The sequence below is a fragment of the Papilio machaon genome, chromosome 16, assembly GCF_912999745.1.
Source record: "Papilio machaon chromosome 16, ilPapMach1.1, whole genome shotgun sequence".
In the NCBI taxonomy this organism is placed as follows: Eukaryota; Metazoa; Arthropoda; class Insecta; order Lepidoptera; family Papilionidae; genus Papilio; species Papilio machaon.
Genome location: NC_060001.1, coordinates 4853563 through 4969450, shown reverse-complemented (window position 1 = coordinate 4969450; position 115888 = coordinate 4853563). Strand labels below are relative to the sequence as shown.

The window sequence follows — 115888 nt, the reverse complement described above, 5'->3', positions numbered from 1 at the left end:
ACTCCGCGCAAACTACTTAAATCTTGACGTTCTCGAAGAAACTTATGGACTTCGGATTATAGTGGTGGCTTTTCAATAGATAACGTAGTGGAGTGGATTTATAAACGATTTATTTTAACACCTACTTATAAAACAGTAGTGAATATTTTTGTTTGCAATTTAACGACATTGTCTTAAGTGATTCATATTTTAAACCAAGACTACTTGATAATTTAAATAGCCATTAAAATATTAAATAGGAAAGATGTAAGATGTAAATGAGTTGCCTACAACAAGTGAAAAAAATAATGAAGTAAATAGGAGAAATAAGTATGAAAACTGGTACTGGTTTTACTTTCATATTGGAATTATTAATACCATACATATTCAACGATTTACTTATTTCTCTTAGTAACTTAAAATAAAACTTGTTCAAATTGTTGTAAATTTGTACAGGATGTGAAGAGCTCGCAAAGCGGGGCCCGGGAACACTATTCACATTCAAATTGCTGGAAAGAAGCCACCTGTTGGCTGTCGCCGCTAGCACGGGCTGCGAATGTTCTCCAAAAAGATTTTATTGGTGGAAAACGGTTGGCTTCCGACGACAGATGTTCTGTGGAGAGATTTGCTCCTGACTCACTGGAAACTTGTTTGTAATCATTTTCGCGAACTGCAATGAATATTGGAACCTATCCCGCTCTATTTATAGTTTGTTATCGAATGTTTCAATTACTTAACATCTACTTTATGGTGAAAATCTTTTGTTAGAGAACATCTACTTTACTTACTTAAGAATGGGGTTCACTTAACTGTTAAGTATAACGATTGTTATGCTTAGAGATGAGAGTGTAGTTGTAATATTACGTGTATTCTCAAGCAATATTATATTTAAGTTATTTTGCTAGGTCGCCATAACTGGTCATTATCACCTAAGTAGGAAACAGGTCTGTTTACTTCTTAATATAGGCTTTTCGCCACGTTTTTTTACCGAATACTTATAAGTGACGAAATAAAAACTGGGAAAGTAGCCTAATCAAAAAGTCAGTTTTATGCTCCAATATTTTAGTGAGAAATAACATTAAAGTAAAAAGTCCAAAACAAACGGAAGCGAGCGATGTAATTGATACGTCCAATGAACACAAAGCTCGGCCGTAAGCCGCGCCGCGCTCGAGCCTCGCACGGACCAATTACCTAAAACACACAAGCAGTTAACCTCAAATTTCACTAATGAAAATTTTCCATACGAGTTCGAACCGCAAGGGCGCGCCTTATCGTTTATCTGAGGCTTATTGCCTTTCGCCAGTCGGTAATTAACGTACGTGCCTTCGCGAGCTGCTTCCACGAACGAGCCCCGCTACTCACCTATTGTCAACTTACTACGCTCGCTTCGTACTTCCGTGGACATAATTAAAAGCACATTTGATACCCCCTGGGCTGTCAAATAAAAAAGAAAACTCGTACAACAAAACGTTTTATTAGCGACGTTATCGCTGAATCTTTATTAGGTTACGATGCGATTGCGTTTATTACATAGAGCTACACCGCCCGCCGCTACGTCGGGAAGCGAACCCACGAACAAATGTAGAGGGACAAAAGAAAAGCCCAAAGAATTTATGTCGGCGTTGCCCGCCACCGACGCCGCGCCGGTCGCCTGTATCGATGTCGTTTGCATCTGAAATCTTTCGAGGTGCCGTATTAGAGAGGGGAATCGGCTGGGATCTTAATTTATCGAAGTTTTTATGGTTTAATTAACGGAATTCACTTAGGCAAGGGGCGAGGGACGAGGCGCGAGGGCGTCGCGCTGTCGCCGGCGCGGTTAGCGCTTTATTTTATACTAATAGATGTCCGCCCCGGCCGCGCTATAATTAGCACCGGGACGCCATTGAAAGTTTTAATTGAAAAAGCCTTTGTGCAGTTTTATAGTCTGTGAACAATTTTAGAGTGTATTTCAAGCGGCTGTGTCGTTCAGGACCGACACGGCGCGCTTTGTCCCGCCGACAGCGATGACTCGCCGAAATTCTCACACCATCATTACATTAACCGACAGACACATTTTCATGACCCAATGATCTTGAATGCGAAAATGTAACTCGATAATTCTTTGGTGGGGTCATATTTTACTCTATAATTACGTTAAATGAAAATGTGTGGGCCATTGTGGAAGCACTGGCTTAATGCCCATGTGCTGTTATAAAATTTATTGTATGCACTAGCTGTCGCCCGCGACTCCGTCAGCGCGCAGTTAAATAATGGGGGGGGGGTATGAAAAATAGATGTTGGCCGATTCTCAGACCTACTGAATATGCTCACAAAATTTCATGAGAATCGGTCAAGCCGTTTCGGAGGAGTACGGGAACGAAAACTGTGACACGAGAATTTTATATATTAGATAAGTTATTGTTTTAAATTTAGATATAAGCTATTACTAATATCGTTTTTAAGTAAAATACTGTACTAACAATTAATGGATGTTTATCTGAAAGAAATAAATTATTATTATTATTAAATATAAAATTGAATACTGTTTTAGTAAAAAGCCTGATTTATTTGCTAGCAGTACGACACCGGAAAGGTTTATTAAATAAATTGTCATAAAGTAATTCATCTTATTTACGTTCTTGTATAATCAATTCTAAATTAATTCACCCTTTTGAAAATTACAAATTCGGAAGTGTGTATTGCCTCTTGTCCAATTATTATAACGTTTATTCTCTACGACGTAAACAGATCCCTGTTTATTAGGGTTCATTATTAGAATTAATTTGTTTGTGTTATGTTCGGGTCGCGTACGGATCGGAGAAGGAACGGATCAAACCGCGCGTGAATCTGTTTTGATATTTAAATGAGGGTAGAGGCTTGATTGTAGCTATTCACTACCGCAGAGAGCAGACGCGAGCTCCCACAGACAATACTTTATCTTTTTTTTACATTAGGACGGCGGAAACTTTCATTCTTTTAATATTTAAACCATATATAAATGTATAAATTTCTCAATATGCATTAATATTTACATCGTAACTCGTAGTCATAATACGCCTGTTTATAAAAATTTTTACTTCGAATGCAATTATCCCCATAAACATGATAAAATCTCAATTATTCCAAATGATTGCGCGATCATTCTATATTTAGTGGTTTCTTAAAAACGGCAATATTTATTAACTTCCGTAAAGTAACACAGTTACAATGAATTCATGAATAATGATATCAACTTTCTTTGAAAATCATAATAAGAAAATTCTCAAATTTGAATTACAAGGGCTGCAAGAAAAGTACGCGGGCTATATCGGTGGTGAAACAATGAGACTTTAAGCCAAAATTGGGGCAATGAGGCGGGCAAGAGCATTGTTACAGAATTAACAGGGCCACTTTATTAAGGTCCGCCGCCGTAACAATAGAATCGCTAATTATTAATTAGGGTACCGTAACACGGAGCGGGAGATCGAGCGCGGGCTCCGATTACGAAGCCAATTAGCCAATAGCACAAGTGTCGCGGTGTCATGCGATCCCTCAGCCTTTTTCCTCCCGCTACGCTTCCACGCTGCTACGATATCGAGATGATTACAAAGTATTAATTGTCGACAGCACAAGAAAACTTTATTTCATTGAAAAGTTCATTTGTTTCCTATTTTATTTAAATAATAAAACATTCCATATAATACAATGTTGATGGATTTGAAACGGCTTTGTTTGGTTACAAAAACATTTTGCTCAATAGATTTTCTTCCATCCTGAAAACCAGATAACAGGCTTATTTACAAGTCACTCATATAACTATGGATCCAAACGATTTTATTAATAGAATAAAATCGAGGGATTACATGATACTAAAAAGAGTGCGTAACGCAACGTATCGAGGACATATCTTAACAAAAGACATCCCATCGCTCAGCGCCGGCCGCGTTCGCATCTCGACATGTTTTTAATAAAAGACAGATTAAGGAATCGCCTCGACGCTTACATGACTATAGTATACGCGAAAGAATGTCATATAAGACGTAACTCGCTTGGATACATTTCACACCTCGCTTCACGCTTTACCTAAATCTGTTGTCACTTCGGTACGATCCCCAGGAAATAAGGGTAGGAATCCCTCGGATAGTCGCGAGATATTTGGAGCTATTTCTCACACGAGTGCCCCCCGCGCCCATCCCCGCGCCGCTCTCTCCGCTGGTCCTCGCCACTTCCGGCAACTTCATCTCTTTAATATTTGAACATGCAGAAAGAGAAGTTGTGTTAGTTTGTTACCTGAGTTGCTTTAAAATTCGAGGAGTCGTCGACAAATGGTCGCTTACCTTTGAAAAATTTACAGCCGGAACAAAGCATTTTCATGATACACCTTAAATATATTTACGTGAACAAGTCTAGTTGTGAGGTAAACAAATTGTTGAAGTCATTTGAACGTAAATGGTTCCTCTTTACTCGTGTAGTGAAATGTTTTAATGCGTTTGCTCAAATACTGGTTAAGATGATACATATAATGGCATTAACACGTACAAGTATGAAGGCTTGTTATCATCGTACCGCAAACAATATATCTTATATTTAATCAACCAAAATTTATTTTATGAAAATAAAACTGAGAATGAAAATGGTGTAAATAAAAATGAAGGAAGGTTTGGGTAAGGTGTTCATAGCATCGGTCAATGAGACGGGTGCGAGCGTTTGGCGTAGCAGAGAGCTACGCCGCGTAGCTCCACCGCTGTACGTTCCATTAACAAAGAGCTGAGCGGCACCGCGCCATTTGTGTTTTTCCGAGCAGACAAATCGCCAACAATAAAACTCGGGCCTCTTCCACAATGGCCGCTCGCATGGCCTGCTTTTAATTTGCCGAACGTATATCGGATCGCGCAACCCGACGGGATCGCTTAAAAACACTCTCCGAGAATACTCTCCGTTTCGGTGTCGCGTCATACCAATGTTTTTACAGCGTGAATTGTAAACGCGTTCAACTTATTTTTACTTTTTATTTACTTAGAGTATCTACAATGGAACATCAGTAATTAAATAACGATCGATTACGTTAGCAATCTCCAGATTTCGAGAACGATACCGGAGTAGAGTGGAAAGTAATTAGAAACGCGTCGGCTCTCAGGCGTACGATGTTTTGTTGATAATTCAATAATCCTGCCTCGAGGCGGATCTCTTTTCACGACGTCTTTTCCCCCTTTCCTTCCCCGTCACTGCCCCCACAAGTTTTTTTTCGCGTTTCCGATAACGTTCCCGTGTAATCGGTTATCATGTTTTTTTTTTTATTTCTTTCACAATATTTAAGAACTTCGTAAAACTTTTCATAAACTTATTTAAGTACCGAATTTCGGTTCGATACAAATAAAGTTAAATTGGCAAAGTTGGCAGGAGATGTAAAAAGTGTGAGTGCAAGTGATATACCTAAAGATTCTTTAAAACGATTGCGCTATAACGAATTAAGTTATATAAATGTCCCCAACATTATATTATATAAATGTTGGGGAGTATATTTAAGTATTAGAAAGATATGAAATGATAAACGCTTATGTAGATTTTTCACATTTATGACGAGTAAAAGCCGGCAATAACGCGGCCAATTTGTTATGTGTCGACGTAAGTGAAAAATATCGCCTATGGTTAGTTGCGGGGATACGGGGCGTGCAGGGGCGTGCGAGGCGGTGGCGGGGGAGGGCTGCGTGTTCCCGTTTATGGGGAAATGGTACAATTAATTAAATTAGCACTTTAATGTATGCTTACGTGGATCGCGGGCGCGCCGCACCACCGACCCGCCGCGCTGTAAGCCACGCGAGCGCTTTTATTAAAACTATTTATCTTTTAAACGATATAGAACGAGGTTACGACTTTTTTTTCTTTCATTTCTGTAATATTGTATGAAGATAACTAAATTAATTTACTAGCATTCAATGTAAAGCGTTTCTACTGATATTGTTGTATTAAAACATTTGTGAATGTTTCGTAATGAAGTTGTAATGCGACCCGTACGAGTATATATGAGACGGGAAGAGACGTAACTATCGCGGTTATTTCTGTCAGAAAATGTGTTTCTGCTACAAAACGTGTAATCGTCCTAAACAGTCATAGAAAAAGACACCAAAAATACTTTACAAGACGTTACAAGACAAGACATTACGACAAGGATCGTGTGACCTTTTTTGACATCGTCACGGGTGCCAGTGGACTATCATAATTTAGTTTGACTTATGCCCACCGGGTAAGATAGCTTTGTTAGACTGTAATTTTGTTTCATATAAAAAAAACTTTTGTTTAATACAAAAAAATATTCATATGGAAAAAATAACTAAAAACGTATGTAGTTACTAGGTTATAAGGTCGTAGAGTACACTCTAATAGTAGAAAAGTTAAAAATAAAAATATCATGCACCTGTATACATAAATAGTACATAATTTCATGTTACGAATTAATCCACTTAGGTTGCGTTTCGATACGCGGCCGCGCCCGCCCGTTTGTCATAGCGCCGCGGACTGTTTCATTCATTAGTGACCGAGTTCATCGCTGACCACCCCCCACCCGTTGCAATTTACACCTTATAGAGTTGGTAATAAACTCATATTGCTTTAACAACGTCTGAATTAGCACTGCTAGTTCAATAATGCTTAATGGAACTGCTAGGGTTGGTATTTCTAGAATATTAGTAAAAACAACGGAATCAATTTTCCAAGTAATATGTGTTAATATAATACAGCATCAGTTTGACATGATTGACCTTGCGATAAAACTCGCAAGAACTATTGGCCTAGCAAGAATATTTGACAATAGCTTTCGTATCTTCATCGTCAATTATGTCAAAATGTCAAAATTGTTATGAGATTTTTCTTGTACTTTACACCCAATAGGGGCGCTTCGCAAATTTCAATACAAATTTTCTCCATGGCGATACGATGGCGATTTGACGATTGTCACTCATATGACAATCGCCCAATCACCATGTCCATCACCAATTCATATTCATCACATTTAACGTGTCTAAAACTGTTAACTGTTCTTCAAATATATTCAATAATCAAAGGATATTCCTGTAGTTACGTAACTGACGACTATAATGACAACATTATGATGGGTTAACAAATGTCATGATAGTCAAACAATATATATCTCATTCCTTTAATCTTCTCCACTTCGCTTCGTTGAAAATAATCGCTGAAGGATAATGTGTAGATGTCAGGCGATCACTTATCAGCTGAAATGTATTTTCTGTTTAATAACGATTGAACAAGACAACGGTTCAACAAATTGTATTTATGAGTGAAGTTAAAATAAAATTCATACTTATACAATCCTTTCTACTTTTTTTTTTAAATTACATTTTAACTCAATCGGTGCATACAAAATTTATACCATTCGCAATCCAAAATTTTGGAAATTTTTCTGGCCAATGTAAGTTGATCTCAGATTTGTTACAACCATATAAAGTAGAGATCACAAGTGTGAATAGGTATATACAAAGCTAGTGCATGCTTTCGCGCACTTCACCACTTAACGTCAGGCGGGATCCAGGTCAAGTTGGTTTATTCATTGAGTTTCACCTGAGCAATATCAAAACGTCCACGCGAACGAAGTTAAGGACAACTATAGTGTATAAAATAAATTGATACTAACTATCTTCCAGCCCTAAGTGGTCGAGTGCGCGCTCTTGGCAAAAATGATTTTATAGCTTATTCTTCGCTCGACTCATTACTCGATTGCCGTCTGCCGTGTTCTCTTAAATTAAATTCAATGAGTCGTTGTTTTTGCGTTTTCATTTCTAATTGCATTTTTTTTTTTGTTTTAATTGAAGCTGTGTTACTTTTTCAGATAGCTTTATAGTTATATGTTTATGATGTCTCTTATCCTTTAGCATACTCAGATAAGTATTTCATTTATAAATAAGTTTAAAACGAACTTTAATAACATGTAACTCAAAATAGACGGAAAGATTAAGTTTTAAACTTCTGACAAATTGTATAAAGTTTCGAATAGTTGATGTCCGTTCATAGAGTCATAATAAGAAAACTTTAATCGTAACGTATCCGCGTATTTGATTGGCATATAACTTGGGTCAGTGAAACCGACCCTTGGTGGTCCCAACAGTTCGAAGTAAGTAGTCCTGAGCAAATAGGTGCGGTAGAACAAGGGAGTGCGTTTACGGATTGGGGACCCATTTTCCGGTTCAATCATCCACTTGAGACGGCTTCGTTGTCTGCGAGCCCTAGCCCTAGCAATCGGCGACATCGCGATCGTCAAATCCTAAAAAACAACCACAAAACGAACCTCTTACTTGAATTGATTTTTATTTGAATTGTGTATTAGTATTTTCGGTATAGATTTTTGTACGCGGTAAGATTTATATAAAATATTGAAACGGTTAAATAATAAATTACCCTGTTAACTTATAAACATACGAGTATGTTGTTTTATAATCTAACAATCGTATTCAGATAGTAAATTAATCCAGTTTTCTAAGAATTTCATCACAAGCTCTCCATCAATATAAATAACTAGGAGAATGAATATTAGATTTCAGTACCGGAACAGAGGAAACTAAAGAATAGACTGTTTTTAATTCCTTGTTTATTTCGTTTTACATAGTTCAATTTGATTATATTATTTATTGATTTGATTGTATTACATATAAAAAAATATACAATTTACAATAAAAAAAAGTAAATAAGAACTTACGAAATTTTTTTAAATACAAATTGAAAATAAATAAATGAATAAATATAATTCGCTATTATACTCTCATAAAAAATATTCATCTAGAGGTGACTCTCCGACTAGTGAAGATTGGCGGAGAGTTCTTAATGTTAGCATCCCGCTATTTGGGCAAAACCTAATTACGTAATGAAATGACAACTCATAATAAGAAGTAAAAAAAACCACGATGCTCTATAGATGTATCTGTTCCACGATTAAGGGACGTCGAGTTTCCCCTATTGATTACCTAAAAAGCGGAAAATAAAATTGTGGTTGGCGATTCCGTAGAAGCACAATACAATCGATGGGCCGCCAAAAAACATCGCTAAAGAACCCAAACGGCTACAAGACTGTCCCTTAAAAAAAAGCAACACTTAACTGATTAAATTTCACTCACATGCCTCAAGGGAGAACCATAGTTAAGCACACTATTCAAGTTTTTATTTCTGTAAGTTAGTTTCCCTTCGTACTGTTTAAGAAGTTTTGTTTTTTCTTGATGTTACCTGAAAGTTTTATGAACATTGCTTATAGAAAATTAACCCTTTTGTAAACTTATCTATGAAAAATAAATACACATTTTACTATAATATTATAAATGCGAATGTTTGTATGGATGGATGGATAGAAAGATGTTTCTTTGAAGGTATCACCAGAACGGCTCAACGGATCTTGATGAAATTTGACACAGATGTAGAACATAGTCAGAAAGAACACACAGGGTACTTTTTAACTTTTTTTTTAATGCCACGCGGCCAGAGTTGCGTGCGACAGCTAGTAGTTTTACAATTTACCTGGTAGATCTGATGACCATGTGTGTATGTGTGTGTTCCCGGTATCATCATATAGAAAAAGAGATGTTTTTGAAACCCGCGAATGAAAGATCTCAGTCAAACAGATGTATTTATTAAATTAAATTTATTAATTTAATATTACTTATTTTATTTTAATAACCATAAAAGGTTTCAGTGCCTGTTTACAATAAAATGTTAGTAAAGAAATTCTATTTAACAAAAAAAAAGAACTAAACTTAAGTTTAAATTCAAATAGTACTTCAAATAAAAGGAGATTTAAACAAGCGTGACTGAAAACGGAAGTTAAAAATGTCGTAGACTCTTCGTCAATATGAGAGTTACGCGAGAGATGGCGGCAAAGTTTCCCCGGCGCTCCGCAATCTTTATCGAATAAAGCAGTTTAGTAAACCGCAGCCGAATTGCCGACCGCCGCCGCCCGACATTATCTATTTATGAACAAATTTAAATAGAGCGCGGAATTGCCTTTGGAGGCTCTACTAAAAGGGATTCGTTTAGTTTACAGCGTACTTCCCTTTTAGTTTTATTATACTTGGCTTGTAAGATTTATTAATTATGCCATCTTATGTTCGTCGTTGGCTTTTTGTATTTACTATTTTATATTTCAATTATTTACAGATGAATGGTTTGGACTATCAGTGCATAAAAATGAAAAAAAAAATGAAATTTAGTGCTAGGTATAGAAATCATCTATATAAAGTAAGAAAAAAAATGAAATTTTAACAGTAAAATAGTAAATATTTACAAAAAAAAATCTGAAAAGTCGAAAGAGTTTAAATTTTTATAAAAAAAAAAAAAACAAAAAAATGGGACCCACCTGCAAGCACTTCCTTTCGATTAAAATAATTTTTATCAAAATCGGACCACCAGGGACGGAGATTCGCGGTAACACACATAAAAAAAAAAAAAATCAGTCGAATTGATAACCTCCTTCTTTTTGAAGTCGGCTAAAAAGTGAAATAGATATTTATATTTATATTTATATTTATATTTATATTTATATTTTAAAAATAAAGTTTCAATAACGTAGTGTTACACAAATTTAGGAAAGATAATAAAGTTAAAAAATAACAGTCATTAGTTTCCGACAGTGGGGGTGGCTTAAGAAGTTTCTAGTCGTGATAATATAACAAGGAGCGTAGGGAGAGGCCGGAACTAGGATTTATACAGTTTTTATTACTTTTTTACGGGGCCATAGAGGGCGCTACCGCTAACAGACATCATATGCGATCTAATATCACATAATAACTCCGATACGAGACCACATGTCTACATCGTACTCGTGTTTTTTTTCATAGAATCGTGTTAGTGAGAACTCACAAAAAAGATTACAAAAACTAGTTTGTTTTAAAAGTGCATAGCTTAAACGTGTTTATTTCATATTTATAACATTTATCTACGAAGATATTAAAAAGTGTATTTAAAAAAACCTTTACCAGGCTTTTAATAGAATAAATTGATTTTATATAACAGCAAGAAGAGTTATTTTAAAAATATCTATTAGACGAAGAATCAACTATTCTTTTCAGAAACAACGCTATACAAATGTAATGTGAAATTCAATATAAAATCGTGAAGCACCCTCTTGTTCTAGGGACGTGTAGAAATAAAAATAAAGGCGGTGTTCACGCTCAATGGGCGGAACGAGCGAGTGTTGTCGCTTGATAAGGACGATACCAGCGCCTAGTGAAGGGTTACAAACCGACATGACGCGACGTAGACTATTCTTTAAATGCTTACCATTTATATTCTGAACTTTTCATTATTTAAATACATCATAATACTTAAAACAAGAATCGATCAAATTAACATTAAATACAAACAAAAAACATAAATTCAAATAAACCTGCGTCACGTTTTATATCTAAAAAAAATAAACGATTAAAAAGAACCATTACTGTATACTGTTCATAATGGAAACAGACCGTAAAAACGAACAAAATTTAACGAACAATATGAAAATGCTTGGAAATTTTGATTGAAATACAATGCTATTTACACAAGTTATTAATGCGGGTCGCCGCGGCCGACCAAAGGACCATCGTACTGCGCAAAAAGACTCAAAACTAAATACAATTTATGAAAGAGAATTCTTAAAGAGCGAAGACGCTCCAGCAAAAAGATAATTCGGTCTCCCTGCGCCCGGGGCTCGCGTTTGTCTTTGCTATTGTGAACTTTTATTTCGTTCACTTTTATGAATTATTTTCAGTTGTTTTTTATCACCGGCTAAATTCAAATGGCAGCGGGGTCGAGGTCTGCTGCAGCTCTGTTTGTTCAGGTCGCGCACAAGATGGCGGTTCATTTTAATCTGCATGTCAAATAACTGTCCCTTGATGAAACAAAAATTACTTTTCGAAACTCTTTTAAGTTATTTATTTCACTTGAAATTTCCATTTATAATAGTTTGAGAACGGTAACTATTAGAGTAGCAATATCATATTATCACTCTGGTAAATGATATTTATCTGATCAAATATATTTAAAATCATACGGTGGCAAACGAGCAAACGGCCATTTGGATTCGCCGAAATAGCGAGGCGACCGTCGCCCATACACATCCGCAAATGCAGATGTGTTGTCTACCTTTATTTAAAATAATATTGTTAATAATAATAAAAGCTAATATTGTAAATAAAATAATTCAATAATCATGTCTAATCAATGTTTTAATATTGCATTAATCCGTTATTCGTTTGCAACTCACGTCGTTACAGAGTTGGATGGCATTTGGAATTAAACGTTTGTTACAGTGGCAGGCAAAGGAGCCTGTTTGGTTCTTATTGTCATGTTAATGCCAGTGTAGCTTCAGAGTTAAATTAACACTCACACGGCGCTCGAGCTCTTCACAATGACACGGCTAATTGCAGACATCCTTCTGAACTATTAATAGAATAATTATCCTTGAATGTTTAGACCCCGGGGTGTTCTCAGGATTACATCTGTCTCGACATTGTTATACAATTAAACATAAACACAAATCAGCTGCTAGTATAATCGTCTATTCACGTAATGTTTTATGTCAGAAGCTTTTTTCCCAGATGTTAAAATACACGCTAATAAAATCGCGTTTCTATTCTATAATGCTTAAGTCGACGTTTTAAAAGAACAAGGATGCGCTGACAACGACAAATAACGAGTCTGGCGAGCGAGAAACAGACGCGATAAAAAAGACCGGAGGAATGCAAGAAACGTTACTAAAGCTTAAAAAATTTACACGCATAGTGAGCGCGCGGCCGGCCGTGAAGAATTCCCGGCTGAAGCAAAGCAGTCGGAATAACGTCGACAAACAGTAGGAAGCGTTGACGAAACAAATGAAAAAGAATACCCTCTGAGCAGTCTCAAATCCAACGAACGTAAAAGAGATTACCTACGCCCCAACTGCTTCCGACTTGTATAAACAAAAAACGTCTCAATTCTCAATTTGCCTGCTTTAAAACAACGCGAAATTGCCAGAACACGAGCGGAAGGAATATTAAGAAACGTTTTTAATACGACAACAAAGAGCGAATTAGATTTATTTGGATTTTGATTGTGACAGTGAGGCGGTGCGACAATCTATGACGTTGATTCGATTCATCAAAGCATCGTATGTTTAATTTCTAATCTTACATTGATTTAAGATATTATTTTGTTTCCCCTTGAGACTAGAACTAAGTTGTAACATTAATATCAGATGTTTCTTCAAATAAATATGATCTCTGTATATTTTATACTTTTCGTTGAATGGCATTTAACATAAAGAATTCATATAATTAATATATATTTAAAAAATCTTACTTAATCATAACGTGTTTACATATAAATCGTATTCAAATCGAATATTCATAAATCAATGCTTATATCATTTTTTATGTTTTAATTTTTGCTACAGTCATAGGTAATGTAAACTACCTATTGTCTAAGGTGGGTTTCTAAGACCAAAATGTGCGTTTAAAACATATTGTTACTTCTGTTTTGTCTAAAATAATGACAGGGATGAGAATATGTTTTATACAATGAATTTGTTTTCAGAAAACAACGGGAAATTAATATTTTTTTTATTACACAAGTACTGTCTACAAATATTTCTGTGATAAAATAACTATTTTAGTACTAAACGTTTGTATACAAATTGCTAAAAACTTTATGTTTCCACCGCTTTGCAATAAAGAGTCGCTTTGCACCGCAATATAAAGCCAGCGGATATATTTTTGCGTTAGGCTCCCTTTCGCTGATTACACGCAAATTGTTATAAATTGAATTTTAAAGCTGGCCACATTGCGCGCCTCTCCCCGAGACCTCCAACGCTGACTACAAGATGTAACGGGACGATAAGAAGGGGTTATTTGTACATCATAGGGTTGCCACAAGAACAAAATATTTAACCTTTACTATTAAACAAAAAAAAAACAATCTTTTATATTATTTTGTTTTTTCTCTATTATACTTATCGGCGTGACCATCTTATAAAAATATCTCACTGTTGAAATTAATTAAATAACTCTTGTAAATACGTTCTTACAATCGATTAATTGATTAAAACTTCATTTATTGTAATTTTTAGATTAATTTACAAACGATTACTAAATTCAAACACTTTATTGTAAGTCTCATGAGGGTATAAATAAGAATGTTCCGGCGGCACAGAGTCAGTCTCAGTACGACCGCCGGAGTGTTCAGAGCTCTTTAAGGAGGCAAAAACTCTGCTGAGAAATATAAGGATATTCATCAAAGGCTGCGTTTCATTTAAGGATGAGCAATGCTAAAAATGATGTTAGTGGTGCTGCCACCACTGACGTTGTGTGTTTCTCATACACTTCGGGCGGTGCTCATCCGACATCAGAAGTGGGATTACAAGAGCTTTCAGCCCACGAATTCACTTCGGTAGCTCATCAGCCGCCTGATGAAGTAGAACAAAATTCTCAGCGATGATGGAGATGATGCAGAAGATGTCCGAACGGCGCTCCACCCCCAGAAACAAAAGTCAAGATCAATGATATCTACCTCCCATCGTTTGATCCGGATACAAACGTCGGTGTACGAGAGTGGTGCCAGCACATAGATCAGGTAATCAAAGCTTATAACCTTAATGATTTAGACATCCGGATGAAGGTGTGTAGCCTGTTGAAAGGACGCGCCAAAATGTGGGTAGATGATTGGATGGTGACCACTTTTAAATGGGAGAACAGTTGACCGTATCGGCGGAGAATGAATTAACCCAAGAAGGTGATACTGTTTCAAATCAACCTCTTCCATCAACCTCTCGAGAAATACGTATGCTGATCATCAAAATAAAATTGTAAGTACACATTTTATTACTATTAAACTACTACCATAAAGACCCTCCGAGATATCTACGAGACCCTGCGAGACCCTACGAGACCCTACGAGACCCTACGAGACTCTACGAGACCCTACGAGAATCTACGAGAATCTACGACACTCTACGAGACCCTCCGAGACATCTATGAAAAATCTACGAGACCAATGTTCAGAACATTCATAGTCATAACATTCATGATTATTTGTTTAGTAATTAATTCGCAACATACACTGTTGATTAACAATAGGTTACTGATTAGTGACAAGTTGCTTACAGATAGCGAACTCAGAGAAATACTCTTCAATGATTACAGGTGAACAAACAGGTTTCTACTAGGCTGGTGCAGAGCGCGCACCGCCTGTCAGCATGGCCGTATCGGCGTGACCATCTTATAAAAATATCTCACTGTTGAAATTAATTAAATAACTCTTGTAAATACGTTCTTACAATCGATTAATTGATTAAAACTTCATTTATTGTAATTTTTAGATTAATTTACAAACGATTACTAAATTCAAACACTTTATTGTAAGTCTCATGAGGGTATAAATAAGAATGTTCCGGCGGCACAGAGTCAGTCTCAGTACGACCGCCGGAGTGTTCAGAGCTCTTTAAGGAGGCAAAAACTCTGCTGAGAAATATAAGGATATTCATCAAAGGCTGCGTTTCATTTAAGGATGAGCAATGCTAAAAATGATGTTAGTGGTGCTGCCACCACTGACGTTGTGTGTTTCTCATACACTTCGGGCGGTGCTCATCCGACATACTAATAACAAAGGTAAATTTGTATTTGTATTATTGTATTAGAAAGGTGAGGAAAAGATAAGATAGGCCATTGTTAACCTTACATAGTTAAATCGCTTAAAAATCTCATCGTCTTTTCCTATTTTATTATACAATAATTCCATAAAATCAAAAGTCATTTATAAATTTGAAGTAATTAAAAAGTAGTGTGCCAGCCCTATATATATTAACAGTATATAATAATAGGGATGATTTCTTGGCTCTAAGCGAGCGTTTCATAACAACAAACTTTCATCCACCCTCGGCCCTCGTCACTCAGTTAATTTTATTTACATTTAATTCTGCACGTTTTATTAAGGGCTCAGGGGTTTTTATGACTTATCAAATTATACTTGACTAATTATAAATATCAGAAAACATTATGTATGTATCCTTATTATTTAATAGTAAAATATTATAGTTTAAATAACTGAAGGGACTTTAAAATATGCATAAAGGGAAGTAAAAAAATATAGTGTAAGGGCGCAGTGTAAAAAAATTAAAAAGTATGTTACTACGAACTTACTGCACTACAAAACCAACAACATGGGCAATGTGAAACTTTTTATTATAAGTAGACGAAAAAACGGAAGTAATTGATTTTTGATAGATATTTATTTACTAAATTAAATAAGTAAATAAAATGAAAAGTAAATAAATAATACAGCGAAGATCTATACTTAAAATCACTTCGATAAACAGAAGAGTATGAACACTTTCCTTAGACGTAAAACCTAGAATTAGTGAGTATAGTTGGAGCGTCGTCGGACCGCGATTCCGCCGCATTATTGCGGGGAGCCGGCCTTTATTGCTCAATTTGACTTTATTTAACGCAATTCTCAGCCGGCGGGGGTAGCGGGGTTGTGCGAGGCGACCGGGGGACAGGGCAGAGGCTCCCCACGTCTCGGAGGCTGACGGCGAACAGATGAGGTCCCACTCCAATCCACTTAGCACGCGCCAAGCCCGTAGGTGATCGCAATCTACGCTAAGACTGGCAACGCTTTGAGTGCTTTCGATGCGATCTGCTAATGGGAATATCCATTGGACTTCTCTAGTTATATCGACGATGGAACTCAAATTTCCATATGAAAGTAAGACTTATATATTACTAACATTTAATCATACAAAAAGGGAATCTGAATGCTGATTTTTACGTGAAACTTGGCTACTTCAACTTGTCAACTTCTTCTCTTATGCCAGTTATATCTTCTCCGATTCTTTGAAAATCAGCGTTTTCATGAAAAAAGCAAACGTATTAAATAACAACAAATGAAATATAGAGTTACAGTATTTATATAAAAGAGGCGAATTCGCGTTAAAATGTAATATTTGATTATTTTATTTTTTGAAATCTTAATTGTTAAGAATAGTTTGCACGTTTCTAAATTAGTTGTACCTGCTTGGACGAAGCTGCAATTGTCTAAATGAAAATAACATCGTTGCCGGCTCGAGGGACCAATGTTTATTTTGGTATACACTAGCGAGTTTGTACTATGAAGTAATCTGGTTAACCGTCATGTTTATTGTGAGCGCGAGATGCGGCGTCAAGTGGGCCTCAGCCGTTGGCTTAGAGTTGCTACGAGGAGGAGCGGTGCGGCGTGGGGAGGTAAAGGGTGTCATTTTCACGCCGGCATATTGCCCGCCGCCGGCCTGTAATTGAATAATGAAATTGTAGCGAATTTCCACGCAGGACGCTATGATTTTTTTTTCGAATAGCATTCCGATAGGTGATGACGATTTTTTGCATGTGACGTCACCAACAGATGTACTCGTACGTATTAATTAATGTGTTAACTGCTGACATTAGTACTAAACTAAACTAAAAATTTAAGAAAAACTTTATTTCGGCACTCCAAATATAAGAATATCCCAGTAACTTGCTACTCTTAAAATCATTTTATTGGGGTTTAGAAACATTAAGCATTCATAATTAAATCATGGGTTGCCACGATATTCCTATGTCGCACTGATCTACAATGCATGGCATATTTCCAACATGTCATCCCTCTTCCAGAATCCAACGCCACTGAATACTAAACCGAATTTCCATTAACCATTTCTGTTTACGGTAAAATTTCTTTTCTCATCAAATGAGATTTATTTCCCTCGCAAAAATATGTAAAGTTGACGGTGCGCGCGAGACGTCGCGGTGGCGATAGCGCGCGGCAAGGGGCTGCTGAAATTAAAAGGATATCTCGGTAGTCGAGTCACGCGAAACATTAACCTCGCCCCGCAATAAACCGCGCCCTTAAGACCTTCATTCAGAATTAAAATTTGCCGGCTGATCTCTCCGAAGTGACTCTCTCTGATGGATTACGAACTCGAGCGTCGCCTTGTTTAATTCCAGCCGCCGACAGCCGTCGAGCGACGTCCAATTATCCCAAAACTGTCATTTTTAACTTCCCGACGACAGGAGGTAATACCAAATTCTTCAATTAACTTGATACTGTGTATAATGTGCAAACAAATTAAATATCAACAAGACGCCTGTCCGTCTGTATTTCCGAAATTGTGTTTAATTACTTTACTTTCTACTTTGCGATAAATGTAACGAGTTGTGTCAAAATTTGTTCAGTTAAAGTAATTTCTTTAATAAGTTTAATTACCCAAAGTAAAGCGAAAGCCAACAGGTTAATATCTCTGCACAAATTTCGGAACGGATAAAACGTTTATTAATTATTTTGAATTACAAATTGTGTTTTACATTTAATAATAATAATAAACTCATTTAATCCATTCAGAAAGCAAACAATAATTGGAAAGTAAACAATAATAATGTAAAATAAAAAAAAATAACAAACATTTTGATTAAAACATTACTCTAACTAGACACCAACCGTACAAAACTGTGACATAATAGACAAGGAAGGAAAAAAGAATACCTTTGTATTCAAAACACTAGAGCGACGATTATCACTACAGCATGGAGGTTATGTGCAAAACTGTCATAAAATGAGATTGAACTCATCATGATTACTAACTGCGTCATAAAACGGAACGACAACTCTGAAATAATGAATATAAAATGCAGTAAACGAGTTAACAGTCGGTAGAGAGAGCGGGGGTGCCGGCGCGCGGGGTACAGTTTTTTCTCAAATCATTTGTCGACGAGCACTTAGTATTCAAGGCGCGGCTGCTACGCGACTTACATATTTTATATTTATTACCACTAACATCGTCTATGTTTTAAAATTGCATCTGCCTTTAGAGTATGCATCTTATAAATTTCAATTTTTATAATGTTATATCATACGCACATTATTCGTATAACGTCTAACTTGTTAGTGTTTACAGAAAAATCCTTTATAACATTAGGTTTGGTATTTCTAGGATGTTAGAAACCACGTAATAAATTTTTTCAGGTACCTGATGTGCTAAAATAAAATCTTACTAATATTATAAATGCAAATGTTTAGATGGATACAGTCGATGGCAATACGATGACCATTATCACAAATACTTCGTTTTGAAATCCTATTGCATAATAAAGAGTAAAAGGAATAATTGTGACACAAACATGTCATCATTTGATATTAACAGTATGAGAAGCAAAAACGGCGACGTGTAAAATCAATAGACGTTGATAAAATCAATCAGGGTATAATGAGAGGAACAAACAATGACCCTTCAATAATATCTCGATATCCGCGCCGGTGTTGGCACAAGAAATTTGGCCGGGCCAATATCGAAGGAATCCCTTCGAGGGAATCGCCAATTTTAGGGTAAATCGAGGGAGATAATTATGTTTGGAGTTAGTTATTGAACAAAGTCAACACGCGGCGAGATTAGTTAGTCCTGTATCGCTAACGGGACACCGGCCATTCTTATTTATATGTCTACAAGATATACACTAAGAAAATAAACAAACATTAAACAAGTGTTAGAAGAATTTAAAAAAACTGAGGTTTTCGTGACATTTATATTCTTAATACGTTTCCGATTATTTAAAGAACCTATTTACAAAATTTCTACAGCCTATCTACCAGACACACACAGAGACGATAAACAGTTACTTAAATCTACACTAAAGGTTTTTATATCATCATCTCATTATCATCATAATTATTATCATCCTTTGTCTTCCCATTCCTGGACATAGGTGTTTAAGTTCTCTCACAGTAATAATTAAGCAAGTCTGAAGGCGCACGTGTTAAAACAACTAGCAATGGCCCGCGACATCGTCTATTATATGCCCGCATCCATCAGCTACCTTCCTGTCAAAACAGCTCAACCGTTTCGGAGGTTACCCGGAACAAACGCGGACAGACAGACATACAAAAATTTGAAAAGTTTTCTTTTCTTTATCTACAACATAAGTATATCATGTGTACGAAATGCGATTTTTTTTATCTTTACATACAGATCCTACAATTTTTTTAACATAGATATATTAAAAGTATTAGGTTTAATATTATTCAATTGAACGTTTTACGTAAATACTCGAACATTTAACATTCAGTTGTATACACCAAAAGCGTTGTAGAAATAAACATGACAACATAAACATAATGTTGAAAATGTTGAGGCAATCATTACACGAAACTAAACACTTTGCAAATTAGTGGCGACGTAACGTTGTCGTCTCGACTTCACACAGATCAAACAACTTGGCGCTCACATCCCTAAAATAATCCTAGAGATAGTGATGTGACTTTGCTTAATATTCGATAATATACTAAGTACATCACTAATGGTAAATATTCGTTATAAACATTTAATTATAAAATATACTAGCTTTTACCCGCGACTCCGTCCGCGCGGAATAAAAAAAAAGAAAAGAAAATGGGGTAAAAATTATCCTATATCCTTTTCCTGGTTCTGAGCTGCCTACCCACCAATTTTCAGTCAAATCGATTCAGCCGTTCTTGAGTTATAAATGGTGTAACTAACACAACTTTCTTTTATATATATAGATATATTCTTTATTTGTAGCGCAAAAACAAGAACCATTTTTAAAACAACTACTTAGATTTTATTAATTACAAAATTTCTACATTAAAATAAAAATTGCAGTCAATTTTTCTTTGAACATTTCGTAATCATATGGAAACTATTTTGAAACTGTTTGAAAAAACAACATTATTCATATTAACACCATTTCGCATCTCTAAACAACTGAATGTGATTTCGCTAATCAAGCCGGTGTCGCTACAGTGCGTTCCCTGGGGGCGCGAGCTAACCTATCAGTAAATTAAACTTAGGTAAAGTTCTATTTCGATATTAATTGCATACGTACTTTTACTATTGGAACTCTGTCACAGTAAACGATGTGAACAAATAGCGGCAAAAACTTCACATTGCATTTTGTAGTATTAATAAAAAAATATCCTCAGTCAAATTGTGTACAAAAAAAAATAAAGTGTATTTTAATTAAAATAATAATAATTTTTTTGAATTTGTATATCTACGTGAAATTAAAAACAATAATAAATCACCATATAATGGATTGTATTAAATAAATAAGACTGTTTTGTTGACATTATATTTATAATATTTATTTGGACGTCTCCATGAGTATTTGATAAACCTTTTCGGGTTATAACTGGAGATATATAAACGGTTTTCTTGTTTTAAATACGTTTTGATTACAATATTAATAAATTAATTTGGCGCGAGGAAGACTTACAGCGATAATTACAACGGGAGTATTTATCTGTCGGGGAATTAACATCTGTAATTAAATGTTAATTTAGATATTTGATGTACAATTTTAAAGGGATCAGTAATAATTTAGATTTATAGAGACACTTGATACATAACAGATTAATTTCACGTCAATCGAATTAATAAGGAACAAAATAATTAAGAAAAGTCCATTCTGAATATTTCTAATCCAAAATTAAAATAAATGACGACGATGTGTTATTTTTTTTAGAAATCTCACTAATATTATAAATGCTAATGTTTGGATGGATGGATGGATGTGTCTTAGACGTTATCTAAAGAACGGCTCAATGGATCTCGATAAAATTTGGCATAGATGTAGCACATAGTCTGAAAGAATACATAGTTTACTAATAAAAAAAATTTAATACCGCATGAACGGAGTCGCGGGCGACAGCTCGTGATTAATAAATTAACAAGTAATAAATAAACAGAAATTTTCTTTTAAGAGCCTTAAGCTTTTACAAGAATCGTGAAATTTATGTAGATTATTATTTTAATTTTAAAACCGAGCTATTTCTAACTACTTTAACCACTCAGAACGAGGGATCAAGTCTAAAACATTAACAAAACCAATAAAGTACTTACCTAAAATAAGTTTCGAAATTCACCAAACTTATTTCCCGCACTTGAACAGTCATTAACTCAATTAACTCCACCTTCTGTTTACACTTGTAAGGGATATGATAAATTAGATTTCATGACAGAATTTAGAACGAATTACGAGTAACTTAATTATGAACGTAACAGAATTTTTAAGTCTTTTATTAGCATAACTAGTTTTTAAGGCGACAACATAGACTTTATTTTGGAGCATTGTGCTTTTAGATTTCGATGATTGAAGAAAATTTAAACACTTGCAATATGTTACCCCTTAGTTTTACAAATTTTCGAATCAAGAATTTCGAATAGGGTATAGGTTATTCTTGCAAACTGTTAGATTTCAAGCTTAGTTAAAGTAATAAATAGGTCGAAAAGGTTTATTAAATATGGCGGATTCTATAAGAGAATGTCGCGGCTTCGCTTGTCAGTCGCTCGGGCTTCGTTAGCATTTTAATTACCTGTCGCGCTTCCGAGACGCGACCAGCTGAGTCCCGCGCCCTGTCCTTTACCCTATCTGCGTTTATAATGCTAATATGCATGCTTGAAGAATAGTACTAACAATTTTGTATTACCTTAGATGAAAAATCAGACCTAATCGCACAAAAGAGACAAAAGGATAACTAAAATGAGGAAAAATTGATATATTACTGACTCTATGCATAACACACCTTTTGGAATCATTAGCGCGGTGACTAAACGTTGTTTAGTCTGTAAAATATATTTTTTATTCATCAAATTAATAGTAAAGATATTATGTACATTTATAAGTTGACAAAGCGCCACAAAAAGCAGACAAAGAAAAACTCTATTAAGATACAAGAGGCGATATTAAAATGAACGGCCGAGTTAAATCTATACGCTGGCTGCGGCTGACGGGGCTTATTTTATGAAAGTTTCCTATTAGTTCCTCCTGCGCTCCTTGCTCGAAGTTTCTTTGTTCAATGTCGAGATTGGCAGTTCGATTATCCTTGGCTTCTGTAAAAAGGCATATAAAAATTAGTCTGTAATGTCCTAGACTGTTTAAGCGCTCCGCGGGGAGGCGAGACGGGCGACGCGCTTCGGAAAATTAAACCTTCTCAAATGCAAGCACCTGCTTAGCCTCAGGAAAAATGATCGCTTGCTAGCTTCCTCCTCGCAGCTATACAAATTAAATTATACCTTCCGGTTCATTTATCTTTTAAATGAGCGGATTATTTACTTCCAACTAATTATAAGATTTTGCACGCCTTTATGTTGTTTTGTTATAGTCTTTGTTGAAACTACTTTGTTAAAGTAATTAATAAGTATATAGTACTAGCTGTAGCCCCCGACTCCATCCGCGCGGAATTAAAAAAACTTATTTAGTAGCCTATGTGTTCTCCCAGACTATGTTTACTTTATCAAAAAAACTCGTTTACACCCGTGAGTGCGTATTTGTGTTTAGTACACGTAGTTAACTAGATTAAGACATAGCTTTTAACATAAAAAAGTAAAACTCATCATTTTGATACTTTGGCCATTATACAAAGGATCCATCGTTATTTTAGGAAGATTATTTGGTCTGTTTGGTGTATTAACATTAATTGGTCTGTTTCCGAAATTAAAATAAAATCAATTAATAATTATATGTCTACCAACATCCCCGAAAACAAAGTCTCAAGTTATAAAGAAGAGATGTTTCCCTCGGCAGAGCACGTTTACGTCCTCTTTATTATTTTTAAGTCTATCGGAGTTCCCCCAAAGGAAACTTTCACCTCTCTCCGGTCGCAGGATGAAAGTTAATTTCTTTTGGTGTATTTTAAAATTAATTTTGCTTTGTACGACCGCACGCCCGAGGACGAATTGTAAGCTCGCGAATTGTAAAAGCTTTTAGTTACAACGCCGCGGAAAAATCTCACTTTGAACATTTTAACGCCGTTCATTCGTTCTTTGTTGAGTAATTTACAAGTGATCTTTTAAGCTACAATTTTACGAATAAATGAATAATATGGGTGTAAAACTAAAGGCGATATCGATTGTTATTACGATGATGAAGTCGATTTAAAACATGAAATGTAACATTTTACATTTTTAAACTGGATGCATGTATGCATGATGTATTTCGTATTATTGAGCATACTTATTTTTGCTCTAAATCTATGTCGTATAAATTTGAATCCAATATTTATCACTAAATCCATCTGTAACATATTGTACATTGTCGTATTTTAGTTTCAAAACAAAAATAAAAACCTATAAAAGCTTAGTAAATATGATCAGGCGCGGAGGGCGCGGAGGTTGCAATGAAAATGCATCGGACAATTCGAATGTGTCCCCGTGCTGGCATATTTCATACTAATGTTTCAATGCAAGCCTCTATTCCACATAGACAATATATTTTAAAATATGCACATAGAAAAGTATCCGACACGATTCCGTTTGCCTTTGGTTTCCTTTAAAGATTAAATCTTTTCAAGTTGTTTGTTTTTTCTATTCTTTCTTCTAATCTTTTAAATTCTAAAACCTTTGTTAGTATTCCGAACATAATATTCTTTACATAGTACAAAAATAAAATAAATGTAAATACCATTAAATTATATGTTGTATGTATGTATATAAATAAAAATGAAGATGACTTACTAATTCGATACCTCATTCACCACTTACAGGTTCCTGATCATTGCCAAGTTAAGATAAAGCTTGATGCGCGAGCGATGTTGCCTTGAAACCAACCTTATTGCACCTAATGCGAAGGCCGAAGGCGCGATAATACTCCGTAATTATTACATTTGTAAAAGGTTTTAATGACTTTAAACCGCGAAGCAATAAACCTATCGAAATCGCATCTGCAATTCTCCTAGTGTTGCGGATGTCCATGGGCGTCGATGATCACTTCGGTGTTCGCGCCGCTCGTTTGCCCCCTTCTCTTTTATAAGTAAAAAAAATAGTTATTAACAAATAATTTTATATGAATTTACCTCTATACTTATTTTTAAACTGTTAAATATTTTTTTTTTCCACATAACATTTGTCGATATGAATACTTTTTCGCAAAGTTTCGTACTAGGCCCACTGATTATTACTACACCCTTATTTTTCTTTTTACAAAAACACGATAAATAATGCTTATTAGACGGACTGTTGTGTTGTTTGAAAATAGTGTCCTCACAGAATATCTTAACCGTCTCCACAGGTCGAGCGGAGAGCAGCACAAAGGGCGCAACTTCAAAGGCCGCGGCAAGGATCAAAGGGGCCGCCCCTAGATAACATAGTCGGATAAAACCTCCACCGCCGTAAACGTTTGATATCCGATTGTGGACTGAAGATCAACGGCCAGATGAAAAGGTGTTAAAAATCGTCTTTATAAGGTGGTAAGAAAGTATTAGTTGCTCTTTGTGGTTGATCTATTTTGTTAAGAGATCAAAAGGACCATTTAGGTTAAAGGAAGCGAAAGCCTCTTACAGGAAGGTAGTAAATTAACCTACGTCTTATTTCGTTTTGTGACAATTTTATTTACCAATGCCTTTTACAATCGTAAAAAGTGCAAGCAGATTATTTTCGATCAATAGATTACTTCACAGTCAAGGAAAAAAGTCAATAATATTTAATTTTTTATTCAGTGCAATCACAAAAGGGTAGGATTATTAAAATAGTCTGTCTCCGAGGTGCACTACCTCCACTCCATAGTATCTTTAAGTTTCTTTTAATTAAATTTCTTTAAGACTTGGATTTTGAGGTCAAATATTGTCGGTAGCACAACAATGAAAAAAAAAAATGTTTCAGGAGTCTTAAGTTTATATTAATTAAACAATTTGTACCAACTTAAATTTTAAATGATTAGGTTAGAAAGCAGGAAAGAATACGCAGTGGTAGCAAATCTCATGAAACACCGTATAGATGAACACAAGGCTTTATCTCGACGATCATGCGTTTGTTTCATTTCGCAGTTAAACCCGGTCAACGCGTGATGTCCGGGAGTGTATCCGGGTGTGTTCCGGAGACCGGATTAACCGGCTATGTCCGGATGTGCCGACAGCAGTATTCGTGCCGACGCACTCCATACAGCGATTAGTCCCACTGCCCTTCTTGTTCGAGTTCGACCCGGGTAATGCCCGGATAAACTTCAGAAACAGATGAGTAAAACCAAATATTATTTAGAACAATATTTCGTATTGATGTTATATTACTGTCTATTATTATATGTGCCAGCTTTTATGTTTCAAATAATCTGATTTAAATGTGAAAAGAAAAACTAGTCACTATTGTTAAATTCATTGAAGATATTACAGATTTTACTTAATACAATTCTTTGGATAATTTATGCAAAAAATATGTTGTGATTATTTTTTTCTATCAATATGTCAAAAAGTTGATTAGATTGAATTAAAGAAACAACGAAATTTCCTTATATGTAGTAAATTGATAGCGAATAAATGTTTCGGTAAAGCTACGAGTATCCAAGGATGCAGCGCTGCGGTATCAACAGGACGAAGATAATTCATACTTGATGGTCACGCGTATTCTTGGGGAATTAACACACATTTTGAGATGTTATTGCTTGAGAATACACGTAGTTGTCGAGGAGAAAATCATCAGTCCTTGAAGAAATAAAAAGTGAAGATGTTGCAGAAAGCTTAGACGTTGCATTCGTACAAATCTCTAATGAACTACATTATAGTACCGGTTGTTGAGATAGTCGTACTGCTATAGTATGCGGCTCATTAAGTTATTGTCCTAGTGCAACGCTAAGTTTACTACAAGAATCGACAGGCGACGTGAAAATAAGGTGTTACGAAGCAATTAAGATATAGCCTCACCAATAATATAAAAATTCTGGCCAGGTGGTGATTAAATTGCCTACTTTATTACACCGCTTTCGAATATACGCAAAGAAGTTCAATATTTTTCTGCAATATGTGATTGATTTATATTCATGGTCAAGCTATACTTATATATATATATAGTTTTATTGCATATGTCTATGTAGTAATTGTGCGCATGTTAACGTCTTAATATTTCATTGTATTATAACCTAATTTGATGACACAAGGAGGTTGTTATGTAAGCTTTTACGTATGTGGCTTTGTATGTATGTAAATTAATTTATAATGGCCTAGAACTTAAACGAATGAATCGATTTTAAGGAGTGAAGTGTCATTCAATGCCTATTCTTCCTTGGAGTGTAAGTTCAGTGACTCGAGTTTATTTTCATAAAACTTACAATCAGGAATTCAAATTATGTATTTGATGTAATTTATCTTGTTATGATAATTGTTATTTTCAATTATATGTATTTACTACTGCTGCAACTAATACTATATATGTATTTATATGTCATATGCCGTTGTCATCTTTGTAAAGGGCTCTTTCTTATTGATATTTACGTTCACTATGTCATATAGACGGTCAATTGAATTGTTTTTTTATATATTTTTATGTATTTATAAAAAATAATTGAGTACCGCTAATTCTATTTCGTTATTTAACTTCTTTTAGAATGTTACTAAAGTTATTTAACTGTATTAGAAGCAGTTGGTGTTGAAGTTAATGCAGAGACCGTGGTGAAATGCAGCGAACACCAGCAACATCGGGTCGACTGAGCGACATTTGACGATTGTGGAAGGCAAGAATTGGTAAGAAAATAATTTTATTTAAAAAACAGTAAACAGAGAAACGTCAAATTCCATACATGGCGGCCATTATGATACTTGACTTTTAAGGTATTTTGTAAAAATTGTGAGACATAGTTAAGTGATATTGTGAAATACAGGTAGCTAATGGTGTATAATTATATGAGAAATAATCTTTCATCAGATATATTTTGGAATGTATGGGACATAGTTTTGATTTTTATAGCGATCTCCGCTACCTATTAACATTTAAAACCATAGATATGATATTTTTAGTTTAAATGTATTCTACTCTATTGTTTAAAATGAGACAATTTATATCGTTTTGAGATACGAATACTAATACATACTAAGGGATATGATTTTTATATACTTATGTTTGTTACAGATTATGCTGAGAACACGCAGAAGTTATTGTAACTGTATCTTAAATCAAATTTGTTTTTGTAAATAACGTGTAATAAACGTGAAAATGTAAAAATCTTTAGTAAAATTTGTTTTGCAATTTGTAATTATGTAATAATTTTGTGAATACAACGAATTTATAAAAAAGTATTTCTTTCATTAATTTCTTCCTCTTAAATATTTATTTATACACACAGAAAAAGAAGAATTATTTAAGTATAGAAAAAGGTCTATTGACTGTTTACAAAATAAAAAATAAGGTTTTGCTTGGGGGCAGAAATGAAATAATTTATAATTTATCCAAAAGCTGTAATATGTTAGAATGTAATGACAATATATTATAATAAATATATACTATAAGAAGACCAAATATAGGATGAAAATAATAGTCAACTTTTAATGAAATATTTAATACATTCAACTAAATATCTGTAAGAAAAAACAAAGCCGACTTCCAGCATTTGCAAGCATGTTCCAAAATGACAAATCACAAACACGTTAAAATCCTAATAAATATAACTTTACCTAAATATTTACATATGATGTTTTAATGGCAGCGACGGCTTAAACACTACAATCACCTTTTTGTAGAAACGACCAGTTTCAGAGTTGCAAATACGACGACAGAAGTAACACATCACAAAATTCAGCTAAGAAGTACTGTACTGTACTGTACTGTAGATTGGAAACGTCATTAGAACCTAACGCCTAAAACTACAATAGTTTGTTCTTCCTATACTTTACACATTGTTATTTTAATCGGTTCACAAAAAGAGAATGTTAAAATTGCAAGATAGTATGTTGTACTCTATGTAGACAAACAGCAACTTCGCATTTATTTAAAGAAATAAATCTATCCATCCAGTCTATATCCATCTTATGCAATCACTTACCCTTCTTTACATTTTTTATAAGTACCGTCTGAGCATCCCATTTCATGAAATTATTTTTGACCAAGAATTTTAAACTTTATTCTAAGCTAAAATAGATATATAAACTGAATATTCATATTCAAAGCGGTTAACATCAATGTTAGTGTTCTAATCTAAGTCGTCAGCCTCAGGGGAAGCTCTAGGAGCCAGCCTCACCGCAGTCGCCGCGTTGCCGTTGCCCGGCGGCGGCTCGTCCACAGACAGCACCATGTTCTCGTTTCGTCTGCGGTCTAACGTCGCCATGTCAACTTTGGCGACTCTAATGTTGACATTCTCATCGCTAGCCGAGGCAGGCAACAGTTTTTTGGTGCTCTCAAAATCGCCCGCAGCCGAATTATTACTTTTAACCATTCCGATATCGCTGTCAGATTGTTTTCTTGTAATCTCCTCAATTTTCATGCCATTGTCACCAGACTGGTTGATAGAAGTATTCTTTTCGGAGTTCCTTATTAGATCATTATGTTGATTAGACAACGGCGAAGGTGCAATTGTATTATCATCAACAGTGTTTGTTCCCGTTGCTGTTGTCTCCGGGAAAGACAATCTTGATGGCATGACTTCACCCGTATGAGTTGTATTAGTCTGTGCGGTGGATACCGAAGGCGAAGTTTGAGTTGTAGATTGAGCGGTGTTTTGTACAGTTTGCGTGGTTGACTGTGTGGTAGGCGGAGTGGCTTGTGTGGCGGTGCCGGGCGCGTCGTGATAGGCAGCGCCGCTAGCCAGAGCTGCGATCCCCGCTAGCCCCATCATGCCTCCCATACCATGGTGAGTCCGGAGGAGTAGCTGCTGCAGGTGGGCCTGCTGTAGTATTACAGGCAACTCGTAGTGATGGAAGAAGTACAACATGGAGTGCTGCGAAGAAAAAATAAATTAATCAATCATGTAGTCGTGTGTGACAACGGGTAAGGTAAATATTTTAAAGCGTTTTGGAGAAACTGCGCCACCTCTTAAGGTAACCACAGCACAAAGTAAAACTTCTACAGACAAATAAATGAGCAATTCATGACAGTACTGGCGTCTCGTCTTTATTTATTTCTGGGTCAAAGTTCCCTCCCCTCATGGCACCAGACGTAAGTTTTAATTAAGAAACTTGTGACTGCTCCGACTCAACTTTTATTTGAAATTATATTTCTGATCCCCCTCGTTTTGAGTTTTTTTTTTCGAGCAGCGTGAAGGTGTAACGGGTTAACTTCGAGGACAAGTTTGGACATCTTTATGATTTATTATTCTTCTCGTGAAACACGCCACGAGATAATTGAAAAATATTTACGATCTCTACTCAATGACAAATCTTGTAGTCATTTTAAAATTCCAATTTCTCTGAGACTATTAAGGCTAGATAGTTGTTATTTTAAAAGTTGTCTAGATTTTTTTAAACATTTGATACGCGTTACGTAAAAAGCTACATAGCTTTTTAGAAATGAAAATTGATTCTCAATTAACCAAAAGCCGCCGTCACAGTATGTCGATAATGAAAATATGTCAGTTAAGCGGTTACTGTACTGGCGCACAGTAAACGGCGGTGATGCCTTAATTAACGAGATCCATATCCTAAATCAGGTTGCGAACATCGTTACTGCAAATATAAAAAGGATCAAACGTTTAAAAGGTATTTAATGGACAGAGATGATGTCCTTTGTAACGTCCATTAAAACGGGCGCTTTGAGATTTACCTCAACCCCTATTAAATAGACAGCTGCTGGTAAGTGAATTGGGCACGAATTTTTGTTTATCAATTTTAGATCATTTTTGTTTTGTGTTGATTATGGTTGGGGAGTTTTGTGAAACGACGACCTTTCGAATATTTACTTTAGAGTATATACTTTTTATGCAGCGAGTCATGACTTTACATCTCCACATTAAAATAAAATTAAAAATACCGCGGGAAATCTCTTTGACATCGGTAAACTACGGTAGGCAAAACTAAGAATTAATTTATCTTAAAGTCTCCCCATCTTTAATATTGGATCTAGTTTTTGGGACATAATAAACATACATAGTTTATCAGTGAATCATATCCACACATTCCAAATTGATTCTTTTATTTTCAAACGAGAGAAAAATGGCAAAAAGATGTTCTTTGAGATAAATTTTTTAACCGACATTCGCCTCAAACACTTTAAGAGCAGCGCGTTGATTATGCCAAGACGGTAGAAAATTCTGACGAAAATAAAGTTATTTACATTTAAAACGCAAATAAAAAACACAACGTAGTCTAAGGAACTTTACTTTGTCAGGTAAAAGATTTTTCTTTCTCAAATATGAAACGGTTAAATTTTTTAATAAAGAATATACTTTTGTGAAGAGATAAAAAGGAAAATCGACCGTTTCACTTGAAATCTAATTACCACTGCTTGCAGGTAAAGTTTGAGTTTAAAAACAGATGCATATTATCGATAAAGTCACAGGACTATCGTATTCTCAGAATTGTTTGAGTTATGATATCATTGATTGCTGCCAAATGGAGATGTGTTTTGAAATTGACACAGTAAGCTTTCGTAGTATGGTAGTGTACACGTACACTATCTGTCAAAAGCAATGACACAAATTCTATAAATGATTTTGCATCAATGTATTTGGTAATCATTAAATATTTAATTTCATAAACGAACTCCTCAAATTAGATTAACATTTATATTAAGAGATTATTATTATTATTGATGAAGTGATGAATTACCTCTTACTTAGGTAAATCGCTAAAAATGTTTACTAAAGTAAACTTAAAAGTTGAACCGTAATTTGCAAGAAATCAGCACGTTTATTACACTAGGGTCAATTTTTCGTTATCGCGCACGAGCCTGTTGATTTAGGACTTTGTAGATATCTAAACTTTATTTTAAATTTCATATAACTTACATATTTAAGGTCTTATCAGAGATTAGGAAAAAGAGTCTTTGATTTTTAAAGATAAATTTTGAGAAAACTCAGTGTACTAGCGATATGATTTAAAAAATAAAATTATTTCTATTGTAATATACTAATACTATATCAATCGTGTTTAAAATGAATGAACCGAAGGCGTTAGTAGGGAATGGTATGCGCGTCGCGTAGCTCGGAGTGCGAGGGGGATGCGGGGTTCGACTGGGAAGGGCACCGACCTCGTGAAATATGATTTTTATTAATAAGTTGACACGCTCGATGATTATAAGATAAGCCCCCACTTTGCATTCCGCAGGCCCGTCATGTTTTTCGACTTCGCTTTTGCCACACAGCCTACTCAAATCGGGCCTCGCCTCGGGCCCTATCCCTCTTACGCGGAGTAGGTATACTTAATTAATACAATATGTCTGTTATCATTATTCCGTTATGGAATTTCGATATAAATTGCAGACCCGTATCACTTTTGCATACCGTTATCGATAAAGTCTTGACATTAGCAAACTGTCAAAAAACTCTTGGATTCCATTTTTATTTCTAACGTAATTGTATGAACTATTAATTAGTACGATCTGAAAATAAACAACATTATATGTCGATAACCTAACGATAGAAAATTAAATCTATTAGAAACAAAATGACAATTTTTAAAAAAGTATTAAAGCAAAGCAATCAAAACCAACATGGAATGTTTATTGCGACAGTACGAAGACTTCATTTGGGTCTATCGCGAACAACGGTCTGGGCAGTGGGAAATGTGGGCAAAGTGGGCGGTGAGGGGCATTGGGCAGTGGACAATGGACAGAGTTCCGAATGGTCAGAGCGGCGTGTTATTAACTTCCGCATACGACGCATTCGGAAATAGAACCGGAACACTCAATCTTTGAAATAAAACTACAATCAGAAGGAGCTTTATATGAACTTTAACGTAGACAAAGTGATATAAGTGCATAATTTATACCAAAATATAGGAGAATAGGTAGGCATACATATTAAGAATTTTAATAACATTTACTGTTTCGTAATTTTTTTGTATACTTATGAAAGCAACAACAACTAAAATCATTTTTCCAAAAGGAAACGTTATAAAATAAATAGTGTATATAAAAATTACTATTGCAAACGATGTATCTCAATTGGTTCGAGTATTGATACGCAACAATTGACAAATAAAGTTATATAGAGATAATTATTTCTTCTTACTAATTACATCCTGTTTTGCGAAACTAACAGGACATTAATTAACAGACGGATATAATATTTCCTTCGGAGATATATTCTAGGTATGAAGCGAGGAAAAGTGATCTTATTATTTATTATTTTACTATATTCAAGATATAAATGAAGCGAAAAAATTAAGGTAAGTTTACATGTTGGCTTATTATACGGATGTAGGCAAACAATTCACGGCCATAGCATACTCATTTTTATGGAAAGAAGTTACCGGCGCAGGCGAACACAGACAACACTGTTTCGACGATGCGTATTCCGTCTATGTCCGTTCGTCGCGGAATCACATACCGTGGAAATATGTCGTAAAATACTCAAAATGAGATATTCTTTTTGTTGTTTAAATACGTCATGATGAAATCTCTGAGGACAGTCCTTTGCGAAAAAAAAATTCAAATACACCAATGCCTACTTGGACTAGCTTGGTTCTATGCTACAATATAAACTTCTAAATTTGGTATCCGGCTCATTATGGAAGATAAGCAAACAGGACAAACTTAAATTTAAGCTTGTCTCTACAAAACTAACCTAAAATAACTTTATGGTCGAGTATGGTTAAGTCAGAAAAATATAGTCGACAATTGCTGTTGTATTTTACATCGACAACAGTAAAGGTCTGTGAGGTGATAGACGTCGAGAGCGACGAGCTCACAATAACGGCACGTGATTTGTTGACAAATGCCCACAAACTCAGCCACGCTTTCCCACTGCAAAGTTAAACTATTATGAAAATAAAAGTACGTTCGCATGTCTTTTTAATAGTAGAATACAAAATAAATTCGTTAAGCAGTACCCTTAGTGGTGGCAAGAAATCTATACTAAGAGTCTCCCTTAGTGACAAATAACAACTCATACTTGTAATGGTATCTTTTAGTGTCTTTAGAACATTTTATTTTACAATAATAAATCGTTTATTTTGTCGTTGTTTATTTTTTTCTATGAAAATTTTATATCGAATAGTTATTTATTCGAGAATCTATAATACGAAAAATGTGAAAGAATATTAAATAAAGATTCCACTTCACAGCCTATCCTATTTATGTGACAAAACAATCTGAATGTTCTACATTTACGGAGAGGGTTATTAGCGATTTTGAACCTTACAATATTAATAACAGTCACGGAGATGCGGCAGAAAGCTAATAAAGTACAGACAGCCAGTTTATCTATTAACTGTCCGAGGTGGAGAGGACAGCGGACACCGCCCGCGGCGCCCGCCTCTGTATCAAACTGCCGCTGACAAATACATGCCGCATATGTAATATACAAAATGGCTCTCAAAAACACAATAAATATGTGCTTACGATGTTTTCAAATATCTTTGTTTTTACAATTTTGTTTTTCAATCTGAGCATTTCTCGTTTACTTCATAAAAAGAAAATACGACAATGAAAATAATCTTAACTGTAATGATTTAGACCTTTTAGTATTTACCATTCGAGTTGAAATTGTTATAAATCGTTAGATTTTGGTGATTATTAAATTTATTAAAGTCTCAGTTACGCATGTTCCCACATTGCCTTGATCTAACAAAACAAAATGTTGCAAATAGTACGTCCTTCAGGTACGGTTTGCAGTTCATTGCGCCTTTGATTTACGACCCTACCGCAGGTAATACATGAGTAATAAACAAAGAATGGTTATAAATTAGAATACTCACTTGTATGAAGAGCCAGGAGGTCACCAAAGCCAGACTGCTGTACTGTCCATTGAAGCGATAGTGATACGCGTAGAACGAAAAGTGGTACAGGTAGAAGAATCTGGGGACAAAAGAAAATTCATTTTAGTTATCAACGCCTTAAGCAGAGATGCCCTAAAGTGTATTAGAGAATTCCTAATACATCTGTACAAAATTTTTGTCAATAAAATTACGTACAGATCTTGTTTCGTAGTCAAGTTTTTAATTGAACCAAGACATATAGGGTAATAAAAAGAACAATAAAACAAAAATAATGTTTGAAATAAATATTACAAAAATTATAGCATGTACGATAGAAACGGAAATGTTATAGAGAGCTAGAGAGTTAAATGATCTAGGAGTATGTGTTCAGTACACACTATATAATGTGGGTCGATAGAAGCAACAAGTGTAGACGCGGAAACGATGGCCGGACATCATTAAGATCTTATTGAAGTCGCCCTTTTCCTTCCAGCATATCCTTCGAAGAAATGTTACATTAATAACCTTTACATAACACCTAAATAACATTTATATTAGAGATTTTATGATTATATTAACTTGAGAGTAACGTACTGGATTTAAAAACATGGTTGCTCAGTTTCACTCTCTCATACTAAGATAAGGAAACGATCTTGTATGTTTGCAATAAGGTTTATTTGAAAAGGCTCATTTCAGGCTAATTATTTCATGAGCTACGAGAACGTTATCATGACATCACTATAAAATTCATAAACATACGCCGCGCCGTTATTACAAACTTATAACCGTGGTTTTCTGAGACTAAAATCTTTGTACAAAACATATCGTCATCTCTGTCATTATCTTTGGCAAAACAGAGATAACAATGTTTTACTATACAGCTTCTTTACATTATTTTGATACTTAAAACAAAATTCAAATCTCTTCTCATGACAAGTGATAAAGCGCAATGATATTCACAAATAAAATAAATGTCGAAAGGAAATATTATTAAGCTCTTCTAAGTGGTTGTACAATTGGCAGCTCGGGCCAATCGTTCGCGTATTTTCGTCTCATCTTAACCATTACGTTCGTTATCTCCTTATTTCGGTGGATAAATTCGCAATGTGCGACGCTGTCGACAAACGGGCCCCGGAAAGGGGAAATGTCACCTCGTTATCTGAAAAAGGTTGCGATTTTATTTGAAATCGATATTCAACAGGACATACATTTTCTCTCCGACTGTGTACCTTCTCTTTAAGGTGACTTTTACACGCTTGTTATTATCGATACAAGTATCCGAGTTAAACGAGAGTCATTTGTTGTAACTTTACGTCCATAGAGTTACAGAAAATAGACTTCCAAGTTAAATTTTAAGCCAGTAAAAGCTAGTAAGTTACCATGGAAAAAGTAATGAATGGTACATTTTTTTACATTACAAATATCTCTTACAATTTATTTTATAATGCATAAATTTTCAAATTAACATTAAAATTAATTTAAGAAATAAGACAAATTTAAAAATAATAATAAGGTCGTACGCAGTTCATATTCCGTATAAAATATGAAAAGTCGAATGCCCATTTACAATTTTCCTTATTACATCAAAATTATTCAGGAGCCAGATAAGAGGGGCGGGGACTGAATCTTGTTCGACTAACTCGGTGAGAAATCACTTTCGCCTCGGCCTTTGATCTCTGCAGCGGCAAAGGAATGTTATTCAGTAAAAACATGCAAATTCGATAAGGTATAACGCAATATTAGCAAGAGCAGTCGCGCCAACGGCCCCGCGTTAATATTTTGAGAGCATTACAAATGTTTTAAATATTATCAGCTACTTACAAGATCTGACACCCATTATTGGATAAACTAATTTACAATATATATCTAGAAATAAAATTATGATATTTGAATTAAACAAGAATTAACATAAACTAAAGCTAAAGTAATATGTGCTGTAGTTTTTTTTTCTTATTAATCAGTAGGTAAAGAAAGGCACGAAAAGCTAAAATTTCAAGTTAAAGGCAAGTTTAAGTAAATATTTAAAGACTATATGAGCAAATATAAAAATAGTCAAAGGACCGTTATTCTGTTCAATTTTGCTTTGTTGTTATTTTATGAGTAAAGCGTCCTGTCTAATGGAACGCTGAAATTGAGAAGAATGTTTTCAATTAGGATATAAAATGTTTGATGTACACTGTGATTATCTTATCTAGTCTTTGTAGAAGAGCACTTAAATATTTCAGCTTCATAATGTTGCTTTCAACGGCATTAATATTATAATATGTTATTCTTTACGTTATTAAATATAAAATAATTTGTTAAGTGATGTTTAAATATAAATAACAAAAAAGTTGAAATGGTAATTCACTTCAGTGGGCCAAGCACGAATATTGTTGTAAGTCGCCTTATTATCGTCATCGTCAATTACGTCAATATACGATGGCGATTGTCATTAATATTCGTGCTACGTCCACAGTTCATTATTGTATTATGTAACATTAATTAATTCATCATTAAACTAATACGATTTTTTTTAAATGCAGGTTACTATACTGATGACTCGTCATATTTGAGATGACGACATGACATAATATATTATAATATGTATGAAAAATTATCAACATTATGATTAACTGAAAAATTTAGTAATTTCGAGTCCCAGTAATTGAGCGACGTATATAACAATTTCATTGACTACGCACATCTGAATAAAATCAGCAATGGACCGAGCGAGCGGCAACCGCAGGAATCCGCAAGCCCGGGCGCGAGCTAACGAAATGAAATTCCGCGGACATTCCACTAGGTGGCGCAGTCCGCGGCCACGCTGCTACACACCACAACACATTACCAAATATTTAATAATCCAGCTTTAACGATTCAAGTTTATTAATAACAGCGCTGTCGATACAACGAAATTTAAATTCAATGTAATAATGAATGTAGTTAATTCCGACTGCAGCACTTCAAAAGTTTTGTTTGAAAATATTTCAATATTGAACATATTGAGCACATCATGAAAATGTTAATATGAACTCGTCTGAAAGTCAAAACGATGATAAATTTTAAACAGTAAAAATGATATGATATGTCATAGTATAGTCATTTTTTTTTTACTTATAAGGCATTAGATGGTCTCCTAAGAATACCCTACGAAAGTTACAAAATCTATGCAGGTGTTTAGCAATCATACAAATATCGTAAAAAGCATAACATACTCATACATAAACTAATGCTTCACTTAAATTGCACCAAAGTTTTTGGTGTGATAAAATTTTGAGTTAAGTTTGAACTTGTTGAATTATTATAAATATTATATGTACAAAATCCTCGAGAAAGTCTAAGTTGGTGTCGATGCTAATCGAGGAGGGAACTTTCAGCCAACTCTGACAAATGCGGTTCAACGGACAAACTTGCTTCAGTGGGCAAGTTTACTGCAGCTCAACCGCCCGATACTTGAAAGTCAACCGACTTGTACAGGAAACTGCTCACTTTTGTTGTGAATGTGTAACTTACACTGTACCACTATTGGGGTCTTCGCTTCATAGAGTTGTTTATTCACAATGTTGTGTAGACTGAGCTATGGATCATTCTAAAAATATGCTAAGACAAATTTAACCGTAAAAGAAGAACGAGAAAAATATTTTGGCGTTGGCTTTATCTATCCTTAATTAAAAGTAAGGAACCTTTTTTTTTCTTAAATAGAATTAGATGTTTTTGTACATACGTTTCATCTATGTAAACACATGGCAAATACTCTACATAGTGTCAAGTACTTATCGGGTTATCTATGTGGATCTATAGGAATTGCAAGGATCTTAGTATTTCAAAGTAGTTTATGTATATTTCATATGTTTTGGATAGTCAAGGGCGAAAGAGTCTCCTCCCCCTGGAGAACCCCATGTATATATATGTTAATGTGTACTTATTAACTCTAACGCCGATAAAGAAATCAGAGATATACACTAATTACCTTCCTGCTGTTGTTTCTATTCTATTTTATCGTATTGTATTACTACCAGAGTATCTACCTTATGCAAATAAAGCACAAACAAAGATTTTTTTAAATTAAATTATGAAGTCTGATAAAACTGTTAATATAAACAAAATCTTTTTCAAATTTTTGAACTGTTTCCTCAGATATCAAACAATAAATTATTCGGGGTTTTTATTTTTTTTTTCTTTTCAGAACCGTTTACAAAAGTTTTTGTCTTGTTTTTTAACGTTAGTAAAATGAAAAATAACAGTCTAGAGATTATAACTTTTTTCTAAAGCATAGGCATTATCAAACATCTTTTAGAAGTACAATCAAAGAAGATGTTATAAGAGAAGATTTTATCACATCAACAACATTTAAAATATGCTCAACTTCAAAACTAAGTAGTACAGTTTTGTAAAATCAAATTACTCCTAAAGTAAGGGTTGGGTAAAATTTTTAAGCGAATTTTACTACTTTGTTTTTATACTATTTTTTTACTAGTAACATTTTTACTTATAAAATTCAGGTCCAATGGTCCAAACCACTTTAATACTCATGTCGCTTTTACCTAAAAATACCTTATTATCATCATTATGCTCTAAATAAAAAAGTCACATATACGTAAGTAGCGTCGGAAGAGGCGGCTTATATCACCAATGTTTATTTGCAATAAGACGTGTGTCGACGATGTTATTAAATTCCCGTCTTTTTTTTCCCTAATCTCGTCGACACAGCCCGCGGGTCCTCATCGGAAATGGTATTATTTCCCGGCAGAGGCCGCCCGGAGCGGACATCGGATATACCCCGCTAACAGTATGCCATCTACACCCTTAACTCTTGTTCTAAAGATTTCACTTATTTCCTCGCCATCCGTTTTGCATCCCTTTGACTGCAGCGGTAAGTTCAAATTCAATAAAACTTTGCCGACATTGTACATTTATTTTAAAGTTTTTAATTACTAGGTACCGTTTCTTGTTCTTAAACTTAAGATTGTGTACAACTATTTTTGTTTTATTTATGTGTACAACTATTTTTGTTTTATTTGTTTAATACGCCACGTGGTATATATCGATTATTGTACATTTTAAGTAAACAACTAATTAAATGTAATCAACTATCTTAAATATAATATAAAAGCTAAAATATATCATTAAAAGGAGTCCCTTTAGGCAAGGTTCCGAAGATACTGGCAGCATTCCCCCTTTGAATAGCTAAACTAATTCTTTGTCCGAGGTAGCTGCCAGCTCTTCGGTCTCCTGTGATGTCGACTAACCTTTTTGCTACTTCCTTAAAAAGCTTTCTAGCGCTAGGACCCCACGGACCAAGGGTCTCGACACCGAATGGGACAAATTCGTATTCAGTGCCCAGACCCCTGTATTTGTTCGATTATTGTATATATTCATATACTAGCTGTCGCCCGTGACTCCGTTCGCGCGGAATAACAAAAACTGAAATAATAGCCTACGAATTCTTCAGACTATGTTCTTCATTTGTACAAAATTTCGTTGAGCCGCCGAACCTTCAAATAAACATCCATGCATCCATCTATCCAATTAAAGTTATAAATATAATATTAAATAACATATAGTATTTAGGTTTATATATATTATTATTAAATATGCTTTATTCATCAATTGTGTAAATGAGATCATCATCATCATCAGCTCACTATATGTGACTAGGTTATAGTCAACTAACTACAGACATATCTTTAAACTAATTCCACATATACATACTTTTATTCCGTTGGCCTTGCGCTCAAAATGCAACAGTGCGCAATAAAAAGCGAACGCTTTTTTAACGCGCGATATACGAATGAGGAGTAAATTTCATTTATTTCATGCTAATCCACAAAGCAGCGGTCACTTTGTCGGAGTATCATTAATCTGATTATGGCAGAGTTAATGATGCGTCGACGTCAATCATCCGCTAGACAAATGAAACGAGAGCGCGCATTTCCCACCTCAATACGTGAAATCGTATGCTTTAATTAAATTTAACCCCAAAACTCCACTGCACTGACACGTATATTTATAAACTAAACAAAATAAAATAAACTAAATTAAATAAGATAATCCTTGTTACCTCTTTTATTGTCTACACAATAAAGACTAAAATATGTATTGTACTATGTATGTGTAAATAAAATTAAACTGAACTGCAAAAAGCATAATGTTATTCAATTTGCACCGAAAAATTGACTGAAACTAAAATATAATTCAACTAAACAAAGCTATGAATTACCTATGCAAAGAATACTTAATTCGACAACCAAAAAATTAAGCACTCATGCTATATGCTTCTATAAAACATACAATGATTATTTTTATAAAATCATATCTATCAAATAATTCAACGTAAATCGGATGAGCAATCAAAAAATCGAAATCTGTCGGTTGCCCGCAACAGAACGTCAAACATTGCAGGAATCTACGTGATGCACGAAATTTCGTGTGTACGTTATAAAATTAATTAAGATTCGTGAAATACGTTACAATTTTGCAGTAGTAGGTAAAATGTAAATACAGGATTTAATTAATTAAGTCATCTCCCTTTTCACACTCACGTGAGGTAGGCACACAAGGTTTTATAAACCTTAAAGTTTTGGCTTAAGTTTTTACGGCCGGCCGCCTGCCTGTCGTCAACCCTTGGGAGGAATATGTTAAAATTAAATATAATATAAACTAAATAATTATAGCTAAATAATTCAAGATACACCATAAATAAAATTGAGTAAGAAAATATTATTAATAGAAAAACTTTAAACTCTTGTCGCTAGTAGTCAGTGATCACCATATACTTCAGTGTTACTGTTATTCTATGTTTCTGTTATTTAACTTATTAACAAACAAATAAAAACCTCGTAACGTTTTGTATCAAGTGGAACGCTGCGGTAATTAATTAACTAAGAATGATAATTTGTTATTACGCCTTATCGTCATGGCAGGATCATATCGACGCTGGAAAGCATAAACGATGTAACCCTTGAAATCGCGAATATGTTTTTCACACGTTAATAATTTCAACCATTATCAAACGATAATGATTTTATTATAGGTTAGCATAAACTACACAACATTGCTAAATACCGCATGCTTGTAGGCGTATCAGCTCACGAGTTATGATTTTTTGGCACGAATGTAAAGTTCATACTTTCGGGGTTACAGCGTTTATGCTTTCCAGCGTCGATATCTTCTATATATATAAAAGAAAGTCGTGTTAGTTACACTATTTATAACTCAAGAACGGCTGAATCGATTTGACTGAAAATTGGTGGGCAGGTAGCTTAGAACCAGGAAACGGACATAGGATAATTTTTACTCCGTTTTCTATTTTTTATTCCGCGAGTCGCGGGTAAAAGCTAGTTATTAATAAAAATTTAATTAAACTCTATAATTTGCAAATAATTGTGATATAAAAATCATTATTTCAATCGAATTAAAAATGCAAATTCAGTGAACATTTAACATTCTTTACAAATACATATTAAAAACATATAGAGACTTGTTCGAAGCGTCCGGGGTTTTTCACGGATGGTATTCGTCGCTAGGCAGCCGCATTGTGCGGAGATGTGCCACCTGCGAGAGCTTATATGCCATTGTTCCGCAACTGCCGTCCGAACTCCCAACTTGCGCCCCCGCTTATTGTGTCACAATCTACTTAAATATTTTTCCCTTTTTTCAATCGAAAGAATGGAAATACGCTAAAGATCTTATGGGCGAATTTATGATGAGCATTTATCACTGTAAAATATATTCTAAAATTAAAATTAATTTAAAACTTAATGTTATAGCTAACAAAGTACGGTTTTATGGCAAGAGTCTTTATCTTAATTTTTATCATCGTATTTTATTGATGAGAAATTTGAATAGAATTTTATAAATTGTTGAAAAGGGAGCTTGTTTTTTTTTCATTTAAACTTTCTAATACTTTTTCGTTGACTGCCTTCTATTATAAAAAATCTAATAATATATGGCGATATCTTCATGTTATAACTATCAAAGTATCTTAAGTTATAACATGTCTCGGGAATCCACTGGCGCATTTTTCACTCTGGTATAATGTTATGTTGTTGATGCATTGCTTTCTTTGTTCCAGTTTGCCACTATAGTGCTTTTCCAAGCAGAGCATTGTTATTTCTCGGAAGAAAGCTGAAATATTGTGGCGGCGCGGTTCGCCGGAACAAGTCTAGTGCACGGTGCACGAATATCATCTTTAGAACGTACTGTTAAGGGAGAAGGGAGATGTCCACTTGGGCTTTATTTTCGAAAACAGTGACGATGAATTGCGAAAAAGAGTTTTACTACTTGGCGATAAGAGTTAACATCGAGTATAGGTGGTGAGTCGCAGGTGCACGTTATCCCGCGACTGCACAGAGCGTGAATCACATCTCCACAGCGCCGCATATTTCTCGTCCCACCCGACGTGTCACATCCACTTCTTTTTCATAGTTTTGAAGTAAATCTTGAAGTAATTTTGACATAATATGTGTAATGTGTCGAAACTGCATTCTTAATCGGCGATTACGCTTTATCTAAGAGCGAAGCTACTTTTTTCAGTCGGCGGCTGAAAATACACTTAGTTTGATTATAGCCTAATAACTTATATAGTTTTTGAATTTGCTATCGTATCCTGTTAATGGTTATTCGAATTAATAGCCGGTAGCACCTTTGTCTAGTGGATAAGAATATTTTATCATCGCCTCAGTTTTCTAACGGTGTCTTCTTACAATAATGCCAAGTCTCTAACAAAGGGTACATTATTACGACGGCATGATGAAAAGGGTGTATTTATTAAAGTAGTATAATGAATGCCGTTTAACGTGTCCGTGGGTTGTGACGGGCATCTCAAACCACTGAGAGCAGTCCATTAAGTTCTCAGTGTCACACACAATAGCGCACAAAGGAGGCGACGGACGACCGGACGGCTCGGCGCGACAGGTAACCGGATATAGGTTATGTGCTCCCAACAAACATTTATCCTAGAAGTCAAATAGAAACTTTATTTTGCGACTGAAATCGGAAATTAAACATGGAATCTATAATAGCATAATATTTGATACCCAGGAGCTCTGTGATAAGAAACATATTTTTATGTTTTCAACACTAAATTATTTTCAGGTCTTAAAGATTACCAAAGTGACAATTCGTCAATGTAAAAAATGTTTCTTTAAAAAAAACAAAAAAAAACATTTAAGAATTTCATGAGAGGCGACAAACATCAATTATATCATGTCTCAGACTAGACGATGTTTTCTGACATGTTCGAGGTAGCAGATAAGGGCGGGAAGGGTGGAGTGAAAAAATGAAAGAACGAGGCCCGAATAAACACAAGAGAAAAAACGACATCTAACAATAATTGAAATCATAGCTCGCTTGACGCTGGGGAGTGGTTCTAAGGACAAGAGCACACAGCGAAATTTTCTAGCATAAATAATAACTATTTGTAACAAAGTGGCTTCGTGAAATGTCAAAATAAGGCAGAAGTTTGTGCTTTACCTTAATTAGTGCCATCGTCTTTCGAACGTGAGAAATATTTAAGGCAATTTACGAGTGTACGAGTTCATAGTGCGTACCAGACTTAATACGGTGCAGAAGCCATGTGAGAGTACCCCCTAACCCGCCCCGACCCCGCACCAAAACAGCCGCAACGGTTCCCTCTCCGTGCTTTCCATAAACTTGTCTTTACTTTGGCTTCAGTTATTCGTTCAATTTCTTCAACAAAACCCCTTTCATACTTCTCAGAAGACGATCTTCTTTTTACAAAAAGACTGCAATATGTAATCAATCTACACGAATCGCATAAAAGGTAATAGAGATTATAAAAGGAAAGGAAAAAAAGATTGGCATCATTCTCAATGGGACTGCGATCCCCCGGCAATCCCAATGCCATTATTAGTGAGTTAACTCAATTTGTGACATATTGTTTGAGGAGAGCTTAATAACAGAGGCAAGAGTATCGTCATGACTACCCTTGATGTGCGCCGTTGGAGCGCGGCCGACGCGGTGCGACGGGGCCCGAATTACCACCACAAACTAACGACCCTTGAACAAAATGTCGTCAAAACATGTTATCTTTATCAACATTAATAACATAATTGGCTCATCATGAATGAAACATTTGTGGATAATATTTCAATTTATGTAACTTTATTAATCTATGTAAATCTAATTATTGATTTAAATTGTATGAAAATTATAAAATGTGAAAATAATTATATGAATGATATATTCAAGTGCATTCAAGTCTTTACATACATATATCATTTAAGTATGTATAAACAATTATTGTTGTTACAAAATATGTAGGAATTTACAAACTTTAACCACACTACCTCAATGATCAAGCCTGGATGGCTCGTATCGTAGGTCGATCGATCGTAGGTCCCATGATTTAGTAAAAATTACCCAATTAGGTACGTGTATTATCGGGATTGTGTATAAATAATGTTAATTAAAATAATAATGACATGGAGGGTTGTTTATCTTAGTGTGAATATGTTTCATAATATCGAATAGACAGTGAGAGGGACGGACCGGATGGAGGGAGGCGCGCGGCGGGGCGCCGGATGTCACGGAAAAATTGCTACTTCCGACGACAAGGGGCGAACATGAGATTATTACAATGTACAGTGACCTACGCTTCCTGCTTTGAGCTGTAACAAACTCATCGCAGCATAAAATAGCGGAATAACAATATTTAAGTACATTTATTTTTCAAGAATGAGCTTTGGACATGAGAAATTATTTGATACTAAATTCGCTCACGTCTTACTATGTATTTAACATGAGTAAATTAGTTCTGTGAGTAAATTAATAACTAACAGACTGACAATCACAAAAGGTATCTTGCATACTGACTGGTGGATTGTTCGTGGCTTGATACGTTTTCAATTGCAGGCGGGCCGCGTTGTCGCCGTGCCAATTTCGCGGCATTCACAACAAATTACGTATTAAAGCGAGTGGAAACGCAAACAAAACGAGCCGTGCTCGTGACATGAATACAGAAGTGTACGTGCAGCGACGACAGGTGCAATGCGCTGCAACTTCGCACCAGTGACAAGCTGACAACTTGTGACCCTATACATAATCATTGTATTTGTTTAATCTTACTAATATTATAAATGCGAATGTTTGGATGGATGTTTGTTTTAAGGTATCTCCGGAACGGCTCAATGGACCTTGATGAAATGTGGCACAGTTGTAGAAGAACATAGTCTGGAAGAACATATAGGCTATTTATTATGTTTTTTTTTTTATTCTGGGCGGACGGAGTCGCGAGCGACAGCTAGTTACAATTAACTATCATTTTCTAACTACCTACCACCTGTCCGAGGATGTTGATAATTGTTTAAATTTATGTTTATTTCATTGTTAACTTATGAATCCTAAGCTTGATTAATTTTGAAAAACCTTATTTGCTACTGTTTTTCCAATATTTAACCTAAACTGAAAAATATAAGAACTTAAAGTTTCAGATGAATTATATTACTGTTTATAAATTTCAAAATGAAGTAATTTAATTTACCAAATTGCCTATAACCTTCCGACTTATTGATTTTTAATACGTACCGTCCCTAAACAAGCAAGAAATAAACAAATATACCTTAATTAATCTCAGCTTACCCTTTCTTTTTATTCCATTAGCGTCTTAAGGCTAATTACAATGGGATTTAGATGTTTGTGTATTTTTTTCTAATTAATTAGCGAATGAAATAATTTCTTATCTGGTTCGTAATTTTCTAAGAGACTTATCGATAGGAGCTTTTTAATTAATCCCTTTTAAAAAGAAAACAATTTTAACGATGCTAAAAACGGTAAGGACAATGAAAATCGTCAAAAGTAAAGTACTTCTACGAATTTTGTTTTTCAAAAACAAATCTAAAATTCGGCAATATTCTAATGTAGGCGATTTCTTAAAAATAACAAAAAGTGATGTTTAGGCCATGCCACGGTGTGGGCACGGTCGCGCCCACAGATTTAGGAGACTTCACAGCGAGTTTTAAAATAGGAATATGACATTAGTAAGTTCCGCACAACAATGTATTGTATTATATCAATAAAAGACAGAATTATCAATTTTAGGGGTATCAAATTGTATTTTTTTTTTTTTTTTATAAGAGAAGGGGGCAAACGAGCAGCGGGAACACCAAGGTGTTCATCGACGCCCATGGACATCTGCAATACCAGAGGAATCGCAAATGCGTTGCCGGCCTTTGAGATGGTGATACGCTCGCTTCTTGAAGGACCCTTAGTCGTACTGGTTTGGAAATACTGCCGAGGACAGACCATTCCACAACGCGGCCGTGCGCGGCAAGAAATTTCGCGAGAACCGCACTGTTGTGGAATGCCAGCCGTCCAGATGGTATGGATGGTACCTGGCGGTCTGTCGGGTCGTCCGATGACGAAACTCGGCGGCAGGAATCGTTCCAAACAGTTCTTCGGAACACTCCCCGTGGTATAAACGATAAAAAATGCAGAGGGAACTGACGTCCCTCCGCAAGGCCAGAGTATCAAGCCGATCGGTAAGAGCTCGGTCGTTGACGATTCGAGTCGCTCTCCGTTGTATGCGGTCAAATGGAAGAAGCTAGTACTGGGGTGCTCCCGCCCAGAGGTGCGAGCAGTATTCCATTTGAGGCCGAACTTGTGCCTTGTATAGTGTGGTTAAGACTTTATTTTTCTATTCAGATGATAATTCCAAAACATCAATCGAAATCTATTTCTTTTTTTAAAGCGTCAAAATATAAATTCAACGTATGATTAGCGATCCATACTTTCACTAATAAAACTGTCGTGAAAAGGCGGTTTATCAACACGATATATGTAAATTGAACCGAAGGTAAAAACACAGTACGACCAATCAAGTATCTTGTAAATTGCTTCCAGACAGAAACGTTGATTGGCTCGTTATGTAGCTAAAAATAAATGACATATTGAATATAAATATAAAGAATTGGAATGAAATTAACATGGTGCGCGTTCAAAGACGCAGACAGCCGGTCTAGCCGGCGACAGGCGCGCAGACAGCCCGCAGCGCAGCTACGAATCATGAATGCCTAATTACAAACGTTTGAGTAAATAAATTTTCTATTTGGCCCGGGTCGGGTCGCGTTCGATAAAACATTAATCATGATTGAGCTAAGTGGCTTATACTGGAGGGATAATGGCGGGCAATGATCGCCTGCGGGGGGGCGGCGCCACACTGCCGCGCGGCTGGACGCCGAGCGCCGCCCGTCGCCCGCCGGCACTCCGGCCGCACCCTGTACTATTGACGTACAACGTGAGACTTGTGTGATTGATAAGTGTTGGTTAAATTACTGTTTGTTTTAATATCAAAGGTTGAGGGGAGATTGAGTTACTATTGGTTCAAAAAATCGACATTCATCTTATATACGTTTCTTGTCTTTATGTAATAGTTTTATGTTGTACTAGCTAGCGCTACTCCGTCCGCACTTAATAAAAAAAACGTAATTAGTAGCCTATGCATTCTTCCAGACTATGTTCTAAATGTATGTTCAAAATTTCATCAATATCCGTTGAGGCGTATCTAAACATTCGCATTTATAATTTAAGTAAGAGTAAGAAGTAAGATTAAAAATAACTTATTTCACATATTTAGTAGACATTGCTTACGAGGATCCTGAAACAATGTGACCGTAGTTACAGCGACGACATTAATACTATCATAATACAATTTGTATTTTCACAAATAAACATACATAGGTGCATTATGTTTCAGATATCGGTAGTTACTAGTTAATCAAGTATTGTCAGATGTACTAGAAAATCAAACATTAGATTGACAACGGATCACCGAAATATACAATCTCTGCAGTACTCATTCTAAAGTGATATACTACTTGGAAAATATACGAGCACAATAACGCAGATATTTTGTTCGAAGATCGTCTTGAACATAGTATTCCTATCGTGTGTGGAAGGAACTATAGTAAGTGTAAATGGTTGTTCACATCAGTTTAGTTGAAAATGTTTCATTTCTATGATCTTTTTTACGTTGTAATCGTTATGTGAGCAAACGAGCAGCGGGAATACTGAGCTGTTCAACGACGCCCATGAATATCTGCTATTGGTATAAATTATTTCAAAAATGTACATATCGTCTGTACATTTTGTGAACAAACTAAGCTATTAAGACCACAAAAAAAGTTGTAAACGTTCAACTTTTATGTGCACGGTGGTACAAGAAATTATTTGTATATAATTTTTGACAATAAAAATGAATTTGAAAAAATAAATTTCGTTTAAAATCGAGTGCTATCAGGTATTAAAGTACTTGGTAAAATGATGATAAATTTCATAACATCGTTGAATTTGCCTGCTAATTTTATATCAAGTGGCTCAGACATCTACTTGTAGCACTAAGCGTTTCCATGAGTTCTTAAGTCGTAAGCTACTTACAATATTTGCAGCATATTTCAATATTAAAATAAAAATCCGTAAATAATTCACAAAAGGTCTGACTGTTTGAAGAAAAATAAATTATAATTTTCTAGAAAAGCACAAATTTTGCATGGAGTTTCGTTATCGTTTCCATTATATTTTCTGGGTTGTTCCAGAAGTTACAGTTCGTATGAAAAACTCGGAATAATGTTTCAAAGACATTTGTTCGGGAAATACATTGGTCCAAGAAAGTGTAGTTTTAAATTGTACTTACGTATATTTATATGAAAAAAAAACAAAAATGTCTCATCTATGTAATTACAATATGTTTCTCAAAGCTCCAAGCTATCTAGAGTTGGTATGAAACCCTTACAAGTGAATGATTACAAGTCGCTGTGAATCCACAATGGAAAACACAAACATCGGCTCAAAGATCGGCCGCGGGCTGTGCTCTGTTATTGTTTGTATACTGAAACTAAACCAAGCGCCGAGAAAACCCTTACCATCAAACTAGTTTCTTGTAAAGACAATTTATTTTCAAGTATACGCTACAGGCAATCGACTTTTAAAATCTTGAAACGACAAAGATAAGAAAACATAACGTAAATGAAACAGACGTGCAAAGATTGGCCTAACCTTCGGAAAAGAACACTACGACTACAATAATGAATTTTAACGATCAATTTACTGAATAGTCCACGGAGAACAACACAGGGGTAATAAAATTTTCATGAAAAGATAAAAAGTTATTAAAATTAAATTAATCCCTTCTTACTATATATTTATCTTACTAATATTATAAATGCCAATGCTTGGATGTACGTATGTATGTATGGATGGATGAATGGAAGGATAGATAATTGTTAGAAGGTATTCCCGGAACGGCTCAATAGATCTTGATAAAATTCGACATAGATGTAATACATAGTCTGGAAGAACACATAGGCTACTAATTATATTTATTCGTTGAAGTCGTGGGCGACATTTAGTAATTACAGTATACAGTGTCTAGTAGTTATCTTATGTAATGAAGATGCCCTATTTAATAGTACAAAGTGATTTTATTGGGCAAAGTAGTCTATGTATGTACTATGTTATAATCAACCAATAAATAATAATAATAATACTTTAAAATTACTAAAATACTTAGACTTGGCTCACGAGATTACCGCCATGTGGCGTATGAAATCGACTACCATTATTCCGATAGTCGTATCGGTGAATGGACTGATAGCGAAGAGCTTCGACCAACATCTTAAGAAGCTCTCGCTAAATAGTTGGATTAAGGGCCTGATACAAAAGGCAGTTATTTTAGAAACCGCACGCATAGTTAGGAGGTTCCTGTCTCTGTAGCCCTGACCACTGGTTGTTTGAGTAATGGGATTCCGCAGCCGGTGGTATACTATTTTTTATATAATATATTTTGTTAATTTTTTTTTATAAAATGTATTATATAAATAATAAGATAATAAATGAATAAGGAATAATACTTATAAGATATAGACTATGGGTATATCAATATTGTAAGAGTCTGTAAATATGTTATGCCCCTGCGAGAATAATACAAACGTTTATTTTTCATATTATAATCTGTCTCAAAAAATATTAAAACAACATTTTTGAAGCATTTTTGGTTTTGATACTATTAACGCTAAAACTACCACTCAGCATGTTAACAAAACAAAAATCTGAGTCAAAACAAGTAGCGTTATTATAATGAGAAAAGGCCACATAATACGTAAGAGGTGTACACAAGTACAGCACTCTGCGGCCCGGGGGAAGACTAGGGGCCAAAGGGTGGGTCCACCGGAGAGCTTTTCCCTGTCACGGGGCATAACACTAAACGATAATTCCGATACGACGCCGATATTGCGATCGGCTTCCGATCTTTAAACGACAACAATTGTCGTAAGTCGACAGTTAATGGAGTTGGCGCGGTTGCCAGATCTTTCCTAGCGTGTAAATTGTATGCAAATTTTAAAGTATTACGTAGACTATTGTAAAACCACTTAAAATTTGAATTTATTTAAATATCAAAGTCGTATAGTTTAACTTTAAACGTTTTATTCTTAATAATTCTTTCAAAAAAGACAAAACGCTAAAACCCTGGAACTAATCTTAATTACATCGTCATTAATTAGCCAATAATATCAAAGTAATTGACGGAAAAATACTGAAATGTACGTAAGAGATTCGAGGTATACTAACAGATGTAATTCTTGTTAAAAGTTTGTTAATTTACTCTTGCCAAACAAAAGGAAAGCGCAAACTTGAAAACAATCAAATTTAAATATTCTGTTTACTTGAAATGTTTCAGACTATTAATTAGGAAAAGAAAATTTTGTAATGATTCTTAAAATTAGAAAAGTCTGAACCTTTCGTAAAAAATAACAGAAAGAGTTGAGTAATTTTAGGGTACAATAGTAAAGTACCAACATAGTACCGAATTTCTTCGGATGTTTGCCAACCGCGTTTTAGTAAGGATTCATCCTTTCAAGTTGCAAGACTCATTTCAACATCGACTTCCAACAACTTTGAAATATTCTTTGAGGAAATATTCTGTTGAAATGTAACCGGAAAATTTAAAGTCTGCAATCAGGATCTAAAATATACCATAATGCGGTTAATATCAGTCATCATCATCAGCCATTAAAAGTCGATAAAAAATATTTATCAAACTTTTCAAATAATTGAGTTCTTACATCGTTTTTATTAATTTCAAACAAAATCAAAGTCTCGGAATACAGCTAGTTCTTTCTACTAGAGAATAATGTATTCAGGCGTGTTCGAAGCGAAGCATCGGCAACACTAACAAGTCTAACGGCAAGTAGTTGCGCTTCGCTCGTGTAAGAATCTCCTCACTCGATAGTAATTGGCAGCGCGAACTTTCGCTCTACTGGTGCGAACATCCTTCTACTTAATAAGGAACTCGTATTACACGCCGATTGATTAAATACCAACGGGCGACAATATTTACACTAGAACAAGATGAATATTGAAATACTCCAAAAAATACTCTTAAACTTTTAACCGCCGCTGATTTATATTTTAAAGACGAGATTTATTTATAAAAGAGTACATTGTACCCTATAATACGTATCAAAAAAACTGCTTCCGGTATAAGTACATAATTATTTATTTAGCAAGATCGGAAGCCTAGGCATATTATTCACGATTTCTGGTTATGCCTAATATCAGCCTGTGATAAAAGGATTAACAATTTTAAGCTAATGAAACACCGTTTACATTTTTTATTGTAATGCACGCGTAAGGACAGCCAGAATTTTTAGATTGCTATTTTTTAAGGTATTACCATATTTTTAAGTTAAAATATGAGTAATTATTATAATAAAAGGGAACATTTATGAATATAGAACTAAAGTGTAATTTTCTTAAATTTCATACCGACTACACAAGGTGCTACGAAAATTGCTACAGAGCTACGGTTCGTAGCACTTTTGAAAATTAGAATTTTTTTTATGGGAAAACTGCGTTAGTTCAAATTGAAAATATCTGATATTCGAACAAAAACTTTATACAAATATAAAGACCGTACATCATCAATTAAACTTTTCGGTTCAAACAAACGGATAAACCACGAGTTCCATTTCAGTTGTCATGTACATTCATCATCATCATCATCAGCTCACTATACGTCCCCACCGAGGGGCTCGGAGCATACCCCAAGTTAGGGGGGACCAGGCCATAGTCAACCACGCTGGCCAAGTGCGGGTTGGTTGACTTCACACATATCATTGAATTTCTTCTCAGATATGTGCAGGTTGCATCACGATGTTTTTCTTCATCGTAAGAACGTCGGATAACTGTACATATTTAATCGAAAAACACATTGGTATATGGCGGGATTCGAACCCAGGACCTGCAGATTGCAAGTCAAGTGCTTAAACCCTGAGCCACCGACGCTCTACATTCATATTTATTCATATTTTTAAGTTAACCTTTATTGAAACTTATTATTGATATGTGGGATTGACTATTCATTAACAGATAGCCCTACAGTACTACAATTTACAGTAATAAGCTGTCACAAGTAAAGTGCTGTCAATGTCCTCTCTATATTTCATTACATTTCAATGTCTGTATCCGACTATCTTTTTATATTTCATAAAAGACAAACATAAAAGAAACACGTAATCAATGAGAGAGAATAATTTCCACTCTTTTACGACAGACCACATTATAAATATTTAGGGAAAAAAAAAAAATAATTTCGCAATAACAAGTTATAACTCAGAAATATACAACTTATATAACTATTTTCTCCGTAAAGAGGGTTATTGGAAAGATGACAGTAATATTAGCGTACTTCGGCTCGCTCGAATGCATTCACTCATGTGACTTCATATCACGGCAAAGAAATATTGAGTTATGAACTATTTCTGTTACCTTTAACACCTCTTAATACTAACCGTCTTCCAAGTACGAAACGTGTTCCTTGAGAATACATTTTTTTTATTCGATAGCACGTTTTTCATTTATACAAAGTATTTAGGTACCTAATACATGACGAGGAATTTATTTTCTTTCATTATAAAAGTTAATTTGTGTATTTGGTCACAAAATCTCGAAAATACATCAAATTTGTTTACATCAATGTTTGTCCAACTTATCCCTATATATGAATATATGAAAGTTCAAATATTCTTATGAAATTGAAAAGAAACTAAAATTTCCAAGATAAATCATTGCAAACTGATCGAGAGAACATCGAAACCAATAAAATCACTTTATTATTTGTGTATAAAAAGCAGTGGGAAACATAATAGCGTGAAAACCTTCGTAACCCAACTACAAATAGCATCCGAAAACGAAACCAAACAAAATTCGCTCGAGATCGAAGTGAGCGGCGGCGCCGGGCGCGGGGCGAGATGCGCGGTTCGAAGGACGGGGCAGGCTCACAGTACTGATTGAAAGCAAATAATGAAATCATAGGGAGCGAGCGCCGCAAATACTGTGAAAAATTGCACTCAAGCCCTCACTACAATGAATGCACGGACAATGAAGCTGTAACAAAATACACCGTACACTACTTTTTTTTCATAAAGCCCTGTGTTGAATAGGCAAACACGATAGAAAGTGATGTAGCCGAGAGATTTTTTTTAACTCGTGATGGTAATAGAAAAACGACACAAAAACTACGAACTTTTCTACACTTTTATCTGTTACCTATTAACTTGTCGATATATTTAGTTTAATTTTTGCCTTAATAGACATCTCTATTAATTTCGTAAATTGCTTAAGTTTATTTATATTCTGTTTTCAATCATGCTCTTGAAACCTTTACAAAAATTAATTTATAAAATTTAATCTTCTAAAGGTTTCGTCGCATAAAGTAATAATGCTTCATATTTTGAACATTTACCGGAAAAATTAATTAAAAACTGCATCAAAAAAATTACAAGAACAAAGAAAGCCGCTCAATATTTATGATTTTAGTCGCCAAGTATAAGAGTCTATTCTTATAAAAATGTTGTCATCTATTTTTAAAATGTTGTAGTAGGAGTAGGGGCTCAGTTATCCGCAACTCCACGACAAGCGCGTATTTTGCGTGAATTAAAATGTTGTAACAAGAAAATTAAGTTTGTACAAAAAGCACGAAATAATAAACCTTGAAACTGATCCGCCCTGTATCATCAATAAAAAACTTTTATCCATAAAACATTTAATACGTCTAATAGCGATAAAATATCGCCCTACCTAAGATATCCCAAGTCTAAGTACAATGGCCTGTCACCGTAAAGAAAGCGGCCAAACATACGCCGCAAACACAGGTGCGCCACGCCGGCCGTGCCCACTACAAACAAATGAAAACACCACTTGACCGATGATCCTCGCCGTTCCTTACTTATAAAATTACTAACAATCGTTGTACATGAGTCGATAAATTGCATTATACCTACATACTTACATACAATTTGTTACGTACCTACACCGGTATTTAAGCGAAAATTTAGATATTAAATGAATTGTATGACTCAAAATTCTTTGGCTCTCTTTTAGATTAATTATTTTAAATATTAAAAGATGTTTGCGAAAAATTGTTATGTTCTTATTTTCAGTTATTCAACGAAGTCGATTATGAAAATGGGATGTCAGAACTCGCCGAGCGCCGAGGAGCCGCCGACGCGGCGCGACATGCTCCACGCCTCTTCAATGTACCACACAATAAGTACTTAAGAAATCTATGGAATTATCAAATGAACTTTATTGTAAATTACTTTGAATTAAAGTCCGTAAACGTCTTATAATTATAAATACAGCCGTAAACATTTTGGCCGCTCTATTTTTTTTTTTTAATGATATGGTGGCAAACGAGCAAGCGGCCAACTGAAATCATCGAAATACATAGCTTAGCGACCGCCGATAGACATCCGCAATTGCGGAAGCGAAGCTATGTAACTTTAACCGACGGAGGAGAGGATGCACAGATAGATTTCCTCTTCCCATCCTTTTCTTATGAGATAAGGGTAAAAAAGTAAAATTAGGCCTCCGGCACGCACACTTAACAGGCGAGTTGCTTCCACTTGACGCCTGTCATAATCCTGATTTCATTGTTATTATTGCATATATTTACCACGACAAAAATAAAAAAATGGTTTATAATAGTGATTCGGTGTTAGTTTATTACCATTTCTTAGAAATTCTCAAACATCAAACCAAGCTAAAACCGATGGTTAAATTATATCCTAATTTATGTATTTATTTTTTTAATAAAAAACTGAAAGAAAAATTTTATTATATCTGCAACAAAAACAGCCAATTAGATAGGATTTAGCATCAGTAAGACACATCGAATGTTTATAACAGCGCCCAGCGCACTCCATAAAATATAAGCTCTTTAACGGATTAAAACTGGCACAAGCCGGTAAGAAGAATTAATATTAAACAATAACATTATTGTTTCAACCATCATAAACACAGAAAACGATCATTTAAATAGTTTTATTACGAGGGGAGGTCCAAAAGTTCGCGGAATGAAAGGGTTGTCAATGAAATATAACAATAAATTTATTTTTCCTTTTCAATATAATCACCCTTAAGTCTAATACATTTATTCGATCTATGAATTAATTTTTCTAAACCATCGAAAAAATATTTTTTGTCTTTGGCCTCAAAATGGGCCGAAATTGCCTCCTTCACTTCATTATCGTCGGAAAATTTCCTTCCCCTTAGCTCTTTTTTTAAATTTGGAAATAAATAAAAATCGCTAGGAGCCAGGTCTGGACTGTAGGGTGGGTGAACAAGTGGTTCGAACCCATGTGTGTGCAGAGCAGCCATGGCAACTCGGCTCTTGTGAACCGGCGCGTTGTCTTGCAAAAGCAACACACCCTTGGCCAATTTTCCTCGACGTTTTTCTTTAATTGACTCCTTTAACTTTTCTAATATGAGTGCGTAGTATTCTCCGGTTATAGTGGTACCTTTTTCTTTATAATCAATGAGTAATATTCCCTTACAATCCCAAAAAACAGTGGCCATCAACTTTCCCGCCGATTCTGACACCTTGAATTTTTTGGGAGGTGGTGTACCCTTTTTGTGCCATTGCATGGTCTCCTGTTTGGACTCAGGTTCAAAGTGATGAACCCATGTTTCATCTCCAGTAACAATCCGCTCCAAAATCTGCACGGGCTCGTCTCCACACAACTCCAAAAAGTGCTTAGACGCGTCGACGCGCTGCTGTTTTTGAAGCGGCGTGAGCATTCTCGGCACCCATCTTGCACTGACTTTTGTCATGCCCAGGTGGTCGTGCAGGATACGCAAAATAGTTGTATCTGATACTCCAACAAATGCAGATAATTGTTTCTTCTTCAAACGTGTGTCTTCGAGTACAAGTTTTTCGACTTTTTCGACGATGTCTGATGTGGTGGCGTCAGCTGGCCGCCCAGAGCGAGAGTCGTCTTCAATTGAATCTCGACCATGTTTAAAAAGACCATGCCACTTATAAACCATTGTTTTACCAGGGCACTGATCTCCATAAACGGCTTCCATTTCATTTAAAATGGTTTGAACGTTTTTTCCTTGCTTGGTAAGGAATTTTATCACAGCGCGATGTTCAATTTTCTCCATAGTTGCAGTTTGCTTCCGGATTGACTTGTTCAGCAGGCGAGTACTCGTAAACGAATGGCACTATAGGGTTGAAATGTTATATATATACTAATTATGAGTGCCCAATTAGTATGACACTAAGCGAGCTACCCTATCCCCACTCCATCCCCTCCATTCCGCGAACTTTTGGACCTCCCCTCGTATAATTTTACTAGTAAAGAATTTTTTTTCAGACGTATATTTTCTAGACATATAAATTTTGCAATAAAAAAACTCTGTAACGTAATTATAAACCGGCTAAATAACGGAGTCCTCGTATTGATCGCGGATTGTAATTAAGTTGAAACGTTGTCCCCCATAGGTCGCTCACCACCAAACATCGGTGTGCGAAATTGTTTAACAGAGCAATTACATTAGGCAATGTAATCGTCGGCCGACGTAATGAAGTTAAGCTTATCTGTCGACGGATCAACGCGACTATACCCTCAATTAAAATCTCATTACCAAAGACTCTCGGGGGAGCCACAATGTAGCAAGACAACGCGCAACAAGTTCTGTACGACGTAACATCCTTGATTACAATACGATGAGATGTGTAATCTGAATGTTTAGGATTGAGCCAGACGGTCAAGTCAGTGGGCAAGATTGTAGACGTGAAATAATTTTAGGTTAATTAAGGTAGAAAAAAATATAAGGTAACGAAAGCAACATAGAAGCTTTTTTAAATACGAATGAGTCCAATAAAAAAAATTAAAATCAATAAGGATTCCGCCATTGCTGGATGATGTTGTCGGATTTTACCACGAGTTTATATTTATTCTCATTTAATTGTTGCACAAGTATTATATCTGGTGGAAGATTTCAAAAGCACAGTGAAGCGTATAAAGTGAGAGATGTAAATGAGGCTGCGACGGGCGCCACTGTAGGCGCCAGGGCGGGCGCCGAGGAGGCCGTGGCCCGCGACTAATCGCTCTTACGCAGGGATGTCACCTCGATGTTTAGTCATTAATGAAACCGGCAGCAACCGTATGTCTACGAAACATTTCTCATTTATTAAGTCAGTGGCGTTTTAATAATCCTTCTATATAATTACTGTCGATGCGTTAAACCAAGATTAACAGTAATTTATGTATCGATTTTAATTAAGTTTGTTTTAATGATTGTGGTAGCGGTGTTACGTTATAAAGAAATTTCAAAATCGATATAGTGAAAACTTAATTAAACCATGGTGCTGTAACAGAAATAATCCTTTTATAAATAACCGACGTACACAAATGATGTAAAAATGTGGTCAGCTTTACTACGAAACGATGAAATGTTAAATAGCGAATATTCATTTGCAAATGAAAATTATTACGGGTCTTTTTCATTGGAGAAATAAATCATTAATATGTGGATACGCCGTGGACATCCATTATTTTAATGAGTATAATACATACAAAACATAACGGATTATTCTACCAAATAGGTTTTACCCTAACAAATTTATGTTCAAACTAGGTGTTGCACGCGAACTCGTCCTGATGAAACACATACTACTGAAGAAAATGTTAATATACAACATATTAACATTTTCTTCAGTAGCTTTCATCCAGACCATAATTAGGAAAAATGTGGAAAAAGCTTAAAATGCTTCGTTTCGATAGCTAGTGAATAAGTAATACTAGTACCTTATAAATGTGCAAATATTTCTCGTAAATTGTTGAGGCGTAATTAACAACAGGTAGCAGCCGTCAGTGCGTTCTGCACACGCCTCAACGAACATAACACTGTAAGATACGTCAATAAAACACTGCGGTCGGATGCCAACTGATTTATTACTTTTTCATAAGTACCTTCAATATACTACACATCTCTCTCCTAATTAATAACATTTTGATAATCTATGAACTAAATAAACTTACAAATTTTTTTTTTTTTTAAATACATTTTAACAAGTTTAACTTACATCTACTATTTTCTTCCTCCACCAAGTGAAACTAATTATTCATCTTACATCATATAACTTACTTTATGTTGATATTAATTATTACATTTTACTAATATCTAACAAAAAGCTTGTTTAATCAAACGAAAAGAAAACCAAAGGAAATGCGATAAATGTGACCAAGTGCTGTAACGATTTTTTTTTTTTTTTACTTGACCTTACTCCATCCCTTTCCTTCGCCATTCGCGACGAAGCGCTCTTTTTGCCCTCTCATTTAATTCTCCGGATAACGTGCTCACCTGGTTGGAACTTCCGGGAACCGCCCAGGTGCTATCTTCAGCCTCCGCTGGCCCTACAGCCTCAGTGGTCGGCGCCGACGCAGTGCCTGTGTCACTGTCGGGCTGCGGCTGAGCCGTCGTGTACGCATCGTAATCAATATCGAAAGTATCACCTTCATAATTGTTATTTCTATTCCGCGGTCTCGTGTTGACGTACTCATCCATGTTACTATAATTATCCGATTCGTTTTCTATGTCCCATGAGAACCTATTGTTACTCCGAGGTAAAATTTGGTCCGTGTGCCTACGGTCTACATCCCCATCATTATTCATAATTTTATACGACACCTGACCGGTTTGTTGTAAAATTTTCCCTTCGACCCACTTATGCTTATTAGTTGAATAATTTCTAGATAATATTTTATCCCCTACCTTAAAGTTTCTAGCGAGTCCCGAGGAGTTGAGTACTTGTTTGTCCTGCGCTTCCTCGACTATTTTTGCGGTGCTCGGGCGCTTCACGTCTAGCCTGTTACGCAACCGATGTCCGAGGAGCGCCACCGCGGGCGCAACCCCTGTTGTTGCATGTTCACAATTTCTATACTGCATTAGAAACCGATATAAACTAGTATGGATGTCCCTACCTTCTATAACGGCTTTCTTAATAGTTTTTTTTACTATTTTAACACAGTTCTCGGCTGCACCGTTACCTTGCGGTCTATAGGGCGAAGAAGTTATGTGACGTATCATATTTCTATCACAAAATTCCCTAAATTCCGCGCTTTGAAACGGAGGCCCGTTATCCGTAACGAGCTTTTCCGGTAGGCCGAACCTCGCAAATAAACTTCTAAGAAATTTTATGGTGTGATACGCCGATGTGCTACGTATTTCCTCCGCCTCGAGCCACTTACTATGGGCATCCACTAGGATAATATAATACTTGCCGTGCAGCTGCGCAAAGTCAGCGTGCAGTCGCTGCCAAGGCGCGGCGGGAAACTCCCAGGGATGGAGGACGGCGCGCGGGGGGGCGTCGCGTACGCTGCGACACGCCTCGCACTTGTTTCCTATCAACTCGATATCTTTATCGAGTGCCGGCCAATAAACATAATTCCTAGCGATGGACTTCATTTTTACAATGCCTAAATGACCATCGTGAATTTCTAACAGCACGCGTTTTTGTAATGTTTGCGGTATCACCAGACGATATTTATACAAAATACAGCCGTGATCAATATTCAAATCTGCACGTCTGACATAAAAAGCCTTTTCATCATCTGAACACTTTCCCGGCCAGCCAAACATAATATATCCAAAAATTCTACTTAACAATTTATCTTTAGTTGTTGCTAATGCTATTTCTTTAAAATTAACTGGTAAAGTTTCATCAACGTACATTAAATAATGTTTATCCGGTGCACTCGATGCGCCGCCGCTGCCGTCTCCCTCTAGCGGCAAGCGCGACAACGCGTCCGCGTTGCCGTTGCACTTTGATTTTACAAAATCAATATTAAAATCGTACGCGGCTAGTTTGGCGGCCCAACGTTGTAGCCGACTCGCCGCAGTCTGTGGAATACAGCCTTTAGGTCCAAAAATATATACCAATGGTTTGTGATCAGTTTTTAACGTGAATTTCCTGCCGAATAAATATTGATGATGTTTTTGCACTCCGTACATAATAGCGAGCGCCTCTTTGTCTAATTGACTGTAATTCTTTTCGGCGTCGGAAAGCGTCCTGGAGGCGCAGCTTATAGGGCGCTCGGAACCGTCGGGGAAGGTGTGCGCGAGCACCGCGCCCACGCCGTACGCGCTGCTGTCCACCGACAGCACGACCGGAAGTTCCGCCTCGTAGTGACACAACACCTTGTCGCTAGCTAAAATGTTTTTTATTTTTCTGAATGCGATTTCACAATTTGTATTCCAACACCACGACTGATTTTTTTTTAACAAGGCATACAAGGGATGGAGTAATGTACTTAAATTAGGAACGAATTTGCCATAATAATTAACTAATCCTAAAAATGCCTTTAATTGAGTCACGTTCATCGGTTCCGGAGCCTTCACGATCGCATCAACCTTGGCCATGTCCGGATGTAAACCGTGCCTATCAATAATAAAGCCTAAATACGATACACTCTCTTGTAAAAAATTACATTTATTCAACTTAACAGTAAGACCCATGTTTGCCAACCTTTCTATTACCGCTCTCAGATTTTTTTTATGCGTCTCCCTATCTTTTCCTGTAACACAAATATCATCTAGGAACACTACAGTATTCGGTAAGCCCCTAAGGGTCTCCTCCATAATTTTTTGAAACATTTGTGGAATGCAATTTAAACCATAGGGAGTACGCTTAAATACATAAGTACCAACGTGTGTGGTGATGGCCGTGCACGCCTGCGAATCGGGGTGGAGAGGTACTTGCATATACGCGGTTGTCAGATCTATTTTTGAAAACTCCTGCCCACCGCTTAGGGCCGCAAACAGTTCCTCTATTCGCGGAAGCGGATATTGATCAATTTTTAATTTCGGATTTATTGTAGATTTGTAATCGCCGCATATGCGGATGTCCCCGGATGGTTTAATGATAGGTACTATAGGTGTACCATAATCGGAATGTTCAACTTGATAAATCGATCCCTCTTTTTCTAGACGATTTATTTCCCTCTCCACCGCGGTGCGCAATGCGAGCGGTACGGGCCGCGCGCGTAAGTAAACCGGTTTGTTATCAGTCAATTGCAAGCGAAACTGTTTTTTACATTCACCTAACTTATCTGTAAAGACGTTAGGATAATTATTTTTTAAATCTTCAATGAACCGATTTCGCTGCTCGTTAACATCAAGTGAAATATTATTAATACATAATCCATTTATATTAAATCTTTGAATCCAATTTCTACCTAACAAAGGACGACTACCATTCTTGATTACGTACAGTTGTAAATTATCTTGAAAATTATCATCAATGGACGCGTTTACTACAATATATCCAATCGTTTCTATACGCGACCCGGAATACGAACATAACTTAATCGAATCCTTAAGAATTTTATAGTTGGAAAAAAATCGCTTGTAACAATTCTCATTAATTGCCGAAATCTTACTTCCAGTGTCTAGTTCACATTTTAACATTACATCACCAACCTTAACGTCTATAAAGTAAGGCTTATCTCCGCAAGAAACCGCACAAATATTATACATTTCACAGTCGGAGTCCTCCTCCACAAAATTGTGTCGCGTGCCGGCTGTTCTACTATTCGACGCTTTGCACATTATTTTTAAATGCCCTTTTACATTACATTGGCCACACGTATATTGCTTAAAACGACACTTATCTGCACGATGTGGTTTACCACATCTCCAACACGGCGGTTGCGCCGCAGCCGGTCGCGCCGCCACGGCCGGCCCGCTGCGCAGCGCGTGCAACGGCTCGCCGCCCGCCTGTGAAACGCCGCCGCTTGCGCTCGCGCTGACCGCCGTCACCGCCGCCGCCACGTCGTCGCCGAGGTCCCTGGAGCGCACAGCACCGCTCACGCTGACGCGGCCGCTCACCCGCTCCACATGCTTCTCCGTGGCTTCCAAATTTAGAGCTAGCTCCACCGCCCGTTTATAGGTTAATTTCGCATCAAATAGCAATCGTGATTTAATCTCCGTGCTCCGCAAGCCCGTGACGAATTGCTCACATAAGTTTTCTTCTAAATTCTGGGCAAAATTGCATGACGAAGCTAAATGTTTTAACTGTTGCAAAAATTCGCCGATGCTTTCTTCTGCCTTTTGCCGTCGTTGTCGAAACATTTCCCTTTCGGCGTACACCGAACGTTGCGGTTCTACGTGACTTTTTACAATTTGCACTAACTGTTCGAAAGTTTTATCCTCCGGTCTATCAGGTGCACACAAGTCACACATCAAATTATATGTACGATCGCCTACTAACGTCACCAACGTGGCGACCCGATGCGTCTCCTTTATGTCATTTAGAAAAATAAATTGTTCTACACGTCGCACATATGTTGTCCATTGTCCACAAAACAAATCGAACGGTTCGATTTTACCAAATGGCATGTTAACACTTTTAACTAATTACTTCGCACGCGTACAATATAAAAAAAAATAACCCGCCTCGTCGCCAGTGTAAGATACGTCAATAAAACACTGCGGTCGGATGCCAACTGATTTATTACTTTTTCATAAGTACCTTCAATATACTACAAACACTTCGATTGGCGACAAAGTTCACCTTCTTAGACCTTATGAGGACATGAAAGGTTTAAACTAATACTCTTTTTTTTTTGCTATTTCACACATAAATTCAATATTTTTTGGGTTGAATTTAAGTTTGTGAGAAAAGATAACATAAGCGTCATAACCAACAGCATAATAACAGCATCAACACTATGAATAAACGTTAATAGGTTGGAGGTTTTCTGAGCACGGCTCTGGGGCAGGGTTGCGGTGCCGACCACACGACAACCGCACGACGACCGGGCCTCCGCATCCGCATAAATCTCCGCGACCGCCAATTAAGGCCGCAACGACAATTTGTTCCCGACACCGCCCGCCTCCACCACTCGACACGCACCGGGCCCAAACTTTATATTAGATCGATAGTTCACTCGACGTTGACGATATCCTATCTGCAGATAACTTTTATTCGATGCCACGATTTTCGAGCGATTAACTTATTACAACTCTTCAGTATATTTTCCAGATTAAAACTTTTTACACAAAAATTTAGAGCAATGGAATTATAATTATTCTCGTTATTCTTGGAACTGAAACAAATCTCATTTCCAATAATCTCACTAGGTATTAAGTATATAAATACTAAATTAATATATTATATATTGCATCACATATTATACGTTTATTTTTGATCATCTAACATCACAAACTTTACCTTTCAAATGCAAAAACATCAAAGATAGATAAAGAACTATTCTCATGCATATTAAATATAATCCACGCCAGTGTTTCGATTTATTTATAAGGTTGTTGCGTGCGCTGAGGCGGCGTCGTTAGGAGTCTCGTCTCGTATGTCATTTTAAGGATGTGTCAAATTGAAGGCTCCGGCGGGCGTCATAGCGAGGGGAGACTGATTTATGCCTCGGGGCCCTGGCTTCGATTAGAGTTTTATTCACTCGGCCGAGGTCAGTTTTCTTGTCCGTAATCTGCTTTTCTTTAGTGTTACGAAAATAGTGTAAAAATACTCATCAGGCTCTGTAGTCTTTTATTTATTTTCCTTAGAGCTATACGTCGTTTTAAGTAATGACGGCCGCACGATTTAAAATATGTATACTCTGGAACACTTTTCGCTCTTGACTACGTAACGAAGGTAATGCCGCATGAGGGGTAGACATAATTGCATCTTCTCGGACAAGCTGTCATCGTAACATAATGTAGTTTATAAACTGTACTCGGTTAGGACGAGATTCAGCACGACGTTAACGCAATAAGGGTCAGTGACGAGGAGTCTGCGGAGGCAGTAAATGTGCGGGCTTCAAGTTTGGAAGTGGTTAAGCGCACTTCACGCACATACAACACAGTTATAATTTTATCTGTTCACCATTCTTACAATGAAACAGTTATTCTGCTAGGCGTCTCAGAGAATAGTAAATAATTATTAATACAGATAAAGAAGAAAGTGAATGCTCTCATGGTATCAAACATATAAGAAAGAAATCCTTTTTTTTATGTTTAGTATGTGTCTATCAAGAATGTGATTTTATGACCTTCCAAATCGTAAATTACGATAAGTGACATTGTAAGACAAACTTTAAAATATAAAACATGAAAAACAGAATAGTACAATATATTAAGTTTTAAAGCAAAGTCACTTACTAAAGAAGTGTCCTAGTACAAAATCTTGGAAAGAAAGAATATTAAATATTGCAAGTAACGATGTTATAACAATATTTTGTACTTTGTATAATATAAACAGCGCTGTAGTAATTTAATTTTGTAGGCAAAGGCATAGTGCCCTTGTCTTTGTAAAGTATACATTATTGCTGTGACATGCAGGTCGAGTAATCATCAAAGACTTCTGTATCGACGTTGGCAGTTAATATTTTCTGCCTCCGTCTTACATAATCTCTTTTTTGTTAAGTGAAGAAGCTTATTTACCACAATGCAACATGTAGATATTTGTTAAAATAAAAAGAACATGGTAAAAAACTGTTATTTGGATATATTAACCAAAAACTTAATTAAATAAATAACGAGTACTGAAATCGTAAATGCCCAAATTTTCAGTAAATGCATAAGCATTTTTAACGCTCTTTAAAGCAATAATAAATAAAAAGAAATAAACATTTAATTGACTTGTCAAACTTATTTGTGTGTACATAAATAGTTGTAATAGATTTTAGATAATATGATCAACTGAGAAAAGTAATAGATGGAACTACACTTGCAGCTAAGACCCGTATACTAGGGCCGTGTTGTTTTTGCAGGGCCGGGGCGGTCCTGCCTTCGGGGCTAAACTAGCCCCCTCTAGAAGGAGGGGGGGTCACGGTGCCGTTTTCAATTTGCTTTATTTGCGCTTGTTTTAATAGCACTCACTCTTCTTATTGCTTGCGCGGACGACCAACCAAATTGCTTCGTGCCCGGGCGCCTTTTGATTAAGAACGATCACGCGCTACGAAGCAAGAGTAAAAACAAAGTGGACAATTGCTTGTCTAGGGAGATATGAAGGGCGAGATACGGGATATAAGCACTTGATAAGAAGGTATAATCGAACAGACAACTTTTTCTTGATTCAACTTGACTACATTAGTGCCACAAACCAACGTTAGTTGCTGATTGGCGACCATTTTGTTGAATTTTTCTTTTCCTTCAATAATCTGTATTTGCTTTACTAAAAAAAAACTTATAAACTCATATGACTGTCATGGATCGAATGATATAATTGGTGCTAGTCTAAGTTGTAGATCTTAAGTAACGAAATTACTTCATTTTTCAAGAATGTGTGTGGCCCTACCTTACTAAAAGTGTCATTAACATTTTGTTACATTTAAAAGCAATGGAAATAAAACGTATATAGTTGCACCCAATTGAACCTATATCAAAGTAAAAGCTCGGTCGTTAACTTGACAATATTTAAACAGCATTAGTGTCGCTATAAAGAGACTTCAGTGACGTTCGTTCGCAAATAAACGAATGGGACGTAACAAAAAATAACGAGCAATAAACATACGGTAGCAAGTACAGTCGGCGTGAGTATAATTTAATGATTGTGCGGTGCGGTTCATTGGTGCGGCCGTGCGTGTCAACAGGGTGACGGTCGCATTCTGTTGTCAACAATCAAATGAACTAAAATTAACATGTGTATTGAAGTGTCCGATTATACCTGAACTGTTGCGAATATAATGACATATTTTCAATAATGATAATCAAATGTTTACAAAAACCTAATGAATATTGAGGTATATCTTAGGAGAGGTGAAAGAGATGGATGTATCAAAGAAAGACGTGGAAGAAGAATACGCAAGGTAAATGATTTTAAAATAAATAAAATCTATTTTGCGAGATACTTTGATTAAATCAAGATCCAGAAAGGGTTAAATGATTACACCGACAGAATTCATCTGTGAGTATTCTTGAAGAATCCATAGTAGTATTAGCTATTAAATGAAGCTGTCATGTCAATATAAGTTGCAAACGAATACACGCTACCAGTATTTGGTGATATAATAATATCAGATACTACCACATACTACTCTATCCGTGGATATTGTAAATGAGCACTGTATGCGACTCTTCAATACACTAATTAATATCGCGCGGTCCACAACCGAGTACTTTTCAATGAACTGACGCGAGCCACGGCGCTAATTGGATGCACATATTGTTGGTGAAAATGCAACAAAATATTAATGACCTAAAAGGCATTTTGTTATGTGACAAATTACGTTGAGGGTAATTATAATTCGCCGTGTATAGAAATCAATTTCCAAGCTTTTGTTTTTAAGCGAAGCGATACTTCAACACAATGGAATATTTTACATAAAGAGTTCTTTGAAGTATTATATACACTCGTCGTAGTCTGTAGATTTTATGCTGTGCATTTTACACTGGTCATGAATTTGGTAATTAATCGCTATGTATCAAATCTTACCTCAACCAATGCCGCTTGGCAATGGACGTATGGCAGCAAATCGCATCGTACTGATCGGCTATCCACACGATCAGGATGATGTAGAAAGCCGTCGTCGTATCATTGAAGAACTCCGACATTATTGCCTCCATACCTGTTAACAAGAAAATTACAATTTATTTTCTAAGCAAAATGGTCAATCCTTTAAAGTTTTTGTTTCATAAAGGCTCTTGTAGTTTCCGATCACAGAGATTGATAGGTTAATGATTGATGAATCTTACGCTTTACAAATTACGTCATAAAAAAGTAGGTATACATCTTTAATTCTAGTTTTAGGTGTTCTTAGAAAGGGTTACATGCGATGTATAACCCTTTTACTTCCTTCTTAGAATGTTTCTCTACAAAGGAATATTAATATTACAAAACTACAACATCCGTACAACTTCAAACGTCTAGTACCTTTAATATGGAGCATGTAAGACATCCCAAGCCGCAAGTTATATCCAGCATAGCTTAAAGCGACGGCAGTGACTATAAATATCGCGGGTCGTGTGTGATACCGACACCGGAGTCGTGTCGTCTGGTGTCGGGGTGTCGGCATGTCGGCGTGCCGGCGAACCGGGGTGTCGGACTAATTAGGTGTCGGCAATTACCCGCTAACGACCGAAATCCGAGCCCAACACCGCTACTTTATTAACCACATGCAACGAGCCACGGCGACCGATTCATTCACCAGCAAGCTCTTAGACAGTGCATTACGCAAATTTGTGAGCTTCATTGCGGGTGAGACGAAGCTCATACGACGTGCAATTTGTTTCGTGAAGCACGGCAAGTGCACGTTTTTTTTTTAATATCCTTTAAAAGCATGAATAGACTACTAAGGAAAATATTTTCGCTGTATCAGAAGGTGTTAAAAGCAGAAGCTCTGCACGAATTTGTATAAACAATTAAGATTACATATACACACAGATAACTGCTAACAAATATTCAAATTTCACTTAGTACATGCACAAAATTGTATATAAAGTAGTATGAAACTAGACGCGTTTCTCCAATTTTCCATACGTCTACGGGTTTGTCGGCGCGGCGTAGAAATCCACTGCATTGGAGAGAATAACTCAATATAACACGAACAACTGTCCGGCGACGCCGCGGTCCCGTCCCTATTTGCATTTTGATGAGGCCTGACACTGATACAATAAATACGTTAGGCTTGTGACGCACCCGCGACACCGTCATTGCAAAATTAAAGCCACACAGTCTAAATAGTGCTTTATCATATTCCACTATATACTATGTCCTAACCTGATATTATGTCCTAACTTGACGTTATGTCCTACGGCAATAGAACGTCACATTACAAAATAACTACATATATGTACAAAAATCGAATATCTTAACTATTAATAAAGAGACTTGAATATAATCTTGAAAAACGTAAAAAAATTGTATAAACGAAATGTTGCTAATGGCTTTATTTGCAATTCTATCTGACATTTTCAAATAACAAATGTATCTATTATATTATATTATAATAAAGATAAAGACAGGTCCTATTGTTGAATCTATTAGCAAAATATACCTTAGCCTACTACAAGTGTGGCTCCGAAGCGGGAAGCTAAAAGTTACCGGCAGTTACCAATTCATGAGAGCGCACAACGTAATCCTGAGCGAGGCGAGTAAACAAATTACCAGAGCCGGGTCGTACCGGGTCGCTCGGGGTCGCAGCGGGTCGCGCTGTCGGCTCGGCTTCAGCGTGCCGCCGCTATTAATTTTAATTCCGACACAAGACGAAGATCGCCTCGGACGGGCGGAAGGCACGCGCCTCAAACACCGAGAATCACTCGCAGTGCTATGCTAAATCATTGTAGGATCACTGCCAATATGTCTCATACCAATATTAGGCAAAACTAAATGTGTCTCTTCACTTCTAGTAGACACACATACTAATAATAATATTTATTATCATCATACTAAAATAGTTTTACAGTCTTCGTCTTCATCATACAATTCATCCGTATGTTTTTTAATGTAAACAATTTTTTTTCTTTCGATCGTCAATCGTTCCTTATTTTTTTACTGTTTAAAAGTAAACAAGGAAGAGTAACATTACCGGAGATTTGCATAAAAACTGCCCGACAATTGGACGCAGTCGGGCAGACGTCGATAGGTTTACGCAGGCGAGCGTGTCAGCTGCAGGCAGTGGACTGTGGGAGGTCCGTCATCGCCGCCGCTGCAATGGATACAGGTTCCCATCACGGAACCGATCGGACACAGTACACACAAACGATTTTTTAACACAGTGCGACCGGCAAAATAACATATTTTATCTAGAAATAGATTGAACGCTTATTATATATATCATTTATAGTTATTTATTATATTTAGATGTATATATATATTATAAAAGGAATATACTGCGACTTTGGATTTTTTACATTCAAGTAGAAAATAAAGTATAATTCATTTACAAAAACATTTTTCATTCATATTTAATACATTACGCATTTTAACGTTTCGGACATCGGCATTTTGATGTAAATCGTTTCATGATATTTTAACATATTTAATAATTCAACAACAGTTTAACAAATTAACCGTAGAAAGATACGATGCGAAATAAAAACAATAATAAAGTTTGTAAGCGTTAGAGCAGTAAGCTGGAGAGCAATCCAGGAGGGTCCTAGCTCCGGAGAAATGCACACAAATTGTTACTTCTTCCCGGGGTTTAATCAAGGGGGACACCCGCCGCGTCCGCCGACGGCCGCGCGCTTCCTTCAACCTGGCGTAAATTGAGAATAATGGATACAGAGTGCTATTTTAGGGTTCCTTACTACAAACGCTGCTCGTTTCTTAATTTTTTTAAGGAAAAAAAAATTATACATAATAATAATACAAATATTTCTTATACATTGAAAAATTAAGCAATACCAACGACCATACAACAGGTATACATGTTTTACTTCGGTGAATCTGTAGTTTACGAGTAAATTACTCCTTAATTTGGAATCATAAATTCAATTTCAACTTTAAGTTACAAATATAGATATGTATTTTAAAATAAAGCTAAAATGTAGAATTTTTTCTAGTAAATCGTATGGTTTATACGTTAGGAAGCGTCTATATCTTCGGGTCTCGCCAATCAGATGCGCTTGCGCCGGTCAAAGCCGAACCCGGCGACCGTGCATTGTATATCCGTTTTTACGATCTCGTTAGTGCCAGTAATCGCGACGTTGCACGATCCGGATTACGCCTGTGCATTATTAGTGTTTTTATTGATTCACTCGGCTGCCGTCGTAAACTGAGATTATTATTCGCACACCCCCTCCCCATGATAACCCCTCCCTTACCCTTCTTTCTCCTCAGTCATCCAGCCGAGTTGTTTTGTCACTTAATCGCCGGCGATAACAACATTTAACGACGGCTAGGTGACTGGCAAAATTCCGCTCCGATGTTTAGTGCTCATTCTATTTTCATTAACCATTTACCCACTTAATGATCCAGATCGTACGGGATTGATACAATGACTTGAAGCCGTAAAATTAAACCGTAGCGTGACCTGAACGATATAATCAAAAGGTTATCAAGTGTAGTTCAGTAAACCGGCTACTGGGCTCCTTGAGACGTACAACAGACATAGTTTGTACACTATGGAAACAAGTTAACAGTTGCTTGAAAACAAACACGAAAAAATGCTGCTTGAGTCGAAAAAATTAAAATAAGGTTTTACAGTCAAAACCGTTTATGGCGACAACGTTTAGAACAACATACCGGTTAAAATGACCAAAATCAAAGGTCCTGGCTGAATGTCATATGACCGCTTTATCGAAAACATTGGTTTTTACGACATTGTTTACTACGACATACCGCATTAAGCGACCACATTTGGTTAATGTTTTCGGAGAATTATATCTGTAGAACGACCAGCTCAGCTGTATTGTAAACAATTTAAATAGGTAACAGTATCCACATCTGGCACAGTATAATAGTCAATGGCTATTATCGTAAAAGTAAAAGTAAGTTTAGGGTCTTTTGTAATTCTTAGAAACAAAGCACATGCATGCTGTAGCCTCAAGGCCCGCTTGGTCATATCTCTTATGTCCAGTGTTACCAACCCTACTGTTTTAACAGTAGATTTGCTGTTTTCACCTTGATTTCAATGTTTTCTGTTCATTCCTATTTTCTACTGTTTTTCAACTAGCGTTCAGCGTCACCTATTACACTGCTATGCAAAAGTTACGACCTGCTTTATCTACTACTGAAACACACGAGTTCGTTGATGTAGATCAGTCTATTGCAATTTGTGCACCAGCTACGGAGGATGATATTGTACGTGAAGTTCAAGAGGAAAATGAAAATGAACAGGAAGACTCGGAAGAACAATTTACAGTGCCAACTTTGATTGACGGTCTTAATGCTGTTAGTGTATTACGAAAGATTGTTCTTTTTAATGAAGAGTTACACATGCAGGGAAATTGTGACGATACGCTGGTTAAAATCCAACGTGAGTTACAAAATGTGTATGCACGACAGAAGTGTTTCAAACAAACTAAAATTACAGATTTTATGCATACAAAAATGATGGAAAAATGATATTGTTCTTTTATATTATACGTTTGTATTGAAGTAAACAAAATGCGGTTTAATTTCCTACATGAATATACATGTCTTTCCTATTAATACCTGTCACCGGTTGTTACAACTATCGGTTTTTACGACTCAATATGAGTAGTCCCTTCGATGTCGTTATAACAGATTTTGACTGTATTTGTTTTCAAATATATCAAATATATTCGAATTCATAACTCAAAATAGCATATATTATTACACTATTTTTATATATATTTAATATAAAAAAATTGTAAAGAGTTATATAAATAATGCAACGTGAAATATGGTAGAAAGCAGCAAATTGAAAGAGGGAATTTGTGAGCTAGGAAGAGGGAGTTAGGAATTTTGTTCAAATACTCGGAAAACTAGTTACGCACTCAAAGCGTTCCCGTGTTTATGAAGCCAAATATAATTAGTTAAATTTATATTGAGATTGGCTAAATAAATAGTAATATTTGCAATTTGCTTACGATTTTCAAAGAAATAATAAAAAAGTTATCTTGTTTTATATATTTACTTTTTAGTTAAAGCAAACCATACATTTCATTAAATTGTAATGTAAATCAATATTTGGACTAAAACACTCATCATTTTTACAATTAGTACTAGCTGTCGCCCGCAACTCCGTCTGCGTGGAATTAAAAAAAAGTTATTAGTAGCCTGTGTGTGATTCCAGACTACGTTCTACATCTATGCCAAATTCCATCGAGATTCGTTGAGTCGTTCCGGAGATACATTCAAACAAAAATTAATCCACCCATCTAAACTTTCGCATTTATAATATTAGTAAGATTAAGTTAGAAGTAAGCTATCAGACATTTTCATCTAGTTAAAATATATATTAACATACTACAAGTCAATATGTTTTGTACATGTGTTTGATGAGTGGAAATGTATATAATACTACTAAATTAACGTTCCATAATCTTCAATTTTACTCCAATGTTGCATAAAATTGAAAGACTAAAGCGATGTCTACGTCGGGTAAGTCATTACAGTCACGGCCTAGAGCTTGTAGCTGCCGCAAATACGGCGACTCATCACCAATTTGTATCGCACGGGGCGCATGCATGCTAATAAAGCCCATTGTGCACCGCCCTTCCTCATCAGATTAACTCTAAACCTGTTATCAATGATCCACGAAAGCTCGCAGACATTGACTCAATCTAGTATACGTACTAACAAATGCTACGTATCTGTATTATTTAAAATAACCCAAAATGTTTACATATAGAGATTTTTTTAATATTTTCTCTGATTTATTACATATTAATTTAAATACATCTTACTAATATTATAAATGGATGGATGGATGGATGGATGGATGTATGTATCAAGGTATCTCCGGAACGGCTTAACGTATTTTGATGAAATTTGGCACAGATGTTGAACATAGTCTGGAAGAACACATAGGCTTCTTATTCCGTTCATTTATAATTCAACGAGGACGAAGTCGCGGGCGACAGCAAGTATTATATATTTTATCAATAAATTTTGATTTATCGCCACTTTAAAAGTACGTTATATATATTTTTTTTTAATTAAAATATACTTAAGGTATCTTTTACCACCATTTTTCTAACCTAACTCAAGTTACAAAAAATTAAATCTTCATAAAGATCTCGGAACAAAATATAAATAAGTCCACTTTTAGAAATATCTATGAAATATAAATCTGATAAAAAATCCGTTAAACATGCTTCAGTGTCGGATCCGCCCCAGGCAGCCGAATGGATGAGTCAATGATTATAGCCGTTGGAGAGGTTAATTTCGATAATCCGTTTGACGCTTGTCGAATCTGCCTCCGATACCAAAGCTGAGTAAACCGGATTACTGTCAAGTAACCATTTCAACCGTTTCCCGAATATGAACAGTATTATAAAGTATATAACTGTACTGTGTATTTAGTAATAGATTAATAGTGAAATTTTATCATTTTAAATAATTGTTATTAGTAAATAATTTCAAATCATGTTTGATTCATATTTTTCGAACCATAAAGTAAGTTTTTAACGTCGAATACATCTTACTAATATCTTACTAAGAGAGGGATGGATGAATGGATGGATGGATGGATGGATGAATGGATGTTTATTTAAAGGTATCTCTGGAACGGCTAAACGGATCTTACTACTTATTAGGATTTTTATTTATTCCGCACGAACAGGTGCGGGCGACAGCTAGTATAGTTAGCTAGTAGTTATATATGGTACTTTTGAAAAACACTTAGCACTGTGCTAACAATTGTTATTATTTCTGTCACGAAATTTAAAAATCACGTATAAAGACGGTAGCTCTTATACCTATAGTGTACCCATATACGGTCACTTCGCTATTTTTATCGAATTTAAGTGGCCGCGTTCTTGTTTGCCACTGTATACTATAAAAAAGCATTCATTCTTGCAGATTACTACTATTATGAGTCACTACATTTACAATAGATATAATAATTCAATTTACATATATTAATTTACTTGGTGCAATGTAAAAATCTGCTACCGGTGTGTGTGTAGACCATGACGCCTAGTCAGTAGTGCCTCAGTCGAATCAACATTTACCATCAGATAGAATTACCGTCGCACCACATCGCGACGCGTCAACCTAACGTAATTGGTTCACCGACCGACGGACTCTGGCATCAGCTTTTTGCCGTACCACCGGAAAAAAAAGCAAACTCCGCCACTAATTCAATAACCTCCAGCACTTCTAGCGTCCATAGCGAAAGAAATACAGATTTTCGAATATTTAATTTTTTTTTTATAAAGGAAGTGAAAAATGTTATTAAGTTTGCGATACTTAAATTCCCCAGCAACGCGTCAAGAAATATTATTAAAATAAGGCTTAGTGTCCCCAAATATTGCAATTAAATTTATGGTGGTGTAGATCTTCTTTTTGTTTTATTATGTTACTAGCTTTTACCCGCGACTCCGTCCGCGCGGAATAAAAAATAGAAAACGGGGTTAAAATTATCCTATGTCCGTTTCCTGGTTCTAAGCTACCTGCCCACCAATTTTCAGTCAAATCGATTCTGCCGTTCTTGAGTTATAAATGGTGTAACTAACACGACTTTCTTTTATATATATAGATAAGATGGCAAACGAGTGTGCGGCCAACTAAATTCGCCGAAACAGCGAATCCGCCGCCCATGAACATTGCATTGCAACAGATGCATTGCCTACATTTAATCAGCGGAGGGCACAGAAATAAGATATTTTCCCTTCCTATGCCTCTCCTCCTCCGCCAAATCCACTTTTCCTTCCCATCACTTCCTTTAAGAAAAGGGTGGATTAAAATTAGGCCGCCGGTACGCAAACTCATCAGACGAAATGCGGAATTGCTTCCACTTCACGCTTGTCTTCAGTGAGGTCGTAGTATTTCACAGATCGATCCGACTCATTCGTGTACCCAACCATTTGGTTGCGGGATCTACCATTGTTACATTTTTTCAAAGCATTTTAATGAATAATGGAAGAAACTACAATTAAAAAAAAGATAAACAATCAATATGATTCCTAACGCATGATATTTAACGTATGTTGCGATTAAATTGTTCGCATACTGTTAACATCGGAATGTTTGCATCTATCCAACTAATTTCCAACTCAGTTAATACGCATTACATCTATTTTATCAAAGTAATAATTAGATAGAGCAATGCTATTGTATTTTGTATTGCATAAATCATGAACGTTCCAAAAACCATTTCATTTCAATTAAGTACCCAAATTAAATAAACAGAGATACGTCAAATTCCATACAATGCGGCAGTTAGCCTGTTCCATTTTTACGTAAAGTGATATCGTATGCAATTCGCAGTTAGCTAATGTTATATTGATGACGTGAGAAAAAGTAATATAGCGAGTATAAAGCGAGAGAAAAGTAATTTAGCGAAACAAGTTTGTCTATGTTGATAATCTGTTTAGGTTTAAAGATCTTTATTTCTCATAAAAAACACAATGTTTCACTTACAATGAGAAAAATTAAAAAAGAAGTAGATATAACATACAGGCTTGCGGGTTAATACGTAATATCGATACAGAATACAGGATTAATATAAAACAAAATAAACCTTAACACAACTATAGAAGAGAACCTAAATTGACAGGAATTACAAAGTTATATATGTAGATAATATTGAGAACAGATTATTACAGTTCAGCGATGATATATGATTTAAGTTTATTTTTGAAAACATAAATACTGTTACAATTTTTTATCTCGTCCGGCAGTTTGTTAAACATTTGAACGCCTTCGAACAAAATAGTTCCATAATTAGTTCGCGGAGTAATAGATTTTAATTTGTGTTTGTTACGTAAGTTATGTTTGTTATCCCTTTTTTCGAGTTTAATGTTAGACTTAATGTTTTTATTTGTTATGTTCATTATGAGAGTACAAGTCTTAAATTTAAACATTTGAGTGACATTAAGTAATTTTGTTTTGTTATAAAGTTCATTAGTTGGAGTTCGGTAATCAAAATGATATAATACCTTTATAATTTTGTTCTGTGTTCTTTGTAATGAAAGTAAATTAGTCGATGCTGCTGATCCCCAGATTTCTATTAAGTACTCAATATGCGATTTTACTAGAGAATTATATATAACTGGCTTAACTCTTTTAGGAATACAGTGAGCTGCTTTGTAAAGAGCTCCTAGGACTGCTTTTAATTTTGACTTAATCGTTTCTATATGCGGCTTCCATGTTAGTTTGTCATCTATCTACTGAATTTAAATACATTTCGTGAACACAATGTAAAGATACAGTTACAGTTTCAAGTAGTAAATATGACAAATACAAAAAAAACATGACCGGTTACGGAGCAAGGTATATTATATTTGAAATGTCAAGTACATTGCATAGAGAGGTGAGTGTTGTGTGTATAGAGGATAGGGGACAGGGGAGGGGGAGGAGCGAGGCCATTCTCGAGAGTGTGCACTCCGGCCACGTGCAATTGAACGCCATCCGACGTGGAAATAGATATGCGACAAATGTACAGAGAAACGTATATGCATATATCTCTAGAGAAAAGAGACGCCTTGTGAAATAGACACATATCAATGCACAAAGAGACTAGACCTCTCATTGATGAAATATACTTTAGTTGAAGCAACAGTACATATACATGTATAATTTAATCCTTCTAGAATACATATGAGGGCAAAGAATATACTCTCTATATTTGCAAACATATATACATATCAGTAAAATCCTTTGATACCTTTCATCGACTACTACTGACAACATCTTTCCTTAAAAAGATAAATCTTTCTTTTTCAATCGTAAAAACCGTATCTTTCCTGAAAATATAACAGATACCTACGTTTTACTTTATCATTTTATACATTCATAACATTATTAAAATATTTGCCATCGACAGAAATCCCAACAGACAAGGAATAGAAGTTAAAAAATAAATTATGTGACAGAGTCAAAGTTCATTAGGCATTTGAAAATGAAATACAACTCCAGTGGCCGCTGGGGAGCCGAGTGCAAGCAATATCGTACGAATCGATTTAAGCCACGATACACTGCCGTCTCATTGCTGTGTTCAATGAGAAATAAAAACTAACAATTTCTTTAAAAATGTGTCCACAAAAATAATTTGAATCAACACGTTATTAAAGTCGTGTAACATTTGACATAGGATTTTGAATATTCTCACTACATATAGATACCGAAAATAGTATTTTGAAATATTTATTATAATTTAATCAAATAAGCATTTATATAAAGTAAAACAAAATTTACTTTAGTTTTAATAGAATAAGGTGACAATGAAACAAATGGTCACCGCCAACGCCAACAATTCGCCGACGAATAGCTTAGAATAGAATAAGATAGCGAAGTTTTTTTTAATGTTTTTAAGAAGACACACAGAAAGAGGAATTTAACCATATCTATGCATCCCCCCTTTGATAATTTAATAACCTTAATTGTCAATTTTTTTACGTAGTCTAGTGATCTCTACATTTATATTACAGTACCAGTTTTCTCAGTTTCCATGGATTTCTGACCATCATTATTTATGGATATCTATTAGAATAGACCGTAACAATTTAAAGATGCGGTTACATGACGCCATCAAATGAACACACCTGATACAATCAAAACTTGTGGGGGCGAGGTGCAGACGAGGTGCGTGCAGCCCCAGACGCCGGATGTTGACAATTTACGCAAACTGACTTAATTCTTCGATGTCTCAATTACTCTTTGAGCGTTAAGTGACGTTCGACGGAAGTAACAAAATATTAACGAGGGAATGGGGGAAGAAATAATTGAATTATAATCGCGTATCCGGCACTATAAACATGTTACCCGTTACCCAGTAAACTAGTTATTAGTGTGCAAGTACAATCACATTATTTCCAAGCTCTGTACTTTATGCCTAAATGTAATGACTGACACTCTGACCCTTAAATAAACAGAATCTATCCGACATAAGGAAATAAATAAATTTTATTAGTTACTAGTTTTTGCCCGAGTCCCCGTCCGAGTGGAATAAAAAAACCTAATAGGTAGCCCATATGTTTTTCCAGACTTTGTTCTACATATGTGCCAAATTTCAAAGATCCGTTAAGCCGTTCCGGAGATACGTTCTAACAAACAACCATCCATCTATCTAAACATTCGTATTTATAGTATTAGTAAGAAGTACTTCATAAGTTCAAGTTCGAACAAAATATTTTTACAATGTGTGTACGAAAAAAAAATTATAGCATGAATAGGTAAACCAATATCCGACTGATTTGATAACGATTGTGAAAGACTGATTGTGATTAGTAACATAGCAGCATTAATGTCGTCGACTCATTTTTCTCATGCTTATACTTGGTGGGCAATTTTTTTTTTAGAGTATATTGTATTTTAACGATTTGCCTAAGATGGAAAGTAGAGTTTTTTATAGTGTAGAATATATGATAGTCGGGCAAGTATTCGTTGCACCGACGGGAGTAGGTATAGTCTACTCTTGTGTTTGACTTGCATCCGCCCACCGGACGCCGCGCGATCGCGAACTAATTACACCTCGAGGCGAACACCGCTCAGCGTCCGCTCTTCGCAAACTTCGAAATGAATCATTAAACTCGTATGTGGGGTGTCCTGTGGTATCGGATCTCGCTCGTTGTCAGACCGTTTTCGATTGTTGACATATATTTCATGAAGAGGATTTTAATAACAGATTTTTATCCTACAAACAGTCGCCCGCGACTCCATCCGCGCAGATAAAAAAAACTTAACATCAAGATCCGTTGAGCCGCTTCGGAGATATCGTCAAACAAACGTTCATCCATACTTCCGTTTAACTGTGTTTGCGCATAACATATTACAATTAAATACTTGCTAAGGAATGAATTTTCTAACTTTCTTGAAATACAAAAGAAATTTCAATCAATTTAAAGATTAAAAAAAGTGCTGTTTTGTTCGTGTTTCGTTGAAAAACCCAAAGCAATTTAGATTTATATACTGACACTAACAAAAAGTGCAACATTTTGTAGTTTGCGTCGTGTTCAAAATATAACCAAATATTTATGCTACCTTGCTCCGTTTCGACAAACTAATAACACGCATCAATTAATACTGAATATCATGTGCATGCAACATATTGGATATTCGGTGTTTCAAGTAGTTTGAAATAAAAATGTATTTTAATCCATTGCATATTTATAATTTTTTTTTTAATTTGATTGCAAATAACATTTGACGTGCAAAATAAAAAAAATTTAGACATTTACAATCAAAAAGATTACAAAATTAAAAATATCAACAGAGTTTTACATTCTATTCTATCAAAAAGGTAGAATCTGAGCGCCGGTCTCTATTTGATTCAAAAAATTATTTCAAAATAGTAAAATTTTGTTGGTTAATTTAACATGAAAAAAATATATATATATATTTGAAAGTATATTAAAATATTCACATCGATTCAATATTACACAATAAATGTAACATAAAATAAAAAAGTATACTTATCGAATCAGAATACAGAATCAGTTACGAACAAATTGTATTATTGAAAAACAAACTTGAAACTAGACGCGAACTTTGCTAGGAAATAATAAAAGTATCAGTGGCACTCAGTGCACTTTCAAAGTATCAGCAGACGATAGATGAATCAAACGAGAGTTCACAAAGCTTCGGTAAATTGTTGCACTCCAGACACAAACATTATTACAAACTCAAGTCTCCAACATTAACTTATAACTAGATGCCAGATAGTGTTACGTAACAAACGTTAAAATTTCTTACGTGGGTTACTGAGCGCAAAATCTCCTTTTAAAACCCATTATTATTTCTATTTTATAAAAGATAATGACAGGGATGAGGATATGTTCTATTCAGAGATTTTGGTCTCAGAAGCCCATGGTTAGTAAGTCTTTATGAGGTACACTGTGCTGAGTGATCAAGTTTTGCGGTATTATAATAGTTGTTACATTGATATAAAATAGCATCAGTTCAAAAAGTAAAATATCTATAATTCTGTGAAATCAAACATATGTACAATCGTATATTAGAAATAAATAGCCTTAATTTAAAAAAAGAAAACCCGATTGACTCAGGTTATGACACTCTGGGAAAGACGACGTAACGAATGATACTTCATTGGTCCAAATCAGTTCAGTCAATCAATCGTTAAGGGTCTAGACCGTCACAATGGAATTAAAATGTACATAACACACCAATATCCATAAAACCAAACTTTCAAACGGGCGAAAAACAATATCCTCTTGTCAGTCGGGTTACAAATGTTAAAACCAGTATTAAATAACTTTCATTCTATAAACAATAAAGCAAATCCTTAAAAAGAAAATAACTGAAAACAGCAAGGCGTGGAGTCACTCGAAATTACGTTTCAGAGCTAACAATAAGAAAAAATATAGCTAATTTTCTAGCTTTATATAACGCTTCAGGGAAGACACTGTAAATACAATGCAGGGCTGCCACAAGGCGCACGCCTCCTTTGAAGTAAATTATTGAAGTATAATTAGATCGTACAACACAGCGCTACAAAAATATTATATTCTTTGAAACAATTTAAACATCTTCGTTGTAAATCTCAGCTAATATTGGAAGCTGTCGACAAAATAAACTAAATAATTATTCAATTATTTCAAACTTATTTTTTTATTAATTTTCGTATCTAATAGGGATATAATCGTTTTCGCTGCGTATAACGTTAATATCTCAGTACCATTATGTCATAAGTAGTAGACGAAATTTCTGTCCAATTCCAATATTTTCGATGACTGGGATATCACCCGATTCGTATTTTTATCCGAAGTGTACAGTCAAGTTTATTAGATTTTTTTAATTATATAAGGCTAGTCAATAATGATTTTATTTAATAAAGATTATAGTAGTAAAGAACTATTTATACGAGGTAGAACGGTCGCGCATGTAGCTTTAACGGACAAATGAACTCAGCTCGGGTGACGCGCTGACAACATATCGGCGGTTGGTGAATTATGCCAGCATTATGAAGAACGATACAACCTAAGTCATACATATTTAATCTAGATGATAATGCCGACAGTGACATTACAATCCATAAGATGAGGGTAAAAATTTAGAGTATGTATTATATATTACTAGCTGTCGCCAGCGAATTCGTCCGAGCGGAATTGAAAAAAATCTGAATAAGTAGTCTATGTGTTCTTTCAGACTATGTTCCTGTCCCTTGATCCGTTCCGGAGATACTAATATCCATCCATTCATATAAACAGTCGCATTTATAATATTAGTAAAAGTAAGATTACATTGAACATTTTATTAACACTGCTACATTCAGAGTACAATAATGCGATCAGTCCGAAGAAAAAAGTTACATTTTATATAAAGAACCTAAAGAAATGTAATTTTATTCATCGGGTGAGTTTGACGAAATGGAAAATAATATTTACGGATTGGGAAACATTCAAAGGGCACACTTAGTGTCTACTTAATGAGAGTGACTATTTGTTTTCTATTAACTAAATTTTATGTCGAAATTTTTAACATTAACGATTATTAACGGTATTCCAAAAGCGGAAAACTAAATAATGAAACTGCTCTCTGTGTGGGCATGATGACAGTAAATTGAATGGGCCGGGCGTGGCGGTGTGTTTGCGACTCTCATCAATCACCCCCGTATGGATTCCATTTTAATGCGGCGTCATCGACGTCTCGTGTGCCGGTTGACGTCCCATCTATTGTTTCACTTATACGGAAATCGGTGCTTCTAAGAAAAAATAAAAAACGATAAATAGCCATATCTTTTATGTCAATATCGATGGCCACAAAACAGCAAAGGCTAATAAAAGGGAACGAGTAGGTTGACATTTCTGGAGTCACGTCTTATATAAACTTAACTTGGATTTAACACGTTATTGTATATTTGATTGGTAGTACAAATACTTCAGTCAAATAAAAGCCGTAAAGATGCTGCGTTTGTGATGAGATGGTGAAAATGACAATATATGATTAAAAATAACGTTTTAAGGAAAATTAACGCTTGAAAAAACACTAACAAAAATGAACGTTTGATGAATGAATAAAAATAAATAATAGGGAATGTTAAAAGTGATTTGCAAAACCTACGAGCATGTGAACCCAGGTATTCGTATAAATGTGGAAGCTGGACATGTATCAAGAGCAAATCAAATTACTGTGGAAACTTAAGTTTCGCTTGTCAGTCTTCATGTATTTACTTATTACAAGCTACCCTCACCCACGACTCAGTCGGCGCGCAATTAAAATAAACATATTAAGTAGCGTGTGTGTTCTTCCAGACTATGAACTACATGTACACTAAATTTGTTTGGCCGTTCTTGAGATACCTTCAAACAATCATTCATCCATCCATTCATCCTTCCAAAGATTCACATTTATAATATTAGTAAGATACGTATATATTATTTACATAAGTATATATAAGTTTTAATTCCGTATAGTATGCGCACTATACTGAATCAAAACTGTAAAAATGTTAAATTTGAAGCTTTGAAACGGGACTAAACCATGAAAGGTACAGTAAAATAGCTCCCTATGAATAAAACGAAATAGGATTGCGACTCGCCAAAAATGAATACGTGAATATTGTACCATATTTACTTAAAGCAGTAAACTGAAAAGTGTGGTTATTAAAAGCTTTGACCCTCCATCGCGACGACAGAAGCAGGCGAGGCGAGAGGAGCCTCCACCTCCTCTCTACAAACGAATTTTCGCCTATTGTATTTACGGATACGGCAAATTAAATCCCCATTTGTAAAGGAGGAACACCTGAGGGGGAGAGGGCAGTAATCCACGGACGCTCGCCTCCATTGTCGCTCGGCCTTCGCTTGTCGGGCTTAAGAGCTTCGCCACGATACTACAATCTACAGATATTTTGCAAATTAATAACCAATCACGACAATATGGCGAATGATTCCACCAATAAATCTCTTTCAAAAAAAATAGATATCATAGATTAAGTAGTAAATGTTGTAAATAGTAATCAGTAAATTCAAGATCTAAAAAGATAGGTTGGGAATTAGATACGTTGCTTTCAAAATCGTACGAGGGCGTATCGACATAAAGGTGTAACGCTTTAAATTGGGTCGCTTCACCGCTGGCTAATACCGTTGGCCGAGCAACGTGCGGTGCATAGCACAAACACGGCCGATTCATGCCGCGCGCCGCTGCGCCGGGATTACTAGCCCCGATGGATTATAATTCGTCACGCGCGTCCGAGATACCTTATTATACAGTGCAACCTGAATTCGGCGCATCCAAATAAAACCGTGATGCAGTCAACGGTAAGTTAGAATTTGAAGATTCCTGCGAACCAAAAAAAAGCATACCGTATAACCTGGTCCAAGAATAAAAAGTTTTTTTAAACGGACATCAAAGTCTCTCAAAATCGTACTGGAATATTGCTACGCATGCTACGAAATAAGCAAAACAATCAATTAATGCAGCAGTGATCCGTTCCAGTCTCATCGACGTTTCGTCTGATGTTAATAGCCATTCATTTCTATAGTTAACAAAAAATCATATGATTAAAATTTTAAAATGTAGTATAAACTATAAGTGTAATTTTTAACAGCACAACAATCTGACCGGAATATTGAAAAAAAAAACAATTAGGACAACCGTTTGAATGAATCGTATTTAGTGCGGGGCGCACTTCGTTTGATTGGGCATTGTTTCAACGTTAATACGGCGCGCGCTGTGTGCGATGCGAATCCAATTTTCGGACGCGACTCGAGCGGCGCCTAGCCTCCACTATCTATTAGTATTCAGAGTACGCGGCCTACGTGCTCGTAGAACGTGATGCTACGCGACGCCAAACAAAAACATGACGACCGAAATAGGTCCGACTCCGATGTGCTTTTATATCTCCGATTACGTTTTCATTTGGAAAATTTCCGACCGTGATCCGAAAGTTTGGAGATTTTAAAAATCAAGCCGAGTTCTAAAACTCTGAAAACTTGATTCTTGGGATTTAACCAGTTTTATTTAGTTATTGTTTTAAAAAAATAGAATAAGAGTATATTTATATATCACAGCTTAACATCACTATTATTATTGTAAGCACTAGGAAAACAAAGGTACAGTTTGATTAGAACCTTTTTTTGTGATATTCTTGATATCGGTTCTATCAATCAATTTTAAAAAAAACTCAGAGAAGGTTTTATTTTTAAGAATATGAAGTTTTAATCGGATGGTAGAATTAAATGTCTGTCTGATGAAGACCCAGATGTAGATAATAGAAGTTTTTAAACGTGCCGAACTTCTCGCAGACTGCGGTGAACGGATTGAAAGTAATCTCTCTCCTGTAGACATTTTTCAAAATGAGTGGCGGGAAATCAAGATAGCATCGTTTGTGAGTTGGTTCAATATGAAAATTCGTAATCCTCCAACATAATAGATAATGATAGAAACTTATATCTAAAATTCTGAATCTAAAATTGTGTCAAGCTTTTTATTCTTTTTGGTGGACTCTTTTTTGTTCTTATAGGTTTGTAAAATATTCCCTAAGCAAAAATAAAATATATTGGCTATGAATAGAAAAAGATTGAAATAATTAGTTAATTCGCCAAATGATTTTTTATACTTTAATAATTAATTGTGCTTTGGCTCAATCTACCTCATGCGTAGTTAATCTGGAAATTAATCTTTACTTCAAAATAACAGTATTAAACATTACATAAACAACACAAAACGCTTAGAAAACGTTGAGAGCAATACGCAAAATACAGCGCAAATTTGAATTGGAAAGTTGTCGGAAGCCGTAGAAAGCGTCGCGACTCCAGCGATATTAATCAGACGATATGCAATGCGGGCGGCGGGCACACACGTGCCTAACTTCAAGATTAGAATTTCCGAGCCGGCTCGTAACAATAATTGAGTCAGGCGAACTGCAATTTGTACTGCGAGTTTACTGCTGAACTAGATGACTTCGTCACAAACTACCGCTGCAAATTGATCGCCAACTTACTTACATATACCACAAATGTTTGAAGCCATGTATAAACATCTGTTTACTGTTGATAACATTCTTCAATTTTCTATGTCAAAAATCAACTAAAAATATTGTAATTGTAGGTAACGACAATTAATACCAAACCTAAAACATTATAAATTATGAACAAAGTTACTTAACAGTTATATGAATGGTATGGTAGTTATATGGTATACAGTACTTCAGAAGTCTATCCTAATATTTAATACAAGTTTACATATGAAGTAGTGTAGACAAATAAAAACGCGTCACTTTTGTATTATTTCCTCTCCTTATTTGAACTAAAGAAATCAATTTTAAATGAGCTTTAATTAATCCTAATATGTAAAGATTCGGGCAAATAAGGTGGCAAACGAACGAGCCGCCACCTGAATTCGCCGAAATAGCGAAGCGACCGCCGCCCAAAGAAATCCACAATTGCGTTGCCTACCGTCTTTTTTGGCATATCAAACATATACATATTACCTAGACACTTTACCTACATGAAATTACATGCACTGGTATGTAGATACAGAGAATAACATAGTGCTATAAAATGAATAAAAAAATATGTATTAAAATTACAAAATAACATTTTATACTAATAAAGACTAATTGCAGACACTTCAGAGAAATAACAACGACGCTATAAGCTCCTTGTAAATTCAAAAAGGTTGAGCATCTCAAAGAGAAAAATAAGAGGCATCAAACGCCTTGAATATTATCGCGAAATACACGTGTAACCTCTAATAAACTCCTACGTACTGACGTCATGGAACGCCTTTCATAGAAAATATATACACAATTATCGATGGAAATTATCAGTACCGAAAACGAGTAAACATCTCTCCAATTAAGCACGATTTCGGAAAAATATCTTCATTTCATTTGACCTTCTTCGTACTATTCTTAAAAATTACCTTTTAGACGTAAAGCTTTCAATTAGAGAAAACTGCGGGAAAAATATTTTCATGCCTTTTGAGATTTGCAATGCTATTAATAGAATATTTCCGAATAAATAAATTATGTTTCACGAAATCATTAAAAAACAGTACTTTGCAAACATTATTAAATTACCGAGATTTATTAGCGACCGAGATTCTTACGGTAAACGAAAATAAATACAACCAGTCCGCACTGAACCAGCATGGTTGACTAAGGCCTAGTTAACCCTAATTTTGTGTAAGTTGCGAGCCCCTGAGTAGATATATGAGCTGACAACGAACCGTAATAATTGTTGTCTTAAAACTTTAAACATGTACTGTATTATTCCAAAAATACTATTAGACACTGTTTAGTTAAACACGTGGTTTAACCGCCGCTAATTGACAGTATTGAAATTAACATGTTTCACCAAAAATATGTATCACCACAATGACTTCCGTATAAGTACTTCATTATTTATTGCATTTCGCAAGCCTACGCATAATAATGTTTCAATAACCATGATTTGTCAAAAGTCCGCGCCGGGCGCTAGAGTCACGGTATAAAAGGGTTGAGGTATGTTTAAGCTAAAATATATTTGAAACATTGTCGAAGTGTATTATGGTAAGGCCCGTAGTGTTCTATGTTTTAAGGGAACTTCAATTCAACAATGTACCAGGAAGCTTTCACGTGACTCACGAGAAGGAAAGCACTCGCTCTGGCTATTGAACTGAACGAATTTTATCTGGGTCGAAAGTATTTGTTGAACATGAGCGCAAGAAGGAGTGCTTGGCGGAGTGGGCGCCGACGGCGTCTGGTCGGCGCAACAGGCTCCCCTCCCCCAATTACCCATACCACTATCCCCCAACGAGCAACAGGCGCCGCACCCGACTTACTTGTTGAATCGACCGACCTACTAACGTTTCAATGAAGACGCTCGACGCGCCAAATTATCGCTATAGAAATAAGGATCGCCACAAATAAGTCTGACGAATAACATTTGATACGTTAGTAGCTTCCAAAGTGGGAACGAACGAACGGTATTATATACAATTCGCCAAAACAAAGTAGAACTATATTAAGATTCTTTTTTTATCTCAAAATTTAAAAGCTTATATAATAAAAAACGTTTTACAACAAATTTAATCAGGTGTCCTTTTCTTTTCATCTCGTTACTTTTACTCAGTAAAAGCATTAATATTAAATAAACTACAACTGAAATAAGGCTTTGATACATAAGGAGAAAATGTAATATTCATTTTGAAATTTCTTTGAAGGTGAACTACTTATTTTTGACGTTGAGTATATTTAATATCCACATACAATCACTTTATTATTATATTACTTTGCTTTATAATATTTGCAAGGAAATTACAAAGAAAAGAAACACATCATTGAATCAGTTACACTCCCACTGATACAAATATTTGGACACAGTGTAAAGAAACTACACATTGTATTGCTTGTAACATAACTTCCCATATAAAGTAATCGAATTTTGTTCCAATATTGTTGCTGCTTATTGCTTACTTTGTACGAAATTACCATAAAAAACGGGACTTTGTCATCACAGAGGTAAAATCAATAGACTTATTCGTTATCCTTTATTGGAATAACATAGGATCGTACAACATTTACTATTTTACTTTCTTATAATGTTTAGTTTAACTAACCTTTGAAAATGCCTCCGAATGCAAAAGAAATTCTAAAGCGCCTTGAAAACAAAAATTTTTGACCAATTTTAAATGTTTCCCCAATCTTTAAATAATATGCTTTGATTGATGCTTTTGTCTTTAATAAATTTAATTTGTAGTGGTTGATGAAAAATATTCGTTCAAACAAAATTGGACCAAAAATTAACCGTTTACTTACGAATATGTTATGTAATTATTAGAAGGGGGCATTACATAATAAAAACGTACGAGGATGTTCAATAGAACCTAAATAAATCTGATAAGCAGTACCAATTTCAAATACCCAAAGAGATCTGCAAAGTTATAACGTATCGCATTACACGATCGTTGCGTCTGCAAAAGCCATAAGAGCACTTCAAGGCGAGAAGCTTCGCCGTCACTTCGTCGTGTTTGAGTGTTGCGCATTTAGACTTAGCTCAAAGACGTTCGGATACGTCGGTAGCAGACACGTTTGTTAATAGTGGAAGAGTATTACACTGTATCTTGTTCAGTCAGTAATGTTACGAGTGTACCATTATAAGCAACGTCATCGTAGATATTTCCAGTCAATTATAACGTGGATGCATTCAAGAGTACGGGGAATAGTCATATATTAACCTAGCGCATACCATCTTTCACCCTCATTACCACTTAACGCCAGGTAGGATCATAGTCAAACGCTGGTTAATTTTTAAAAAGATGCATACTTTTATTCATTAAAAATTACCAATGTACTTTAAAGCAACCGGCAAACCGGTAAACTAAAGTGATATAGTCAAAGGTTACGCGTTTGTATACTATTTGATAGTATATAGCTTAGTGTAAAATCTTTGTCTCGATTCGAAACAATTGATGAATATTTTAATAAAAGAAATTTGCCAAAAAAATATGCTCCTTTACCTAGTTTTGGTAATATGTTTTTACTTGATACACTTCTATTTTATTTCTGTGTTTACTAACGACACATCTTTTTCACCGCTACTGTGGCGCAAACTCAAGAATATCCAGTATCGAAACACACTTTAAATGTGCATTTCCATACGTTTATCAAAACAATAACAAGATATAATATTGAGCACTTTGTGAAACTTAACTGTTATCAAGATAATTGAAGCTTGATGAGCTTAACAGATTAGCTAGGATTTAACTATTGACTTACCGACTAATGCCAATATGACGGTTAACAGGGGCGCTGCCGGGAAGGAGACCGCCACATTGAACTCCAGCATTTGCAGCAGATCCACTGGAACAAATGTACCCAATCAATAAACTAATAGCCTTAAGTATAAAAGTATGGACAGTCATAATCGTAAAACGTATCCCACCGCACGCTTTTAAGCCTAGTACTATATAGTAAAAAAATTAGTTCCTTAAATTAAAGTTTTTTAATACCACAAATAATATAATATATAATAGTATAATCTAATATATAAAATTCTCGTGTCACAGTTTTCGTTCCCGTACTCCTCCGAAACGGCTTGACCGATTCTCATGAAATTTTGTAAGCATATTCAATAGGTCTGAGAATCGGCCAACATCTATTTTTCATAAACCCCCCCCCCCCCCATTTTTTAACTGCGCGCGGACGGAGTCGCGGGCGACAGCTAGTATAATATATAATAATACAATATAATAGTTCAACAGCCGAGCCAACAAATTAACATGAAACAAAAAGATACCAAAAATAAAGGTACAAAGGTATTTTTATTAATTCAAACAAGATACATAAAGCAATTGTTTCAATTACTTCAAACAAATGTTAGTGAAGTCTTTGTGAGTTACTAATTCTAAGAACAAGCTCATCATTTTAAAATGATGGTCTTGTAAATCTATAAAAAGGATGATATTTACTAAAGCAGATAACGAACGAATCAAGGTTACATATGACGTCATATAAATGAAGCAAAGCGACTATCAAGTTACACAAGCAGACATATATACGATGTTACAAAACCATAAGCCGTTCTTCGCGGCCCCCTAGAGTCGTGCGCGCGAGTTCTCCGAGCTTTAACGCGATCTTACTGCTGTTATATGAATTTTTCATGCGGCACAAGGAGTAATGGTGTCGCACGAGACGTCGGATCATTCTTTACGATCCGACAACAGATACTTTTAACATATAGTTTATCCGTAAAATATTACGCTATACGTACTTTGGATAATGTATCTTACAATAATTAATCTGCCTGTTTCACTGTTTTATTTATTCTCTTTGAATATAACTAAGAAATTAGTGTGCATTAATTTAATCTAAACGTATTTCAGTCACACGCTGATGCTGTTTGCAACTGAATGAAAAAAGGGTCTATAAAAATGAGTTAAATCGGATCGTGAAAGTCGTCGGAGGCTTTCTATAGGCGAATGTTCGGAAGCAGCGTATTCGTAATAAGATAAAGGTTTTATCGTCTTATCGTTAGCACAGTTCACGTGCGCGGTGTGCCGGCCAGCAGGCTTTTCGGGCGTGTGTTTACTTATGCCGGGATTATCCCTGGCATTTTAGTTTCGTATCCACTCTATTTTAGACCACTCTTTCTATCAAGTTTTTGATTCCGCCCAAATAGATATATAGCTGTCGTCCGCGAATATGTCCGCGCGGAATTTTAAAAAATTAGTAGCCTATGTGTTCCAGACTATGTTCTATCAGACTATGTTCTACCAGACTATGTTCTACATCCATGCCAATTTTAATCGAGATCCGTTTTGCCGTTCTGGAGATACCAGACTGTAACAAATATTCATCCATCCATCCATCCATCCATACGTACATACATCCAAACTTTCGCATTAATAATATTAGTAAGCATATTTCGTGAATAGTATGTGTTTGCACTTGTTTGCATTAGTGTTGCTTATAACAAAGATCCAATTTTTTAAATTTTTGTCTCTCCGGAAGTCCGCGTTTATTCCAAATAATCTCAGGAACGTTGCCTGATTTTGCTAGGAAGATAGCCGAAGCATGAGGGCGAAGATATTATAGGCTATTTTATTTTCTGCGCAAAGTTTTGGATAGATTTTGGCGCATAAACGCGGTCTTAACAAAACATCACAATTTTCCTGTTTACAGTTATTGATTTTATATTTATATATTTCAACTCAAAATCGTATTTTTAGCCGACTTCAAAAAGAAGGAGGTTATCAATTCGACTGTTTTTTTTTAAGTAATGCCATCTTTTAAAAACAATACTAACGTCCTAACATAATCAATATGTTAATCGTGACCTAACGCACAAACAAAATCTCTTATTACGTATCAGCGAAACAGATAAACGTGAAAAATTGTAAATTGCAACGTCATCGTTCATCGTTCATCATTCGAAATTAATTCCGGAGTCGCTTTTCCCGGTCGCCGTTTCGTTGCGTTCTTTCTACGATTTACAGCGCGGATTCATATTGCCGTAAAATATCGACGTGTCAAAGATATTAAACATCATGCAATAAGATTTTAACAAACAAAACGCCTGTATCTACGATGTAAATACTCGTTTGTCACCGTAAAATTGTAAATAACTTTACTTTGAAATCTTACTAACCGTTCCGTTTACAATGCAAGAAATCTGCATGAAAGTGGCCTGTTTGTTTCTATAATGGAATCAAAGTGAGCAAATTACTCTTGAAACAAGCGAGTACCCTTAACGCTGCGAACAATAGAGTGAGTAGGTAAGTGGCATCACGAGAAGAGGTTGTCAGAGACTGTGAACTGGCAGCCGAGCCCTAATTAGAAACATGATACTTGACAAGAAAAATTAACCTCTTCCGTACTGTTTATGCAGAACCTGCTTTATAATTGCCCATTACATACATAAAATATAAAGCGAAGCTAGCAGTTAACAATACCAAAAATTATATAAAGAATTCACAGTGTAAATAATCAGATTTCGACTTATTATTTTTTACTTAACAATTTCTTTTTCAAATCAATGAGCAAATAACACGTAATTTCTTGAAAGATATAAATGTGTTCTGTACAATTTAATTATTAATAGTCTCTTTCAATAATTTTTGTTCAAGCAAACGTAAAAAAGTATCAAATTAAAATAGACAAGGTTCCTCCTCCACACATATTGATAATTTAATATAACCGTTGGAAATTTTCCAAGGTAATGTAACATGAAAATAAGCAACAATAGAAACACCTACATAATAGACGGCGCCCTCAGCTACTTAAAGTATTACTTCGCGATTATTTGATACTTAATACGGCAATAACAAACTCTCATTTCATATTGTAGCAAGAAACACGTTGTATTTCTTTGAATACCAAGTCATTATTTTCCCCTTCGCTTTGATACCTTCTTATATATTTTGATATCAAAAATACGGTAGAATTGAGGCAGAAAATAAAACAGGCTTCCACGTGTTTTTTTTTTATATATAAGGCAAACAAGACGAACATCGAGGTGATCAACGACGCCCATGGACATCCGCAACACCAGAGGAAATTACGTAGCAAACGGTCTACTGTTGACTTTTAAGTGGAAATGGTCTCACCATACCTGAAATGAACGTTTATAAAAAACCCGATATAAAGTAACGATATATCGAATGTAAAGGTATAAATACATTTCTAAGCAGGAAGGTAAAATAACTATACATTAAAAACTGCTATTCTTCAGAGGCTTGCACGCTTTTTTTTTTTTATTATTTATTTATCTACTTATTTTCCTTTTCGCCTCCATACCTTCCAATACTTCAGCTATGAAAGATTACGCTCTATTTGAGAGCGAAATAATTGAACAAATTACATCACAAATCGCCTTACCGGAGCGAAATTCTGCAAATTAGATACTTAAAGGATTTTTGATACCCACGCTCAATAAATTCTCCGATGTATTTTAGGAGTTTTTAAAAATATTGAATTATTATTTAAAGATTTCAGACGTTTTTTTAATAAAAAAAACTTGAGAGGTGTCAAGGGACACCCGGATGGAACGAAGTTCCTTTCTATTAATTAGTGAAGGAACCAATGTTTATTCTATGAATAAAAACCTTAAGTCTTCACAAGAAGTACATTTTATTTCTATGAATTTTCGTTATATATTGTCACGTCGTTGCCGTGGTGAAGTAGCGCTCATTCGTCGTTAACATACTATAGCAAAAAGTGTCGTGACAACTTTTCGTAAGAATTTTTTCCGTCTAGCCCCCTTTCACAACGCGCGATAAGGAACTTCGTTCCAATATCAACTAGATACTTGATGCATTACTTCAAAAAATACTGTTAGAGACTGTTTAGTTAAACACGTGCTTTAATAATTTGACCGCCGTAGGTTGATATTATTGACGCGGTTATGTTTCACCATAAATATGTATTACCACAATGCTTTCGGTATAAGTAGTTCTTTATTTATTGGTAAAGATCGCATTACACAAGCCTGCACGTAATAAAGATTATTAATGCGAATGTTTAGATGGATGGGTGGATGGACGGATGTTTGTTTGAAGGTATCTCTGGAACGGCTCAACGAATATTGATGAAATTTGGACATAGTGGAACATAGTCTGGAAGAACACATAGACTACATTAAGTTTTTTTTTAATTCCGTGCGGACGGAGTCGTCGTCAATAACTACGATTTGTCAAAAACCCGCGTCGGTTGCTAGTCACGGTATAAAAGGGATGACGTATGTTTAAAAATGTATTTTAAAAACTGTCTAAGATTTTTATGGTTATGTCCTTGTACTTTATCATATACTAGCTTTTACCCGCGACTCCGTCCACGCGGATTAAAAAAGTAGAAAACGGGGTAAAAATTATCCTATGTCCGTTTCCTGGTTCTAAGCTACCTCCCCATCAATTTTCAGCTAAATCAGTTCGACCGATCTTGAGTTATAAATAGTGTAACTAACACGACTTTCTTTTATATATATAGATGAGCAAATGATCTCACACTATTATGAAGAAAAAAGTTTATGTTACGTAACATTTCTTTGAATATAATTAAATAGAAAAATATTCCCTGAACACAAGCGTCCTTTACGAGTAATAGACAAATAATTAAATTAACCTACCTATCAAATTAAATTAAAAACAAGCGCATAATAATATATAGGAAAATTTCTCATAATATTCTTGTAATACGTATAAGCTCACCGCAATGAGACGGTATGTTAAAAGGCAAAGGAAGGGAACGCAATTTGCTCAAAGAAACGTTTGCGAAGGCGAAGCCTTGCAACCGAACCGACGACAAATAAACCTGGATTTCTAAATTACCCGCCTCCGTTCCGTCCAGGTATACCTTCGTCTACGTATTGCATAAAGAATTAAGTAAATAACTACATTAATTTTCCCTACCACTCTTAAGATCAACCGTAGACGTTTGCTAGCACTACGCTGTTAAATAAATATGTACTTATTTTATATACATAAATAGCGAGTATCATTCAAGCAAAAAATAAGCTGCTCCAGTCTCTATAAATTAATGACTTCTCCACTTAAAAATCTTTAAGATGTATTTACTAAAATAAATAAATGAAAAGATCAGATTAAAATATGTAAGACAAAGCCATTAGATAATAAGGAATATTTTTCGTATCGTCCATTAGCAACATAAAAAATGGCAGAGAATGTTTAAGATTTTGATAATGAAAAACATTTGCAATAAATTCTCTTCGAGGATTCGCATAAAAATACCTCGAACCCCCTTTGTCGAACACTTCATTATCCCTTCGGAATAACCCATCTAACTCTGATATTTAATTATTCAAGTAATGAGGTATATTTTAGAATTTTAAACATAAAAATTCAAGTAATAAATTTTTTAAAATATTTTTTTTAATGCCGCATAAAATTGCGCAACTTCCACACTTCAATTTTTATACAATAAAAGAATTTGACAATAAGCTTATAGTACTTCAATTTAGAAATCATTAGGATATTTAACAGACACACTAACTAAGCTGATAGAATGTCGGTAAAGGAAAACATAGTTATGTAATCTGCATATATATGCGAAGAAATTCAAACATATGTGTGAAGTCAACCAACCCTCACTGGACCAGAGTGATTGACTATTGCATAGCTCCTAGTTGGTTACATATATGAGCTGAAGACGACGAGGCTTAGGCTTACGAAACCTTATCTATTGACATCCCCTTTGGGAAAATAGAAATGACATTACATAAACATTTTAGCTACACACTTTAAAACCTGTCTAGCTTCTATGGCTAGATTAAATCACAATTAAATGCGAAATATTACTTCTGATCTGTCGGAGAATTTAATTTCTTATAGATTGCGCTGTTAATTAAATGTTGAACAAATATATATTGTCAGTAATGATGCGTATAAATTACGTCGAGGTCCGCGATTCGTTTGTCATGAGCCCGCTGCGGTCCTTTTGTACGAACACGCGGGGCATCGATGTGAAAATAAAATCGTTTAATTGAAGCTGTTAAAAGCAGTACCTAATATAAACCTCAACGATAACAAAACAAATGTGGCTACTTTTTTAAACTGCATTTACTATCAACCCAAAAATTTGTTTATTTTGATTATTTGTAATGATCATGAAACTTCTGATAAATGTGTTCTATTGTAACATCCTATTTGACCTTTTATAGACCATGATATAGAAAGGTACATCTTATATATATAAAAGAAAGTCGTGTTAGTTACACTATTTATAACTCAAGAACGGCTGAATCGATTTGATTGAAAATTGGTGGGCAGGTAGTTTAGAACCAGTAAAAGGACATAGGATAATTTTTACCCCGTTTTCTATTTTTTATTCCGCGCGGACGGAGTCGCGGGTAAAAGCTAGTTACTTATAATTTATTCGTTTAGAGTCAATAAGTTTGCATTAAGTAGGTAAACTACATTCGCTGTAAATCAATGCATTGATCACAGAAAAAAATTGCGATCATGTATTAATTTAAACAAAGGAAATACATTTCTACTACAGAATCATAATATTACGCAGATGAGATTAAAGCAAGATCTGATAGCGCCTCTTATCGGAGTTCAATACGATATCGGGACAATTGGTAATCCGGTAAACGGTCTTGGGTCTGTACACAGCTCGCTCAAAGAGGACATATATAAAGCTTTGTGAACTAACGCTCTAGAGTTTATCGGATCACAGGTAATTTATACATATTAATAAAATTGAAGTGTCAATTTAACGAACAATCCATTTTTAAAATGTATGTATGTCTGTATATCTGTCCGCAAGGCCGCTTTTGTTGCGGTTAATCTCCGAAACGGCAGAACCGATTTTGACGGGACTTTGACGGGAAGATAGCGGGCGACCTCTAGTAAGGAATAAAAGCAAACGACTGTACAAAATAGTAAGGTGTGTATCTACGGTGAAACGCACCGTGGAAACACGTTCATCATGGTTTGGCCCTATCATTAATTAACCTATTGGCGTAGCATAAACTGTATTCAAAATAAAAGACTGACTACCTGGGTCTTACCTAAGAAAACTTTCGACTCTAGTAGTATTAAACCTATTTAATTTACTGGTCATTTAAAAAAAATAATTGAACTAAGGTCTAAATTACAACGAACAGCGTAAAAACTAGAGCAAGTGAGGAACTTAATCTGATTGTCAGAATATTTCTCAATATTTCCGGGCAGGGGATGTGTTGTCATAGAGACCGAATGGATCCCATTGAAGAGATTTTCTCTCATCCGATATTGTGAGTTTGAATAGTTCATTCTGCAAAATCGAATATCAGCTGCTTTGAAGTGATATAAAATCGTGTATTTTTACAAAACTTATATACAACATAATCTACTTTAAAAGATATTAATAAACTTAAGAACTGCAAGACTAAATGCTTAGACATTGTAGTCATCGGTAAATACAATAATTTTACAATTAAAAGAACAAATTATATTTATATTATTTACGAAAAAGGAAAACACTTATTATAAAACTGAAAATACTTATCCACTTGAAGCGGTAAGTAGCGGACACGGTGCAAATACGGAAAGAAACAAATTATCTCTACCTGGCTAATTGTCTACGGATCAAAGTGGCAGGGAGGCAGGGCTAGGCAAATCCGACCTGCGTTTTGTTTCACTTTTTTCATTTTTAACAACAAACAGAGGGTGGGAGTAGTGGGTGGGGATAGCCACGGGCGCTATTCGCAATTATTGTTATTACAAAGAGATTGCCGCTGAGCCGGCTCAGAACTGGACAGTTTTTCATAGAAATTTATTTCAACAACCTATATTTTCAAAATAAATCATTTTATGTCTGAGAAAATTAGCTTTATCAATATTTATTTTAACAAACATATTATTTTTAAGTAATGAAATTAACGCTCTAAGTAACTAGATCTGGAAGTTTCTTAAACTGTTAAAGTAATAGTAGTGTTAAAGTATATAGACAGAAATTGTGACATTAACGTCAGTGGATCTAACACGAATATTGTGTGCAACGTTTATTGCGCGTTAAAAATATCATACTAATTTTGTCAAAATTGACGATAGCGATACGAAAGCAGATATTCGTGCTTGGTCCACTACACTATTTACAACAGTACAGATGAATCAAAAGACACACTGAACACGACACACTGTACAGATACTTCGATGTATACCAGTGTACCCTGCATAGTGTCATAGTGTCTAAATATGGAGGCAATATTATATTTTAATACAAGTATTTCAACAGTGTAATAACATGTGAAATTAAGGCTAACGATATAATTTAAAACATATCAAACATGGAAGTAAGTAAACCCAAATGTAATTAAAATATTTTAAAAAAAAACTTACCAATAAAGACGAAGATCTGGTGGTGGGCGTACCGAAGCAGCATTGAAATCGACACCGTCTAAAAAATAACAACGACTTTATGAATACAAACTTTTAGTAAGTAACATAAATATTACGATAATCTCGGTCATTTTACGAATGGTCCAAATAACATATAGTAGAAAAGGCAACATTTAGCGAGGCCCGTCGTAGTTACTTAAATGGATTCAATCTGAACTAAGCGTTTCATTAATGAAATTCAATCGCAGCGAGGCGATGGAGGGAGCAAATGATGTGGCGAAAAGATTGATAGCGGCCTTCGAGAGGAAGGGAACACCCCACCTTTTCGCACATGCCACTCGTACTTTGAGATGCAGTCAGTAGAGTTAAAACAATAAATCGAAACAAAATAGGTATTGAGATTATAAAATAACATTTTCGTAAGATATAAAACATTCCAGCAATCTAAGTGCTCATATTGCATTTTAAAGAACAAAGAAACCCGACAGAACTTAACCCAATGACACTCAAAAATACGAATCTATTCACACTACAAATACGATCTAGCCGTTTAGGTTACAGATTATAACAACGGAATGGACATATGTCCAAAAACACCAAACATTATACACATATACAGGTCGAGTTAAAATAAAACGAGTAAAAAACTTAAATAAAATTATTATATAAAAAAAATATTAAATATAATAATAGGATATATATAGATAAGGATAAAATTTTATAATGGAATTATTCAAGTTTTCCGATAAACCTTCTTCCCTGTGTAATAAACATTCAGTGCAGCGTGTAAGCAGAGAATTATTTTCGTCGATGGACGTCAGGATTATAGGCGAAAAAAGTGTATTGGCAAGCGAACCGTGGTGCAAGCGCGCATCAAGCAATGGGCCGTGTGTAATTCGGCCACCGGGAAACTGTTAGTTTTTACAGTGGCCGTAAAATAAGGCCGGTGGTGCATCGATCGACTACCGCTGTTTATATTAAAAGCTATTGAGGCGCTATTAGATTACTACGAGAGGAGCTATAAAAATATATTGACTCTTTCCGATAACAATCGATCAATCGGATCTTACTGTTTTACATAATAATAATAAGACATTTAATCCGTTCAAAGACAATTGCAACACACAATACAATATTTTTTATTTTATTTATTTATTACATAAAAAGAACAAACTTAGCCTAGGATTACATGTTTCTATTTCTATAGGTACTAACTTAAGGTAGGTATGTAATTTATATTAACAAAACATACATAAAATAAAACAATGATGTAGGCAAATTTGTTACATAGCAAATTATTCAGCTGCCCTCCGTACTAGTATAAAACTGTATTACGGCAGGGCAGTGTTTCTATTACTAAATTATTATTACCCTTTTTTTTTACATAAAATTAGCAACGAATGGACTTGTTTCTAATGATTTGTATTCGCATTGAATGTCTAAGTCAATTATGGTTCACTACATGAATGAGTTTACGAGATTTGACCTACTCGAAACCATCTCTTCTGAAGTTTTTAAATTTTACCCTATGTACTGGTATGTTATAGATCTTGAGATGCTAATACATGAAAGTTATATTCTGAAAAACATATAGATATTTTTCTCGCTTATAGAGGTTTTCTCCCTTATCCAATTCTCACTAATTCAGCTTCGACTGTATAAGTTACCATCTGTTACTTATCCATATTTTTAACAAAAAAAATCAAATATTATTTTATAAAATATTTTACATTTTGTATTTCACAGAGGAAACAAAGCAAATGTAACTGAATACTTCGACATGTCCATTCTTCGAAAACACAAAGCATCGGACTGCGATAAATAATAAAATCCCTTTGTAAAATTTCACAATTTACTTTATGCTTTGACAACGCGATTCATATAAAAAACTGTATATATGATAGGCAATATGTTCGCCGCTTGACAATTGATTAATGCAATTTCTCTACGTCCTGACGTCGGAATATGGGATTAGCATCGCCGGTATCTGGTTTAGTACAAATCTATCAATCGCATCGAATATATTGTTACAATATGTATTAAATAAATACCACGTTAACTGTATAACGAATAAAATTATCAACTGTGAATAATAATTATGCTTACTGTTTGTTCGGAACATCACTATTCCGTGACGTCATCGGTGCGAGTGCACGCGTCGGTAACGCGACCGTTTTGACAAGTCATTACTGCCACGAGTGTAACAAGAAGATGTTCAAATGTTTAAATGTTATATATTACAATAAATCGGCGTAATCAATTGGTGACCCCGACGTGATCTACAATAATATTTCGTATCGACGGGATTCAACGCATATCTCATCTCGACGTGATCAAAATATTCCATCCAAACCGTCTCCGTGCTAATAACGCAACCATCTTGAAGGAAGTTGCCGGCCAAAGGCTGCAGACATATTTCCCAGGGAAGTGCCAGTTTTTTTCCTTTATTAGTATAACATTCCTTTCTACCTCGGTCTGCGTGAATATCGTCGATAATCCGCGAGGAAAAGGTAAATTACTTATATACGTAAAAATTTAAAGTTGTATTTTTTCACTAGTTTCTCGTCAAATTTATTATAAAACTAATTCAAATCGTTTTTGCCGAGTGCATTTCATTATAAGCAACCTAATTCATCCAATAATTGCCACCATATAGATAAATTAATTGCATTCAAAACACTGTCATACAGTTGTAAATACATCTACCTACTTTGTTTAGCTAAATTATATTTCTTGTTAATCGTGATTTCAGAGTTTTCACTCATTAGAATATATTCTAAAACACATTCGCCACATGCCAATTCCAGGTGCAATCCGAGTTTAAGCCGTGAAGCCAGTAATCGCTCAGTGAATTCGACGGCGTACTGCATCAAGCGCCGCGGGCCGACACCGGTAGTGGAACCAGAGTGCTGTCACCGCGCACCATTCATACATTGTAAAGTACTTGCCCATTATTATTTAGTCGACCGTTTCAACGAATAGGGATATTTACAAGTATTATTCTCACTAGGCTGTGATACATTTTTTGAGCTCACACGATGGGTGAATTATCGCAACTTATTAAGCAAAGAGGTAACATCAAGGCTAGGTTAACGTTATTTCAAAAGTATTTAGCGCCTTTGATGGATTCAAAAGAAACTAGTACACTAAGGACAAATGAACTTAGTCTTAGATTAAATAAAATGCGAGATCTGTCATCGAACTTCGAAGAGGTTCAATTACAGATCGAGATGTTGGATGAAGACAGTGACAAACAATTAAAAGAACGCGAAGTGACAGAAAATTTATTCTTCTCTTTAATCGCTCAAGCTCAGTCGCTGCTGGAATTTTTGGAAAAGTCTAACAACACTGAAACTTCATCCAATATTAGCAAGGGTGGTCGTCATTTAAAGCTGCCCCCATTAAAAATCACGCCCTTCAACGGCGATCCAAACAAGTGGCTTACCTTTAGGGATTCGTATTTATCACTCATTCATAACAATGAAGACATCGACGATATTAGTAAATTTCATTACCTTAAATCGTATCTAGAGGGCGCCGCGACTTCAGTTATACAGTCGGTATCCGTATCCTCGAATAATTATTGTATCGCTTGGAACTTACTATGCGAGCGGTATAATAACAAACGACTGTTAGTCAACGAACATCTTAAATGTTTATTTTCAATCGAACCACTGCAGAAAGAAACTGACAGTGGCATTCGGAATTTAATTGACACTCTGTCTAAAAATCTTAGTGCACTTAATTCGTTAGATGAACCCACCGACAAGTGGGACACCATTATTATTTACATGGCGTCCATGAAGTTAGATAGTGTCACGGCTGGCAAGTGGGAGGAGTTTCGGAGCAATAAGGATTCGCCTACATTAGACGAGTTTTATTCTTTCTTACGTCGACAAGCAACAGTTTTGGAAACTACAAATGCCAGGAAGCCATCCATATTTGAGAAACGTCACAGTGTTCCAAAGGTTAAATCATTTACTGTTTCATGCGTAGACTCCCCCCCCAGCAAGCGATGCGGCATCTGCAAACAAGAACATAGATTATACGAATGTAACAAATTCAAATGCTTGCCTGTAGATGAACGCATTGCTAAGACTTCATTACTAAAGTTGTGTACCAATTGTCTGCGCAGTGGTCATCAGTCCTACCAGTGTAGGCTAGGTGGCTGTAGGATCTGCCGGCGAAAACATAACACATTGTTACACAAACCACAAGTACAACAAACGCCCACACAAAGCAACACACAATCCGTTCATACTACGCCATCTACAGCCCACAGTAAAACAAACAGCACCGAAAACTCACCCAATTCTGATCACGACTCCACAGCATCCAGCCCCTCCACCGTCGTGTCCATGACTGCTGCCTCCAACAATCAAGCTCTTCTGTCTACGGCGTTGGTCAAGGTGACGCACAAGGGCAAAACTGTCAAGATGAGGGCGTTGCTAGACTGCGGCAGCCAATCGTCGTTTATCAGCGACAGGGCCCAGCGGAAAATAGGTTCCCACAGAACAAGGGATCATCATCGAAATGTCTCCGGCCTGGGTAACACCATTTTAAATATAACGGAACACTGCACCGTACAGCTACATTCTTTAAATACCACATTTAGCGCGGCTATCAAGTGCTTCGTCATACCTCAAATTACAGACAACTTACCTCATGCAACTGTACATACAAAAGACCTGGGCATTCCTGACAACATCCATTTGGCCGACCCAATGTTTTATCAGCCAGCCGAGATCGATATTCTACTAGGCGCTGACATCTTCTGGGATTTAATCGGTACAGGTAGGATCAGTTTAGGGCCGCAACGACCGGTTCTGCAGGAAACGCACCTAGGCTGGATAGTAGCTGGCCCCATGGGGGGGAAATATTACAACAGTAATAATTCAAAATTAAGTTGTCACTTTTCACGGGATATTAGCAAACAATTAGCCAAGTTCTGGGAACTTGAAGAAATCCCATCAAACAGTAACCACACACAAGACAATCATTGTGAAACATTATTCACCCAAACTACTCATCGAGAGGATGACGGTAGATTTTGTGTTCAAATTCCTCTTAAGGAATCCACAGAAGTTTTGGGCGAATCATACAACATAGCTGAAAAAAGATTCCTACAACTGGAGCGAAACCTAAAGAAAAAACCTGAAGTCCAAGAGCTTTATCGAAACTTCATTCATGAATACGAACGCTTAGGGCACATGACTGAAATTCCAAAACCACCATTCGGCTGCTACCTCCCGCACCATGCAGTCATTAGGGAGTCGAGTGACACCACTAAACTTCGTGTAGTCTTTGACGCCTCTGCCAAAACTACCTCTGGAATATCGTTCAACGACATACAACATGTTGGGCCAGTGGTACAAGATGACTTATTTTCTATTTTATTGCGTTACAGACAGCACAAGTATGTAGTGTCAGCAGATGTGGAGAAAATGTACCGCCAAATTCTGGTGCATCCCAGCCAGCGTGTGCTGCAGCTCATCCTGTGGCGCGACGATCCTTCGCAGCCGCTTAAAATATTCCAGTTGAATACAGTAACCTATGGTACGGCGTCGGCACCATTTCTAAGTACAAGGTGTTTGTTGCAGCTGTCGAAGGAATGCAACGATAAGGTCATATCTCAGTCAATCAAGGAAGACTATTATGTCGACGATTATTTGTCAGGGGCTTCATCGGAGGCTGAGCTGCGCCACAAAATCCAATCAGTAACGTCCACTCTCAATACAGCACGCCTGCCTCTGCGTAAGTTCCGAACCAACGTGCCTTCCATCTTTGATAACGATTCGAATACGTTAATGCCCAAAAATCTAGACCTTTCTTCACAATCAAGCGTGTTGGGCTTGAAGTGGGATCCACCTAAGGACATCCTATGGTTTCCAGTCAGCATACAATTGGATGAAAGGGTAACCAAGCGTACTATCTTGTCCAATTCAGCTAAGTTATTCGACCCACTGGGCCTGCTGGGGCCATGCACAATTATTCCAAAAATACTACTACAGAAATTGTGGCTCACAAAACTCGATTGGGATGATCCAGTAAGTCATGTTGTAAGAAAGGAATGGCTGGCCTTTGTAAACAATTTGAACGCCGTATCGAAAATTGAAATTCCGAGATGCGTCATCATTAGCGAACCGGAAGTCATCGAACTGCACTCCTTTTCAGATGCGTCCCAGACAGCCTATGCTTCTGCAATTTACTTACGATCCATTGATGGCGCAGGTCAGGTCCTTGTCAGGTTACTTTGTGCCAAGACTAAAGTTGCTCCAGTGAAGAGCACTACAATACCTCGTCTCGAGCTTTGTGGTGCCTTGCTTTCAGCACGACTAAGCACCAAGGTGTTGACTGCACTTCGCTGTAAGGTACACAACGTTTTTCACTGGACCGACTCAACAGTGGTTTTGTGCTGGCTATCTTCTCAAGCCAATGACTTAAAGCCGTTTGTGGCAAACCGCGTTGGTGAAGTGCAAGAATTGACTGCGTCAGCCTCCTGGAGGCACGTTCCTGGAACTCAGAATCCAGCAGACTTGGCATCTCGTGGATTGAACCCAAGGTTAATTAAATCATCTACATTGTGGTGGGAAGGGCCACCGTTTTTAAGGAAAAATTCATGTGAATGGCCTCAAATGGGAAACTTCAAGAGCATGCCCAACGAAGAAGTACCTGAAAGAAAATCATATTCCAAATTACACACTACAAATTCATTACTCACTACCAATCATACACACGTACAACCTACACCTGACCTGTCCAGGTTGGTGAATTTTGAAAGACATTCAAAGTTCACTACCCTGCACAGATCCATAGCTTATGTTCTACGTTTCATAAATAATTTGCGTAAGAATCACCCCAAAACTACAGGGCATCTAACTCAGAATGAATTAAAGTCATCCCTACATACATTAATCAAATTACATCAGAAAGAATGTTTCTCAAAAGAAATTAAAATATTAAATTCTAAACAAAACTTACCGTCTAACTCCCACGTGCTATCCCTCAGTCCATTTATTGATGAGAATGGCATATTGTGCGTAGGTGGCCGTATCCAAAATTCCAATGAAACATATGAGAGAAAACATCCTATTCTATTAGACACAAACCATAACTTTACTAAATTGCTATTTACTCACAGGCATAACCAATTGTTACATGGCGGACCTCAACTGTTGCTCAGCGACCTAAGAAACAACTACTGGCCTTTAAGAGGCAGGGTACTAGCCCGGAGCACGGTAAATAATTGTAGATTGTGTAAACTCATGAAAGCTAAAGGTTTTAATCCCATAATGGGAAACCTACCTGCTTCGAGAGTCAGCCCAAGCCTTCCATTCCAGACCAGCGGAGTCGACTTCGCTGGCCCTTTTCTCATAACCGATCGCAAGGGTCGCGGTTGTAAAATAACTAAATGTTATTTATGTTTGTTCATCTGTTTTGCAACCAAGGCGCTGCACCTTGAAGTAGCGAGTGATCTAAGCACAGATGTCTTCATTTTATGTCTAAGACGGTTTATATCGCGTAGAGGTAAGCCACTGGAACTTTATTGCGATAACGGCACGAATTTTGTGGGTGCGAACAATGAAATCACAGCCTTTTTACGGTCAAGTAATGAAAGCATCTCTGGTTTTGCTGCCGATGAAGGAATTAAATTCTGGTTCTCACCGGCTTATTCTCCCCACTTCGGTGGGCTTTGGGAGGCAGGCGTTAAGTCTGCTAAATTTCACGTCACTCGCATATTGGGTGACAAACATTTAACATTTGAGGAGTTATCGACTATATTCACGCAGATTGAGGCAATCCTCAACTCCAGGCCATTAACTCCTCTCTCCTCTGATCCCAATGACCTGAATCCCCTCACTCCTGCGCACTTCCTGATCGGTAGACCACTCACATCGCTGCCTTCAGAAAACCTACTAGATGCAAATCCAAGAAGACTCGACCGATACAGATGGCTCGAAACCATGCGGCAACACTTCTGGGAACGCTGGAGGAACGAGTACCTGAGCGAGTTGCAGCAAAAAACTAAATGGCGAGTCAAGCAGCGGGGACTGCAGGAAGGCGAGTTGGTAGTCATCAAGGAAGCTAACGTCCCACCATTGAAATGGCGAATGGCCCGTGTCCACAAATTATATCCTGGATCAGACGGAATAGCAAGAGTCGCCGATGTCTACACGGCGAAGGGAATAATCCGCAGAGGTGTCCATAACCTCTGCTCCTTGCCCGATTCATCCTCATAAGAAACATCTCGAAGATCCGGAGACTTCGAGGGGGGGGAAGATGTTCGGAACATCACTATTCCGTGACGTCATCGGTGCGAGTGCACGCGTCGGTAACGCGACCGTTTTGACAAGTCATTACTGCCACGAGTGTAACAAGAAGATGTTCAAATGTTTAAATGTTATATATTACAATAAATCGGCGTAATCACTGTTAATAAATAGCTGTTTTCAATTTCTAATCTTACTGATATTATAAATGCGAAAGTTTAAATGGATGGATGGTTGATTATTTGAAGGTATCTACGGAACGGATCTTGATGAAATTTAGCACAGGTATAGAACATAGTCTGAAAGACCACATAGGCTACTTATTGAGTTTTTTTTTTAATTTGACATAGAAAAAGTTGTGTCACAACATTACTAATAGCTGTTTATCCAAGTATTTTGGGAGACAAACATAAGGCGTGTTAGGTAGGTATAGACGTTACGCTCTAAAGGTGGAATTCGGAACCGTAATAAACTTTGAAAGGGCTGTAAAAGAGCAATAACTGTAACTCGGGAAGAGTCCTGATTTTAGTGGCAAGGAGGGACCGCGTCTTTACTTACGTATTAATTGATCTATAACACAATAGCGTATTACACTCACATGTGAGGTAACACTATTACAAATAATATAAATCCGAAATTTTGAATTTATATACGAGTATGAATGTTTGTTTTCGTGCAAATCCAGAACAGCTAATCGCATCCTAATTAAATTTGTTACACAAATAACTTTCAATCTAGTATTAAGTATAATAATAAAACAAGAAGCAAACATTACATAAAAACATTTTTTTAATTTACCAAATTTTTTATTTATTAACTTTTAGCAGAAGGTTTTATTTGGAAAGGACGCCATCTATTGAATCACCATAATAACAAAGCCACTTACAACAGCTGTTAAGAGAAAGTAAAGACAACTTTTATCGACAGATGGCAGGCTTACAAAAAACAATTTTCATGTCACCCATACTTGTAGAAAGTAAGCCTAGCAAGAATATTTGCGACAAACATTTTCTAAGCGTCACCAACAATTAAGTCAGAATTAGTATGAAATTTTTGGTGTACTTTACGCCCGATAAATTTGGGGCACTGCACGAAACTTGTTGATGACGATTTGATAAGGATACGATGGCGCTTGTCACAAACATTCGTGATTAACGCACTGGACAGACAAGTTTGTTGGACTATACAAATAAATCAGCAATATTCATAATTATATTCCTAAAATGTAAAACCAATTGAATTATAACAATTGTATTCAACGATCAAATAAACCAATACATAGAGATGTTAAGATATTTAGAGTGCTCTTAATCAATCTTAATCAATTACACTTTAATTAATTCGTCATTATCTCTCGTCACATAATCTAGACTGCGGAGTCAAAATAAATGGACGGAATATTAACAACCTTCGATAGCTGATGACACAGTGCCGATAGCATCATCATTACAAGATCTCCAAAAGATTGTTGACCGGGTTAACCTTTGCAGCGAGAAAGCGGGTCTAAAAATGAACGTTAGGAAAACGAAGCTCATGGTTATATCAAGGAAAGAAGTTAATGACGACTGCATAACAGTGGCCGGCCAAAAGTTGGAGATGGTTCGTAAATATAAATACTTTGGTACGCAGCTAAATGAAAACTGGGAAAGCGACCAGGAAATCAAGACACGTATCGAAGTAGTACGTAATGCATTCCAAAAAATGCACAAAATTTTTTGCCCCAGTGTCCTTGGAATACATTTGCGTGTCCGCCTTCTAAAATGTTACATCTGGCCCATCCTTCTATACGGACAATAAAAGAAGATCTCAGGAAACGTATAGAAGCGTTCGAGATGTGGGCATATAGACGCATATTGGCCATAAGTTGGACTCAAAGAGTGACAAACGAGGAGGTTCTGCGACGAGTCCACCAAAAAAGGGAACTTTCGCAGACTGTCAAGATGAGAAAATCTCGGACACGTGCTCAGGCACGACAGATATGATCTCCTCCAACTCATCCTGATGGGAAAAGTTACCGGCAAAAGGAGTGTTGGCCGTCCGAAGAAATCGTGGTTGTGCAACATCAGAGAGTGGACTAGAATTGCGAGTGTCGCCCAACTGTTTCGCCTCGCAAGGGATAAACACAAATATGGAGAACTGACCGCCAACCTTCGCTAGTCGGAGAGGCACCTCAAGAAGAAGATTATCTCACTGTACGTCCCCACAGAGGGGCTCGAACACTACCCCTGAGCCATCGAAGCTGTTAATTGACTACTAAGCATTATTATTCTACACTATTCTATTAATTCTACCCACCATTCTATTTTCATTAAAAATTTAGACTAAATAATACCAAAATAAGCCCTATTTTAACATTTTTCTTACTTTATCCAAGCTTACTTACTTTACTTTAAGCTTTACTTTGCTTATCGCGTATTTACAACCACATTATTTACACAAAATGCCATAAATAATAATAGTAAAGCTACATGGGAATATAATAGTCCGGGAGCCAGTGACAGATTTTCATGACCAAGTCCCTCCCAATCGAAACTTCGTAAAATGCATAAGGGACTGATACTATGAATACTCGCGACCGTCGGCTGCGACTCCGTGGGTGAGTTTATAAGTTTCAGTAGGTTATAGATGCTGTTGCGTTACACCTTTCAAGGTACCAGCTGATATATACGACTAATTCATTTTTACTATTATGACGATTGAGAAAGCCGACCCCACCACCATGTGGGATGTAAGCTAGGCAGAGAGAGAGAGAGTTTGCGCAACTCACTGCTACATAATTGATTATTTTGTAAGAAGAGGCGGAGTTTACCTCGGAACAAGGTAATTTTTCTATAAATTTAACACTACAAAGGGACTTGACTGTACGTAGCAGCTAACCATGACCAGCGATAAAATTTAAATCTGTACATAATAATAAATAATTCATATTTCTTTGGACATGATGTATTTTCGTTTCGTATAAAAATCACTTTTTTTAATTTATGTCTGTCTATATGTCTGTCCGCAAGGCCGCGTTTGTTCCGGATAATCTCAGGAACGACTGGACTGATTTTGACAGGACTTGGACGGAAAGTTAGCTAATGAACGCAAGCATTTTATTGGCTACTTTTATTTATTTTACGCTGACGAAGTCGCGGGCGACCGCTAGTGTAATCATGACAATACTTACAAAGACTAGCATAATGAAGAAGGCTGCGATGTATGAGGTGCGTGACGTCAGCATTGAGACAAAGCGATAGTGCTCTCCAGTTATCACGTTCCTGTAACAAATACACGTTTAAGGTGAATTTCCACTGTTGTTACACATGTATTTAATACTAGCTGTGCCCGCGACTTCGTCCGCGTGAAATACTATCTTCGGGGAGCATTTTTTGAGGCTAATTATTTTACTTAACCTACGTACTATGCTTTGATGTATGGATGTAGAAGAATATACAGAGAGGTTTGCCAGGACCGCGCCAAATTTAGGCACTGGGTCTCTGCCTACCCCTCTGGGTTACGGGCGTGAATTTTGTTGTTGTTGTGGTATTTTAATTAAAGTTATAAAAAATTACAACAAAACATTTTAAACTTACAAAATATGCACATAATGACATGACGAAGTATCGTACAAAATTCCACCCCCCCCCCTTTCAACCCCTTACAACCCCTTTTTTGCGTTAAAATGTAGACTTCCTCAGGCTCTAAACTATATGTGTACCAAATTTTATTTAAATCGGTTCAGTAGTTTCGGCGTGAAAGCAAGACAGACAGACAGAGTAACTTTCGCATTTATAATATTAAATGGTAAGGATGTAAGGATTGCCATCCCTCTCATTCGTGTTGAAGAAACAGAGATAAATATAATACTCATATATTACGATAGTTCAAATTCAAGGTTATAAAATGCATTTAAAAATTGTACTTCTAATTATATTTGCAAATACGTCATTGCTAAAGGTCGTTATTATGAATAAATTAAGTAATTTTTGGATTTATTTTTTGCTTTTAATACAGAATAATTTTTATTATCATTCTGTTGAAAACTATCTTACTGATATAAATGCGAATGTTTAGATGGATGGATGGATGGATGGATGTTTGAAGGTATCTCCGGAACGGCTCAAAATATATTGATGAAATTTGACACAGATATAGAACGTAGTCTGGGAGAACACATATACTACTTTTTTTTTTATAATTTTGCGCCGACGGAGTCGCGGACGACAGATAGTTAAAATATAAAATTTATTTGATACCAAATGGTATTAGTATAGGTTTAGTAGAATTTCTTACCTTAAATAACCTTTGTTATCCTCTTGTTCAGCCAATGTCTTTATTGAAGCCATGAGAAGGTCATCATATCCTAAGAACTCATCGAGAACGAACCGTGAGAAGGAATCCCCGAAACAAGCGTCTTTTTGAGGATCCAATGTAACTATTTTTACAGGAATCTTGAAATGCAAACGAGCACTGGGCGTAAGTCTTAGAAAACCATATTCTAATGAATACTCGAGGATGTAATCTTCATCTGAAAGTTAAAATATACATATATAAATAAACTATCAAGTTCATATAAATGAATGATGGTATGTCTTATATAGTGTTAAGTGACTTTTTACCCACTTAAAGTTGTTGGTATACATTTTGTAGCAGATATGTACATTAAAATAAGTGATATAAAAGCCTCCAGCATATTTATTGTACCCAAAAAAGCCTGTTAGTTATACGCAAATTCACTATTGCTACCTATGCAAATGGAATATGGCTGAACTTCATTTTATATATGTATTTATTAAAAAAAACTTACCTCTTGAAGTGTCATTAGCGGCTGCCACATCAAGAGATTCCTGGAAAAGAAACAATGAAAACTATTAAAATTAAATGTCACAAATTATTACTTTTACCTACAGCTCTATCTATTAAAATTAAATGTCACAATGTGTCAAATAACTTGAAAAAAACACAAGGACATGAAGACTAGACTATAATATAACTTCCACAATATACATACTTCAGATATTTTTGAATCTCCTTCCAACTCGTCTACAAGTCCCATAAGTCCTTGCCATATTGATGTTGTTGGTTCCACATCTACTACGGGCATTATCGTTGTATTAAGATCAGGCTCTGGATTATCAGGCAATGTGTCCTTGCTTTCAACGAAATATGCAGTCTCCATGATTTGATCTTGTGGAACTTCGTCTACATTCTCATCAAGGACTCGGGTGATGTTCCCATAATCAGTTCCATCGCGAAGATATCCATCTTCCTTTATATCTTCATTAGACGACGATTCTATATTGATGAATCTGTAAATATGGTAATAAATATATATATTTATTAACAATCGCTGATTTATATATTATAAGTACCATATATAATGAAATTCCAAAAGCATTTTATAAAAATAATCTAACAGCGTAATAACGACTTAAAATCTACTTATAAATAGTCCTCACAATAATATAAATTCAAACAGCTCGTAAATAAACTAAATGTCAGACATTACGCAATGATGGTAGGAAAGAGACCTCCTAGTGCAGCAGTGCATGCTTCCTTATAAAGCCTTTTGTGAGACTACCTCCACAGTACTTCCGTTCCTAACATAATATTATTCCAAAACAACATGGACGGCACTGTCCTATCTTATCATTTAACAAACTCACTAAAATAACTGATTAATGATAATAATTAATTTAAATGAATGAATATTTTGTAGATATTAAACCGTATGGCATACATCTTCTCAAAAATCACAACACATACTAGAGTTGTTGTATTGGGCATTGCCTAACGAAGATTTTGTAAGAGCAACTTACTTTTAAGTAAACCACTTCAGTGTCATATACTTAAGCAGTTTTAGCAAGAGTTTACTTAATTTTAATTAATAAGTATGTGCCCATTATTGTGGCAATATCTAAATAAGAGTTATAAGAGTCAATGACCTTGGTTTTATGTTTTTTTTTTTCAAGTTTTACTTAAATATACTTGTTTTTTATTAATGCCTTTTTATCAGCATTAGTTTAGTTTACTTTGCAAATAGTAAAAAATCTTAGGTAATCTTAAGTAAAAAATCAAGGTCAAATCTTAATATACATTACATAGATTTTTTAAATGCAGATAGCAAACTTATCACAGTGATTTTTTTTAATAGACAGATAAAATTAATAAAAAAACATTATAACAAGATAAAGTTCAATAATAAAGTTATGCAGTCAATCAACTCCTATTAACCTCTGAATATCAGTCAACCCTACAAGACTTAGGACACTTGTAAGAAAGACTCTTGTCATTAATAAATTTATTGTCATCCACATACATACTTATAACACTTTTTAATACTAATCATGACATTCAAAGTCCAAATGTATATTATCTATATTATTCAGCATTTTTTCTTTTTTGCCGAGTTAAAATATATGTGTAATGTACAACAGTTAGACTTTTGAAGATAAAAACAAATAGGTCAGAATTAAAACATTAATATCTGTTATATTTTAGTCTAATCCTCAAATAGGTCAAATTTATTAACTAAATTCTCTGTTGACATAGTAGAAATGAAACTTTTGACTGATGTTAAATTTACATGTACAAACAATAAATTTTGTAAATTATTATTACTTTACAACTCAGTTTTACAATATTTACATAAAACACCAATGACAATACACCTCCACTGGAACTGCTAATAAACTGCTAAGTTAAGTCTTTTGTCTCACTTAATCTATGTCGCCATGATTTTTATGTATAAAAGTGAACTTACCAAGCGAATTGGTGGATAAACGCAAATGTTTAGATGGATGGATGGATGTTAATTTAAAGGTATCTCCGGAATGGCTCAACAGATCTTGATGAAATTTGTCTTAGATATAGAATAGAAGTCTGGAAGAACACATAGACTACTTATAAAGATTTTTAAATTCTGCGTGGACGGCGTTACGGGCAAAAGTAATAATAAAATCTACTCACCCTTCGGTAGCTAAAATTCCAAGCATAGAATTGAATTCTTCCTTGTCCCTTTTCAATTTTCTTTCCTTTGCATAGCTCTGTTCAATAGTATAATCATGCGCAGGATTTTTCAATATTTCCACACGAAGGATGCCATGTCGTGGCCAAGAATCCTTCACATGATTCAGGCAAGTTGTTGGTGTTCTTGAGAATGCTATATGAATATATGCAAGAACAAAAAATGCAACAAGAGCTTTTAACAGCACAAGGAATTCAAAAAATCTTCTAACAGGCCTTGGAAATGTTCTCGCATATGCAACTGCAAATTTGAAGAACAAGGCATGAAATAGCCTCTCTCTGACGTTGAAAAGCGGGTTTTGATTGTTGTTTCGGTTATTACGATTCATCATTTGATTTACCAATGGACCTCCGGGTAAAATATTATTTTCAGGATTAACGCCAGGTGGAAAATTATTCATTGCGTTAGGCCGACCAGCGTTACTCATTTCTGTGCAAATTGCACAGGTATGAAAAACTTCTTAAGGATTTCCTCTGTTTAATGTTAAGATATCCACATTTTACAAAAGACCTGGAAAAAAAGTATTATGAAAGCTAATGATTTGAAAACTTATCTTAGACGCATAACGTCAAATTTTATATTTTAGTTTAAAATTATTAGTTTTCGGAGATCGATATGTCTAAATCGATCTGAATTTGGCAATGACCCTAAATTACAAAATCATGGCGCATTTGAGTACTGGCTCGAACAGAATTCATTAACGCGCAATAATAAATACTGTACAAATTGTAATGAAGGGAACAGCTATGCAGATGATCATGAAATTACCTACAAAAGTAAAAGTTATCAACAATCAAAATAGTACCTAAATGTCAAACACACTATCACAACACAATTATATAAGACTTTCAAAATGAATTCTTCTGATTAATTTATACTGATGTAATACAGGGGATCTTTTAAATCAATTATATGTGAAAAATAAATATGTGCCACTATTTTAATCAACACATGAATTAATACAAGATCTGTCAAATTCTTGACATGTCATTCCATATGTTCCTGTGTTCATTGTTGTCATGTTGTCAATGGTGCGTTCAAGTTAGCCATAGGTAAAAATTTAGAACTGCTTAAAAATTGGCCTAGAAAATTATTTCAATAACGAAGAAATCAAGTAAACGTGCATCATAGATAGTGCTTTATAAAATGTCTCACTCAAGTCGTGTATTTGTAATGATTAATTTTCGTGTACATGATGTTCTACTTTGCAATAAATTAAACTAACTCAATTCAAACGAGGTATTAATATAACATAAAAATCCAACAACCTCCATAAATTACCAAAACGAAACGAAAGCTTTACTAATAAGTAGTATTTGGTGAAATGATAGGTAAAGATTTTAGAGATTTTAGAGATGGCAACTTAGCAACGTTGATGTTAACTTACTATGTTACTCTTGATTTCTAGCTGTCGCCTGCGACTCCATCCGCGCGGAAATAAAAACAATTGTTAAGTAGCCTGTGTTTTCTTCTAGACTATGTCCTATATCTATGCCAAATTTTATCGACATCCGTTAAGCCGTTCCCGAGATGCCTTCTAACAAACATCTATCAATCCATTCATTAAAATATTCGCATTATAATATCAGTAAGATAGGCACCTATGTGTTTTTAATAGATGGCGTTAGAGTAAATAATTCAGGAACGAAGGAATATTTGTTTTTATATTATTAGGTGGCAAACTAGCGAGCATGCACCTGAAATCGCTGAAATAACGAAGCGACCTCTGCCCATAGACATCCGCAATTATATATGTGTCGCCTACCTTTAATTGATGGGGGAGGAAACGGACAGAAAGGGAATATATTTGTCTTCCTATGCTTCCCTTCCTCCATATAATACACATCTCCTTTCCATCCTTTCCATTTAAGATAAGCATGGTTTAGGAAAACGGTTTAGATTAGGCACGCACACACATAAGGTGAAACGCGTAACTGCTTGCACTTCACGCCTGTCTTCTGTGTGGTCTTGTTATTGCACCAGGCGAGGCGGCCCAATCTTGGAAGATATGTTGTTGCTGGTGGCTTCTACCATTGTTTATAAGTTTGAGTACAAATTCAGTTTAATTCGGTAAGTGTAATCTATATCAGTAGACCACAGCTTAAAACATAACTATCTTACGTACATAATTTTGTTTTCAGGAGCACTTATAGTAAGATTACATCCATAGAATTTTTTACATCCATTTATGATAAAAAAAACTTAAAAAACTGTTTTTTATATATATTTTCTATTTGTTGACTTTCATATAATACAACAGTAGCCATAATTTTTCGAATCATTATCTGTACAATACTGAGATTTATTTCGAAAGGTTCACGTTTTTAAAAGAGCAGCGCGTGTTCACACAATACCCATGGAAATGGAACAAAGATACGTCCCAGACCCAATGTATGACTGATGCCTTAATTGTGAGTGTCATGTCTTTTGTAGAAACTTTTACAGAACTCATCCATTGATAGTAATAATTACAATTGACAGCATGACGTATGTTTGAAAAGATTTTGAAATGAAAAAAAAAAATACCTGCCTCGAAACATATTCCGTATCTAACGACCTTCTTTAATATTATCAAGTGTACTAAAGAGCAAGGACCACTAAGTAGTTAAATAATACACTGCATTTTCCTGAATTCGGAAAATTCTTCATCACACTGGTAGCTATAGTACATTTCATAATAAAGTCAAACTACTATAAAACATTCCATCTATAGGTATATAACATTTATGTAGAGAAAATGTTTATGATTCTTACTCTGTATATTATTTATTGCGTAAAAACGTAACTGTGAGAAAGAATCGACTGCAACACCTCTCCAAAAAATATTACTATCTCCGTTTGCTTAAAGATAATAAAAGGCAAGACAATATGTTACATGGCTTGGTAAGAGTTCGCTTTTTTCGTGTGTCCTTTAATTCTGTATCCATTAAAGGTATTACGCATTTTTATAGATAAAAAAAAAACACTTGAGAAAAACAAAACAGTATCGCCCGC

General features: G+C 35.6%; 2 protein-coding genes across 2 annotated transcripts; one reads left to right on the top strand and one right to left on the bottom strand.

The window, feature by feature from the left end:
* Positions 1–28689: 28689 nt before the first annotated feature.
* LOC106711189 (membralin) lies at positions 28690–113400 on the bottom strand. Its single transcript, XM_045681585.1, has 10 exons — positions 112837–113400; positions 110879–111176; positions 110675–110714; positions 110161–110395; positions 109055–109145; positions 97616–97673; positions 89052–89135; positions 67253–67385; positions 34519–34618; positions 28690–29603 (listed from the first exon to the last, which is right to left on the bottom strand). The coding sequence occupies exons 1-10, from the start codon at positions 113319–113321 to the stop codon at positions 28860–28862; spliced, it is 2268 nt and encodes a 755-aa protein (XP_045537541.1). The 5' UTR covers positions 113322–113400; the 3' UTR covers positions 28690–28859.
* Positions 99731–106040, top strand: LOC106711740. The gene is made up of 3 exons (XM_045681584.1): positions 99731–100125; positions 100423–100550; positions 101948–106040. Exon 3 carries the CDS (start codon positions 101974–101976, stop codon positions 105853–105855), a length of 3882 nt encoding a protein of 1293 aa, XP_045537540.1. The 5' UTR covers positions 99731–100125; positions 100423–100550; positions 101948–101973; the 3' UTR covers positions 105856–106040.
* Positions 113401–115888: the final 2488 nt, after the last annotated feature.

Bases quoted from the DNA above. Each gene is read 5' to 3' on its own strand.
- LOC106711740 (XM_045681584.1), top strand. From the start codon at position 101,974: ATGACTGCTGCCTCCAACAATCAAGCTCTTCTGTCTACGGCGTTGGTC.
- LOC106711189 (XM_045681585.1), bottom strand. From the start codon at position 113,321: ATGAGTAACGCTGGTCGGCCTAACGCAATGAATAATTTTCCACCTGGC. The intron at 109,146-110,160 runs GTAAGAAATTCT...TATTTGTTACAG, and splicing joins GATAACAAAGGTTATTTAAG to GAACGTGATAACTGGAGAGC. The intron at 67,386-89,051 runs GTAAGTCAATAG...TCTTGTTAACAG, and splicing joins CGTCATATTGGCATTAGTCG to GTATGGAGGCAATAATGTCG.